General features: G+C 30.6%; 9 protein-coding genes across 11 annotated transcripts; 4 read left to right on the top strand and 5 right to left on the bottom strand.

The window, feature by feature from the left end:
- Window positions 1-7,500: 7,500 nt before the first annotated feature.
- Window positions 7,501-15,274, top strand: LOC114164256 (lysine-specific demethylase JMJ18-like). The gene is made up of 12 exons (XM_028048855.2): window positions 7,501-7,881; window positions 8,080-8,157; window positions 8,762-8,833; window positions 9,176-9,253; window positions 9,348-9,863; window positions 9,958-10,179; window positions 10,610-10,771; window positions 11,960-12,325; window positions 12,466-13,534; window positions 13,628-13,731; window positions 14,202-14,399; window positions 14,619-15,274. Exons 2-12 carry the CDS (start codon window positions 8,116-8,118, stop codon window positions 14,925-14,927), a joined length of 3,138 nt encoding a protein of 1,045 aa, XP_027904656.2. The 5' UTR covers window positions 7,501-7,881; window positions 8,080-8,115; the 3' UTR covers window positions 14,928-15,274.
- A 3,112-nt stretch (window positions 15,275-18,386) lies between these two features.
- On the bottom strand, window positions 18,387-19,222 carry LOC114162760 (FAS1 domain-containing protein SELMODRAFT_448915-like). Its single transcript, XM_028046731.2, has one exon. It carries the CDS (start codon window positions 19,189-19,191, stop codon window positions 18,511-18,513), a length of 681 nt encoding a protein of 226 aa, XP_027902532.2. The 5' UTR covers window positions 19,192-19,222; the 3' UTR covers window positions 18,387-18,510.
- An 868-nt stretch (window positions 19,223-20,090) lies between these two features.
- Window positions 20,091-28,012, bottom strand: GSNAP (gamma-soluble NSF attachment protein). The gene is made up of 9 exons (XM_028049148.2): window positions 27,855-28,012; window positions 27,322-27,389; window positions 27,134-27,218; window positions 26,836-26,994; window positions 25,724-25,861; window positions 23,462-23,540; window positions 21,391-21,470; window positions 20,975-21,104; window positions 20,091-20,366 (listed from the first exon to the last, which is right to left on the bottom strand). Exons 1-9 carry the CDS (start codon window positions 27,899-27,901, stop codon window positions 20,262-20,264), a joined length of 891 nt encoding a protein of 296 aa, XP_027904949.2. The 5' UTR covers window positions 27,902-28,012; the 3' UTR covers window positions 20,091-20,261.
- A 12,157-nt stretch (window positions 28,013-40,169) lies between these two features.
- LOC114195867 (UDP-glycosyltransferase 43-like) lies at window positions 40,170-42,473 on the top strand. Its single transcript, XM_028086286.2, has 2 exons — window positions 40,170-41,712; window positions 42,299-42,473. The coding sequence occupies exon 1, from the start codon at window positions 40,302-40,304 to the stop codon at window positions 41,700-41,702; it is 1,401 nt and encodes a 466-aa protein (XP_027942087.2). The 5' UTR covers window positions 40,170-40,301; the 3' UTR covers window positions 41,703-41,712; window positions 42,299-42,473.
- Window positions 42,474-53,680: 11,207 nt separating this feature from the next.
- LOC114164031 (Subtilase family protein) lies at window positions 53,681-60,401 on the top strand. Its single transcript, XM_028048491.2, has 10 exons — window positions 53,681-54,236; window positions 54,673-54,832; window positions 55,038-55,435; window positions 55,940-56,035; window positions 57,306-57,378; window positions 57,682-57,964; window positions 58,233-58,564; window positions 58,825-59,095; window positions 59,244-59,525; window positions 59,677-60,401. The coding sequence occupies exons 1-10, from the start codon at window positions 54,004-54,006 to the stop codon at window positions 60,102-60,104; spliced, it is 2,556 nt and encodes an 851-aa protein (XP_027904292.1). The 5' UTR covers window positions 53,681-54,003; the 3' UTR covers window positions 60,105-60,401.
- A 1,339-nt stretch (window positions 60,402-61,740) lies between these two features.
- Window positions 61,741-64,157, top strand: LOC114196282 (uncharacterized protein At4g18257-like). Its single transcript, XM_028086878.2, has 3 exons — window positions 61,741-62,082; window positions 62,178-62,513; window positions 63,688-64,157. Exons 1-3 carry the CDS (start codon window positions 61,802-61,804, stop codon window positions 63,860-63,862), a joined length of 792 nt encoding a protein of 263 aa, XP_027942679.2. The 5' UTR covers window positions 61,741-61,801; the 3' UTR covers window positions 63,863-64,157.
- Window positions 64,158-64,561: 404 nt separating this feature from the next.
- On the bottom strand, window positions 64,562-67,194 carry LOC114162319 (pentatricopeptide repeat-containing protein At3g06430, chloroplastic-like). The gene is made up of 2 exons (XM_028046167.2): window positions 66,779-67,194; window positions 64,562-65,929 (listed from the first exon to the last, which is right to left on the bottom strand). The coding sequence occupies exons 1-2, from the start codon at window positions 67,136-67,138 to the stop codon at window positions 64,787-64,789; spliced, it is 1,503 nt and encodes a 500-aa protein (XP_027901968.1). The 5' UTR covers window positions 67,139-67,194; the 3' UTR covers window positions 64,562-64,786.
- Window positions 67,195-69,305: 2,111 nt separating this feature from the next.
- On the bottom strand, window positions 69,306-78,783 carry LOC114164440 (squamosa promoter-binding-like protein 1). The gene is made up of 10 exons (XM_028049114.2): window positions 77,636-78,783; window positions 77,191-77,375; window positions 73,821-74,440; window positions 73,232-73,306; window positions 73,035-73,142; window positions 72,822-72,936; window positions 72,555-72,696; window positions 71,352-71,499; window positions 70,216-70,851; window positions 69,306-70,127 (listed from the first exon to the last, which is right to left on the bottom strand). The coding sequence occupies exons 1-10, from the start codon at window positions 78,214-78,216 to the stop codon at window positions 69,675-69,677; spliced, it is 3,063 nt and encodes a 1,020-aa protein (XP_027904915.1). The 5' UTR covers window positions 78,217-78,783; the 3' UTR covers window positions 69,306-69,674.
- Window positions 78,784-94,444: 15,661 nt separating this feature from the next.
- LOC114163892 (putative receptor-like protein kinase At5g18500) lies at window positions 94,445-99,473 on the bottom strand. Of its 3 annotated transcripts, none has more exons than XM_028048268.2 (8): window positions 98,987-99,473; window positions 97,600-98,253; window positions 97,343-97,447; window positions 96,946-97,068; window positions 96,672-96,842; window positions 95,869-95,998; window positions 95,322-95,534; window positions 94,445-94,926 (listed from the first exon to the last, which is right to left on the bottom strand). In XM_028048268.2, exons 2-8 carry the CDS (start codon window positions 98,244-98,246, stop codon window positions 94,810-94,812), a joined length of 1,506 nt encoding a protein of 501 aa, XP_027904069.1. In that variant the 5' UTR covers window positions 98,247-98,253; window positions 98,987-99,473; the 3' UTR covers window positions 94,445-94,809. The 3 variants fall into 3 exon arrangements, with proteins under 3 accessions (XP_027904069.1, XP_027904067.1, XP_027904068.1); XM_028048266.2 differs by having other exon boundaries at window positions 97,600-98,266; window positions 98,987-99,472; XM_028048267.2 differs by lacking the exon at window positions 98,987-99,473 and adding an exon at window positions 98,406-98,423 and having other exon boundaries at window positions 97,600-98,266.
- Window positions 99,474-103,845: the final 4,372 nt, after the last annotated feature.

Below are 103,845 nucleotides of genomic sequence, written 5' to 3'. Positions count from 1 at the left end.
CCATTTAAAATCATGGTTGTATTTATATTATATATATATATATATATATATATATATATATATATATATATATATATATATATATATATATATATATATATATATATATATATTCTCAGCCTCATCTAAAAAAAATTATGGTCAGGTTTCAGTATATAATTGAATATTTTAAAATAAATATTGAAATGATTATAGTCACAATCTGTGCAATTATTTTTTTTTCTTGACAACTACCTTACATGTAATCAAATATTCTAAATTTCAGTATAAATATACTAAAATCAAGACCATTAATTATATTAAACGGTGTCGCACTGATTATCATTTCCTTTTTCATTTTAATTTATTTATAACGTAATAAATAAACTAAAGATTATGAATATACAGTGTACGACAACATTACATGAGTTATAATTGATAAATGCAGAGATCATGCAATTTAATATAATTAACCAACACAGTTGTTAGACTTAACACTGAATTATGTCAAAAGCACACAAAGTATTTTGAGTGTAGTTGACTAAATATATAGTAGTCTTTATAACACTTATAATCATGCTTTAACACTTTAATCATGCTTTCATAAAATCTATATTAATTGAATATGGTTTATGACTTTAATTATACTTTTAAATAAATCATATATTAATTCAAAATAATATGTCACATACGTATTTAGTAGGACCCAAATGAATATGATTAAATTAATTAATTCACATACAAAAGTGAACATACAATATGTTCAATTGTACCCACATGAGCTTCTATGATTTTACTCTTGATTTATTGCTCAATAGTTATATTCAGAGTATATTCTAAAAACATTGGTTATATACAACTAAATGATAATAGATATGAAAATCGATTTTCCTTACCACCGTACTATTTGTTAAAAAGTATACTTCCTAGCAAAACTATACAATTAATCTATAGTCATATAAATATATAACTAATAATTTCTAAATAAAAATAAATAAATTGTGATGGTAGCTCTATTACCAAATAAAAGAATAAGTTTACTCTAAAAACATATATTTAAATAAATTTTATTAATTTTTCTTTTTTGGAATAGGGTGTATCTGAAAAGAGAACAAAAGTTATTGAATTTTGTCTCTCAAAACCTCAATCTAATTGAAAGTATTTTTAGGTAAAATTGGTAGCCAAAGTAGCAAGGTTATACTAATTTATCTTGAATAAATCGTAACTTTTTTTTATTAATTATTCATACAGAATTAGATATGATATAATAAAGCTATAATAAACTTTAATCCTAATAATAAAATAAATATTATTACTGTTAATTCAAATTATTTATTAAATTATAAAAATATATAAATTTTTAAATTATAATAATTATTCAGATATTTTTAATATAATTAAAAATAGTTTTGTTTTAAATAGTATTGAAATATTTGAATAATAGTTTTTAAATTTTTTCACGTTTATAATTCATATACACTTAAAAATTGCATCAAATTTGTTATAAAAGAGATTGCTACTTAAGCCTACTGAAATTTATATACTATCATCATTGCTATGAGATTGACTGGTTTTTTTCTGAGAAATTCTTTTAAAAAATATTAAACTTTTTTTTTCTTACTTATGAATTGCTAAATATGTGTTTTGTACTTATTATTTGTCTATCAGAATTAATAAGTCATTCATATATTTAATATGAATTGTTCTCTATCACACATTTTCAACTCCCGACCTTTTTTCTCATTTATCATTAATGACACTAGTTAAAAACTTGTTTTAATTTTATGAACGACATGGTAAAAAAAAAAACTAAAAGTAAAAAACCAATAATTTAATAATTTATTTAATGATGTATAGAGCTATAAAAGTAGCAGTAGATTGGCTTAGATAATAATAAAAAATAGATGAGGGCAGATTTATAAAAATTACTTTTAAATTAAGTTATTTTTAGCCCACTCAATCATTCAATAATGTTGGGAAAAAAACTATAGATTTTTGGGCTGACTTATATTTAAGAAAATAATTAAAATTTAAAAAATTATTGGATAACTTGTAATGGTGAACATGTAACCTAAATCTTTTGGTCATTCACAAGTGAAACTTGTAGACATTTAGATAGATTAATTTAAAAAAAAAACATTATAATTTAAAACAATATTAAGCATTTTCCACTAAAGATTTAATTTTTAACTCATTTAACATCTTACTTAAGCTCTATCATGTGATTTAACTTATAATAAATTTTCTAGTAGTGTGTATCAAAAATAGACACAATCTATAGATAATAATAAAAATTTATCGGTAATTCGAATTTAATAACAATCAAAAAATTGTCTAAAAAACCATAAATTTTATTGATGGATCACAAAATCCGTCACTATACTAATAAATTTTTTTCTTTCAGATAAAAATTTATCAATAATTACAAAAATGTCTTATTCTACGTATATGTTATGAAATAGATTTTTGCTTAATATCCATAAAGAACTATGATTCAAAAATCATACTAGATTTTAACGCCAAATATCGTATATAATATGTCATTTTATGAATATATATATATATAAATTAATTACTTTCATTAATTGTTAAATTTATAGTTTTAGTTTATATATTTATTTTCAAAGGCTAACACAGAGTTCAATTAAATATAGAAACCTAAATAATAAAAGCATGGACTGTACTATGATGAGTAATTCTAACTTTTTGATAATCAATTTTAATAACTCGAATTGTAATTATTCTTTCCTGACTTTAATGTATTTATAACACTCACAATAGATAATAATAATAATCATCATCATTATTATTATTATTATTATGAATTTGATAATTATACGTTTAAAAGAATAAAATTAATTTACCTAATTTTACTAGAATATGAAATTATATTATATATAACTGTGTTTAAGCCTTTAAATCAGATAAAAGAAAGAACAAAATTATATTATGTTATGTCCTCTCTCCTTGGCCAAAAAGGTAAGTTCTAGGAGTTAATTTAAGCAAAACAAATTACTATTTTCCATTTAAAAGTCTCAATCATATATTTTTTTCAACTAAAATAAAAGTAATTATTTTATAAGATGGAGTTTCGAGTCTTAACACAATTTTTTATTAGCTTAAAAATCATTTAAAAAAAAAAAGTTATAACATGAAAATATCGTTCAGCCATGAATCCTATACCATATATCACCTATCAAATAGAAGACATTCGGTTAGACCTAACCTTTCATGACACCTATTTCTTTGACACACCTTATAAGGACACTTTAATACCCCAACCTACATTTATAGGACTCACCCACTATCATGACCAATAACTCTCTACAATTATGTTTCATTTAGATTGAAAATGGAAAGTGAAGGAGTAAAGAAAACCAAAAGTAAAAAAAAAATAGTGAAAATAAAAGTAATTTGAAGTTGAAGAAATAACGAAAAATGAAAAGAGGATATTTTTATAATAATATTATTTTAGTTATTTGTAGTTTATAAATACTACTAAAAAATCATAATGAATTATATTCTTGAAATAATTATTATATCTTATCATTGAAATATAAAAATAAAAAATATATAATTGATTATATATAAATACAATCAATTATGTAAGAAAAATAGTTGCTTTTCTTTTGTTTCTTTATTTTTCTTATCATATGTAAACAGAAAATATGAGTTTTCTTACCTTTTGTGTTTTTTATTTGATTTGAAGAGAAATAGAAAGATTGTGACCCACTCTTCCACTTTTTTACTTGTCTTTTTTCTTTTATATCATCGAAAACAGTACACTCTTAATCTTTATCAAATATCTTGAATGGAAAGTTTATAAAAGTATTAATTTATATTTTGAGAGTGTTTATATGTTGAGGCTTTTTTTAGCAAAGATTCTATAAAACCAAGTTTTAAATATTTTTTATTGTTAACATTGTAAACCGATTAAAAATAATTACACCAAAATCAAGTATTTAAATATTATACTACTAGTTTAGTATAACAATATTATTAATGTAGTAGGTTTAAAGCCTAATTCATCGTACAAAAGTGATTTTGTAAGATGAGATTTGTTTCCACTTATATACTATAATTTGGTCTTATCTATGGTTGATGTGGATCTTGAACACACCTCCTTATGTCAAGGACATCAATTAAGCATAAAGGGTGGACTCGATAACGGGTGGCATAATAGGCCCAAATCTCGACTAGGATAAACTGATATCATACTAAGGTTGTGAGTTTAATCCTAAAGCAATCCTATAAAATCAGTTCAATGAGAATAAGGTTTTACACCACTTACATACTATAATTTGGAATTATCTATAGCCGTTGCAAAATCTATTACACATTCCTTCACATCGAGGATGTTATGTGCTTATGCCAATGACATCAAGCATGGGAATCGAAGAGGGAGGGGGATATTGAGTGACAGAATAAGTCCAAATCTCAACTAGGATAAACTCTTATAGTTTTGATACAACATTAAGGTGGTGGTTTCAAGCCTAATTAAACCTTACAAAATTGGCTCAATAAGGTGAGGTTTAGCCCCATTTTTATATTATAATTTGACCTTATCTATAATTGACTTAGGATATCCAACACCTCTCATTACGTCGAGGACATTAAGTTTGAGAATTGAAGGGGGCCTGATGATGGTGGCACGATCCACCCGAATCTTGATTAGGATAAACTCTGATATTATTATAAGATAGTGAGTTTAAGTTTAACTCAACCATACAAAATTGATTTGATGTTTGTCTCTACTTATATAATATACTTTAGTCTTATATCAAGTCGATATAGTATCTTTAATCAGTATTGACATATTTCGTTTTCGGTATAAAAAAAAACTACATTAGTAGAAAAAACTTTAATGATTTTAGTTTTCTTTGAATTTTGTTAATGATCGAGATAATTTAGCACATGTTCGTTAGTAATTTACACACATGTTTATTAAAGGGAAAATTAACCTTAATATCCAATTAAACTTAAAGAGAGCCTTCCACCATTTGCTTCTTGTTTCTTAAATTTAATTTTTTTAATGACATGTGACAATTATTAAATATTAAACTCATGTTGAATTACTTTAACCGAAGTTGAAACAAAATTGAAGTTTTTGTGCAAAATTATACTAAAAATTAAATATATTCGTACTTGTTTATTTATTATAGATGTATGTGTAAGAAGAAAATTCTTTAATCATATCTATATATGTGTGACAAATAGATACACTACAAGGAAATCATTGAATAATGATCAATTTTAGTCACAAAAAATAGTTAGTTACTATAATAATCAATTTAGATACAAATTTATAAACTAAAAATTATTGGTAACTAAAATAGTTTCAAAAATTTATAATTCATTTCTAAATTGGTAACTAAAATTATTTTTTTCATGAATTAGATTTAAATTGGTGACTAACGTTAACTACTAAGGTTTTGGTATACTAAAATATTAACATATATTTGATTACTAAAATTCATCATTAATTAATTAATTAAAAGTTTTCTGATGATAAGTAATTCAATTTAATAGTGGAGGGAGAATTGTCTTCGTATTATAACATTATATTATTAATCTTGAAGGAAAAAAAAATGTTAAAAAAAGTATTACTAAAAAGAAATGATATAAAAAAAAGACTGATTTTGATGTTTGCCTTTTAATTTTGGGCAATATTGCACAAATGTGTATAGGAGGTTTATTAAACTGATAAGAGATAGATCATGGATATTATCTAATTTCCTTTTTATGTTACAGTGTATAAATATAATATAATTACTTTTATTTTATTTTATTTTTTTATGGTAGATATTCATTGTACTTTAATATTTTATTTTAATTCTTTTGCAGAGAGAAAAAAAATAAAACTATTAATCACAATATAATACTATATCACTATATAAAAGAATAAGATAAAATACTTTGATATACAAACTTAATCAATTCAAAACACATATTATGATTAATTTAAATTATCCAAATCCAAACATTTCTAATATGATATTTAATATTACAATTCTAATTTATATATTTTATGTGATTAACATACATAGAAAAATAAGTTTGATATATATTGTCTAAATAATTTATCAAAAGAAAGAACTAAAATATCAAAACAACTCCGAAAATCTATAACTATAGCACGAAGCCCTAAATTAAAAAATAACAAATAATATTTTAAAAAGAAAAAAAAAACTACATATTATATAGATGCTATAACTCCCTAAAATCACATGTGCGTGGGCACACATACAAATACAACCAGACAAGTTCTCCCATAAACTTGCATGTACTAAGGTTTGAAGGTTTCAAATAATTAATTATGACATGTTTATCTAACTTTTGTACATGTTATAAATCAAAATTTATAAATATTTGTGAAAAGAAGAGATTTTTTCTCTCTTTGTAAATGGTGCATTAAATATTGTTGAAAACCTTAAATATATACAATATGAATATTTTTTTCAATATATTTTTTACATTCAAAATAAAAGAATGGAGAAGAAAAGAAAAGAAAATTAAAAATTACACTAATTAATTATACTAAATACACCTAAAAAGAACATAAATACAATCATAAATAGTTTCATACAAGTAACAATAATTATGCTTGTTCTAGAATAAGTAGAAATAAATAGTTGGTTATTTGTGTTTTTTGTTTGATGTTCATTTGGAGAAAAATAAAATAAAAATGGACCCACAGTTTTGAGGTTGAGATAGTTTGTGTTATGATTGTTTCATGTTTTTTGTTGGAAAGAGAGTACACAGAGTTGGTTGGTTGGTTTCACCACTTTCCGTTAATACTGCGTGCGTTAGAGCGGGTTCATTTGACTCTCTCACTGTCTCTTACTCTTATTTTTTATTATTTATTTTACTTCATACTTACCCTACTTTCAATGGTTTTTTTATATTTTTTATTCATTCATTTAATTGATAGTTTAATAATTATGCACTTCTAATATAATATAGCTTTTATACTGTTAACTGCTCAAACTAATTGTTATCATAATTTTTATATTATCATTATTATCTACGATAAATAGATAATAGAAGATTGGATCAGTAATATAACTAAGATAATATTTTATTTTAATAAAATAAGTAAATGATTATTTGATTACTTATTTTATAGATATGCAATTTTGATCTATTGATTCATAATACATATTACATACTATTTTAATATCTTTTAATTTTTACGCTATCATTTCAAATTTTTGAGCTTTTATATCCTAGATTTGTAGAAATATAAAAATAAAAAAGGAATTTGATAATATTTTTTAAAGATAGAAAAAAACTGTTATAATAAGAGGAGTAGATGACTTCAAGAAGCAAAGGCACCTTTCAAAGAAGTATCTTCACCTCTCTCTTTCTCTCTGCCATATGTATACTATTATATATTTTTTTAGAGGCTATAATATATATTTTCTTCACAAAAATAATATAAATGGTTTTGGTTTTAGTAAAATAATAAAGGGAATTGAATAGAATATTTTGAAAAGTATTGGGATTTTACTTTTTGTTGAGGAGATATATCTTTCTCATTATTTCTTTTTATTAATTATTAATTTGATAGTTTTGTTTCCCAGTCCACCTGTCAAAATAAATTAAAGGGATTTACTGAGTCAATTGTTGTTTCTGTTTCTCGTTTTAATTTTGGTGTCTTCATTTTGTGGGAACTGTTTGAATTTTTGAGCATTTGATTTTATTCCAAAATTCATAGGATTTTGTACTATTTTACATTTGTAGGTAATTGTTAGGGGGTTTCACAGAAATTTGCATACACATGCAAATTGAATTTGCATTTAGGTTTTCTTCACTGTGTTGATCTCTAAAGGAATTTCTAGTTTAATTCATTTGTACGCAATCAGAACGTGAAAGGAACGAACTATCTTTTTGTTGCATTGGGTGAGTATTTTGATGTTCTGCATTTGTTCTTCCTTTTCCCCCTCTTAATTTTCTTTTTTATTCCTTTTTACTGTTTTTTAACGTTTTGTTTTTCTGTCAGTTAGTTTGCTTGTAAAGAAGTAGAAAACTGTTTCTGGGTTATCCCCTTGATCTTTTTGTGAACTGTAATGAAAAAGGGGTATCTGGTTTTTGTTGCAGGCATTATTATTCATTTGGCCTTTTAATTTGCACTCAATGGAGCAGTTGAAATTGGCTACAAATTCTGACGCCAAAGAGGTAAGATTTCCAAACCCTAGCAATGTATCACACGTCTTTGTTTCTGAAGCCTGTTTGGAATATTTTATTATCCTGCCTCTCTCTGTTCGAATCTTCTATTCTGGTTTTACGGATCACAATTGTTGGTGATCTTATTATCATTGTTTTTTTCTTTTCTTATTCTGCTTATGACATTGTTGGTTCACTTGTGAGAACTATTGTTGTTCAGCACTTGTAGTTTAGTTGAGGAGGTAACTTCTGCCGCTCAGAAGGATGGTTTAAATTTTTAATTTCCTTTTATCGTAATTGCTTAACATCTTTCTGTACCCTCTGACCTTTAATATGTATTTGTAAGGTATATGGTTTCTTTCTTTCATGGGGTTGGAGAACATTAGAATTTTTTTATCAAGTGATGATGACTAGTACTGCCTCTGTTTAGGTTTTTGGAATTGCATTGTACATCAGTGTTATTGGTTTTTAAACTGCTACACCTGATTGTACCAAGTTCCTTGGCAATATTTGGATTGTAACATTATTAGTTATCATTTGCTTGAATTCATTGTTTACCTTGATTAGTTTTAGTGGGGCTGCTAGTTTTAACAACTTTATCAATTATATTTTTCAGGATAACCCTTTGGAGAACAAGCCAAAAAATAGCAACGCACTTGAGTCTTCTGACAGTCTGAGAAATAGAAAGGTAAGCAATATGGTCCTACATTATGAGACTGCATAATGCTTTGATGGTCCATGAACAATACTTTGTATTTTCCTTGGCATTCTTTTGAGCTATCTATACATGTCTAGAAAACCGCGAGGCAAGTCTAACTTCAATAATCTGATACCCATCTTATTGAAAGTGTAATGGAATATCAATTAAGTTAACGACCACATTCAGTTTTTCAAACATATTTCTTGTAGTATTGAAGAAAATAGTGCAATGAAAGCCCACCATTAGTGACTATATTATCTAAGAGAGTGAGGGAGAGAGATTTGTTTTTCTTTTTTATTCATAAATTGGATATTTGTTGCAATGTTGCAGATATCAGCTCGATGGGATCCAGTTGGAGCATGTCGGCCTATAATTGAAGAAGCACCTGTTTTTTATCCGACTATTGAAGTACTTGTTACTATTAGAGTCATCTTCATATTTCTGGTATACTAATACTGTGTTTTGAGTAATTTGATTTCTTATTATTACTCTTTTCAATTAGGAATTTGAAGACACACTCAGTTACATAGCAAAGATACGACCACTAGCTGAACACCATGGCATATGTAGGATTGTTCCTCCAGCTTGCTGGGTTCCACCCTGTCCTCTTAAGGAGAAAGATCTATGGGAAAATGCTGAATTTCCCACCCGTATTCAGCAAATTGATTTGCTTCAAAATAGGGAACCTATGAAGAAAAAATGCAGGGGAAGGAAGCGAAAACGTAGAAGGCTCTCCAGAACAGGCACATGTAGGAGGAAGCCTGCCAGTGCAGCTTCTCATGCTAAGAATGCTTCTGATTCTGAAGAGAAATTTGGGTTCCAATCAGGATCAGACTTCACGCTTAAAGACTTCCAGCAGTTTGCTGATTATTTTAAGGAATGCTATTTTGGGTTGAAAGATGCTGATAGAGACAGAACAGTTAGTGACAATGACCATCAGAAGAGATGGGAGCCCTCTGCGGAAGAAATTGAAGGTGAATACTGGCGAATAGTTGAGCAACCAAGTGATGAGGTTGAGGTATTAATCATTGTCTATTGACTACTATATTGGTCCTTATTGCCACAGAACTGTGCAAACAATATATATGTTACTGTGTGATATTGTTTTGTAGGTGTATTATGGAGCTGACTTGGAAACTGGAGCACTTGGAAGTGGTTTTCCTAAGGCATCATCCATAACAACGAGTGACTCAGCTCAATATGCCCTGTCTGGTTGGAATCTGAACAATTTTCCCCGACTGCCAGGTTCTGTACTAAGCTATGAAGGAAGTGACATATCAGGAGTTCTAGTGCCATGGCTGTATGTTGGCATGTGTTTTTCATCATTTTGCTGGGTAAGTAGTGAGAAGTTTTTTCCAACTCTGACTTTTTGAATAAGGTGAAGTGTTAAGACATGAGATGGAATGTTACCAGTTTTATGTCATGACGTGTTGTGAAGTTTAAGTTATTTTTCATGAAAGTTTGCTTAAATTTTTAACATCTTTTATTTGGTTTAGGTCGCTTCTCATTTATTTAAAGGTGACAAAATAAAAATGTAGAAGTAGTAGAGAATGAAGTGTGTTGCTACATGCTTCTTCACCATTAAATCATTTAATTTAATAGAATACTAAGAATGTTTCCACTCATTATGTTGATATATTTGACATGTTGAACTATAAATCTACTAACCTATCTTGATCTCGAATTTTGCATTTCTTTCCTTTTAATTCCTTACTGTTTCCATGAAAGCTAACACATTGTTGTCATTTCTGCTTCTTGGAACAGCATGTTGAGGACCATCACCTTTATTCACTAAACTATTTGCACTGGGGTGACCCTAAAGTATGGTATGGTGTACCTGGAAGCCATGCACAAGCCTTGGAAAATGCAATGAGGAAGCACTTGCCTGATTTATTTGATGAACAACCAAATCTACTAAATGAACTGGTATAATCTACTGCTTGTACTTTCTTTGTTGCATTCACTCATTGACTATTGTATGTTAAGTTATTGGAACTTTACTGTTTCTATGGAGAAGAAGTACATCTTAATGTTATGCATTTTAGAGATACGCAGTAACTTATTAAAGTACAATGGGAATCAGTCTTGAATACTTCAAATCCCTAATTATAATAACGGCCATCTTACAGCTAATTTGACCATGTGTGAAATATGCTATATAACACACTCACCCTCTAGGTTAAACATATATGTCATGTGGCCTATGTTATTAGGGGTATATGCAGCCCAAGAACCTCAAAAGGACTTCAATGAGTCCAACTAGATTGTCATAGATAAGGTTCGTCCCCTACCAATTTTAGCTATTGGAGTTGTTGCTTAAGTTGCATAAGCTCTCACGCAGCTATTTCCATAACACAGAATTCAACTGTGTGGATTATGTTGTGTTTATTGCTCTTCCACGAGGATAGGTTTCCTCCAGCAATAACATAATCCTGAAGTGGGTCTTCTGTTAGGGTTATCTAGCCCAATCAGCACCACAGTAACTACTGATCTTTGCGTACCAACTCATCTAAATGACTATCACAAGGGGCATTCAGAAATTGACCACCCACACCATACTTATAGTTCGTTCATGTTAGGTTAGGTGATGATGAGATGCATGCTAATCGCATACTGTAAGATGCCTTTATAGGTATAAATATTAAGTGAAACTGTGGAAACTATGGTAATTAGGTTTTAATTTTATGGCTATTTGAGAAACTGAGTTACTATATTCGGGAACTAAAATTCAACATAGATTCTAGCAAACAACACTGTTAGCATGTGTCAGAAAAGGTGATGATTGAGAACAGGCATCATCTATCTTAATGACTTTACAGTTTCTCGTGACCAATATCCTTCATGATGTATTCTTTTATGCCACTAACTTTCAGCTCTATTATCGCTGCAGTGATGCTAATTCTTATTGATCTGTGTTCTGTTTATAGCCTTTCACTCCTTACATGATGAGATGAATGTTGTCGGTTGTATTTCTACTAATAATTATCATTTTGTTCATCTCCAGATTTTCTCCAGTGCATTTGTTCAGTTTTTAGCATTCTATGTTCACAACATAGCTTATAAGTTTGGCAAAGTACTATGATTCTAACAGTTTTGATTTTCGTCTTCGAGCAGGTTACCCAGTTTTCTCCTTCTATTCTTAAATCTGAGGGAGTGCCCGTGTATCGCACAGTCCAGCATTCTGGGGAATTTGTTATTACCTTTCCGAGGGCTTATCATTCTGGCTTTAATTGTGGCTTCAACTGTGCAGAGGCAGTGAATGTGGCTCCTATTGATTGGTTAATGCATGGACAGAATGCTGTTGAAATTTACAGTTCACAATGCCGTAAGACATCGTTGTCCCATGACAAGCTGTTATTTGGATCAGCCCTGGAAGGTGTACGGGCCATTACAGAGCTAGCTCTTGGAAAGGAATCTCCAAAAAATTTGAAATGGAGAAGTGTCTGTGGGAAAGATGGAGATCTTACCAAGGCAGTTAAGGTAAATGACTCTTTCACCCTCCTCCACTTGATCTTATCCAATTCCGCAAATTCTGAAAGCTCCATGAAGTTTGGTTTATTTTAAAGTTTTTGCAACCATGCAAATATTTTATCCTGTACTTATTTTCTCTATTACCGTAGGCAAGGATAAAGATGGAAGATGAAAGGCTAGATTGTCTTCCAACTCATCTTAAGTTGCTCAAGATGAACAGTGACTTTGATTTGTACACGGAAAGAGAATGCTTCTCTTGCTTCTATGATTTGCACTTATCTGCTGCGGGTTGTGAGTGCTCTCCTGACAGATATTCTTGTCTTAAGCATGCTAATTTGTTCTGCTCATGCGCAATGGAGAAAAGATTTGTTCTGCTACGATATACTAGAAATGAGCTAACTAAACTGCTTGAAGCATTAGAAGGAGAGTCACATGCTATTAAGGTGTGGGCAAATAAAAACTGTGGAATGGTTTCTGTCAATGCCAATGAGGTTTGCATAGATAAATCAGATGTTGAGAAAGATGTCTACAAAACCAAGAATTGTGAAGAAATGGATAGCTTAAATGGCTGTGAGGGAACCAAGGATAGGTCAAATTTAAACACACCAAGTAGTCCTAATAGTCATATTACTTCTGATATAGTGCAGTCTGAGTCTCACCCTGTAACTTCTAGCGCAGCATATGACAGTATAGATAGTCATAATGACAATAATAGTGATAAAAAGTTTGTCACCGACAAGGAATATAAAATGGATCAGGATGGTTATCTGGATTTGAATCTTGATGTTTTCTCTGGTGAAAATGAAAATCATGTGCTGGATATTGCTGATAACCATCACAGCGAAGGTGTTTCAGTAGAGGAAAAAGTATGCTATTCAGAGGCCAAAAAGGAAGAAGACAGCATGGAACTTGGTGGTGAGGGTAACTTATCAAACTCGATTTCTGTTCTAAACACATATTTTTCGTCAAGTTCAAAGGGCAATCACAAGTATTGTACATTTGATGGTGGAAAATTTGAGGTGGATCTGCAAACAGATTCTGGAAAGGTTCACAATAATCTATCTAAAACAGGAGCCATAGACACCACAGATACTCACATGGATTTGACAGATGAAAGCTGCTTGGTACGGATGTTTGGTACTTCTGTCGAGCCTATAAGTTTGGGATCTGTTGTTCATGGAAAGCTGTGGTGTAGTAAGCATGCGATATATCCAAAGGGTATGTACGAATGTTCTTTTATGGGTTACATTTTACCTTTGATTATTTGTTTTTTGGTAACTTAACTCGCTGCTTTTTGGTATACTTTTGAAGGATTCAAGAGTAGAGTTCTCTTCTTTAGCATTCTTGATCCAACGATAATCTGCAGCTATATTTCTGAAGTCATTGATGCTGGATTTCTTGGACCCCTTTTCAAGGTATCATTTCTGACCTCTGTTTTAGGTTTGAAAACAAAATATATTGGCAAGTTACTGTTTCTTGATAATACAAAAATCCATGTAGTTTACATTTTCAGATGCCAATTTCCATATGCATTTTGGCCTTAATATTAATTAAACACAGTTTCGTAGTCTCCAATGTATATTCAACAAAAAAAATTTGATCTAGGAACATCTCTTTTTCTTATGTACTTTTTGCCATCTATTGGTTGCTTTATGTATTGGTGGGATAAACCCTGTGGCTGCTAATTTTTCCATAATTAGATGTTAAATTTAGTGGCATCACTGTCTCAAATTATTGAATCTGATAAATAGTGATAATCTTTTGTTTCTTTAGGTTAAGAAACTCAATCACATTACTATATACCACTACTTAGTTAACTATACCCGGGTCTTCAATGATTTAAATTGATTTGTTTTTCTATATTGTTCCATCAAATGTATTTCAGGTTACCATGGAAGATTGTCCAAGTGAGGCTTTCACAGATACCTCATCAGACAATTGCTGGGAATCAGTTCTGAAGAGATTACATCATGAAATCAAGAGGCGGAGGAGTCTAGCTGAACTAGAATTTCCTACCTTAGAGCTCCTGAAAGGCATTAATGGTCATAGAATGTTTGGCTTCCTTTTACCATCAATTATTCAGGTAATATAGCACACGAATCCTATATTTTAACCCAACTTGAGATAACACCAATATCTTCTATGTGTAGTTTATTATCTTTGCATAATTCAAATTACTTCACCAAATTGTGTTGAACTAAATTAACATAGCTTACCAATGGTAAACCTTGACACTTGTAGAATGCTCCTCTGAATTATGTTCTTGCTTCTAATGTTCCGTTTCATCCTGACACTTTCTCAGGCCATCGAAGTTCAAGATCCTTGTCATATGTGTGTAGAGTACTGGAATCACAAAGTTGCCCCTTCAGGCAGTGTTGTTGATAACTTGACCTACGGTTCCAGAAGCCCTTTTGGTGATATGAATACCAAAATTTTTGGTATCAATTTGATTAAGCATAACTTTTTTGAAGAGATGAAACAAATACTACAAGGGGCAAGCCCTGATGAGTTAAGCATACTACATAAGTTACTCAGCTCTGATGCATGGTACTGTGAGTGGAAAGTGACATTGATGGCACTGATGGATGAGATCACGAGAGCTTGTCAATGAGACATGAAGATCTCAATTCTTTCTGAGTCTGGATAGTTATATTTGATTTAGTCATAATAGTTAGATCCATTCTTTCAGAGAAAAATTAAACTGAAGAGTTTTGTGGGTGAAGTGGAGATCAATTTTTGCTACTTGCCCTTCATCAGTGACCTATACACACAGATGGACAAAGCCATTGACCCATTTTCCAACATTCCTATACAATTTGCCTTTTAAGGTCTACCATTAGCTGTAGCTGCATTTAGGTTTACATTATTTTCCTTTTCTCTTAAAATTTCTGTATATACTTAGAAAAAATGCTGGTGTTACAATAAATGATAAAAGGTTGGGAAAAATTCATGGGGAAATTTGGTGCTCAAATTCAATTGCTTCAGCTCAAAAATTTTAAATGTATGATTCTAGTCTCAAGTAAAACGCTATTAGTAAATCCTTGCATCTTAGAATCCAAAGGGGATGCTTTAAATATGACTGAATCTTGTTTTTGATAAAATGCAGGTTTGGGATTTCATTCATCTCTATCTGATAGACAGATTGAATTTCATGTCTCAATTTTTTTCATACTTGGAATCAAACTTCTATTACTGGATTGTGATGATGTAATTATCTACCAAAAAAATAAATATCTGATTTATTTTTTCGAATGCACTTAAGGGACGTCTTGTACCAATTGTTTTTTTTTTTCATACTGAGGAATTATGATTTTTGAGAATTAAAAAGAAATTGAGAACTATAATTCCCAGAAGCGATTAATTTTTTTTTTATTGGTCAAAATTATCATTTGAAATGTTTATATAAATTTTCTAGAGATTAAAGAGTAATATTACTTTTACTAAAAACTTTTAGTTATGACTACATTAAATGATTTAAAGAGAAAAACATGGTAATTGTACTTTTTTTTTCTTTATTTTATTAAACAATTAGAGAAAGACTAAAAAAAAGTAGAATAATCTTTTGTAGACGATTTTTTATTTAAATCATATTTATTTGTCTATCTTCGTAATTTATTTAAAATATATCAATGTTTGTAACATATGTAAATAATTACACCATTATAGTAAAAAAAAACTATAATAATGCCTTGTAAGTTCAATTTATCATTATATTACATGTATTCCGAATATAGATTTGCATCTGACCCAAATCGAAGAAATTTAAGAAAAATCTAAACGCGCAGTGAGATTGAATGAATATAAATTTTGAAATATTAAATTTGAATTGTATTGAATTGGTCAAATGGAATCCAAATCTAATTTAATCCAAATTTGATGCAATCCAACCTATTCTCAAGATAAATGTAAGTGTATCATATCACAAAAAGTATAAGTCTGAGTTAAAACTTAAGATTATGTGATTTATTGGTACGTGTTAGGTGTTTGTAATCAGAAATATTGTTATCATACTCTTTTAAAAATATTATTTTTATTTGTCAAAATAGATTAAAAATCATAATATATGAAAGAACATTTTATTTTGTAGAAGGAAGTTGAATGGTGGCCAATGTTATTTAACAAAACTATTTAGCGCTTAGATTAATTTATAGTTTGATATTTCGGGATGAACTCAAACTAAAATAAAATAAATTCTTTAAGTGTGAATACTTTACTTATTTCTTCACTTATATATATATATATATATATATATATATATATATATATATATATATATATATATATATATATATATATATATATATACGAGATACGAAAATGGGATGAACGAGAAGTTAAATTAATGGTATCAATGTTACATTATTAGCTTTAGCTAAAAAATGTTAAAATAAAATATAAAAAAATTCTCAAAAATAACAATTATAAAAATTAATTTTAGTACTTTTATTTTGAATTTCGTGTAATATTGTAAAACAGTAAACACTCTTTAGGACTTTATATTTTATTCTACTTTATTTCCTGGTAAAAAAAAGTTCATAAGATGTGTAAATAAATTATTAAATATTATGTTAAAGAGAATACATATTTAATTAATTAAAGTTATGTATTAACGAAACTATTGTCCAAATATACCATTTCAAATCATATAGTATAATTGTATTACCTTTATTCAAATTAGCGAACACACAGGCACTGTCGCGCATGTGTATTCGCATTTTTTAATTTTCAAAAAATTTAAGATTAATAACACATAAAATTTTTAAAATAGTTGTTAAATATAAATTTAAAAAAAAAATAAGATATGTAAAAAGAAAATTTAAATAATGATTTAAGACAAAAGAGATGAATGATTAAAAGAAAAATAAGATATGTAAAAAGAAAAATGATTAAAAGTAAATTATTTATAAAATAATTAATTTTTAAAATAACTAAGGGTAAAACGGATATTATAAAATGTGGACACAAAAAGAGGAATCTCCTTTATTGTTATAGATTTTGCTAATGTCAAACCACTTAAATTTTTATATCTAGTATAAATATGTTTTGAATGAAATATTAAATCAATTCGCAACATGAAAGCCATAGGTGAAATTAATAGTGATATCGGATTCATCGATTATCCAAAATGGTTTACATTTTTTCAAAAGCAAACATTAAGAAAAGAAATTAATAGTGATATCGGATTCATCGATTATCCAAAATGGTTTACATTTTTTCAAAAACAAACATTAAGAAAAGAAACGCAAAAATATTAAAATCAGAATTCATTGCCTTTATTTGTCAAGTGTATTAAAATTTAAGTTTTAAAAGTTAAATTCAAATTATGATGTATTTGAAATAGTGTTTGACATCACCTTTAAAGATTTTTTTTTTTTCTCCTTACAGAACAAGTTAGTAAAATACTATAGAGAACAACTCTTAAAGTTCAAAAAAACTTATTATTTTAAAATTTGAATTGAAAGCAAATTGTAAAATATATCAACTAATGAAGTGAACAACCTGAATCATGTCGAATTTTTTGACTTGGCTTGTGAAAAAAAAAAAAACAATTGATGTTAGAAGTTGATATAATTAAAACTTATGTTTGTGCTGTTAAAAAGTTGAATTTTATTATTTATCTCATTTATCATAACTTAACTATTTTTAACTTTTCGTTAAAAATTTATTTTGTCAGAATAGCTTAGTAATTATTTTAGTATAAGATATTTAACTACTAATGAAAAATCGTATTTATGCGAATTTCAAACACATTTTGGTAATTAAAAAAAAAAATCATATCTCATCTACTATTTACACGTGATAAAGATCAATAGAAGCTTCGTCATCGATAAATTTATTTTTATGCTAAAAGAAACTAATAGCGCTCGCTCTTACATGGATAAATTTTAATAAGTTAGCATTAAATTGATTTTAAATTAAAAAATTGAAAAAGTAAATTACTTAATAATCCTTAATTTCAAATTTGAATAAAGAAAAAGGGTTGGATAGAAAGAAACAAAAGCAAAAGCAGTGCATGCAGAACTAAAGAAACAAAGACGTAACGTGTAATGAAAATCTGAAAAACCTAACAAACTTTCTTGAAATTAGTAAGAAATGTTGTTTATCATATACAAGAAACTAACAGTTTGGCGTAAGATGTAATCATAGTTTTCCAAAGCTCACTAAATTTCTTGAAACCGAGAGATTGAAAAACCCTAACATAGCAACAGTCCAAGAACAAAAGAGAAGATGGCGTTGAGGCGGGAGCGGGAGGAGGGCACACCTGAGTTCCAGACGGAGTCGATGGAGTGGCCGCCGTGGAGGAAGGGGGGAGGGGGAGGGGGAGGGAGGCCGTTGCCGAAGAGAGAGTAGTCGAGGAAGGACTGAACACCGTGGACGGCGAGGGAGGGGGTTGAGAAAAGGTCGGGGTGGGTGAGGGGTGTGTGGTCGAGGGAGAAGTTGGAGGGGGAGTTGTCGGTGACGGAGATGGTTTTGGTGGCGAGGAGAGTAGGGAGGCGGGCGGCGCGGGGGAGGAGGAGGAGGTCGGAGAAGGGGAGGCGCTGGGGGACGACGTGGTAGGGGAGTAGGAGAGGATCCGGTGGAGGACGATCGACGGCGGCGTTGCGTGGGATGAAGAGGGTGGCGCTGACCGGAAGGATGGTGCCGTTGGCGGAGGAGAGAATGGAGACCCAGGCGCTGAAGTCGCTGGCACCTATTAGCGCATCCAGAATGTTGTTCATCTGTTGCGTTGGTGGAGAAGGCGGTGCTGCCATGGGTGTCGAAGATGTGAGCTCCACCATTATTAGGTTGAGGATGAAGAAGATCAGGTTTTCCATCACTGTGAGGAAGAGACTGTTTCTTGGAAAGAAGAAAGAAGAAGGATTTTCGTCATGCATGAACCAATTTAATCATATAAACTACAAGCTCAAACCCAAAATTTCATTTTCTTGATAAAATCATATATCTAAAATCTCATTTTAGATATTTGTTATTAATTTTCAATTAGAATCATTATTTCACTTCCTTAACTTACATTTGATTTTACCATAAGTTTATATTATAAGAAAAAATTGTTCAAGATTTTACCATAACTTACATTTCAATTAAACAGAGATCTGTTCAAAATTGCTCAATCTTAAGTAAATAAATCAACCTCTAACATCAATTTTTTTTTTCACAAGCCAAAGTCAAAAAATTCGACATGATTCGGTTTGTTCACTTCATTAGTTGATATCTTTTTACAATTTCCTTTCAATTCAAATTTTAAAATAATAAGTTTTTGCGAACTTTAAGAGTTGTTCTCTATAGTATTTTTTTTTACTAACTTCTTGTAAGGAGAAAAAAAAAATCTTGAAAGGTAGTGTCAAACACTACTTCAAATACATCATAATTTGAATTTAACTTTTAAAACTTAAATTTTAATACACTTCACAAATCAAAGGGTTAAGAAAAGCTTGAATTAGATTAATCCAATATATTGTATTCTTCCACATTATTTAGCCAGGCACCGTTTTATTGGGCAGCATACTTACAATGACAATACCCACTATGGATTTTAAAATTAGCTTAGTTAAACTGTTCTTTTAGCCATCCAATTGTAGATTTAGGGTTTCAATTGAATCAAAATTACTTTCTAAGATCAAGAGATTTAAAGTTTCAATTTATAAATTAATCTTAATTAGTATCGTAATCATATGATTTAATCTTTCTATCAGATTAAATCTGATAAACTGACATTGAGTGGCCAGATGTGTAACTTGAAGTATCAGTATTACACGTATAAATAAAAATAAACTTATGAAAAAAAATAGCTCTCCTCTTATTACCTGCACTGCATTACACGTAAGAAAACAACATATTTTTATACAAAAACCAATATATACTGATCAATTCAATTTACTCATGAAATTGAAATGGGTTCATCAACACTCCTATAAATAGACCCATCAAAGAACACAACCAGAGTTTAAGTCAGGTCGTCTTCATCAAGTTCATCATCTTCTTCAGCAGCATTCTTAGCCTTTAATGCACTCAGGTCACCTGTAGGAAGTTTCCTCGCAAGCCTAATGATCTGCAGATAATGCAGTCCAAAGTGTCATGAAAAGTTGAGTCCACACATAAACTCCATCAATAAAAGTAATAGCATCAGTAGCTACTGGTTGAAGATTGTGTATGTCGCATAAAATTTGCAAGCAGTTGATAATGGCAAAATAGGATGTCAAATAACAACAGCAGCTGGTGAAAGCATAGAAAGAAACAACAGCTGAAACCATGAGAAGCTTCATGAAAAGTAATGTTTTCTAGTTATGAAGATGGCCACTGAAATGACAGATTGTGTGAACCAGTAAGAGAAGCAATGTTGAACTGAGTCATCGTCAAAGTAGTTTACAGATCTAACGACATACTGTTACCACGAATTATACATTCAAGGGTTGAGAGTTTAAGCAAAGTAATGTACAGTGCAACAAGATTATCAAGCCACTATAGCAGGTAAGCCTTGAAACCAACCGTAAAATAAAAAAACTGGATTAAGTCTGGGATTTATTTAATTTATGGATTCAATAAAAGGAAAACCTAACGCAATGACAACAAGCCATCAAGTTTCTACGGCTAGATTGTATTCATTATGTTTAACTTTTACTTAACTCTTGTTCCATAAGAACTCATGTTATCACTTACCACATGGTCAAGATGTGAAATACCACTAGACTGAGCAATGCGTTTGATTTCTTCAACATCTCCATCTCTGTAGGCAGCAAGTAGTTTGCTAGCACAACGATTCTGGTCACTTCTGAGAAAAGCATCAACCCTAGAGACACCACAAACATTTATGCCCATTTAGTCATCAATTTAATCAAATTCAATATAGCTGTGGATAATAACAAAAAAGTCTCCATTTTTTAAAAGCAGAAACTTTACCATGTGATTTATGCTAGGAACAAGAAAAACTTAAGTTGGAAATCAAAAGAAAAAAAAGCCAATCGCAGGGACACCAACAAAAACAATGATGACAAATGCAAAGCTATAATGATCCATATCACACACTGTTTGAGTTTGCAGCCACTTAGCAGAATTACAATGAGTCAGAAACTTACTGAGAACAGTCATTATAGCACTTCTCAGCTTGATTAAAGTCATCAGCATAAAGGTAGATAACAATTGCACTGAGATATGCCTGCAATATGACAAGGTACATAAGAAAGTTTATCACGAATTAATACATTAGAAATTCTGCCTTCAACTGTCTGACACAACTCTCTTATTTCTAGCCTTGGACCTGGCCACGTAAATATGTGGAACAAAACCAAGCACAACAGGAAGAGTTTCAAAGAAATAATTTTCAGTCAACAATATTCAAACAAAGGATGCTTATCCATTGCCTTCAACTTGCATCAAAGTTTTCCAAGTGCTAATTTTCTTAATACAAACAAAATGATGACTAAGGAACCTAAAAGATTATAACAATGCTAAGCACATTTCATGGTAGAGTATAACTATGTCCAGACTATGGAACATGAAATTTAGCCTCAGATTTTATTAGTGAAAGGATTAACTTGGAGAGGTGAACCTAAAAAGAAACACAGTGCATGCAATCTAAAGGCCAACTATTAGTCCAATACCAACTTGGTGTAAAAAATTTTAAATATTATTTTACTTGAACTTGTTTTCAGCCTTCATTTTGTTTCCTTTTAAGGTTCATTTGACCCATTTCTTTTACGAAAAATCTACTTTTAAGTTCTCTAAAAATTGTTAGTCAATTTCTCTTTTAGTTTAAAAATTTCTTTTATGTTAAAAGCTATTTGGTAAAAGAATATAAAAATGTAGTTCTGTTTAGAACCTTTAAAATTTTAATTTTTAAAAATGGAAACTCACTTTAATTAAATAACGAAGTAAACAAAAGCTATATGCATGACGGGATAACAATGTGAACGTAAGAAGGCACTTGGATAACTAATTAAACAATATATGCATGACCAGATCCAAAGCAGGGCCATCAGGAAAAAGTCGTGTAAGTTAATAAAAGCTACCAGGGTCACCTTTATAAAAGCTCCTTTATTTTCCAAGTTTCTTCTTAACAAATAGGCAGTTCATTTTCTCAAGTACTTCCATGAGAAGAGTGTTTGGCTGCCTAACTTCTTTTAAGGAGGAAAAATGCCGGCTAAACACCCCCTTAAACTTTATTTCGGTTGTCTTCTTTTTCTCTCAAGGATTTCTTATAGTCTTTAACTATATCTTTCTCTTCTCTATAAGTTCTATTTATTTAAAGAAATAAAATAAAAATTAATTTTAATTGAGCTTGGTAAGGATTTCTTTAACTCACTGCGCAAGTGCGCCACTAGTAAGGTTATACTCATTTTAGGATAAAATTTCTTGAAAATCACTAGAATTTTAGGGACAAAGAAATATGAAAACAGAGATGTGACAGAAAGGAAACACATTTAAATCATTACTCACAATGGTTCAGTAAATAAGTTCACCCAGTAGCCTTAATAAAATGTTGTCATAAATAAAGACACAAATACAGTTTATCAAAAGATGTGACAGAGAACATATTTAAGTCATTACCCAAAATGGTTCAATACATAAGTAAGTTGACCCTATAACTTTATTTTTAATAATACTATAGGAACCAAAAGCAAAAAGAACTCGAGAAACGAAAAAAAAAAAAGTTTGAAAGAAAGTAAAAAGAACCCCTCCCCCAAGCTGAATAGATTCCTCAATAATATCAAACGATAAGCTACCTCCATACACTTTTTGAAATCTGCTTTGTAAAACCAGTTTCTTAATTCTTTTGGTAGCAAATGCAGTGCTTCAAACAACACTGACCAAAATCAATATCAAATTAAAGAAGCTTAAAAGTTAACATCCCACTGCTCCATTTTTTCAATAGATTCAAGTTCCAAATATCACAGGCATTATTAGTGCCACTATGAACAGATATTGTAAATCAAGTCTTCCAAATAAATAAAATCATAATAAAGCAAACATTCTTACTTAAAACACCAAAACTGTCAACATCAAAGTCTTCACTACTTATTGTCATACTTACAAAGTTCCAGCATATCTGTTCAGAAGGCCTCTGTATTACCAATTATTTTCTTTTTGAAATCTCTGATTATAAAATATGATTTATGATATAGAATATAGAATAAAAATATTCCAAACCTTGCTCTGGCTATTGGTAGCATTACATTTGTCAGCTGCCAAGCCCAATCTCAACATGAAAGATGCTGCATCTGTATATCTGTGCATTAAGCAAGTTCGACAAATTATGCAATCAAGTCAACAAAGAAGAATTGAAATGTTCAGAATTTGCACTAGTTAAAACAGTCAGTGTATTAACATTATGCAAAAAGCATCAGTTTAGCTTCCAAAAGTAGAGGTTCTTGCCTAACTGGTTGACATATTTCTTTTCATACAAAAAGAAAAAAAGAGAAGGTTTCTATAAGAATCCCTCCTTGGAGGAAAAAAGGGGAAAATCAATAAATAGAGTTTCCCAATCCCTATCTATAAGGGAAGCCCCTCTTAGAAGATCACAAACTTTACATCAACTGGAAACCAAACAACTAATCTTCTCCTAGAGAAATTACTCATTCAAAGAAATCTCGATAAAAGATGTGCACACACATAGCCAACTGCCCCAAACATTAGCATACATTTCATATTTCCCCAAAAAAATTGGTTCTTCACTTTCTACCAAAACTAGAAAGGGTAATCAACTAGACCTGGTCCAGAATCTAGAGCTCATCCAAAACTACAGAAAACTCAAAGTGCCAAACAAAGTGTTGAACAAAGAAACAATTATATAAAAGAGAGAAACAAGATGCAAGTGCATAAAGAAAACAATAAGCTTAAGGTAGGAAGAAAACCTGCTGTGACCTTGATAGAAATATGATAGAAAAATCAATCCAAAACAGAAACAGAAAAGAATAAGATAGTATGTAAACTGTATTATTGAATATGTGAAATGGGCAAGCAAGGCTCAACACGGTATACTATCTTTTCCGGAGTCTATGACTCCTCCAAAGAGACAACTCTCTTTACCCTATTCCATAACAAACTCTCCATACTCCCCTCTCTTTCCCCCCCTCTCAAATACCTGAATTCACACTAATTCAAGATCCCTTGCCGCGTCACTACCCTCCTACTAATTACTATTCTCTGGGCTTGCTTTCTTTCTTCTAGAATAAACCTTTCAGACTTTGGGCCTTACACTAACACGGTCTTCTCCACTACCTTTTTCCTGCTGTATCAGCCCACCCTCAAGTGTTCTATCAGACCTCCTTTTAATGCAAGATAACCATTCAACTCTTTGATAAACTATTTTCACATCCCAATAGTATGTTGTCGGTATCAGATGTGCTTGGTGTGGTTAAATAAACTTCTAGTCTTCTTGATTTCCTGTTTTTCTTGTTATTTAAGCAAATGTCTTAGATTAGATATTGATTACATGTTTCAGTTGGGTGAGAATTCAAAAAGTAGAGGTGGCCCTCAATTTAGTTGAAACCCGAGTCTATCCTGTGAAAAATCTACACGTCTCACAAGTTTTTTGTTTCTCTGATAAAATGTCTTCATTTTTTACCGATTTAGAATTCAGTCAAAATAAGTCTTTTAATCAGTGAATTTTAGAATGAAGAATTTGAGAAGTCAAACATTTTGTTTTATTTGCACTCTGTAATATATTTTGAGGTATCACCAAAACCAACCAACATAGAATTCCTAAGTAAGTTTTTCCTTTCTATTTAGTTTAAACTCATCTCAGAAGTCAACTGTTATCAAGAACAAAGTGCTTTCTTAGCTACAAATTTATCATTCGTTAGTCTAAAATTTGTGTTGCTCGTTCCTAAATATGCAATGAAGCCCTTAAGCCTCCAATTATAAACTCGGCATTGCAATTCACAGCACCCAAACTGCCAAATTGTCTCCAATATAGTCCTTAATCATCACATCATTGCTAGAAAGTGATTGGAACCCTTACATACTTAGAACTCCAATTCACCTGATTTCCGGATCCCAACTTTTGGGCCTTAAATTATTTAATTAACTTAACATTCTATTTCAATTTGAGAACAACAGCTCAGTCACATTTATAATACATCACATGCAACAAGTTGAACATTAATAGGCATGGAATTAACAGAATGAAAATATAGACATTTCTGCGGGAGAATGACATATATGGACATGGTAGATAAAGCGGATGCACAAGGGCTTGTGCTTAAGGATCTTTTAGAGTAATGCAATAGCAAACTCGTTACATTGTGCTTTTTAAGAGTCAACTATAATGTTCAACTTATGCTGTGTCATAAATGCCAACATACAAAAGTAAAACAAATCAATAGAAAAATAGTTGAAGATAAGTTTACTTCATATTCTATGTACAATCAAAATGTAATGCCTCAACTTTTAAGTTCTAATAAAACTTACTTTTGAAGTTTTATATAAACATTAGCAGCAGCACGATATAGGTCAAAGGCCATTTGTTCTCTTCCATCGTCTTCAAGAGTTGTACAAGCATCTGTATATAGCTGAATCGCTTCTTCAGGCATGCTATCTTCCAAAGCACTACAGAGAATGGGGAAGGTATTATGAAACGTATTGATAGTTGTGAAATAATATATACAGACATACAGTATTGTATATGCAGATGTAATATATGCATTAATTAGTGTTTTTTACATACAGCATCTGCATTCTGCTGAACTGCAGTACATTATGAGATAAATATATGTACCAAAGGCTTAATAAATTAAACATTTTTAGCCTTCTATATAAACTACTTTACAAATGTACCAAAGGACTCTATAAAATACACACTATCTTAGGAAGTAAACTTTAAGTATAACTTGACATCACAAAACCAGCTTGTGATGTAAGCTTGTGATGTAAGGTTTCACCCACTTATATAACATAATTTGCTCATATTTTTAGTGGATGTGGAACCTCCAAAATATCCTCTCACCATACAACTAAACATCTCAAGCATAGGACTACATATTTGTCAGTGGTCTAATAATAGGCCCAACATACGTTACTAGAACAAGCTCTAATATCATATTTAAAAGTGGACTTTATGTTTACCTCAATCTCATCAAACTAACTTAAAAAGTGATATTTGCTCTCACTTATATAACTACGTAAGAAAATAAAGAATTATTTTACTGATAACAATCACACCAATTACATTTTCATCTCCTCTATTTATGACAATCAAACTCTTTAAAATAAAGAAATAAAAATGTTGAAATGAATAGGAAGATTTTAAAGATATTTTCTCTTAATCACTATGAGATGTTGAGGATATTTTTATCTTCATAATCCGCTATTTACAACACACTACAACAATGTTTTAGCTTCCTATATCTTCCCAAGGGATAGATGTAAGTTACTATGCACCACTCTATCAGGGCTTCCACATTATGAATTTCATAAGAAGTTGGTGGCTAGTTTGTTAATAATAATAAAAACAATAACAACAACCAAAATAGAACATACAATTTTCTTGCAAAGCAAGAGAGTAAAGGAAACAATCTATTTACCGGGCTGCCTTTGCAAGGGCATCTGATGCAGGTTGTGGTCTCGAACACTCCATGTACAATTCAGATGCCTTTCGATAGAAGTCCCCAACTTCCTGCCAATTACTTAAATCCTTTGCCAAAGCTGCAGCAGATTCCATGTGCTTAGCTGCATCCCAAGGTCTGGTTTACTTGTCAAGGAAAGACATAGAGACAGATTAACAGAGTGAATCTAATTACACTATATAGTACCGTAATATTTTTTTCTCCTTTATGGAACAAAACGAAGAAGGAAACCATAAATCATATCATATAAGGATACGATGAAAGCATCTCTTGTCCTTTTGAAGCTTTCTCAAATGCTATTTTGGCTTTCTCATGGTTCCTGGCAACTCGAAACCCATTAGCTGAAACAGAAAAAGAGTTTATCAGATTCCCATCAACCAATCTTCTTTCCAAAATTTCCTTTAGTACCAAGAATCAAATATTAAGGAAGTTTGAATACTTTACCTGCCTGCTCATAAAGAGCAGTAGCACTTTTCCAATCCGCATTCCACCTCGTGAGACTGAGAGTTGTTCTGCATTGAAAAAGAAATATAAGGTAGCATACATGGAAAAAAAAAAAAAAAAAAGTAAGTACAATGACCTAGAATCAACGGGCTTAATCACAAATAAATCATATTGAGAATAAGAAGTAAGTACAGTGACGTGAGAGCTGATTCGCTCACACAACTTAAAAACAGAATCAAAATAATGAAATCCACAAGCACGAAGGCACTCGATCAATACCAATTTCATTACCAGTATGATTTCAACATCATTAGGACAGATCAACCTAAGAAACAGAAATTGTGTGCTGCTGTTAAAACAACTAGTTTCATCGAAGTGAAAAAAAAAAAAAAGGATTATATAAGATTGTTGCAGCGAAAACCCATACGATTCAAAAATTAAACCTATCTGCAGCGAAATCGACAATGGCATTTGAAAATGAGATTGCGAAATTGATTTGAAGAGAAAAGAAGGAAAAGAGAAGATGAACAGACAGCTTATCAGCTTTGGCGAGCAACTTGTTGGGATCAGAAGCCGCCATGGTTGGTCGATTGCGTGCTTGCGTGCGTCTTCTGCAGTCCCTCCGATTCAAGTGTGCGAGCGAACTCACCCTGCTAACACGCTTCTTCGGGTCCACCCACACCTTACCACGTGTCACGTAACTAAATAAATGAAAATAAAATAGTTCGGTACTCCAATTTTTTAATTAAGTTCAATTAGGTTTTCATACTTTTAATTTGTTAAATTTAGTATTTTAATTATCTAAAAAATTTAATTTGATCATTTCTATTAAGTCTGAGTTAACATCATGTCTGTAGGACACGTATTAAACCATAAAATTTTTTATTTTTTAAAATTTTAAAAAAATAATAATAATTTTCTTTTTAAATTTTAATTTTTTTCAAAAAATTTAAAAACTGTCACGTATCAATTTATCATTGTGTCACGTGGCAACTTACAATTATAATACGTGGCAGTGGTAATAGTTGTTTTCAATTTAGTTCTCTATTTAAATTTTTGGTTCAATTTAGTACTCTAATTTTTTAAAATGATCAAATTTCGTCATTTCCAATTTGAGACCAAATTAGTAACTAAGTTTAATTACAACTTATATATACATGTTAAAATAATTGTTTTGAATTTATACATCAAATCACTACACCTAAATATTCAAATTATTTTATTTTTTACAAGTGTAAAAAAATTCATGTGTAAAAAATTACAAAGGTAAAAAATGTAAAAAATAAAATAATTTAAGTATTTAGGTGAGATGATTTGATGTATATATTAGAAAAATTTATTGTAGCATGTATATATAAGTTGTAATTAAGTTTATTTATTAATTTGGTCTCAAATTGAAGAGGACAAAATTGGATAATTTTAAAAAATTTAGGTACTAAATTGAACAAAAAATTTAAAGAGATAATTAAATTGAAAACAACTATTATCACTGTCACGTATTATGATTGTAAGCTGCCACGTGACACGATGGTAAACTGACATGCGATAGTTTTTAAATTTTTTGAAAAAAAAAACAAATTTAAAAGAAAAATTAAAAAAAAATTAAAAATGCCACGACTTGACACGTGTCCTGTTCGGACACGGTGTTAACTTCATGGAGATGACCAAATTGAATTTTTTTAGATAATTGAGGTACTAAATTGAAAAAAACAAAAATATAAGGATCAAATCGAACTTAACTAAAAAATTGGGATACCAAATCAGTAATTGTACCTAAATTTTAACAAATTTTATTAAAAAAAATTAATCAATTAAAATATTTAACTAGTACTAAATTTGTTCTATAAATTTGTAAATTAATGAGAATATAAAAGAACCCATATAATATGATTTAGTTCTTGAGTAAGAAGAAGAATTTACAATTCATCCTCAGATCCATCGTACTCATAGATCCATCATACTCATATATGTAATGACAAAATGATTTCCAAGAATTTAAGAATAGGATACACATTATAGGACTAAATCGTTTTTTTAAAGAATAAAATATTAGTTTGTACTCTTAAATGCTTAGTTGATAATTTGTTATTTATTGTTTTATGTTATTATTTGATTAATAAGTAGCCAAATTATCTTTGAGCGTAAATATATATGAATTTAATTTTGTTTGGATTTAGATACGTAGATAAGCAACTTAAAATAAGATATCTATGATATATTTTTCATTTTATCACGTTCTTAATTATATTTTTGTGTGTGATGTATGAAATTGTTTTTAGACACATATTTAATCAATTGTTTATAATAATGTTATTTATTGTTTTTTTTATTGTGTAAAATATTATTTTGGTAGTTTTTTATAGGTTTAATTATTCATATAGTCCTCCAATTTGTTGCTCTCATTCATTTTTGTCTCTTTATTATTATTTTTGTTTAATTTAATCCTCCAATCTTTTTACACATATTCAATATAGTCATCTTTTTTATAAAACGATCCAATTTTATTTTTTCTAATTTGAGACCAAATTAGTAATTAAATTTAATTACAATTTATATGTGCATGTTAAAATATTTTTTTATAATCTACACATTAAATCACTCTACCTAAATGTAAAAAAAAAAATGGATCGTCTAAAAAAGACTAAGTTGAATAAAAAACAATAAGAGATCAAATTGAAAATTTTTAAAAAATTGAAGAATTAAATTGAAAAAAAGTAATAAGAGAATTAGAATGAATTAAAATAACAAATTAGAAGACTAAATAACTAATTAATTATTTTTATTATCTAACTCGTTGTAATAAGTATAGTCTTATCTTATCTCATATTTATATGAAAATAATTTATTTACTATAATATAATAATAATAATATTATTATTATTATTAATATAATATTATTATCATGAATCTTATTTATCATCATCCAACATAGATTGAATTTTAAAAAATATAATATCTATATTAAATTTCAATCATTATTAGTTTAATATTTATTTTTTTACAATTTTTTTCAAATGATATATTATAATATTTATTAGTGTATAAAAACGAAATTTCATTACAATTTAGATAAAGAAATTAAAGACACATTTACAATTTTTTTATTTTAATTTTTAAAGTATTTTTTAGTTTCATCGACTTTGTTTTATTAATTTACAAAATTTATAAGGACAATGATACTATGACTTTCATATTTTACTCTCACATTTACTTCTTGACGTGGCTTAATGTAGGTCATTGATTAATGTACCACAATTTTTTTATTTTAAAAAATCAATTGCCCTCACTAAGCCACGTCAACAAAGGATAAGAGTTAAAAAATGGAAGTTAAAGTAAAATTTTTTAATTAATAAATATTTAGGTTCTCATCAAATCTTATTGGATACTCTAATTTGAAATGTATACAATTATTTTTTTAAAATATTTTATATTTAAAAAACAAAAATATGACTTTCCATATTGAATGTACGATAATATCATATTTTATTTGTTGTGATTTTAATTTTTTTATATAAATTAATTAATTGACATTACATTACTCATTAGATATTGATATGAGATGGGGATGCATATTCAATTTGAGCGCGAGTATGAGATAATGAAACTCATCTCCGAATTCATCCGGTCTCTTTATCATCTCCAATTATCATTATTTTATAAAATTATTTTTTTTTATTATTATAATATTATTTATTATTATAACAAATTTATTTATATTATTATTATTATTATTAAATTATTTTATATTATTATATGTTCGAAATGAATTTAAGTATAAGTCTAAGTTTTACAATTGGTAGAAACGAGAAAGTATAATACTCTATTAGGATGACAATTCATAAATTTATTGTTTTAAAGTTTTGGATCAAGAATGGTGGCAATCTGTTGGACTCAGTTCCCAGTAGGGGTGGCAATGTGGGCCAGTCCAACCCGTTTAGGCCCGACCCACATAAAGCCCGCACAACGCGGGTTGGCCCGCCCCGCCAAGCATTCCACTTGGCCCGCGGGGCGGCCCGTTTTTTTTTAATTATTTTTTAAAATTTTTATGATAAAACTTTCAATATTTAAAATTGGGAAACTTTAAGAAGTTCACAAAATTAAGTAAAGACTTTGGAGAATTGGATGATAAATTGATAATTCAACATTTTCATCATATTCATACTATGACATACACACTGTATTCTTTAAACTTTACCACATTAAAAATTACATAATACTTGTCTTTTTCAGTTATACAAGAATTTGAAACTTTAATGTAAGAATCCATAAAAGAAGTAATTAATATACACAAGTGCAATTTAAACAAAAAAAAAATTATGCGGGCTGGCCCGCACAGACCGCGGGCTTGCGGGCTCACTACCCTGGCCCGTCCTGCGGGCTGGCCTGACGGGTCAGGTCCTAATTGCCACCCCTAATCCCCAGTGATCCTCTCCCTTCAAAAACCTAACAAGTGCATTGTTACACGTGATATCAATTGAAAAACTTGCTTGATTTCCAATTAGAGTAAAGTGTTAGTCTCTAAATGAACAAAATATAATGTTAAGAAAATATAATATATACATGTTAAGTTTTTTTCTTGAGACTATTTTGTTAAACAATTATCATCGTAAGAACAAATTTAACATTTAATCATATTTTTATAACTAATTTGACTTTAGATAATAAAGGTTGAGACCAAATCATACTTTTACATGTTTAAAATACATATAAAAAAAAAAAAAAACTAGTACTTTGTTTTGACGTTTTTATAACATTTTTTTTAACTACAAAAGCTTGTTTTATTGAAAGAATTATAATATACAACTATAACACTTTTAAAATGCACGTAATATGTAACTTGTTAATTTCTTCCTTCTAAAGATTTATGTTGGACTTAGGAAAAAAGTTTATATATATATATATATATATATATATATATATATATATTATAACATTATTGAGCCATTTAAAGAGCAAAGCACATGTGGTTGGCTTGTAGGTACCACTTTTAAAGTACCTATACAAACCATCATATATGATATAAATTAATTAAAACTTTTTATTAATCAATCTTATAAAGTAACTATTTTGACGTCAAACTCATAAGTAGCACAACCCTAGAAGTAGGTACCAAGTAGAAATACCATGAAAGATGAATCTCAGGATGAAAAACCCAATTTACCCTCAACATTTCTTTGTGGATAAAAAAACCATCTTCTTGTACCAGTCTTCATCTCCTATAAAGCCCAGTTTCATTGACACTTACATGAACTCAAACATCACAGTATGGCTTTCAATTTCATCAACCTTCAACCACTCATCTTTGGTCTTGTGCTACTCTTCACCAACATTCAGATTTCATTTGCAAGTCGTTTGTTACTGCATAAAAACAAGGTTCCAACAGATCCACCTTCATTTGCACCACTATTCTCAAAGCCTAAAACTAAAACTGTTCCCAATCCTTTGTTACCAACACTACCGTCATTTCAACAACCAGTTGGTGGGCTTCTCAACCCTCCTGCGTTTTCACTTCCAATGTTGCCACCTCTCCCCAAATTGCCTCCTCTACCGCCTCTTCCACTTCTGACTTTACCACCAACTCTCTCTTGCTCTCCTTTTTCACCATCAAGATCTTCTTCTTTGGCCTTGCTTCAACCAATTCCGCATGAAAAAATTATTGCAAAGCCATGAAGTCCAAATTCAGTGAAACTCATTGGAGTAGGTTTCCAATTTCTCTCTCAATAAGTTGTATCGTTATCAGGATTAAAGAAACTGTTACATTGTCATGATAGCAAAAAGCTAATTATATAATTACTTTACCCTTATTTAATATATTTTTAAGGTTGCATTTGTAGGTTGAGTAGGAGCTGAAACATGAAAAAAAAAATATTACTTCTTAGAAACTCGAATTGGTGTGATTTAATTAGTAATTTAATTTTTATATATATAGTTAGTCGTATGATTCATGTTTGTGTTTATATTTTTATTTTGACTAATTGAATTTTAGGTTAGATTCATGTTAATTTAATTTAGGATCGTCATGTATCAAAATTTGAATTAATTTTTATTTTAAAATCTTTTTAATTTAACACATAACATTTGGAAAGTACTTGAACCAAAATTTCTTTTGGATTTATTTTACGTCGTATTTAAAATTCAATATCTTACTCATTCCTAATTCAGAGTTACATTTGAAGATTAATGGTATAAACTGAAGTGGTTAGGAAAGGAATGTGACTTTTGTACATAATTTTTACACTAGTGTGGTGTAATACAATTTTACTTTAAAAATCGGGTGGATTCTACGCAACTTAACTTATAACCATTAATTTTTTTATAATTTTCCATTTTCATGAATAAAAAAAAAACGATGAACAATCAGTATTAATACAATGATTATAGAAAAATTATCTTTTTGATAAAATTTTATTTGATAAATTTGACAAAGTTTCTATAAATAAAATTAAAATAGATTAATTTTTATTTTTTAATTAAAATAAAATAATAAAGTAATATTTTTCTACGTAAATAGATAATTTTTCAGTTTGTAAAAAAAAAAAAAAACTATTAATCTATGAATTTCCATGATTATAACAAAAATATTTTTAACGGTTTACTGGCCTCAACAAAAGCGCACAGTTTTCTGTCTCTAACTCAGTCTCCATTACTCTCTTTACTTCTGTTTCAGTTCTGTCTCAAGTTTCTCAGAAACCCCTTCGGTTCTGACACTAAAGAAAGTGATAACAACAAATTATTATTAACAAAATAACTATACTCAAATCATGATACTTTGATAGTTTTATTTAGATAAGATGCTTATTAATGAGTATATATTGTTAACAAAAGTATTGCATACCTTTTTTATTTTCAAAAGTTTTAAAACTTAAAAATAAAAATACTAAAAGACAAATCCCTGTATAATTTTAAAACATATATAATAAATTAAAATTGTGAATTTATTATAGTGACCATTTCAAATCATTATTCTTTGCGAAAGGGCAGGATAAATACTAAGACCTTAAAAGGAGACTAATAATTATAAACTTCTTAAACAAATTAAAAGAATGGTTAAATATTTTTTTTTTCTTTAAACTTTAGTGAAATTTAGAATTAATTTATCTAATTTATCATGATAAATAAAAGTTAAAAGATTAAATTAATAAATTTTTTCGAAGAAGAACTCATTCTAAAATGCACTGAAATTTAAAGAGAAAAACATAGTTAACACTTAAAAACATAACTTAAAAACATAGTTAACACTTAAAAGAATTATCCGTAAAGCCACACATAAACAGAAACATGTTTTATTCAACAGACATGAACACCCAGAAACTGAAACATGCTTTATTCAACCCACACAAGACACATAAACTGAAACACAACACAGACACCATGCACACAACCTTAAGCAAACCCTAAAAACACAGGAAGCAAGTAGATTTCCCTGCATAATCAGGTAGGTGGAGAAGGTGCAGAAAAGTGAGCATGAGTGATTGTTACAGGAGGGAGTGGAAGTGCAGGTGGTAACCCTGGAATGTTTGGTAATGGAAGAGGAGGAAGTGGCAACATGGGTGGAAAAATCTGGTTTTTATCATACTTATCTTCTTTCTTTTCCACTTTGTAGTTGCTTCTTGCATCTGCTTCTACTTTGTGATGATGTTCTATATTTTCAGTGCTAGTTACCACTTCAGGTGAAGTAGTAGCAGTAGTAGTACTCTTCAGATTCCTTGCACTACTTGGAACAACTTCAGTGTTCATCACTGCAACAAAACAGAACAAAAGCATAAGATTAAAGGCCATTTTGAAAAGTGACTTTGGTGTGTTGTGTTGCTATAGAAAACATGTTAGAGGTATATATATCTAAGAACAAAGTAATTAAATAATAAAATTATTACTTTAAAAGACTTAAATGTTTTTTTTTTCTCTAAATAGTTGGTTTTAATTAATATTTTTTATTGAGAAATGTTAATAGTTAGTATTGGGTTAGCGGAAGAATTTCGACTTTTCTTTTAAATTTATAAAACAAATCTTATATTTTTAAATGTTAGTAGAGAGTTAAACACACAATTTTTCTTTCTCTTCTCTTTTATTTTCTTACTAAGTTAGCTATCACTTCTTCCATTTTAATTAATATAGGTTTTTGTTGAATAATTTATTTTTTAAATTGAAAAATACTATTTTTTTTATCTTTAATATTACATGACACTAGATAATTGATTAAAATTAACCTTATATTGTTGATTATGTTTAAAATTTTATTTTGATTACTTATTAATAAAAACATACAATAGTTTTCCTCTTAAAGAATTTTATTTAATAATAAAAGGTTCAATGTTATCCATAGAGAAATAATAATAAGTAGTGAATATAGATATTGCATGCATGTTATAAGAGAGTAGCAATTGACACGATAACACCATTCAGAAGGTTGGTGAAGAACCTAGATGGTTGAGAAGAGTGCCACGGTGTGGAGACAAATTCACTCACCATAATCTAATTCATTAAGAATATCAGTGTTTAATGTTTTTTTTTTCATAAACTAAAATAAATAAATAAATGCTAACCGCAATTTTAAGATAATGCAAAATTTAGTTTTTAAAAATCTTTTAAACACTTATTTAATAAATACTATAAAAACACTAGTATTGGCATGCCGACGCTTAATTATTTGAGACGTTGGATGAAGATAAAATTATATGATGAAGATTAGTGAACAATATTTCATAATTTGCTTTAATTATATTATTTACTCGAGTTTAAAATTAGAAAATTGATATTATTTATGAGAATAAATAAATTCTTATAAAGACAAAACGTCATTTCTCTACGTATCTGATAATTTATGTTAATATGTTTAATAGTCATAAAAAAAATTTATATATATAGTATTACGAGACTATTTTTAAAAAGCAAAAGCGCAAGCTTTAAAGTAACTTAATATTTTAAAAATAATAATTACAATAAACATTTTTTTAGTATGTATTTGTATAAATCCGCATCGCATGTAAATTTATATTTGAAAAAAAAAATATGATCAATAATTTTGGAATTCTATTTTACAATAAATTGTGATTTCAATTATTTGACTTTATATTCTGCTATTGTATAAAATTGTATAAATAGATAAAATAGACGTCACGACTACAAGTACAACAGCTCTAAGGATAAACTAAGGGGCTGAAAACAGGGTGGAACAGAATCAAGAAATGGAGTTAACATAAGCTCTTACTTGCAATTACGAAAAGGTGAAGAGGAACCAGTACGAACAAGAAAGAATACTTACATAAAGTAACAAGTTTTCTTAACTCAACGTGACAGTGAAAGCAAACTCTAGCAGAGGGCTTGACGGCTGCAGTCTTAAGTTTTGTGAAAATAAGTGAAAAGTGTGAGGACAACAAAAAATAGTTTTATCTATTGAATCAACCCTTAGACTCATTCACAAAGACAATCCCTTAAATTTAGGGTAGGGAGAAATAAAATATTTTTAATGGAACTTTGTATATGTTTAATTATAATATTCTATTTAGAAGTATTAACTAGTAGCATTAAATGAGCAATAACTAGAAGAAAAAAAATGATGATGGTCTGTAGCATTTTACAGAAATTATTAAATGACCGACCTAACGCCATTCATGTAAGGCACGTACCAAACCCCGCTTCCATGGAACATGATGTTCTTTTTTATTTAAGTAGAATTTATATAAGTCGAACTATTAAGATTGTGCAGGTGCTTGTGAACATTTTGAACGCCATTTTTAAGGTTTGAATCGGTGGATGTGTAAAGTTTCATTTTTAATTATGAATTACATATGACATCATACAATCAATCATGCATATATTTATATGATTTTTTTAATACATGAAGATGATACAAACTACACATTTTATTATCAAATTTGACAAAAGTAAATGATTGCATTTAAAAAAAATTCTTTAATAGAAACCAATATTAAACATATAACCAAATATATAAAAAAAAAAAAAGATAAACTAATAATAAATGCCTAGTAAAGTTAGAAGAAAACAACTCGAATTATCATTTAAGTCGTTTCATGAAAGTAATGGAGAAGTGTTGTTCATCCAACACAAGATTAAGAATGAAAGAGGAAAAATTTTAAATGGAGGGGGAAACTAAAAATATAAGAGTCAATATTTTTGAACCATCAAGAGACAACTGGTCAAATGAGGAAATATCAATTTCTGTTACCTTAAAAGAGTAAAAGTGTAGAATAAAGAAATACCAATACAAGCATTCATACTATGACATTAGTGTCACCCCGAAATAAATGTTTAATATTTTTGATAATTATGTCATGGTAGTAGATTTATCGATAAGATATTATACTAAGAGATGTCAAAAAATTCGTATCGGTTGGGTATTTACGAATAAAATTTGTAACGGTTAAAAAATTGATATTGTAAATGGATACCCGCGGATAACGGATACGAGTATTGTTTATACCTGTATGATAACGGGGCAGATACATGTATCATAGTATCCGTACATGTGAATACTCGTACCCGCTGAATTTTAATTTAAATTAAAAAAAATGATTAAAACATTAACCCATTGAAATTGAATGTGTTGTTTTTTATCAATTAGTTTTAAAAAATCTTAATTTCTTTGTAAATTGTCATCCAACACTATTTAAATGGGTTATTTGTACTTTGTTTGACATTAGTAAATGTTATGCATTGTATTTTTATTTGAATTTATGGTTAATATATATTGATAAATATTAAATTTTTCTTTTATAAATATTCGCGGGTACTCGTGGATATCCGTGGATATTAAAAAAATATGCGGGTACTCACATAACGGATATCCGCACATATATGGGTATGAGTACGAGTACGGGATGGATATTTATCTCGCGGATAGGATATAGAAAAGCTACTACCCATACTCTACATGTCCCGTTGACATCCACATCGTAAGTCACATGACTAAAATTGAAGAGAATATAATAACGTCAAGATAATATTTAAGTAAAACATTTAGTTTTTTTTTTTTTTTTTGATATGTCTCTTACCAAAGTAAATGAAAGGAGAGTTCTGTTTTTTTATTCAAGTGGTCTCCCAAATCAACTTTTTATGTGTGTGTCAAAATGGAAGAAAACCAAAAGGTACATTGGGTTGTTTCTTTTTGTACCCCCTTTTTTTAATTTTGTACCCCCGTAAACTTGTTAACTTCAAATTACTTCTCATTAATATTATATATAAAAAGTAAAAGTTATCTTTGTATTTTTATTCTTTAGTACATTTTGGAATGTATATATCGAAACATATTTCTAAAAAGTCCATTGAGAAGAGGATGGTGATTACAAGGTGTTAATTTGTTGAAAAAAATGTTATGGTAGAATGGAGGGTTTTTATTCTTTTCTAAATTATGTCATTTTCTAAATTTAGGTAATTCCTTCCAATTTTTTTATCTATTTTTTTGGTCAAAAAACTACGATGGCGTTAGGCAATACCTGCCAAATCCAAAATCTTTTCATACATGCTTAAAAGAAAATTGTGAAAAATTATTTTTTTGACAAACTTTTATTTTGATCAACTTAACAAATTTCTATAAATAAAATTCAATAAATTAGTTTTTTATTTTTTAATTAAAATAAAATAATACATTTTTGTTTACTTAAATAGATAGTTTGTAAAAATTTATTAAAAGAAACTTAGTCAAACTTTGATTTTTAATGTGTCTAGGGATGTCAAAAAAATTCGTACCTGCGAGTAGGAAATGAATATTAAAAATGGATACCCGCAGGTAGCGGGTATGTGTATTTTTGATACTCGCATGTTAACGGGGCGGGTACGGGTATCCGTACCCGTGGATACCCGTACCCGCTAAACTTTACCTTATATATATATATATATATATATATATATATATATATATATATATATATATATATATTAGTAAACAACATTATGAGTCTTCATCCAATAATAGTGATCAGATTCTTACCCACAAATGAGTAAATTACTTCCATATACTGTGGAGGTATTGATGTGTCTATAAGACTGGTTATGGACCAACATGGAAGATAATGAAATTAACATTTTTACTTAAATATTTTAATTAAGTGATTGTTAAAATTTTTTACTGAACTTCTTATGTTTTAAGGCTCATTTAGATTAAAATTGGACAACATGAAACTTTATACAATGTTGCAAGAGGTGGACATTGATGAAGTTAGTAATTTCTTTAATATTTTATTCAAAAATAAACTACAATATAAATTGGTAGTGATTTTTTATTTGTTTGTTTTTCAAGAATCAATCGGAAAAAGGAGACTTGTTGATCTAAGCACTAATTAGGGTTAAATATTTATTTTTTAAAATATTTTTGTAAATGCCCACGGATACCCGTGAATACTCGCGGATATAAAAAAAATAGACGGATACCCGCATAATAGATATCCGACGGACATGGATACAAGTACAAATAAATATTTATCCAGCGAATAAGCTACTACCCGTACCATACCCGCCCCGTTGACATCCTTAAGTGCGTCTCTGCTTATTACTTTCGATCTATGCACTCCTATTGAGTTTAGTCTCTAGATGTGACTTGTTATTATATAAACAGGGAAGCATTATCTGTTTTTTCCTTTTTCTCTTTTTAGTTTATCTTTTTCTTCATATTAGTTTTTTTCTTGCAGCTTTCACTCTTTGATTCTCTTTCCAACAAGAGAATTGTTTATCTTTCACTTCAGTCCAAACTTTTGGTTTATTTATAACCAAGTGCCATAGTTTCGAAACTGTGTACGAGATAAAATTGTGTGTTTTTTTTTTTTAAATTGCCTTAAATTTAAAAATATTTATTCAAAAGACCAATGCGTCAAATTACAAATATTTCAAATACCCAACCAAAAGCCATTCAAAATATTCTATTAATATAATAATAATACACAGCACTATGAATATTATTAAATAATTACCTTAAATTACTAGTACTAGTAGTGTGACCACATCCACTGCTTCTTCATCTTCTAAGCATGACCACATTCGAAGTTGTTTTCATCGCTACCCCGGCCCTGGGTAACCTCGTTCCACTTGTCGAATTCGCTAACCTTCTAACCAATCACGACCCTCGATTCTCTGCAACCGTTCTTACCATTTTCATGCCACAACGACCCCTCGTCAACACCTACGTCCAATCACGCGCCTCCTCACTCGCTAATATTCGAATCCTCCATCTCCCCACCGTCGACCCGCCCCCACCCGATCAGTACCAATCCTCCATCGCCTTCCTCTGCCTCCACATACAAAACCACAAACACCACGTCAAGAATGCACTCCTTAGCCTTCTTTCCTCCGAGTCCAACTCGCCCGTTCGACTCGCCGCCGTCTTCTTCGACATGTTCTGCAGCTCTCTCATCGACGTCGCCGCCGAGCTCTCCGTCCCGTGCTACCTCTACTTCGCGTCGCCCGCGAGTTTCCTCGGCTTCACGCTCCACCTCCCCCGGCCCGACTCGCTCGACTCGGAGTCCGAGTTTGCCATTCCGAGTTTCGAAAACCCCTTGCCGAAATCCGTTTTTCCCAACTTCGCGTTGGATGCGAACGACGCCTCCTCCTGGTTTTCTTACCTCGCTCGAAGGTACCGGGAGACGAAGGGTATCGTGGTGAACACGCTTGGAGAGCTTGAGCCCCACGCGCTTCAGTCACTTCACGACGACTCGCTTTTGCCACGCGTTTACCCGATTGGGCCTGTTCTTGACCTTGCTGGATCGGCCCGATGGGATCCCAACCCGGTCCAGTATAAGCGAATCACGGAGTGGCTCGACCGCCAGCCTGCTGCTTCTGTGGTTTTACTCTGCTTTGGCAGCATGGGAAGCATGAGGGCAGAACAGGTTGAGCAGATCGCGATTGGGCTGGAACGGGCCGGGGTTAGATTCCTGTGGGCCTTGCGGGAGCCTCCGAAGGCCCAATTAGAAGACCCGAGAGATTACTTGAACGAGGTGGATGTTTTACCAGATGGATTTTTACAGCGAACGGCTGAGATAGGTTTGGTGTGTGGGTGGGTCCCACAAGCGAAGGTGCTGGGTCACGAGGCTGTTGGGGGCTTCGTGTCGCATTGTGGTTGGAATTCGATTCTGGAGAGTTTGTGGCACGGTGTGCTGGTTGCCACGTGGCCGGTGTACGCGGAGCAGCATCTGAACGCGTTTCAGATGATTAGGGAGCTGGGATTAGCGGTGGAGATTAGCGTGGATTATAGGGTGGGTGGGGATCTTGTGCGGGCGGAAGCAGTGGAGAAAGGTGTGAGGTCGCTGATGGAGGGTAGTGATGAGCTGAGAAGAAAGGTGAAAGAGATGAGTGAGAAGTGTAAAAGCTCGCTTGTGGAGAACGGATCATCTTACAATAACCTAGTGTCCCTGATTCAGGAGTTGACAAGTTGATCAATGCAAGGTAATCAAATTTTTAATTCACAATCCAATGTTGACCTTTTAAATATTTCCAGAAGTTTATAAGACTATTTTTAATTAATTCACATTCTTTTAAGAAAATTAGTTAATACTAATCAGCAAATTATATTTTTATTCTAAAGTTATTCTTATTATTTTTAAAAGTAAAGTAATGAGTGAGACTTTAATATATGCAAAGACTTATATTTTTTTACTATTTTAATAAAATGAGGTCAAGTAATTAAGGATATTTAATTAGGAAAAAATATTTTCTGAAAAGCATCCAATAATTGTACTGAGGAAACTTTATGCAGAGTTAGTGGTACAATTTTACCATGCTTGAAGTGTTCTGGTAACTTTATTTATGGTAGTCGTAATTCAAGTTGTTCACACATATTATAAATTGATCTCTAATAAATATAGCATCTCCAATAATTTTAATTTTTAAATCATTTACATACATTTTCTTCATAAAAGTGTAAAAATGAAAGAAAATACTACTTAATAAAAATCAATTTAAACGTAATATTGAATAATATTTTATATCCATTTAAATATGATGGGGTTACAAATGTATTTAATTTGTGCAGAGGAAGTAGAGTGGTCCATGATACTTTTTAATCACAGCAATCAATGGTTTGTGATGGGTCAATATCCAAATCATATCCAAATAACTTTAGTGGTATGAGATGAGAAATGCATTTCTCCTTCAATGTAATGTTACACTTGGATTATGGTGGAATGATAATTTGTTTACACATTCAATATATTTTTTGGATTTTTTTTTCTTACTCGAATAGAAAGCCCAAAAGGATCTCTCTGTTAAAAAAAATACAATTTAACTTTTTAATATAATAATAATAATGTGATACATGTATTACATTTTTCTCAACTTGAATTTTATTTTATTCTTAACATAGAAACTAGATATGGATAAGTTTTATTATTTCTTACTCATTTTTACAAGAAGAAAAAAATCATTCTCATTTTCATACTTATACTCAATTTATATAGGATTTTTATCTCATTTTCATTTTTAATGAGTAACACGTATGGATTTGATTGTTTAGTATTTTAATATTAATTAATTAAATTTTATAAAAAAAATATAAAAGTCTATAGCAAATAAAATATATTATAATTATATATTTAATATCAAAATGACGTAATTCACTCTTTTATTAATATCAAATATTTAGAAAAAGATTATAATTGATAAATTTAAATATGGAATAAAATTTTCTAACAATCTAAACATCTATTTATTTTTTAAATTAATAAAACAAAGTTAATAAATTAAAAAAAAATGTCAAAAGAGTTACAAACAAAAACAAATATTCAATTTAAAAACATTTTAAATGTTTTTGACTTTCTTTCTCTAAATTCTAAAAAAAAAGAACTAAAGAAAATTCTGAAAACAATATTATTTATTATCTTTAAATGAATGTTAGTTCTAAAAATAGTAATTTTAGAAAACGTATAACAATTATAAAAAAAAAAAAAAAACTCACTTAGTAACTTAATATACACATATTGGTTTAGTCTAGCAGTTTGAAAATCTAATCTTTTACTTTCTTTTACAATTATTCCTTTTATTTCTTTCAAATAAATATCAATTAAAAGTCATACTAACTTTAATAAATGAATATAATATTTGTCAAATATTTTTTGACCCATCCATAATTTCTTTTTCTTTAATCTAAAATTATAAAAGTTATACAAGTCTCAATACAAATGATTTCTACATAACAATTTTCATATTATGAGAATCACTTAATTATAACAGAAAAAAAAAATGTTGTGGCTTTGGAATGTATTTTGCTCATACTTGACCATGGTCATTGACTTTTGTAGTTTTTAGTGGGAGTTGCTCAAAATCATGATGAATTAATAGGAAAGGAAAAAATGATGCAAATGATTAAGGAATCGGGTTCTTTTAGGACACCAAGACCATACCAAGGAACCCTTTAACGACTATGTCTTATGGTTTGTCCCCTAAAACATCATTCTGCTCCTACACCATGCCCTACCACTTTCACAAAGTCTTACATAATTTACCATCTTCACTTTTTAATGTCACTTCAATTATATAACTAACTATTCATGTTAAATGTATTTAAATATTTAATAACTGTAACAAAAATTCATCTATGAATTTGTATAAAAGAAATGAATAGATAGGAATTTTGGTTTCTTTTAACTTCATATTCGTGGGATTGAGGTAGGTTTAATGTCCACTTCTAACATAGTATCAGAATCATTGTTTAAAAAAACCTATCTTAGCGATATTTCTTGGACATTTTGTTTCACCCGCTATTAGACCTGTAACAGACCACTCATTAATTTATAGTCTCACACACGAGATGTATATAACTCGGCGTGAGGAGATGTGTTAAAAGTCTCACATTGACTAGAGATAAGGTAATTTCATAATATATAAATGAGGTGCAAACTTCACCTTATAAGCCGGTTTTGTGAGATTGAGTTAAACTTAAAAGTCACTTCTAACATAAAGTGGTTTGTCATAGTAAAAGAAGGATACAATCATAAGTAATCTACAAAGAAAAAGATTGGAACATGATATTTAACAATGGCATGATGAGTTGAGTTCAGTGGTAACGCACTATGGCATTGGCATGTGCACAAAGACACCACCACTCATGTGCCACCCTCCATAATGCTCTCTCTCATCAACCAAAGAAAAAGAAAAGGTAAAAGGAGAAGATTCTTAAATGAAATCTAATAATTCATAAAAGTGGCTAAATATATTTCCAAAGTTAATTTATTCAATTCTTCTAAGATTTTGGGTTTGAATGTTAAAAAGAAGATTAATTATGTTACTAATAAATATTTTGCAACAGTTTAAAAATAATATTGAAGTTAAATAAGATTTTAATTAAGAATCTAAGTATAGGTAGAAAGTTTGACACATTAACAAAAAAATAAGAAATGCAGTTAAAAAGATGTGATGAAAAATGTTGTGGTTGGTGAAGAAGACGAAGCAGAAGATAAGGGACAAAGGCACCTCAAGTGGAAAAGGTTGTTTCATCAAACATTCCATCATTTTCTTAGCAGTTTACCAGACCCACCACCATGTTTGCCCTAGCTTCCTACCTCACCTTCTAATACCCCCAAATTTTTTCTTTCCCTAAAAGACAAAAAGGATTCTAATTTTGTTTCATCATGGATGTTGAAAGAACAAACAAAACATTTTACTTATAACTTTCTTCCAAAGGTTAATGTAACCCAGTAACACTTAAGGTTTATCATGGACCACAATTTATGTTCACTATTATATTTGGTATTAGAATAGGTTGAGATTTGGTGATTTTAATGTAACATGAAACCATAATGTTGATTTAGTGGTGAAAATTAGAAAGAAGAGTAAGAGAAGTCATAGATTCAATTTATTTTATTAATATTTGGAAACTGCAAAAATTATTTAAAGGGTAAGGAAACTAAGAAAGATTGTAAATTCAACTAACAAAATATTAACAACTAATATAATAATTGGAATGTAACATGTTCTAACTTTATTTAGAATTAAACTACATTTTAGATTTAATTACATTTTTTACTATTATAAATCGTACATTTTTATATTTTTTTTCATTTCACTCTTTACTTCGTAAAACATCACCAAATTTCTATCAAATATAAGGTATGTTAAATTCTCATGCACTCACTTCCCTCTTCAGCGTTAACGTCTTTCACTCTTCCCAACACAAACCCTGGAATTTGCATTGAATCTTATACTCTGAAATTCTATAATGAAATTAAGTAACTTACCTAAATTTATAGTTTACTTTACAAAATTTCAATCGTGTTTTTAATTTTTGGGTTAAGTATGTTTTTAATTTTTGGATTAAGTATGTTTTTAGTTCTTGAATTTTGATCTAAAATTGGAATTCATTTTTATTCAAAATTTTGATACATTTTAGTCTCTAAACTTAAAAAATGAATGAATATAGTCTCGATATAATATTTGCTAGGAAATACGTTCGAAACCTTAAAAAAAATTAACATAATTGGGTTAAAAAAACTATATTTATTTATTTTAAAGATTTAGAAACCAAAATGTATTGAAGTTTCAGACCATTTTCAATTTTAAATTAAAATTGAGAGACAAAAACATATTTAACCCTTGATTTCTTTTCTGTAAGGCCCACTTTTATTGAGTGCCCTGATGTTTAAGGGCTGCCACACTGTTGGGCCTAGGGCTGGCCCATAAGGGAACAAGGACCCTAAACCAGCTAACACACTCCCATTTCCTCACTTTCAGAAAAATAGTCTCTCATATTCCTTAGAGCTGCTGTCATTTCTCTGCTAGGGTTTGAGACATCCTTGTCTTCACCATAGTTCAACTTATTTCCGCACTCATGTAAGTTACTCTCCAACTCGTATCACCTTTCCCTTGGTATGTTTCATGTTTTTCCAACTAGGGTTCGTAGTGGACTCAATCTTAAGACTGTTTTTCAGTTTTCCAAGCCTATTCTCGGAGCTACTGTGCTCTATGTTTGCTTGCCAAAGTCCTTTATCAGCCCTTTCCAGGTAAGGAAAGCTAGGGCTTATATATTTACTTCGATTTTTGGGCTTTCATCGTCACTGTTTCTTGATTTATACCTGATGTGTTGTGATTGAACTGTGAAATACTTGGATTGTTGTTTGGGTGTGAATTTGTGGCTATTGCAGGGAGAAACAGAGGCGAGACTTGTTACTTTCGCCCAAGCGAGACTGACTCACCCAGGCGAGACGTGCAGAAACAGACCAGGGTTACACTCGAACTCTCGCTCAAGCGGAGAGCTCTTGTTTTGAGCGAGGCACTATCTCGCTCAGGCGACAGACGCTCGCCTAAGCGAGAACGCGTGGAAGCCTTGGTGTGCAACTGTTGTCTTAGCCCAGGCGAGGAACCTCACCTTTGGGCGAGGGGTGGTCTCGCTCAGGCGAGAAGAGCTCGCCTAAGCGAGCATGCGAAAAATCTCTCAGGGGGCCTCTATCGTTGTCTCGCCTAAGCGAGGGCCTACAGCTTGAGCGAGGGCCTCTGGCTTGAGCGAGGGCCTCTGGCTTGAGCAAGATCCGCTGTAGGCCACGCTGTTTTCCTCACATGGTTGTGATTGGTTGTTTGTTTGGTTGGTTGGTTTTATTTAAAGTATGATACATGTGATTATGCATGAAAAATCTGTGGGTATGAATTTGGGTTGATAAGTTAGTGTGATCTTGAAATGTAAAACAAATGAGATGGTTGGTAATTTAAGTGGCATGGCGTTAGAATGAAATACACTACTATGTTCATGAATTGGGAAGGATGAGTCGGTGTGGATTCAACATGGAAAATGAATGAGGACTGGTTAAAAAGGTTGGCATGTGATTTATATGTATGATAAATATGACTTGATTGATTGAGTATGATTGACATGTGGTCAGTACGTAATTCCTTGAAATCTCTAGGTGAGATTTCAGGGTGGTGCTTCAGTGGTCGGGACGTAATTCCATGACCCCTGTTAGTGGGAGTTCATGGTGGTGCTCTATCTATATAATTTGGTAAGGATTCAAGGTAATGTTGCATCCTGACACTCTAAGGAGTCAGTTAGTCTCACGTAGAGTGGACTGACTCTCGTGGTGAGAATAGTAGGAGACCTGAAACTCATTAAGGGCTAACCTTGTGTGGGGGGATTAAGACATTGTAACACTTGTAACACTTAGCTCGGTGGTGAGCAGCTCGGGGGTGAGCAGGAAAACCCACCACAAGTGCAAGCATTCGCTGAATCCGACTAGATTATATGTATCCGGATGAGTCGAGTCCGAGTCTAGTGTATTGCTTGAGGAGTCATAACATGTTTGGATGACATATATTGTTTGGACTGTGAAATAGCATGTGATTGCATGATAAACTGTTTTCTACTCTAGCTTACCATTTTGCTTGTTTGGTTGCTTGTATGTGGTTATTCCCCTTTTGCGATGATCATCAATTTATTTATGTGAACAGATGTGAGGGGTACTTGAGGTCAACATGGAAGGGATGATTCCGCTGCATAGTTTACCTGGACGAGACTTCTTTTTATTTGGACTTTTTTCTAGGGCTATGGCCCATGTACCATTTTGATCCTTTAGCACATTTTCATCTGCTGTTAAATTCTTGAACTTATTTTTGTATTGGCATCTTGCTGTGCATTTTTCCCTTCCGAATATTTTTGGATAATTATGTGGAGTGACGCTGTACTCCGGACCTTAGTCTCTTGTATTATCTGTGTGACATATCATTTAATTAAAGTATTTATTTAAATGGGGTATTACATTTTCCTTTCTTACTTTTTTTTATTCTGTAAGTATGAAAATCCTCGTCAAGTTTTGGCCATTTCCATGCTTTTATAATATCTTATGTGAGTATGAGTTATAGGAAATAAATTATTATAAAATCACCTTTTTCTAAAACTCGCTTTCGTTTAGTAAGAAGAATATCTATTTTAATAACTTACTAACAACATTCATTACTATAACATAATGTAAGTTTATCAACAATTGCATAGACTACCTTTTTTAAAAATTATTTATAATCTCTAACTTTAATAATGATTATGTGGTTCAATGTTTCAGAACCATAATACAATGATTTATCTAAAGGTGGAATTGGATATTAAAATAGTCCAAATGCCAATGATGGATTTTTTCAATGGGGATATAAAGGATGAGGCAATATATTCCATCAAGATAAATCAATTTCTAGTGGATGCATTGTTTCGGAGATTTAAACGAGTAAATTGTTATTCAAGAAAAGATGATTTTGAATCAGTTATTGACAATGTAAATTCATTTATTCTAACTAGTCGTTAAAAAGTAATTTATATTTATTCCATCATATAAAAGAACAAAAAAAAATATGGGTTTATATATATATATATATATATATATATATATATATATATATATATATATATATATATTTTTATAAATGTTATTCTTTATTTTGTTTTACTTTTATGGTATTTATCTCACTTTCTTATTTTATGGTTGTGTATGAAAAATAAAATTTTATAATCTCATCATATGGTTGCTCCTAATATGTATGATCCCTTCATTGTTGACATTGTGGCAGTCTTTCCAGAAAATACATGACAAATAAATGCAGTAAATAATTCGGTAAATAATTTTGTGACATTTCAGGGAACAAAAAATTCTATCATCACCTCTCTCTTTGCTCCAAATGCACTTGTTATCATCAAAGATCAAATCACCACTACCAAATTTCTTATTTATAGATTTTTTGAATTGGACTTGATCTGCAACTTTACTTGATTTTGTAATTGATAATCCTAAATATAAATCTTTTAATCTTTGGAGATTTCATATCATTGATATATTCTTCAAATAGTATGATTTGTGATTGAAGTAACCCAACTCGATGGATAACTGATTTTGTTGATATATTCTTTTAATATATAGTAATCTCTACTGATTTTGTTGATAATCTTCTTAAATATCAGAGATTTTCACTTATCTATAAAATATAAACCAAATATTTTTCTTTTCTGAATTTATTAAATAAAACCTGAAATATATATAAAAATATAATAATAAAATAACAATAAATGACAAAAATAAATAAAAATAAAACATGATAATATCAATATTGTCACAAGCTAATCGTGGAGTAACCAATATAATAATGCTTTGAGGGCAAGGCGTGCATGCATCCTCACTTTTAAATAAGATTCTTGAAGCTTTTTCAACTTTTCATATTCATTGTATTTTCTTTCACTTGGGTTAATTCTTCCATTTTATAAACATAAGTCATTTAAACTTTGTAAATCAATTTGAAAATATTATAGAAAAATTATACTACCCTCCTTTGTTATAAGTTAACTAGGATAATAACAGGAATATTCAAGTTAAGAATATCAAACTACTATCTTATATTTTACTATTCGTAGTTAATAACTTTAATATCTTATTTCTACTATTCCTAATTAATAACTTTAGAATGTACATTATTTTAAACTATTAAAACAAAAATTTATAAAGTTGCATTTATTGAGACAATACTTTAACTGACTGAAATCATTTAAAAATTTTAATCAACTAAAAATAATTGACTAAAAAAGCTAACTTTAATCCTTAGAATACTTAAATAATTTTAATCCACTAAATTAAATACCTGTTAATTTAAAATAATATTACTTACAAAACTAACAGGTTCAAAAACATTTAACTTGTTAAAACTATTTTTGGGATCAACTAAAAAAAACTTAATATTTGAAGCCCTTAACACTTCTAACAAAATTTATACAAAAACTAATCAAGATAACTTTTTTACAACATATTAAACACAAAAGTTACAACTCAAATACTAAATAAATACCTCATCAACGCGTTTATTATTTAATTATTTAATAAAAATGATAACAAATTACAAAGCATTAAATTGACGTGTGCATAAATTATTAAGCAGAAAAAGCAATTAATTATTATCACGTTTTTTAACTTTGCAATTTAATTCTCCATCCAAACGTGACTCCTCACATCACATCAGACACGCTAACATTTTATTGTAATTCAATTTCAAACCCACGCTCTCCATCAACCCAACTTATTTAGTAGAATCGCGTTTGCAAATCGCGTTTGCAAATCGCGTTTGCAATGCATGTTGGAAGAGAAAATTTCAGAAATTTTAGCTAAACGATTTTAATAAAAAATAATTTATTATATATCAATTAATTGGAGAAGGTTTTATGTCTTTAAAGTTGATAAAATAGGTAATCCAACTCGGTCCAACGGCTACTACTAATTTATTAGATAAACTATTTTTTCTTTTCTATATCAAATCGGCATACAAATAAACTATTTTAGCCTGGTTTTAAGTAAAATTAAAAACTAAAAATTAGTTTTGAAATAAAAAATGTTTTTTTTTTTTTTAAATTGAACTCATAAATATAATTAAGTTTAACTTTTTGACATACTAACTTAAATTGTAATTCTAATCTTTAAAAATAAGTCAAATTAGTTTAAATTTATTTAGACTATACTTTAAATGAATTTGGGGTAAAATCGATTAACTTAATTTTGGTTATTTTTTAATATGAATTAATTTATTTTATAGATTATTTTATTAGATTTACATAAAGAATATTTAAACTTTTATTTTTAATTTGTGTACAATCTTCTTTAAGTTTATGGAAAACTTTTTAAGAGATGAAATTACTTAGTAAATTAAGAATGATTTTCTTTCAAAACTAAGTATAAATGACTTTTCTTTCAAAACTAATTATAAATAACTTTCTAAAAGGTATTATTCGTTGTTTGATTTAACTTTTTTTTCTCTTAAATAATAAATTATATCTTATATTATATATATATATATATATATATATATATATATATTGTGTAAAAAAATAATGGACAAGAGATGACGATGTAAATCGATTCAACCTATAAATTAAAGTGATAGTATGTTCCACAATTTAACTTCATATTGCATAACTTAGCTTATGCAGACAAAGTATTTTATTATTATGTGCATTTGTTTGTATATTGAATATAATTAAATGTATTTATTTTTTATTTTATTAATATAAGATATTTACAGGTATAAATATTATTTTATTTTACTCTGAATTTTTTGAAAATATGATCATATTTAATTGTAATGTTTTTTTATTACAAGAAAATTTAGAATAAAAAAGTTGTTAATATATATTTTTTATTAGGATGTATATGTTATGCATATGGACAAGATATACTCTTGGAAGGGTAAATGTGAATTTCGACAAAATGAGAAGAATGACACAATTTGATAATGTTTTACTGTATTTTTTGTCCGCATAGTTTACTATGTGTACTTTTTTTTCTATAATGATAATAAATAAATATGTTTCGGGGTAGGGACCAAGAGTCCACTAAAAGAACTCCTTCACTTCGCGATATCTTTCTCCTTTCCAATGACTTCGGCAAAATCCACTTCTTAGCTCGATCGGTTGGGATGACGATCGGGGTACCTGTCTAAAATACTCCGATGCTTAAGTTAGAAGGGACCGATCGGTGTGTCAGATAACCCGTTGTAATAAATGCGCAATTAAGATGCTTACCAACCTACCTTTGGGTCCTATAGCTTTTGACATGGGCCTGTAATTAGGGTTTCTTAATCACGACCCAATGATCCCTTAATGACAATTATTGACTCGTTTAATCCGATAATCGTTGGCTTGTTATATGACCGTGCGACCGATGGTCGCTTGGCTGGGTTAATGACGATATGTTTTATACAAGCTAATAATGTGTGTTACCGATGGACCGATGGACCAGAGGGTGCTGTTCTACTGATGAACCGATGGACCAGAGGGTGCTGTTCTACTGATGAACCGATGGACCAGAGGGTGCTGTTCTACTGATGAACCGATGGACCCTCGTGGTCAGAGGGTCCGCTGTTGTTGTCTAACCGATGAGCCGATGGGCCCTAGAGGTCAATGGGTCCATCATTGCTGTTGTACCGACGAACCGATGGGCTCTATAGGTTAGAGGGTCCATCGCTGCTGTTGTACCGGTGGACCGATGGGCTCAAGAGGTCAATGGGTCCATCGTTGCTGTTGTACCGACGAACCGATGGGCTCTATAGGTTAGAGGGTCCATCGCTGCTGTTGTACCGGTGGACCGATGGGCTCAAGAGGTCAATGGGTCCATCGTTGCTGTTTTACCGATGGACCGATGGACCAGAGGGTCCATCGTTGTTTTACCGCTGAACCGATGGCATGGGTACAATTAAATCCTTATGTTCGACCGTTTGACCGATGGTCCTTTAATGATGCTACATGGTTGTTCGTTTATCCGTGAGACCGATGGTCCCCTGGAGATTAGTAATGGCCGATTGACCGATTGGACATACTGTACAAAATAAAAATAAAAATAATAAAAAACTATTAAGAAGGAATAAAACATCATTTATTTTCCTAAACTCATGTGGATAACTGATACATGCAAATAATAATAATAATAATAAATATTGAAACGGATATGTAGTTGGATATGTAATTAAATATGTATAGTACTTAATGATCTAAACTATATACAGAAACTAAATTAATTAAATCAATAGATTGCATCATCTTTCAGAGTATATTACAATAATGATACACTTTTATTTTTTATAGTTTTAGAAAAAACTTTTATGAAAAAAACAACTCATACTAATATATTTTAAAATATCTTAGATTGATATATAGTTAAACATTATGAAGGTGTAATAAACATTAAAAGTTTTCTTTTAATTTTTTTTCAAAAAATTATTTTCCATATATAATAAAGAAAAAAAAAACATCTTGATTACATCCTTATCCCAATAATTTAGAATATAGCGCATTGAAGAGAATAAATATTCAACTACTTATGCCATTGATAAATTTGTTTGGAGTTTATCTTTTTATGGTACACTTAGAGGTCAATGTAGCTCTTATGCTAACGTCCATAACGGTGAAATAGTTTTTTTTTTTTTTTAACAAGAAAAATTTGATAAATATTCCTTTGTAAAATAAAATAATAAAATAAAAAACTTATTAGTATGTATAAAGCTCGATGGTAGGTACTTATCAGGAAAAAAAATGAAAATAAAAGAGTATAAAATTTGCAAAAAATAAAAATTGAGAATAAAATGTAAAAGATAATTTTAAACAATAAATCTCATGAAATGAGGACAGATACTAAAAATGGAATAATTGTTTATACTTAAAAACATAAAATGTATTTAGAATCTGTAGAAAGAGAAAGAAGAAGACAGCAAAATAAAATAAAAAAAAGGTAAAAGAAGAAAAAAAGTACAAGGTTGTTGTCATTACACAAGTCACAGGAAAACTCCAATGTTCACATCTTGACAGCCAAAGACCTGAACGGAAATGTCCAAAGTCGAATAAAACCAAATAAAACGTTCATTTTCTCATTCTATTCTCACACAACATACATATTTCTTTTTCCTTTTTTTTTTCTTTGAATAAACAAAACGTTCACATTCACACACCCCAAGAAGAAGGCTTTTGCTTGCAGATTCTCTTACTCCAGCTATTAATACTGAAACACTCTCTCACTCTCCAAAGGGGTTCTTCACTCACCGAAAAGGTGCTTGCTTTATCACTGTCTCTCACTTGGGGTGTCTCATTTTCTTTTCTGAACTGAAAACGCTAAAGTGAAAGTCTTGAGCTTGAAAATGAAGCACACTGGTTGGTGAGGAATTGTTGCTGTTCATTTTTGGTGGGGTGGTTTTGGATCCAACTGGGTCTTCAGCTTTTGTGGTTTTTTAGTTTCCCAAGAAATCCTTATGGGGAACATTTATCTGGCACATTTGATGGTGGTGGTGGTGGTTTTTCTGGGGGTGGTGTTTTTACCTTGTTTGTGTCAAGGTGATTCAGATGATGATACCACTGCTGTGTATGTTGTTACCCTTAGACATGCTCCTGTTTCTCATTACTATGGTGAGTTGAGAAGAGAAGTTAATAGCTTCAAAGATGCTGCTCCTGCTCCAGGGAGAACTCAATTTAACAAACCAAAAAGGTATCCTCTCACACTAACACAGGCTTGGTTTGAAGGTTTTCTGTGGGGCTGGGGGTTCTGATGGGTGTCTTGTGTTTCATTGTTGTTTTATGGAAAGAAATTGTTTATTTCTTTTTGTGTTTTTTGTGAAGTGTTCGATGTTGTGGTCATGTGTTGTATTCTTTGAAATCATAGATTTTTTTTTTAACTTTCCGTTTTTTTTATTTGGTCCCAAATCATTGAGGCTTCTTGTGGAAGCTGTGTTTTGAGTAAGATGAAAAGTGTTTGGTTAAATGATTGCTTATCATCTGGAGATGATAGGTTTTTGTTGAAACGTCTCACTAGATTTGTTAATGATGTTCTCAATTCTCAGTGCATTGTTTCAGATTTTTTTTTTCTTCCAATTAAGAGTATTTTCAGATTGTTTGTTCATTTTTATTGTCCTTTTGTTTCGAAGGTATGACAATATTACCAAGACAGATAAGAGAGATGGCTCTTACATTTCCCAAGTTCATGATTCTCTGTTGAAGAAAGTGTTAAACGGAGAGAAATATCTGAAGCTCTATAGCTACCATTACCTGATAAATGGATTCGCTGTGCTGGTTACCCAGAAACAGGTATGCTATTAGTTTTAATCATCTTGATTATGCTCTTAGTTTAGAAAAAACACGACCAGTTACATTTTTGTGTTGTTTCTTTCTATTGATGATTTGGCTTCATGTGTCGGTGCTCTCCATGTTTAAAAATTTCAAATTTTGTTTATTAATTTACTGCAAGTGAACACATTCCGAGTTGTTGATTGATAATTACTGAATCATGAAGGCAGAGAAACTGTCAAGGAGCAGTGAAGTGTCCAATGTGGCTTTGGATTTTTCTGTAAGGACTGCAACTACACATACGCCACAGTTTTTGGGTCTGCCACAGGGAGCATGGTTTCAAGAGGGTGGATTTGAAACTGCTGGGGAAGGAGTTGTTATTGGTTTTGTTGACACTGGCATAGATCCAACACATCCTAGTTTTGGTGATAGCAAATCTAATCATCCATATCCTGTTCCTGCTCATTTTTCTGGCATCTGTGAGGTTACTCGCGACTTTCCTTCTGGTTCTTGCAATAGGAAGCTTGTTGGGGCCCGCCACTTTGCTGCTTCAGCCATAACCAGAGGAATATTTAATTCCACTCAGGACTATGCTTCTCCCTTTGATGGTGATGGCCATGGCACGTGAGTTCTTGGCTTTTCTCTCTATGGATGTTATGTTTGGTTGTAGTATCTTACATGGTCCATACTCTTGATTTCATCAAACTTCTAATTGGATACATGATTGGGATATATGGCTTGTTTGTTGGCATTTGCTTTACCATGGCCAATCCATGATGACAAAGTCTAAGCTGTCAGCCTTTGTCTCAACTACTGGTCTACTATTACCACATGTTATCAATCAGTTTTTTTGTTGTACCTTAATTTATGTTTTTGATGAATTATGTCCAGCTTATATCCTTCCATCAGAACCTTACAGTAATGTGTTTGTTCCTGTTTCTTGGAGTCTTGAGCATGTTCTGGAAATTGGAATTGTTATAGTCCTGAATGATTTTTAAGATATGATTTGAAAATGAACTGATGTTTTCATATTTATCTGTCACCAAAATTCTTTTAATCACAACATAATTAGTTTTCTTTACTTCTCTTTCAACTAAATGCCTATTCTGATGTAACTAAAATACACAGGCATACAGCAGCTGTTGCAGCAGGAAACCATGGGATTCCAGTGATTGTTGCTGGACATCACTTTGGAAATGCTAGTGGGATGGCTCCTCGTTCACAGTAAATAATCCGGAACCATGGCTTTGTTATTTTATTTTATTTGTTTTATCATTATTTTTACCCTTTGTAGTAATCTTTGGATCTATAAATATGCATGATGGTATGAGTTGTGCATTATTCTGATTCACTTTGTGTTTTATTTCTTTAACACCGACCTTAATGATATGTAAATTACATGCTTTGGAGTGTCATGATTATTTTTCATGCTATAATGCTTAACTGGGCATGTTAATAGTTCATTTATGCTGTCCCACAGATGCTTTACCATTTTTTGTATTAGATAAAATGTTTTTTGTCCTATTGACTTGGTTTGTGTCCTTTTGGTGAAAAAATGTTAAAACTTGAAAGTAGGTAATAAAGTGAAATCTATAATTAGTTCTCATACAATCCTCTGGTGATTTTTTTTTCCACTTCCATTCCTGAAATTGTTACTAAACAATGTTGGATATATCGAAAAAGGCCATATACTAATCCATTGGACCTATCTCAACCACAAAGTTAGTTGAAGAAAGAAGGATTGCTAAATCTTATAAAGCTCTTTGGGCTTGAATTGTGAATCATGTGTAGGCCTACCTATCTTGTACTGAAATCTAACTTTTTTATTAGAAGAGTGGGGGAAAAGGGATTTACCACTTGGTCATAGAGGCTTTGATACAATGTCAGAAACAACCATTCCAAAAGCTTAAATAAGGTAAAGATATATGAATGGTTTTATATTATATTTCTAACATTTAAAATTAAAATGTTTGAAGCTTCTCTTGCAAGAGAGGAAAAATACAGTAGTGGCTTCAATTTAATGGTTAAAAAAAGGGAAACTAATTTATGAAATGGACCAAAGGACTAGATTCGGGAAGAAATGGTAAACAAAATAAAAATGAAAAATCCAGTTAAAGCTAAACAATAGAAATTTCAGTAAGGAACGCACCTCAGTTCTTTTATTCTCTCATAGAAGTGATTAACTATGGGCTGAAGCTTATTATCTCATGAACATGGCTCACATCATCCATTGATTGCCCTACATTGTGCCATATTATATAATGTGTCTTTCCCGTAGCATTAATCATTCAACTCTACATTACTTTGTTTTCTGACAACAACAATCAGGTAGGTCTTTTAAAATAGGTATAATCTTTGGAAGTTTATAAAAAGTTGTAGAAATTGTGTATGGTTAGCTTTGTTTTTTCTATCTATTTGTTTCATTTAACCTTCATTGGTTTCTTTTTCTTTAAAAAGACAATTTATGCTTGTATTGCATTTCAATCTTTTACAGCATTGCTGTTTACAAGGCATTATACAAGAGCTTTGGAGGATTTGCTGCAGATGTTGTTGCAGCAATTGACCAGGTACATTTTTTATTTTTCAGACATGTTATACATTGTTGTGCAAATAATTATTTGTGCCGGTCATTTTTTCCCTTCCATGTCTTTGTTTCTCCCTAGAATAGTACAATTCCCTAATTAAGTATATAACTGTTATCTAATACGAGCAATGTTTTTAGCACTTTTTCACACTGTTTTAGGATTTTTATTTAACCTCTTAGGATCCTTGTCATTTCCACACTTTTTGTTGCCTTTACAATCTATTTATCTAAAATTGCTTTATATTTATTTGCTTTTCTTGTAAGACTAAATGGTATGATTTTGCAGGCAGCACAGGATGGGGTTGACATAATAAGCTTGTCAATTACTCCTAATAGACGTCCTCCTGGTGTGGCAACTTTCTTTAATCCAATAGACATGGCTCTGCTATCGGCTGTGAAGGCCGGTATTTTTGTCGTGCAAGCAGCAGGAAATACTGGACCATCACCAACAAGCATGTTCTCCTTCAGTCCATGGATCTTTACTGTTGGTGCTGCCTCACATGATAGGGTTTATAGCAACTCCATATTTCTTGGAAATAATGTGACCATACCTGGAGTTGGTCTTGCACGTAAGTTTCTGTTTCTCTATTCCTGGTTAAACATGACCCCCAAACAAGAGAAAAAAAAATCTTAAGGTTTATTAGTGTCACTCACTATATTGTGGACAATCAGTTCTTGTGCTGTCAAGGATTTCTGCTTAAGAATGTTAGATTAAATATCCTCCTTTGGTAATTAGTTATAAGATTATTCAATTGTTAACATAGGAGTTTATCATTTCTTTAGCATGACGCTCTTTTCTTTTTTTTCCATTTTTATTATTATTATTATTTTCCTCAGCTGGCACAGATGGAAGCAAACTTTATAAACTGATTCATGCACATCATGCATTGAGCAATGACACAACGGTTGCTGATGATATGTATGTTGGTGAGTGCCAAGATGCAAATAAGTTCAACAAGGATTTGATCAAGGGGAACCTCTTAATGTGCAGCTATTCAATTCGATTTGTGCTGGGACTCTCCACTATCAAAAGAGCCTCAGAAACAGCCAAAAATCTTAGTGCAGCTGGTGTTGTCTTCTATATGGATCCCTATGTGATTGGTTTTCAGCTTAACCCTGTTGCAATGAAAATGCCAGGCATAATACTTGCTTCCACAAATGATTCCAAGGTGCTGTGTTATCCATTTACCTTCTCCTCAGTCTTATTTGCTCGTAACTATCTGGGGAACATAGAGGGAAATGACATGGAATTTGAACTTGTGTTCTTGGACACTACATATGTCTAATATACAACATAAAAATTAGTATAAAATGAACATAAAACAAATGTTAAAAGTGATTAAGAGTCATTATGTACTTGTGTTTCTATATATTACATGTGCATGAGGAATAATTCACTGACAGTTTCCTGGTTTTTTGACATGGTCAGATTTTAATGCAATACTACAATTCTTCATTGGAAATAGATGCAGTTTCAAAGAAAATTGTTAAATTTGGGGCTCTTGCCAGTATCTGTGGTGGACTAAAAGCGAACTATGGCAGTGCTGCACCCAAGGTTATGTATTACTCTGCAAGAGGACCAGATCCAGAAGACAGTCTTCCTCATGAGGCAGACATTTTGAAACCCAACCTGTTAGCTCCTGGAAGTTTTATATGGGCTGCTTGGAGTTCTGTTGGCACTGATTCCGTTGAATTCCTAGGTTTGTAATGCATACAAGATTACACTAGTTTAAGGAGCTCTTTTCCTATGTCAAACACAACATCGTTTTAAGGAATAATCTGATATGTTTTTGTTTCCAATCCATGTTCATAATGTCAAATGCATTCTCATATCTGCATTGCCAACAGGAGAGAATTTTGCATTGATGTCTGGCACAAGCATGGCTGCTCCTCATGTTGCCGGTCTTGCTGCACTAATCAAGCAAAAGTTCCCCAGTTTTAGTCCTGCAGCCATTGGATCTGCACTTTCCACTACAGCTTCTCTGTATGACAAGAATGGTGGGCCAATAATGGCTCAACGATCCTACGCTTCTCCTGAACTAAACGAGTCTCCAGCAACTCCTTTTGACATGGGAAGTGGTTTTGTGAATGCAAGTGGAGCACTGAATCCGGGTTTGATTTTTGATTCCGGTAAGTCTCTTCAGCATTTCGAGTTTCAAAGTATAAGAAAATGGCATGAAAATTCAGCTATCATTGTGGTTCTTGCTTAGTTAATCTTTTGAACATTTTGCACAAGCTACTCTCTTAATGTGAAATTGTTAAATTTTATGTTTCTTTGTAGGTTATGATGATTACATGTCATTTCTATGTGGTATCAATGGTTCAGCTCCTGTGGTGCTAAACTACACTGGTCAAAATTGTGGACTCTACAATTCCACTGTTTATGGTCCTGATCTGAACCTGCCCTCAATCACTATATCAAAGCTGAACCAATCTAGAACAGTGCAGAGGATAGTCCTAAACACTGCTCAAAATGAATCATACAGTGTTGGTTGGACTGCTCCTTATGGAGTTTCATTGAAAGTGTCTCCAACTCACTTCTGGATTGGCAGTGGTGAGAAGCAGATATTGTCTGTGCTCTTGAATGCAACAGTTAACAGCTCTCTTTCCAGCTTTGGGAGAATTGGGCTGTTTGGGAATCAAGGTCATGTGCTGAACATTCCAATTTCAATCATGGTTAAAATCTCATCTAACACCACTTCAAGTTAACTGGGTGTATCACTGATTCATTTTGAGGAAAAATTTAGATAGTGGTTTTTTGGGATGCTTTTGATGTTATTCTTGATTCAGAATTAGAGTCTGATACCAGAATAACATTGAAACTGTCTAGGATTCATCTTAGTTTTCGTTCTTCATTCTGATTTTGATGTGTTTCTTTTCTTTTTTGCTTCTCTTGGGTCCAAAGATGTATTGTCTATTTTTTCATTCATTATCATGTAAAGAAGTTAAAGGTTCTTGTATAGATACTTATAAATGTGATGATCAGTTCCTGATTCTTCTGCATCACCACCATTGTTGATTCTCTTGTGGTAGCTTTACTTTTAGCAAATGTGTTCTGAACTATTTCTCAAATCCTCTTTCTAAATTGTTTATTTCTTAATCAAATGGTGGAAATGGTTGTCCCTTGTAGTTTGGAATGTGATTCATGAAATGGATGATGATGATATTTGATGGAAATTAAATGAATTTCACTTAAGAAGTTTGTCTCAGAAAAAGGTTGGAAAGTTTGCTAAAATAATTTTCATGCATTTTTTTTTTTACTATTATGAAATATTTATGAGCTTCTGTAGAATAATTAAATGTAATTTACATTTTGTAGTAAATTTTTTTGTTACCTGGATTTATTGGCACTGAGTGTTGATTGAATTCATAGAATCAAATTTAATTTACTTACTAACTGGTTGATAAGTTACGTATTATCAATATGACATTGAAATTTTTAAATAATGATAGTAACTATTATTCTGTTATTTAAATATTAAATAGTTAGGTTAAATATTAAATAGTTAGGTGATTCAATCTAATCTAAATTAATCTTAAATATATAGAATTTCATTTTATTTTTCTTATATCAAATTTAATTTAATCTTCTGCTAACTGAGTTATGAGTCTTATATTTTTTAATTTGATATCCAATCTAGCTGAAATTATTAAATAATAATAATAATAATTACTTAATTATTTGAATATTAAACACTATAATGTATTTGCTTAAAAGCCCTCCTTAAAATTCTAATAAAAAGTGTTTTGAAATTACACATTTTATTAGAAAAATAAAATCAAAACTTAAGATTTAAGTTATTCATTTCTATTAAGAGTTGTTCTGTTGGAATAATCTTAACAAAAAATAAAAATAAAAATACAACCTAATCTAACAAAGGTTGTCTTCGAGTTAATGATGAATTTATCTAGATTTAATTTAACTTCAGCGCTATACATTCTTAATTAACAAAAACTAGATTAATGTGACCATGAGCATATTAAATTAAATTAAATTTACTTTAGCTAGTTAAATATGTCCTTTCATAGAGCATATGAATATCAGCATTGAAGTAAAATCATTCAATTACAAAATCGAATTAAGCTTAATATTCTACACCATTACTAACTTGCATAATCATAATAACCATTACCAACATGCTCAATGATAACTTCGAAAGTGAAATAATTTTTTCTTTTTGTAATTGTTAAATAACGTACAATATTTTTTATATTAGTAGTTTACCATGTAGGAAATAATAAGAAAATTAAATGTAGAGTATATATACTTAAAATTATTAATATATAATTCTATTTAAATTGATAATTACTTTTGTTTGTTATTTATTATTATTACGTTTTCATCTAAATTGATAATCCGAAATAGAACAGAAACCCTAACGAGAAAAATTGTTTGCAGAAAAACCATGGCGGGTGAAGAGGGAGCTGGGAAGAAGAGGGTGGTGACGGAATCGCTGGGATGGCTAACGGAATCGACGATAATGCCGAAGAAGCACCGAGCCATAGCGGGCGTTGGCGCCTCCTCAATCGTTGAACTGAAGGCAGAACTTTACAAGTCTCAGGAAGATTCCAGAAAGTCACGGGAATTGTCAGGTCCTGATGTGGAGTATCAACGCGCCAAGAACAAAATCGCTCCCAAAGATCCCTTATCCGTCAAAAACCGTGGCGTCGATGCACGCGCTCACAAGTATCGTGTCATTACATTACTCTCTTTTCGTTTTTTGTTCTTGTTTATTCAGTGATTTGATGATGATTTGAAAATTGTGGTGATTTTGGTGTCAGGGACAAGCTGGAGTTGAAAGCAGTGCGTGATGGATCGGTGAGCTATGCGGCGCTGGAGAGGAAGGCTGAGCTGTATGAGAAGTTGGTGAAGGGAGAGTTGTCTGACGAGGAGGATCAAGAGAAGTATTGTGTGGACTTTTTTCGTAAGGGCGTTGAGCATGATGAGTTGCCACCGCCACCGCCGCCGCCACCGGGCCGCGATGTGTTGCTAGAAAATGATGATGGTGCTGTTGGGGATGATGATGGTGATGCTTCCTTGCAGTTTAACTTGAAGCCTGTTGGGCCTGGGCGAACGGTTGGAGCCTTTGACACTGCTGATTATAAGCGCAATATTAGGTATGGGGTTTATGTTTTTCTGCTGCATTATGTGATTTGATATCTTTGTTCTTAGATTAGGGGTTGGTTTGGACGAATTTCTTTATAAGCACTTCTACCTGAGAACAACAAGAAAGAAATGAGCTTTTCTGTCAGCTACAATTAGTTAAATGTACACGTTAAAAATAATAATTTCGAGAGGCTATATGAGAGAGCTTCTATAACAAGCTTGTTTTAACTTATGAACATTTCATTTTTTTTCTTAATTTTCTCTCTTAGAAAGCATGGTGTGTCAGTGAAATTTTCACTTTTTCATGTTTTGGATCCCTATTGTATGGTTCTAATGCTAAACCAAACACCCTATTTGCTGGTAGACTATGGGTTTGCCTTTTGGAGTTTCCTTTTCTGGAATTCTCACTTCCATCAAGACTAGAATAGGAAAACTATGGCAGCATTATAAGCAGGGTTTTAAATAATCTGCTATTGTGGCATACAAGAGCAGCAGCTGCTCCTCACAGGGTCTTCTGTAGGGGAGTGGTTTGGTGATGTGGCTTAGCAGATCAAATAACGATTTTGATAGCAACTATAGTGGCACTACCTGTTGACGCGGATGAACATACGCAATTAGGACCTTCTGGGGTGCTATTATTCAGATTTCAATGTCAAAAGATGAATTCTAAGCCGTAAATGATGAAGATGACTTGGATTTAGAATATAATAATTGATCATCGGTATTTACTTCCATGTTTTGTTCAACATGCATGACTTTTTTTGTCCATGATATAGTGGCGCATCCATGATATAGCCTCCAAAATCCAGTTTAACCCTGGAGCACCATTGTTTATTCATTTTTGGGGTAAGATATTCTACAAAAAAGTTATCATTGATTTGACTCTTGTTCCATCACACTCATTAAGACTTATTTTTCTCCATGTAGTGTTATAAAGTGTTAAGGTAGTGTAAGTATCAATTCTTCCTAGTTTGAGCCTGTTGAATAAATAGAGTACAAAGATGACTTCCGTTTGGTCTTTTTGAGATGAATAAGGTTATATACATTTTATTTTGTTTGAAATTTGAGGGCGAGGTTGGCTTCTGCTATGTTTTAATATTTTCATGATTTTTCTTGGTTAATTATCTCAATCAAATGGTGAGAGTCTTTGGTTAATCTAATCGTTGAATTGATCTTGGTTTGTAGGGAAGTTCATGAAGAAGTTAATCGAGCAAGAGAGAAGGCTTCTGAAATTAAACATAAAAGGCAGGAGCAGGTGGCTGCTCATCGTGAGAAACTTAAACAAGCCTATCTTCGAAAGAAGCTGGAACAACTCAAAGCCTCATCTGTTATATCCGGATCTGAAAATAAACAAACATGATGAATGCCCCAATATAACTTACGATGGCTAATGTTGGTGAAACAATGACTTCATTATGAAAAAGGCACGAGGAGTTGAAAGCTGACCAAAATGCTCATCATTGGTAAATTGGAGTGTATGCTATGGAAAACGGCCTCATAAGATGAAGGAGAAAGAAAATGAAATGAAAAGAAACATAATTTTTTCTCTTGTAAATGATGTAATTGGACCATAGCAGATTGCATGGAATACACCCTCGTACCTTGTGTAACCTTGAGAACTAACAACCACAGTAAATTACATATTCTTCACATTACTTTTGTTCTAATTCATCTATTCAGGAACTGAGCTAAAATATCAGTATGATATCTGATACGAGAGCTGCACTAATTACATATGTAGATCATATATCCAACAACCATTTACAATCGTAAAAACAAAATGCAAATAGCTAGTTACTGTAGTGAAGGGGGTGAAAACATTATTTTACTTATTTGATCCCGTACAAGTACAACCATCGTATCATTGATTTTTTTTTCCACTAAAGTTATTTGTATTTTTTATACCTACCTTGTTTTTATAAATATTTTTTCTTTATTATTTTATTTTAATTCTTCTAAAATGTTAGTTTTCTTATATTGTAATACTTATAATCCATGAATAGAAAACCTTTGAGTGATGTAATCGCTGTAAAAGGCCAGCTTTCAAAAGAAATTTCAATGCTACCAAAACATTATTGTCATTTTGAGATGCTCAAGAATCCATTGTATCTTTGAAGGACCATAAATCTGGCATCAAAACACAAAAATGATGCCAACAATATTTACTATAAACCTACACAAGTTAGGAAGTAGTTATCATTCACTGAAAAAAGAAGCAAAACTACCCAACTGCTTCTTCAAAAGAATGGAGGGGTGGCAGATGAATTAGCACTCTGATCGTTATTTAAACGGCATATGAATCAAAGATTGTCTCCTGAAGCTCATTCAACTTTTTCTCATCAGATATCATCATCTGTTTTTCTTGCTCCAAATAGAATATTTTATCATTCATATTTGCTTTTCTGTAAGCTTCAATCATGACAGAGTATGTAGTGTCATCTGGTTGACACTCTTTATCTTTCATACGCTTGAAAAATCTTTCCATTTCAATCAAAGAATCCTCCTTGGCACAGGCAGATATGACTGCATTGTAAAATGAAGTATTCATATGTATCTGAAGCTTCTCAGCCAAAACAACACTGCTCATTACTTTATAGAAGATTCCTGCCTTAGAATAGCCATTGATAAGGCAGCACAAAGTCTTGGTATCTGCTTTCAAACCCTCACCAACCATTTGATCAAATGCACGTTCCATGTTTGCAGCATCACCTACATCTGCAAACGCCTCAATCACAAAGTTGTAAGTTGAGGTTGTCCATGGACATTTTTCCTTGCGCATACACTGCATAACCGATGACATTTTCTCATACATTCTTTTTTTACTATAAGCTCCCATTAAAATATTGAAAGTGCTTCTTTGTGGTTGTATCCCAAAACTACAAAACTTCTCATACCATTTCTCCATCATATCAATCTCACCCTCATCACGAAAGACGCCGATGACCGCGTTCATTGTCCAAACATCAGGCTTGCAGGCAGTGCTCTCCATCATACTTGACACCATCTTCTCCATCTGATCAAACTTTCCAGCCTTACCATAACAACTCAGGAGGAGGTTCTGGGTGAGAGTGTTTGGCATGACAGACCTTTCAACCATTTTATCATACACCAATTCAACCATTTCAAACTTCAAAGCATCCACAAGAGCTTCCATCAAGGTACTGTAAGTTATGATATCAGGCTGGCAACTGGGGATGTTCATCATCTCATCAAGAATCGACAATGCCTCATCAACAAGATTATTTCGACAATAGGCTGCAATTAAGGCCGTGTAAAGTTCAGTACTTTCACAGCCATCTTCATGTATAGACTTAAAAAGGTCATTGGCACGATGGGGTTGGCCAGATTTTCCAAGCAACACAATGAGTCTCATGTAAGTATCTTCTCTGGGTTGGTAATAGGGTTGGCCTCTAAGCATGCCAAATAACTGTGCATTAAAAGTACTTAATGAGATTTGAGTACAAAACTCATGAGAAAAGAAGATAATCATATGTATTGAGTGTGTCAAACAATAGCAAATCACTATGTAAGACCAATTTTACAGATTCTCAAATCAACTACCTTAAAATTACATAACATCTGCAATAGCCTAGAGCGCGAACACTTCATTGAAACCTTTCATTTTTATGTGACTATGTCCTCTATTCACATCACATTATGTATATTTGTTTAAACTGTTTTAAGAAAAGAGTACTTTTTTTTAATAAAATAATCACTCATTAGTAATGTTTACATGTTTAGATATACTTATTTAAAGAAGCAGCAGAAGATAGAAGAAAGTTGAAACAACATGGAGTGTTGTTTTATGACATTTTTGGGACAAAAAAAGTACTCTTAAAAATTTGGTAATGGCAGTTTATCCTTCTTTCGGGTTACCTCCTCCTCCTCCTCTTCCCTTACTAATTTGTTTTTTAATTAAAAAATTGTTTTTGATTCATGTAAACAAACACATATCAGTTTCTTCTAGTACAATAGTCACTTAAATACAAATCATTGTATAATCACTTTCTTTGTTTATTTATCACATCAGCATTTCTCTCTCTATGTGTATAGGAGCAAAGGGTAGCCATGGATCACTTTTGAACTTTCAAAACAAGTATTGAAGGTAGTAGTGGCATACTAATGTAGCACCCCAATGAAATCAACATAAACCAAAACACCTTCAATTAATTGGACATAAGAATATAAAATTCCATGTATTGAATCAACAATCATAGTTTTTCAGCATAAAAAGAAAAGGATGGAGCTTTTGAAGAAAAAAGGGGTGATGACTGACCTCAAGGCTAATAGCCCAATCCTTCTTATGAATGTGATAGTTTAAGACTTCAGGGAGAGTGTGAACCCACACTTTATCACTCTTCCTTTTCTCCTTCTTTTTCTTCTTCTTCTTCTTGATGGGTGTCTCCCCCATACCTTCAAAAAACAGTGTTTGGGAAAATTCCTTATCTTTCGGGTTTCTGGTTTTGGTTGCTGGAGCTGGTTTTCGGGTAGAAGCGGCAGAGACACTGGTTTTTGACGGAGCAGAAACTGAGAAGCGGGTGACCCGAAAAATCGGATCTTGGGTTGTGGGAAATTTGGTATGGGGAATGGGAGAAGGAAGAAAGGAAGAAGAAAGACACAGAGACATTGAAACCATGGAAAGGAAACAGAGACAGATAACTTTGTTTCTTTGAACTTTGAACTTTGTGAGATCTTTCGTAATTCATATAATTTTTTAATTTTTATATTTTTAACAATAATGTAATGTTTTTTATCTATTTGTAATTTAATGTAATCTTATATTTTCTAAAAAGGTTAAATGTGCTATCTTAACATTGTTATATTATAATGACTAATGAAAGTCACATTTCAAGGTTATGTAGACTAGATATTTAATATAGCTGAGGTTTATCAAAGTGGAAAAAAAAAAACTCCCCAAAGACTATTTTTCCAAAACATACTTTCATCCCAAAATCAAGAACATGGACCATTAATTAAGAGGAAAAAAAAATCGACATTTGCTTTGGTTTGAGAGGTAAAGAAGAAAACACCACATAAAAAAATCCAGAAGTTAGAATGAAAGCTCTCATTTTTACAACTAATCAGTTTAGTAACAAATTTAGGATAAACAAAATATATCTTTGGTCACATATGGTTAAGGACTAATTTAATCATAAAAAAAATTAAGGATGTTTTCAATTATTTCTTGTTTTACATGACTTTTATAAAATATAGGAATTAAATATTTTATAATTTAATTTATGACATGATTTCTTATAATTGTTTGCAGAAAATAAATATTTAACTGTTTTTTTTTTACTATTCAGGGTTAAATATGTTTTTGGCCCCTTAATTTTAAGTGAATTTTAAAATTAGTTCGAAATACGTGAATTTAGTCATTTTAATCAAATTTATTTAAATTTATTTGACATCTCAAACACATTTCACAATAGTATTTAACTTAATATTAAAGAAAAATGTGTCGAACATTATAAACAACTCAAATACAATCCTGAAATGCGTAAGAAGCATCAAATAAACATAACAAAATTTGATTAAAAAGACTAAATTCATGTATTTTGAAAGATGAAGGACTAAATTGATCCAAAGTTTCGAAATAGACTAATTTCAAAATTCAATTGAGGGACAAAAAACATATTTAACCCTTATTATTTACTATGTAATTATAATAATTTCATAATTTTTAAGAAGTTAATATAAATTTATATTGAAATTTTAATTTTTTTAATGTTATAAGATGATTTTATTATTATAAATATGTGAATATTAAATAATATTTAATAATTCAAAAATATTAGTCGTTTGATACCTTTTTAGTTAACAATATTTTTTTCAATCAAAATTTATAAGATATTTTTTTAAATGACTGTTTTTAATTATCCATATTTATTAATATTTTTTTCAATTAATGTTGGTCATAATTGTTTTAACTAATATAAATCAAGATTAATTCTTAATTTCATGAGTGTTAACGAGAATTGACTCAACTCACACGAATTGATATTACGAATTTGATTAAAAATAAGTGAGTTAAACTTATTTATTTTATTTTATGGTGAACTAAAATTTTTATAATCAGATTTAACTTACCATAAGTTACTAAATTAAGTGAGTTAGCTCATTCACTTGTATACGAACCGGAAAGAAAATATTTGTTTTGATATTATGGAACCTTAAATAGGAGAGGCGACAGAATATGTATATTGATCAAGATTTTCTTACCAACTTGATACAGAAAATATATTGAGTGACATTAATTAAAGCATTAAGATTGGTCAAAATTTTCCTCATTCAAAATTTTCATAAATCTTCCTTGAAACTATGTTCCTTTGCTTCTTTCAGTTCAAATTCTATCATGACCATATCTCTTTGCTACCTTTTCAAGCTCTTCCCAGATATCACTTTATTTTATCAGTCTTTATAAAACTGAGTTGAATAGTCAAGCTCTCTCCAACACCACTTTACATTATTGTATTTTATTACAAAGTTTGATAAAATATAATTTGAACATAAGAGATTGAAATTATAATCTCTCATTGTAAGAAGTCAATAAGCTCTAGTAGAAAGGACTAGTTCTCCACAACTTGACGTACCAAAGTTTGAATTTTCACTAAAAGAATTTGTCAACATTTAATGGTACCTAAAGTAAGATCACCTTCACAAGAAAATATTAAAAATGAGAAAGAAATCAAATTCAAAGTATTCAAGACAGAGTTAAATAATTCAATGGTAGAAAACAACAGGGATACACAAGGACAACAAAATTCTATCTGGAGTAGCCTGCAAGTTGCATAATTCTCTGGTAACAAGTAAACTAAATCTAGTTGCTTATATGATTTTCATAATATCATCATGAATCAATCAAGATAACATCAAAGGGTACTTACCTGTAGTAAAACTTGTATAATTATTGATTGATACAAGTACCCTCCTAAATTCCCGCGAACTTACCCTATTAATCTTTGCATATACATGAACTAATAACACCATCTACCTAACATTAGATAGCACAGTGAACATTTTGTGCTGAACATCTGAAGTGAAGGTAAACCTTCCCTACACATTTTGATGACAGCAACTATCACAGATGTATATACTCAGAACTAACACTTTCACACTTCAAAAAACAGAAGTCCAGGCCTACAGAAAAGAATATCTAATATACAACAACGTTACATGGATCCATATTCCAATGATTCCCAGCTGAATGGCTGGAACACATAATAGACTTTGGGTGAGCTTTTGAAGAGCAAAGCCACACAGACACACACTGCTGCAATGGCAACCATTGACAGCATTGCTGGCCTATAAACCAGTGCACTTCTCATACCACCGTATGCCAGCTTGTGCTGGCATACCCCACAATGTCGCGGCATTGCTGTTGTTTCAATCTTCTCAGTTTGCAAACTTGAAACTTTTGATGACCTATGGCCATCTGATTGTTTCTGCTTTATGTTACTATCTACAAGAGTGGCAGGGATATTAAGCACATGTTCACTTTTGCATGTGTTGCTTATTTTCCTCTGGACAAGTTGAATGTAGGAGTAGTAGCCCCTCAGTGATGCATGGTCATAAGGGGTCAAACCTGTAGTGTCCTTAGCACTTTTCCATGCCTCAATTCCCACCTGAACATGGAAAACAAAGGAGTTTGTAATACCTGGAGTTTGTATACAAATGAAGATGTATGATGCATACAGAAGAAAAAGGAATTACCAGTGCTGGATCATCAGTTAATGCATCCAATACATTATCCAAACCATGGATACTTGCTGCAACATGAAGGGGAGTCAACCCAGCAGGCCCAACAGAATCAGGTCTGAATATGAATCTGTTAGGGGACTTGTTGACTTGCTTCTCCTTACTGTCTCCAACATCTGAAGCATTACTTGGCACAAATTTTAGCAAAAGTTCCACCATAGGCCTGCAATTTCTTTTTACAGCTTTGTGCAGAAGATCCATCTCTAACAATGCTAACTCAACTGAGGTATGCTCTCCTATATCAACAGTGCCCTCAAAGATAATGTTCAAGAGCTTTTTCATCACAGCACACCAGTCATGGTCCATAGAGAAGCCAACAAGCCACATGAACCGATTAAAATGGAAGCAATCTTGTAGAGGTGCCACAGGGCCCAGCCTAACTTTCACACGGTTTCTGTGAAGGAGCCAACCCATTTCTTGTACGAAATACAATGCTTGAGTCTTTTCTTCCATTAGTTTAGTTTTCATTTGGATGTCATCAGCAGTCTCAGCTGCCTCAATGACATTCTCCAGGTTACATATCTCTGAACAAATTTCTTGCTCTGCAACTATGAATGGAAACGAACAGCTGCTAAGACCATTATCTTCCACCTGAGTAAACATTATCATATCAGGTATGAAAAATATAGTTTTAAAGACTAGAGAAAGCGAAATCCTATTGGTGCAGAATATCTTTTATCTGAATCTAACACTTGAGAATTCTCTGCTTCAACAGCAGAAGCTATCTGTCCGCATTTTTTTCATGGAGAGTGCTTCAACACTTGACTTACATAACTAGTTTTGCCAAGGGAAAAGCCACATAATTGCATATTAAATCAATGTCTGAAGACAGGAAAAAGGGGAACGGGTGATGTCAAAACTAGGACTCACTCTCATTTATTGAATGGTTTTCAATGGTTCGAAAGAACCTAAAACTATAAAGGACCTGCAAAGTATATTAAAGCTAAAGTCACCAAATGGCAGGCATCATCTAATTCTAAGCTGCAAAAGTTCACATTGAAAAAAGCAAAAATTACTTCATAAACTTTGCTGAAGGCCAGTGAAAAAAGAATATTTTTTCTAAAACATGAAAAATTGTAAGAGTACACCACCTCAATAAACCCTCTTCCAGTCACATTCGGTATACGACAAGAGAAGCTCAGATGCTGAAGCTCATTATGTCCAATGGCAGCATCAGCATCAACCAAATCATAACAACTATCTTGTACCAGATACTTCCCTTCAAGTGCACAGAGCAACCTGAAATCAAGAGGAATGGATTAGCTTCAGCTCCAATTGCAGCAAACAAAATCCAGACCACAGATCTCCCTTCCTTCACAAATCTATCTATATTGGATGTACGTAACTATCAAAAGCAATCATTTACAAGATGTTATTTAGAAGAATAAACATGTCAAATAAATTGTGGAATAAAATCATACATTATTCAAATACGAAACAATGTGTCAGTATTATTATGTTATAAAAATTAATTAGGGGAAATGATTAGAAAAAATCATTTCAATTACAGACATGATTTTAACTGTCAACAATAATTAACTGTGCCAAAAAGATGAAAATGTTTATTTGATATTTAGATAAGATATAATTAATCTAATCTAATCCATAAATCTTTTATACTGTAAATTTGGAGAGAGAGAGAGAGAAATATTTTTAATTATAAGTATGTCTGTATCTTCCTTTTCTTGGAATAATATCTTCTTCATTAAATTTTGCAAAAAATATAATTCAAAATCCTTTATATTTTAGTTATTTTTAATTTAATAGGACCATACAACGCACAAGTGGTATACTATAATACTAGTAAGGAAAAACTATACCCTAGATATTTAAGCAGTGTATCTCTCTCATCCATTTTTGAAACAAGTTCAGGGCCTGGAAAAGTATTATTGCATAGCGTTAACCATATGAAGTTGTACTTTCTTTGAAAATCCTATCATATCATATTGCCCTATGTCTAAGAGATATGAAGTATCTCCAACAAGCAACAAAATCATTATATATTTTGTTTTTCCCTATTTTCTTCCAGTGAGTTAGTGTGCCCTGCAGTATAATAACTGAAATAAGTCTGCTGTTATCAATGGCAGATGGTGGAATATGGTGGAGGCAAAAATTCCACTATATAAACACACCATAGCAGCCTACGCCACCACCATAATAGACCTCCCTCAACAAATTGTCTATGGCAGTTGGGGAAAATTCCACCACGTCATTCTGGCATGGCCACACCATTTAACAACATTATTTAAGTCTCAACTGAACAAATTTGATTCATCAGGCACACAGAGATTTACCTGGTGTTAGACAACAAAAGGTTGAATCCTTTCACAATAAATTGAACACAAGAACTTGAAGAAACAGCAAGTGGTTTGACACAAAAAATCTGACAATTCTGTGGACTTTTGAATCGCAATGGTACATCTAAGACCACCTGACCTGCAGGACAGATTTACAACATAAAAATTGTAGTCACATATGTAAGATGAGATACGATTCTGGTGATAATTGATATACAATCATATGAGAATAATGAAGACAACACACAGTGAGAGAGAACAAACCATTATACAGAAAAGCTACCGAGTGCTGCACTCTTGTATATATCCATCCTGATCTCCAAAAAGAATCATTCGGCACAGCAAGTTTTCTCAAGCTGGATCCTAGATTATAGCATAGCTGCATTGTGAAATAATAACAAATAAACATTTAGATATTTTATGATTGTTCCCACGGTTCCAGTGGCAACTAATATATGATTTTATATCAAATTATACCTCTTCCCAAGCAGAATTTTCTAGACGGAGATATACAGTTAATATGATACAGCCAGGCCTTATATAGCTCTCTATCTCGGTGGGACTGTGGGATAACCAGTTAAGGATCTGACACTCAAAGAAAAGCATAAATTAAGCATACAAAAAGACAGTGCGGTGAAATTGTTTATAGCAATTTCAAGGCAAAGATAAAGTACCTGTGATCGGAGAGCATGGGGAAAATCATTTGGAGCCTTGCCAAATAGTTTGAAAACAATTCGATCTGTGCGACTCTGAAAACAGAAAATATAAATAAAATAAAATACCAACAAACACAATCTTGACAGCCACTAGAAAGCAAAGTTTATACTTAAAAAGGTCAAGTTAAACTGGGGTGGAGGAGGAACACTATCTATATAGTACACCATGACTTATATGAACATTGAGTGAATACATTACTTTATCACTTAGTAAGAAATAAATCAATCATAATATATATTATACAAAAGTTGACAAATGTAAAACCATAACTTCAAAAAATTTACATAAGATAACCAATTCCACAGATTTGCAGTGGTTGAGAAATCTACATGAATGTTTGGTTAGCTGATAAACAAATTGACACTAAAAGACTAAAATGAATCATAAGATCGTTTCCCAAATAAACTAAAATACCCATCCAAGCACGCGTTATAGTCTACATGATAAATTGGCTTACCTTACCTCTTCTTTGATACAAAAGAAATAGGAACATTATCACAATATAGAGTTACAAGGAAATGAATTACAATCACTATAATAGTATACCTGAGCTTCTCCACTAGAACTAGATGGTGACTGTGTAGAGGTTGAATCTGAGTTTCTACTTGTCTGTGGTGGACTTGACTTGAGAGAGTCACAATGGACCCATAAAGGATTATCAAGGGACCCATTCCCTGAAGGCAAAGGAGGACGAGAATTTCTTGTGTTCTCGACATAATCCTGTACATCATCATATGCACTATTCAGGTCAATATTACTTAACCCAATTCTTCCAGCCATAGTCTCAGCTGAGACTGAATGGGGTGGAAGACAATCCCGTGACAGAAGTACATTTGACGACTGTGGTAATGAAGGAGATTTTGAACTTCCTACTCCATCTCTGCCTGAAGATATAAATCCTTTAGGCATAGGCTCTGGAGGGTCCTGACTGATTACACCATTATCCATCTTGGTAGAAGTATCAACAGGTCTGGACGTTTCAGGACCATTAGAATTTGTGTTAGGAACATTCTGTGCAGTTCCAGATGTTCCAGCTTTTAACAAATCTTGAGATCCCTCCAATAAAGACACTATATTTCTTCCATTAATTGTTCCAGCCAGACTTGCCAGGTTTCTCAGCAGATGAGATAGAACATCCTGGCTTGTCATATTATCTGAGCCATTTGCTGCAATTATATCGAGTCAAATAAGTATATGCCAATAATGAAATCCAACGTAGCATAGATAATTAGAATAGGCTCAACACGAAACTTCATCTTTTCAAAGAAATATTTCAGCACAACACACACTCTCTAGAAGGCTAAACCTTCCAACTTTCTAATGATCCAGTATTCATGTGCCCAAAACATGGAAGGCAAACCATTGATAAATGAAATGATAATGCCAGTACAGTGAATCATTATTCTAATGATCAATCCAGGCAGACTAATTTTCATTACCAAATTATTTTCCCATCGTTTTGGCAATGGAAAATCTACAGCAGAGAAAAGGAGTCAAGCTAAACTGTACAAGAAAACCACTTATATTTCGAGTAGAGTTCTTTGGGTGAAGAAAGCCTTCATCCGAAAAAAACAGACTCGAAAAATCATCATGGCAACTAAGCAAGTTCTTCATTTAAATAACCCCTGTTAGCATCATTAAATTGTCACAACAATTAAGTCACGCATTATATTCATAACACAAGATAACACATCCCGAATCATCCCTATTATCATTATCAATTCAGCACTAAATTACCCTTAAGACTTTACTAATTCACCTTCAATTCATGAATGTTAGGCATCTAACTCACTAGTCAAAATAATGCTATTGCAACTACCATCATTGATCATTGTTAAATAACTGTTATGGCACCGTCATAACACTATAACATGCCACTTATGCATCACTTTGCCATTTGTCATCCATTATTTTCTTTTCTTTGGACCTCTATGTTCTTCTGAATTTCTTTTAATTTATAGATATTAATTAGATATTAATATTGTTAAAGACATTATTTCATTATGTTAGAAATATGATTTGATAGGGAAACATGCTCCCAAATATTTCCCATTATTAGATATTAATTTTATCCTTTAGTAGTGTATCTCTTCTTCATTATAAATAAGAATACTCATGTAAGTACACAACACGGGGACTGAATATATTCGTTCTTGGTTTCTCTCTGCTCAACATGGTACCAAACGGTACTATCCCCAGTGACCTATTTTGTCACTAATCCTTTCAACATATATATTGCAACCATAGGCTGTCATCCGCTATTGATAACCTTGATTACTACTAAGTCCAGAGATTCAAGCTCAGAGAGCCAATGCTGGAAAAAAAATGAAAGCATATCATATCAAACAATAGAAGGAACTTCATAAACACCAAGCATGATGTTAAATTTCTCTGATTTTTTTTAGAAATACTGCTTTAATATTCCAGTTAACAGAATTAGGAAAACAATCAATGAGACAACCGATCTAAAGAATCCCATTGGTGCTTAAAATTAAAGCTGGACCACTTTTAAACTTCATGTTTGTTACGCATTTCAGTTTTAGAATTAGAGCTAATTCTGAATGATGATCTCTAGGGAATAAAAACTATCTACAGCCCTTCTCAACTCTGAACCTAAACAGCAACTTTATTTCCAAGAAACAAGAATAAGTGAAAAGCATTCGACATCACACATATGTATTGTATAACACCTCCAGCCACCTAAGTTAATACTTCAACAACCATCACCTGAACAGATCGCCACTGCTACTTGGATACCTGCACTGCTGCTATCCTATCTACTTCACCATATTATTAATTAATTTAAAATTGATTTTACAGCATAATTCATATATCAAATAAGAAAACTAGAGCTGAACTAAGACTAAGCTTTGGCACTATAGCAAGGTTACTACTGTGTGACTTGGTGGGTATGGGTTCAGTCACCAAAATGACCTTGCCACTCATGAGAGCAAGGCCGCATACATTTGACCTTGCCCAAACCCCAAAATAGGGCCTAACGTACTAGGCAACTCAACTCATTGTTCAGTAAAAATTATAATTCCAAACATCAATAGTAATTTGGTTGTGCAAATGAACCCTAAAGCATTTACCATTGATTTGCAATGAGATTTAACTAAACATAAAAAGTTATGTCAATAGGGTGGACTTTGCCCTTTTATGACGATTACATGGACTAACCACAGTAGTCAGTAGATACATAAAATGATGCACAAGAGATTATCTTTATGCAAGCAAAGGACTGCCCTTTAATTTTACTGTTAAGAACAAGTCATTCTACTCATCATCTAAGAGAAAATATCACCCAAACAAATGAAAAGGAGAAGTTTCCACAAATATATATCTTGAAAAATAATCCTAGGATAGGAATCAAGTGTGAACATCTGAACTCTCAATAACATAATTTATGTAAATGCTCATTGTAATGTATCCGCTTTGCTATGCCAAAGAGCATTAAAATTTCATTTGTGAATTGTGATCTTAAACCTCTTAAAATCGCATAGGACACCTTGCAATATTTCGAGATAATTATCCACCCAAAAGTGCAAGAAGGTTAGTTGTTTTGACTTTCAATTCCCATCAAACTTGGAAGTTCGAAATTGTAAGCTATATATAAAGGTGCCATTTCTTGAAGATAATAATTAGTTATTTCATTTTACCTCTTCAAAATAATTATTCATGGTACAATAGTTTCGGCATTAAAGCATAAATCACAAGTTCAAAGATATCAATTATCGCCTCCCGGCAAGGTATCATCTGCATAAGCTTCCACCTTTTTTGAAAAAAATTATGATGATCAGACTTTGTCCCATGCAGAGGATACACAGACCAAGCAAAACAATAAGCGGCCAAAATACATAAATTATGGTCGGGAAGAATGACAAGTAGATAAATTTCTAAACACACAGAAACTCACAGTGCATATTGGACAGTATCCTTAGCAGACTCATTAACAGATAGCTACTGCCCTTTTCTTCATTCACAGAGCCGTCATTAACTACACTAGCATCAGGATGCGTTTTCCTCCTCCTCTTATTGTGGCCTGCCAGACGCCTTCGACAACTTCTCTTCCCTTCATCAAATTCTTGAAGAACATGAAACCTGCCATGATTCTAACAAATTGTATCAACTGGGGTGCTAAAGAAAAGGTTCAGGAAACTACAAAATGCAAATACAGCAGGTTTCAAACAATCAACTGCAAGTGACAGGAGAGCTAATAGGGTTAAAAAATTTACCCCACACAGACCCGGATAATTAATTATCTTTCTCTTTAAAATGTGTCCCAAAAAGTTGATGTGATGATCAAAACAATAACATGAAAGGAGCTCCCTCATAAACTATCATTTCATAACCTAACTGACCTGCTACACTGTTGACAGAATCTCTGCATAACATTTCCAACTAGTGCCTTGCTTGCCTTAGAATGCATATCACAAACTTTGTGGCGGCGGTGATAATCCTTCGCATTACTAAGATCAGCCCTACAATCTTCCACCTGACAAACAGCCCTGTTCAAAGTACTCCCAGTTATCTTTGTCTTCTTTCCACTTTTTTCCTCCCCTTCTATGATAGGGTATACTTGGACCCCAAGGTTCAAATTAAGAGAACCAGCTCCATCATTCATCTCCACCCCACCTTCATCAGCAACACCTCTCCTCCTCTTCTCCAATTCTCTCCTTCCTTCCGCAAGGTTAACATCATCATATGCAGAAGACAAACTGTTAGAAGCATCACCAGTTGCAAGAATTTCAGGATCAGCAGGAAACAGCTGACGACTCCTACAATCTGACGGCACTGAATTCAGTTGCGTAGCAGTGAAAAGATCCCCATCCCACTTCCAATCATTCAAATCCCACTCCAAACTTCTCTTCCCAACACTCTTCATCTCTGGCACCACAGGTCCATACAAATACTGATTTTTCCCTTCTAATTGAGCCTCCATGAATCCAAACACCCCAGGACAAAAAAAAAATCAACAAATCCCAAACACCCAGATTCCAAGTCCACCAGAACACAACCACCCAATTGAATAAATTACAGCATAACCACCAAGACTTCAAACCCTACCTCAAAAAACACAAATTTCAACCACCCAGAAGACCAAAATAAGGAACAAGAAACCCCAAAAGCAAGCCCAGCTCACATGGATCCGAACAACAGCTACATACCCAAAACCAGCAAAGATGCCAGAATCAGCCCTTGAACTATGGGGAAGTAACCCATAATTGAAAAATCGAAACTTGCAGCATGATTTCACGTGGGCCAATAGCTCAATGTCAAAGGATTTGAAGGGTGGGAGAAATTGGCATAAAAAGTGAAGAGAAATTGAAAGGGAGAGAAAAGACGCAAAATAGGAAGTGGAGAGAGATGGAGAGAAAGAAGAATATAGGAGGTGGCCACAGAAAGCATGCGTCAAACAGAGGGAAATTAGGAAAAGGTTAGGAAGGAATGTGATGAAAATGCTGTTTCTGTGCTCAGACAGTGCTTCTTTCTCTCTCTTAATTTGTGTGTGATGCCATGGTAAAGGAATCTTAGAGGTTATAAATTCACTTTTTCTCTGGTAAAACTGAAATCAAGAAATGGTCAAAAAAAGTACCAAACAAAATCTACATTCAGACACTGCCTGGGGATGCTATCTACTCACTACTTACTATGTTCCTTCATACGTTCCCACCACACCACTAATTGATAATTAATTCCTAATTATAAAGTTATTTAATTAATTAATGTAGTTAAAAGTGATGAAAATATTTAATAATTATTGGTGGAAGTTCCCAATATATCTATTTGCAAAATATGTATATATATACTCCTTTGTCCATGTTTATAATACTATTTGAACTCATTTACACTAATTCTATTTGTTAAATTAGGTTGAAAAAATAATAATAATCATGCGATATAACAATGTTATTTCCATTTTGTTACAATTTGAATCTTCCATTACTGTCAACTTGCTCTGTATTGGAATGTGAATGGCATTGGATTGTTTTAAGAGTCTTCATTTTTCTTATTATCAAATAAAATAATATTGAAAAGGTTCAAACTTTTATCGACAGAAAGGGACATTAATTATATGTTTTCCTTTAACTAAAATAGTTTAAAAGCTACACATAATCTACCTAACATAGTTACTTGATAGTAAATTATCCATAAAAAAATATTAATTAATTACGTAAACTTAAATAAAGATGAAGGTTTTACAAAACCATGATGGAAAACAATTACTGAAGATTAAAAACAAAAATATAGAAATTTAGTAGAGATCAAAAGAAGAATACATGTATCAATCTTAATGAAAATATACAAAAAAACAAAAATAAAATTTTAATGATCGCCATATAGAAAAAAAAAAGTATGTCCGATATCACATACAAAATTTGAAAATTTGTAAGGGTTCATACGTTATTTAAGCCTATGTTTTTTAATAAAATAAACCAATTAATTAATAATATTTCAGTAAAAGTAATTAATGCATATTCAATTGCAAGAATATCTTATAAAAAATAACAAATTCTCTTTGAAAACGATCTTATAAAGTAGAAATATATAAATTTCCAAAATTCTTATGTTTTATGTTAAAATTTGTGAAGCTATTACTTTAAAAGAATCTAAATGGTGCAATGACCTAGCTAAATAAATTCGTGAATTCAATGATTGAACGATAAAAGAATAGTCAAACACAATTAATTAATTATATGAGTTCCTTCAATTTCTTTTTACTTTTTTAGCTCATATGACTTTTTTATTTAATTGTATGGGAATTGTTAAAGAAGAGTAAATAATAATAATAATAATAGTTATAATAACAATAATAATAATAATACTGTGTAATTCATATCAATAATTTGAAATTTGTATATATTCATTCATGCATTAATTTAAATTCTTTCAGGTTAATTATAATATTAGTTTCTATATTTTGTAAAATTCTTAATATGGATCGTTAAATTTCTTTTTCTACTATGAAATTTGTAACACCCCATATAATTAATAATGTTAATTAAAGGAATATCACGCGAAATAGTATTAGAATACTTCTCACGATTATCCAAGAGAAATCCGAATAAAAAGACACACCACGATGCCATAACAAAGTATAAAATATAAAACAACAACATTTAACATTTTAGCCTAAAGACCAGTAGTACACGGGCCATAGCCCTAAAGGAAAGTCCAAATAAACTTAATTTCAGTCCATGTGACTAAGCAGCGGAACCTCCATCACCCTGATGATTGCGGGGAGTTCTCACCTCTATTCACATCAACAAATTGATGATCATTGCAAAAGAAAAGACCACACCACAGAACATACAACAAACAAACAGTAGGGTAAGCTAGAGCCAAAAGTAGTTTTATCATCCAACCAGATATAATTACATAGTCAAATATACACACGTCATCCAAGCATGTTATGACTTTCAAATCAATACACTAAGACTCGACTCGACTCATCCAAATATGTATAATTAGGTCGGATTCAGCGGATGCTTGCACTTGTGGTGGATATCTCTGCTCACCCCCGAGCTAAGTGTTACAAGTGTTACAATATTTCCAATCCCCCACACATAAGGTTAACCCTTAATGAGTTTCAGGCTTCCTACTACTCTCACAACAAGAGTCAGTCCGCTCTAAGTGAGACTAACTGACTCTTTAGAGTGTCAAGATGCAACCTTACCTTGAATCCTTACCCAATTATATAGATGGGGCACCACCATGAATCCCCACTAACAGGGGTCATGGAATTACGTCCCGACCACTGAAGCACGACCTCGAAATCTCACATAGAGATTTCAAGAGATTACCTACTAACACATACCAAATATATTCAAACAACCAAATAACATCATCAATCATGCATTCAAACCTCATGTCAACATTTATAACCACTTCCCATTCGTATTCCATGTTGAACCCATACCATCTCATTCTTCCAATTTCATGAATATAGAATTTCATCTCATACCAATATCATTGCCATTTTAATATCATCCATCTCATTCACTTTACATACTAAGGTCACACCAATATATCAATTCAATTCGTAATTACATATATTCCATGCCATTTCTAATACTTCATACTTAAAATATATCAATCAATCAACCAAACAATTTATAGCACCCAAGTGAAGAAAACAACGAGGCCTACAACGCATCTCGCTCAAGCCAAAAGCTCTCGCTCAGGCGAGAGGAGTCCCCTCGCTTAAGCGACAGGCTCTCGCTTAGGCGAGATCGTGACAGGCTCTTGCTTAGGCGAGATCGCGACAAAGGCCCTGGGAGGTTTTTCGCGCACTCGCTTAGGCGAGCCCTCCCTCGTCTGAGCGAGCCCACTCCTCGCATAGGCTGCAACTGCAGCGACACACCTCGAGCTCCCACGCGTTCTCGCTTAGGCGAGCATCTCTCGCCTGAGCAAGATAGCACCTCGCTCAAAACTAAGACCCTCCGCTTGAGCGAGAGCTCGAGCGCGAGCTAGGGTTTGTTTTTTGCAAGTCTCGCCTAGGCAAGACAGGGTCGCTTGGATGAGAACAATAGGTCTCGCCACTGTTTTCCCGGTAGCAACCACATATTCACACACAGACGACTACACAAGCATCTCACAGTTCAACCACCATATAGCAGTTATGAATCATGATCCAAAGACAAGGAACAACCAAAAATTGAGGTAAAACAATTAAGTCATAACTTCCCTTACCTGGAAAGAGCTACTAAGGGAGATTTTGGACACGAACAAAGGTGCACCACAATTCCTAAGGCAGTTCAGTAAGCTGAAGATGAAGACAGTGGAGCAAGGACAAATTACTACGATTATCCCTAGTCGAGAAAACACAAGTTCAACTGACAAACGAAGTGTATGGATAGAAACAACTTATGGGAGTGTAACGTGCTGGAACTTGTTTGATCAAGAGCTGGGACCAAAACCCTAGCAGAGCTTCCCATTGCGAAAGGGAGAGTTTGACGGCTGTGTTTTTGGCAAAGTGAGAGGAATGGAAGGATTATAACAAACTTAGGGTCTGTTTTTCCTTTGGACCAACCCTTAGGCCCAATAGTTTGGGACAACCTTTAAAATAAAAGGCAGAAAAATAAAATGGACCTTACAAAATTATTTAATATTTAATTATTTATAATTTTGGACCATAAAATTCTTTTTTTTTATAATTTTGATTCTTTAATTTTTAAATATTTATAACTTTATTTTTAAAAATATACTGAATTGTTATTATATTACATTTAGTAACAAGTCCATGCTCTCGCTCTCATTTTGAATTATCTGAACAAATAAGTATGATGTATCTTTTCCTTTCCATTTTATCTCTCCTTTTTTAGATACATAGTTGTACCAGTATATACTAAAAAATAGTTTTTTATTTATTTTATTTTTACATTTTATATATTTTTAAATTTAATTATACATCTTATCATTTAGCTGCCATTATTTTAGGAATCTTACCATTCTAGTTTGTTTGATACATGTTTCTGGCAAGTTTCAATTTTTATGCATTTTTCTAGTCAATTTAAAAAAAATGTGAAAATTAACTTAGACGATAAAATAATAATAACAATAATCAAATGATCAAATATATAATTAACTCTAAATTTTAGTTATTGTTCAAAAATATCCTTATAGTAGTATACGCAAAACTTGTAATATATATTATACATAGTTTTTGTGCCAGAAATGATTAACTCCTAGGAGCAATGTTTTCCTTTGACACTTTTTGAGAATAATAAAAGAAAAAAATATTGATTTTTTAGTGACAGTTCATTTTGTTCTCTGACAAATGAATGCATGGTCTTTCTCTGCTATTCCTGAATGTGTCTGCTACTATTCACAGTGAATCAATATTCAGTGCAAACTCAACATCTCACGTGAAAATTGTCATTACAACAAACAGTTTCCATGCAAAAGCATTTGTTCCTCTAATATTCTATCATCCAAAAACTATACATATAAATTGATGTAAGAATAGTTTCCATGAATCTAGGTCTTGCTGTCCACTCCTTGAAAGTGCAGGCCAATTTTTATTCCTCAAAGCCTCATCTCAAATATTGGAATTAACATTTTCTTAATCGTTATCTTCAAGTTCGAAAAGACAATGATTTCAATTTTGATAAGCTTTTATTAAAACTTTAATTCAAAATAAAAATTTGTTTGTTGAGTAAGATTTGTATTAATTTTTAAATATATTGTAAATGTGTTTTATTTGAAGTGATAAGGTGGTTTAGTGGTTAAACGGAAGAAAAAAAAGATAATCAAATAGTTGTGGTACGATAAGTTCAACTAGTTGCATATATTTATATATTATAAATCGATCTTATATCTAATTAATATGTAATTTCTAATATTTTAAGATAATTCAAGTTTTGTAAAGACAAAGATACCGGTTTAGCTGTGTTATAAAATAATTTTTTGGGTTTAGAAGGAAAGGTGAGAGAAGTTGTGTATTTAACTCTATTCATTAACAAAAACTAGCAACTAACATATATTTTGAAAGTGAAACTAAACATTTACTAAAAAAACTCATATTTCCTGTTAATTTTGTTTTGAAATTTTTTTCGTAAAAAATATTTACAAATTTTGTTGTGAAAAAAAATTTGCAAGAAATTGCTACTAATTTTCTTGCAAAATATTTTGTATAAAACACTTTTCGCAACAAATTTTGTAGAAAATACTTGCAAATTTTATAATTTTGTAAAAAATAATTATTCATGAAGGAATTATCTGTCAATTAAAATTTTTTTAAAAAAATGGCAGAAAAAAGTTTTTTCTTACAATTTCTTTAACAAATTTACAAGAAAAATATAATGTAATATAAGAATTTCTAATAATGATTAATAATAATCATTAATAAAGATACGATAACAATGACACGATAAGTTCAACCAAGTACGTCTATTTATATATTATAAATTTGTTTTATCCTGATACGTAGTTTCTAATATTTTAATATAAATCCATTTTTAGATTATATTTTTGTAAAGGAAAAAACACGGGTTTAGATTTGCTTTATGAAATTCTTTTCGCAAATATCATGTTGTTATGTTTTCTATCAAAAAGTTGTGTTTTAAAAGCAAGAGTAAAATTTGTATATTGATAAAATTGTTTAGCTCTTAATAACTATTTAAAGTTTCACCCATTTAAAGTTTCACATGTCATTTTTTTATGACTGAATCAAACAATAATAAAAGTGTAATTTTTCAACAAGTTTACTTAGCCTTACATCACACTTTATCACTTGATTATAACGTCTCAGAGACTAATATTACTATAGGTTCTAGTCTAGTTTTTGCTTACAAATATATATATATATATATATATATATATATATATATATATATATATATATATATATATATATATATATAGCAAGTTAGCTTCTATTGTTTAAATCTTGAAGGAGTATATATAGGTTGTTCTAAAAAAACTATTAGTTGTAGTGTGATGGAGATCGTGGAGTATTCTTCTTTACTTATTTTGCTTCAAATTCCAAAAAGAGAGAAACTTTTCCTTTGGCAATAAATGTATATTTAATGCTTTTCATCATCTTTGTATCTTATATATAAGTTGTTTGAGTCACTACTAAACATTCTTAAATTATATGAAAATTTTCTTGCAAATTTGTTAAAAGAATTTGCAAGAAAAAATTTTTTTTGTTATTTTTTCTAAGAATTTTAATTGGCAAGTAATTTCTTTGTGGACAATTATTTCTACAAAATCATAAAATTTACAAGTATTTCCTACAAAATTTGTTACGAAAAGTGTTTTATACAAAATATTTTACAAAAAAATTGGTAGCAATTTTCTGCAATTTTTTTTTCATAATAAAATTTATAAGTATTTTTTACAAAAAAAAATTCAAAACAAAATTGACAGGAAATATAAGTTTTTAATATTGATAATTTGGATGTTTAATTAATGCAATTAAGGTTACCAACATAAATTTATCTTCTCCTAATAATCAATTCATCATAAATTACCTATATATGATTTCACACATGATTTAATGCATACAATGTATATTATTATTATTATGGTTTAATTACTCTTTTGGTCTCTATCTTTGTTTAAAAGTATCAAATTAGTACTTTGATTTTTTTAAGTTTTAAGTTGGTCTCAATTTTAAAAAGAAAATGATGCAATGTAGTCATTTTCGTTAAATTTTTTGAAACAAATCAATGATTTTTATCAAAATTAAAATTGTTAAGAATAATGATTTGTTTTATTGATCTAATTAAATCGTAATTCTAAATTTGATAAAAAATCATTGATTCGCTTCAAGAAATTTAACAAAAATATCAAATTATATCAATGTTAAAAAAATAAGATAAAATTAAAATTTAAAAAAATTAAACAATCAATTGGTTACTTTAAAAAAGAAATTAAAAGAGCAATTAAACTTATTATTTATTATTGATCATTATGGTGAAGGTGTTGGAGGTGGATGAGAGGGGAATCTGGGAGTTTTGATTGTGAGTGTTTGGACAGACACCATTCTTTTAACGTCTAATGCTTCTAATCAATTTCCTTCAATTTTTTCACTGTTCATCACTTTTTGACTTCTCTGCTCACTCATTCCGCAAAAGCATCCAAGTAAAATTAATCCAACTTTTTTCACAGACCAAAAAGGTGATGCCATATTAGGTTTCAATGCCCTTCAACCCAATTCACATCAACAACCTCGATTCTATTCTTCAAGAGTAAGATTTTGTTTTCGCGACAAACCATGTTTTTGTCTCACTAAAAATAATTCAAATATTTTGTGTCATTTCTTTTCTAAAATTTATATTTGTTCTTAAATTATTTAAATGACCGTGGCTAAAAATACATTTGAGAAATCAAAAGATAAACATTTTCAAATTAAAAAAATCCATAATTAACAATAATTATTTTGAAAGAGGGACAAAATTGAATTTAGGAAATTTTAAACGAAACAAATATATACATAGTTAAAGAGTAAAAGTTCAATCAACTATGAGATATCTAGTTACCAATTTTTAACTATTAAGATTTTTTAAGTTATAGATTAATTTAAAATTGATTGATGTAAACTTTGAAGAAAATATAATCTCTAATTTCTATAAGGTAGGAATACTTCTAATCATAGGGTAGGTTAAGTAAAGCCTCAAAAACTTTCATTTTATAGACAATGTTAGATACTACACCATGTAACCCTATAATCTCACTTATATAAATATGTGTTAGTTTTTGCATTCAAATTCTTAAATCTATGGGCAAGAAAAATATAGTCTTTTTCAAACGATTAAATATAACCCACACACAACATGTTATATACATCACAAATAATTAGTAACAAATTTCATTAAAATACCATTCTACTTCCATGCCAAAATATACACTCTATGCTCTACTTTCAATTTCACAAGTTAAAACAAACTAATACACAATCCGCTATCTTCATTTTTCATGCAAGATAAACCATACCCTTTTGAGAAAGAATTAAATTTTGAAAATAATGATTTATAAAACTATCTCGCACTTGTTCTAAAACAAATATTTTATGTTGTGTCTAATATATTTTTTCAGATAAACATGTTTTCGATTTCTTAACTTTCATTAAAAATTGAAATTATTCTATTTTTCAAAATTTTGACTCAATTTAGTTCATGTGTGAAGTTATCTTAATAAAATTTTGTAAAGTTAATTTAACGAAGCAGTGCAAACAACTCAAATACTATCATGAAACACATTTGAAACGTCAAATAAACTTAACAAAATTTGATTAAAATAACTTAATTTACGTATTTTTAGAAATAAAAAAATTAAATTAATTTAAAGTTTCAAATAATGATTAATTTCAGTTTTTATTGAAAATTAAAAGATAAAAAATATATTTAACCATATTTCTTTTTCAATGTGTACTTTTTTTTAATAATTTTATTCATATATATTATTCTCCTATAATTTATTGCAATTTTCTTCTGTCCATTTCAAAGTTAATTTTAGTCGTATTAAATCTTTTCGCTAAAAAAATATTTCTAAAAGACAAAACATCCTATTATTGAAGTTTACCTCGAGTCAAGTTTTGATTCCAACTGGGATGATTCGAGACAATAAGGTTCTTCAACTTTTTGGGTGTGCAGAAAATCAGGAACCACTCCACATTTTCATTTCGTGATTTTGGTTCATGCATGTGCAAGAGCAGTGGAATTTAAAAGATAAAGGTTTACAAAAGCATATGCCATTACACACCATATATGTACCTTAATACTTTTTTCACTTTGAGTTTTTTTAATTCTTCTAAAGCTACAATCTTTTTGAATTTTGTAAGTTATATTCTGGGTTAAATATGATTTTGTCCCCTGAGTTTCAGTGAAATTTGAAATTAGTTTATATTCAAAACTTTTGATCAATTTAGTCATTCATCTTTAAAAATGTGTGAATTTAGTCATTTTAACCAAATTTTTTTAAGTTTATTTGACGTTTCAAGCGTATTTTATGATAGTATTTGACTCATTTTGAACTGTTTACACCGTTTGACACATTTTCGCTTTAATGTTAACTCAAATATTATCATAAAATGCGTTTAAAATGTCAAATAAACTTAACAAAATTTGGTAAGAATGACTAAATTCATGCATTTCTAGAGATGAAAGACTAAATTGGTATAAGTTTCGAAGAGGGACTAATTCCAAAATTCACTGAGTGACAAAAATGAGATACAAAATATATATATATATATATATATATATATATATATATATATATAATTCAGTGTGATTTATATTGAAATGAGATACAAAATATATATATATATATATATATAATTCAGTGTGATTTATATTGAAATGAGATACAAAATATATATATATATATATATATATATATATATATATATATATATATATATTTACATTAATTACATATTTTCAATCGGTATGTTATAATGTTACAAATTATTATTATTAGTTTGAAAATGAGAGTAACTTTGAGAATGGAATATGAAATTGTCAAATTGGGAGGATTAAAATAAGCACCACTAGTGGAATGATTAAAATAGAAAAGAAAGAAAGAAAGATTGGTAGTGCATAGATTTGGTAGTTATTAAGATATAGATTTTGTCAATTTTGTTTGTTTCATATGCATTAATCAAACTCTTTGTGCAAAAGTGAAGGATTTGGATAGGGTTTAGTGATTTTATAATAATGTATTTGATGAACTTTAGTGTTCAATGATGACTCATTCCTTTTGTTAAAGAATATTCGTTATCTAAATATTTTATTAAGAAAATAAATGAAAAGTAAGAAAAGTTTAACTCAAAAATAAGTAAAAATTTATATTTTTTATTTAAAATTATTATTAGAAATAATATTTGTGGAAGTCATTGTTATAGATTTGATGTTGATCAGTCATTTTTGGGAAATTTGATGTTGGATTAGATAAAGACATAACTAAATATTTATCTCAATAATAAAATCTAAGTGATCAATTAAGTTATAATCAAATGGGTTTAATTATAAAGAATTGAATTAGACTCTAATTATTGATTACAGTTTTTTTTTTTTTATAATGACCATTTAACCCAATAAATAAATGAATGGGAAAATAATGAGAGTTTTTTTAACATTAGATTGGGTCCGATTCTCTAATATTTTTTCGTTATTCTAAGGACTTATAAAATATTATTTAATTATAATTAATATTAAGTGATTATAAAATAAAAAAGGAAATCTTGTTCTGACTTATGTTGATATTAATTTTTAGAATTCGGAAAGCATCGACTTTTTCTGAAGGAGGCAGAAGCATCACTTTGCATTGAATCATTGAAGACTAAAAAACGAGAAGTGCATGAGAATGGCAAGATTGTGAAAGAAAAATAAAAGAAAGGAAGAAAAAAAATGTAATCTTGTGTCCTTAATTATATTGTTAACTTAGTTATAGATATTTATGTCATTTTTATTTATATAAACATTTTTATTTTTTATTTTCCTCTATCAATTATTTTAAAAAAAAAAACTCATCTTTTATCCTCTTTTCTTTCTTTCGAGATACTTTTCCTATCATTTCAAACAAAAGGAAGAGAGCATGTAGACAAGAATAACACATTTCTTTACTTATTCACTTTTTACATATTCATTGCATTTAAATGGATGGAGGGTTAAAATGTTTTTAGTTGTTATAGTTAGATGCAAAATTAAAATTTGTTATTGTTCCAAACTTTAATAAATTTTGGTCTTAAACTTTAAAAATAAGTAAATATAGTCATTTTAATTTATTGGTGTCAATTATTTTTAACGTGTTAAACCGTCTTCCAAATTGACATTTGAACTAAAATTTGTCAAATAGTATAAATAACTCAAACGACAACCCAAAACGGCGTTTGACATATAAAAAATGTTAACGCAATTTGATTAGGTCATCCATCCATTTTTAAAAATTAAAGATCATATTATATCAAAGTTTTGAAAATAAATTTTAATTTATTGTTAGAATTTAGAAGTTAAAAATATTTTTAATCCTTTTAATTAATAGTTATTGAGATATGTTGATATAAAGGTAATAAATATTATTGTGGTGTTGGTGTCTTCCCTTTGATTGGAAGGCAACATGGTACTAATAATAGCACTAAATGGATGTTATTGTCCAAAGACAACCTAAGTGTGAATGTGTGAACAAGTGATTGCATGGAAGGTAGGGTTTGTACAAAAACATAACATTGTAACCAAACCAAAGGCATTAAGAATGGAAGCAAAATAGTGAGATATGGTACTCTTTTTGTGGTCCCTAAAGCCAATGGTTGGAAACTCATGTGCTTGCTATGGAGGACATTGCCTCTTTCTTAATCTCAACCTCATCTTTCTTTCTCCTCTCTTTTTTCATACAAAACCTAAACTTAAACCTAAACATTAAACATCAAAATCATTGAATCAATCATATATATATCACCAACAAATACATAAACATTATTTCATGGTGTGATAAGGATATATATACAAAAAGTATTAGGCTACAATTTTTATTCTACTTCATTGCATTTCCTCTTCTTTTTGAAAATATTGTCCTACACACGTGTAAAAAGGCACATCAAACTTAAAAGTTGATTTTAAATGGGTGTATGACTAATTTATGTACCTCTAACATGCTTGTTATTTTTTCCACTATGTAGGTGTGTCCTTGTGAAATTATGTGTTCCCTACTACTTCCACATTCTCAATGACTTAGTCAAGTCTTACATTCAAATTCACTAGCTTTTCTACAAATTTTGGTTACTTGGTCTTTAGTAATTATCTTTGTTAAAAGAAAACTCAAACTTAATATGCAATTTTACTCTCTTTCTTTTCTTTCTATAACTATTTTACTCTCTTTCTTTTCTTTCTAAAATTATTAGTAGTTCCTTTAAGGTTAATTACATATTTACTTAAAGTTTCATTTTAATAAACACACAAGACTTGCATTCAATTACTAAACATCAAACAAATATTCAATTACTTTAACTATTAACTAAATTCAAACAAAATTAACGATTTTCAAGTTTTTGTGATAACATTGTAATTTCTTTTATGTTTGTACTAAAAGTAAAATATCTCAATTTATTTGTAATACTAAACTTAATATTTATCCTATTTAAAAATATGACATATATATATATATATATATATATATATATAATTATAAAATTTACCTTAAAAAATAATTGTGTAAGATTAAATTAAATGTAGTTGTGTTTTCTATTTTAATAAGATTTATGGAAGTTATTGTTTAACTATTATATTACTACAAAAATATTTTTAATTCTACGTTTAAAATATCTAATCCTATGTGTTCAACGTATATTATTTAAATATATGACTACAGTAATAAATAAATAAATATATATATATATATATATATATATATATATATATATATATATATATATATATATATATATATATAAGTGCAAATGTTATAAACCTTCCTAGAAAGTTAGTCTTGGTTCTGTAGTCAATCTTATCCATTAAAGATATGATTAATTAACTATAAAAGTAATCTTTTGAGAAATTTGATCCATTATAAACTATTATTTATATCTTCATGGTATCGTATAGATAATATGTATTATAAGTAATGACAAAATGTATAGATAAATATGGTTTTTGTCAGTGGAGGAGACGATTAGAATCGTTAAAATGGGTTAAAATCTACGAGTTAGTTCGGTCCATCATAAGTTTGGGTTGAATTGAGTTAAAATTTTTTACATATTTTAATATGGATTGATTTTTTATCTGATTCATTTAGAATTTGGTTTATTCTGGTTGAATTCGTGCTGAGCCGGGTTGGTGAGCCAACCCGTAAATAAATGGTCATATAAATGTTTTTTGTTAAGTTTGGTTTTGCATTTAGGTCAGGTTAGGTTATTTTTTTAGCCAACACGTAAATAATTTATATTTTTGTGATTTTGATTTGTATTTAGATTGTATTAAAATTTATTTAGATTTTAATTATAATTATTATTTAGTTTTGACGGAAAAAAAAAATAAAAAAATAATATTTTTTTAAATTAAGTGAGTCCATTAGCCAATCCGTTTAACCCAACAACCCGTGGTGGTCTAGACTGAGTTCAAATTTTGTTGGCTCACTAATAAGTGAGCCAGACTGGGTTAACTCACCAAGTAATCAACTCGTGATGAATTGAGCCGGACCGAATCAAATTACCAGTTTTGATATTGTAATCTTATGTTATTGAGCTTTTTTTTCATTAATATTAATTTAAGATAATAATATTTTGATATAAAAAATTCTTTCATATTCATTTGACATTGATTTATTTATTTATTTATTTTAAATACAAAAGTTCACTTTGTTAACACTATTTTACTTTATAAAAAGTTGTCAAAATAGTAGTTTTGATGTTAAAGGATTTGTTTCCAACGATTTAACATATTTAAAAATATAACTTTAAGACTAACTCATAGTTGAAAGGTGAAGTTATTCCCAAAATGTCAAGATTCTAATTTCCAATATTATTGATAAAATTTGCCATTGATCACCACTTTATGTGTTTTTTAATCTTTCAATTGGTAAATAGGATTTTCCCAATGTCCTTCATTAACTGTGCCCACTCAATTCTGGCACTTATTAAATTAAGCATGGCCTTCTCTTTAGGGTTGTGTTTAGCCATTTTAGGTAACACTAAACATTTTTTATCATCAACCTTTTAGAAAATTTAAAATTAATGTAAATTAACAAAAAAAATATTTATCATATATTATTTACTAGTGTTTAAATGAAAAGATTTATAAGAAGGTTTAAGTTAACTATTTAAAACTTATAATTACTATTATTATTTTCATGATATTACCTTCTTTCATATTTCTTTTTTAAGTTGAAATATTTAAATATTAAGTCAAACTAAAATAATAATCTTTGTAAAAGTGATAGTACTTGACTTGACATTACTTTGTACTAATACTTTGTTATGGGTCTATATAATAATGGTTCAGTGGATAAGGGTCACCCCACTCACCAAACAAATCCATAACTTTTAAGTACAAGGTCCTACACATGTAGGGCATCTCAACTTCTTCTTCAAACCATATAATTGTGTTCAAATCTTTCCATATAATTCATACCCCAGATTCACTCAAAATTTATAATGGATACTAAATATTTGTGAGAAATAAATACAAGTATTTTAATTTTCTTCTCAATAAACATATTTTAAATATGCTGCCAATGAGAATAGTATTTTTGAAATGTCTATTTCGTTGTTAATTCAAATATAATAATAAAAGAAGAATTATGCAATATTTGAAGGGTAAACTTATTTTTTTCAAAAGCACATACTTTATAATCAAAAATATCATACTTTCAAAGTGAGATAAAATAACTAATGAAACATTTTTTGGAAGTTACAAGTGATGTAGGATAGAGGAAGAAAGACCCATAGAGTTAATTATGTTATTCCAGTTCAAAACTACATTCCAAGAAATTGTGGGAGTGCATGAAGTAAAATCCTCTAAAATAATAGATGAGGCCCACTCATAAATATCAACGGATCAAAGGCCATAGATCCAAAAGATGGGTTTTTCGTTCGCCACTTATACATTTTCCCTTTCCTTTCATTAGGCTAGCATATTGTATTTTATTTTATTACATAATACAAAACATTCAAAATGCATAATTTAGAATATAGTTCTAAATAATAAAATTATGTAATTCACAATATAATTTTGAATTATGTTATCAAACTTGGATTATGCAGTCCAAAATATAAATTAAATAATATTTTAGATTGTAAAATCTAAAATAAAATTATTTTATCTGGAATGTAATTTTAGATTCTGCAACCTATCTAAAATATATATATAATTTAAAATACAGTTTTGGATGACAGGATTGCATGATCTTGAATTGGATTACGTAGTATATCTAAAATATGATTACTATGAAAATTGTAAAATATATTCTGAATCACATTTCTAATTAGATTATATAATCTATCTAAATCGCAGAGATTAATGAACAATAAATTAGATTCCAACTGTAATTTGATTAGAAATGGTACTAATTTGTTCTTACACTAACTGCCAAACACTTGCTTCCATTTTAGAGGCTGTTATACGTGCTCCTTTTATGTTTTTAGCTCTAGTGCTTAATCGTGAATGGCTTTCAAATGAAAAGAATTTTAAAAAATTAGGTTTTAATGGATTTTTGTTATCTATGATCTACAATATATAAGAATCAAAATCAGTCTCTCATTGAAATTTTAATTCAATTTACTCTACAAATTAAAAAATGTATAGATTTAATTATTCTAATTAAGTTTTAGTTGTTTACACCGTTTGACACATATATGTTATGATGTTAACCTATAAACAAGTTTAAAACATCAAATAAACTTAACAAAAATTGATTAAAATAACTAAATCCATACATTTCATTTCTAAAAATAAAACTAAATTAATCTAAACTTTTAAGAGACTAATTACAATTTTCGGTCAAAGATAAAAAATTAAAAACATATTTATCAACAACTTTTCTTTTATGTTTTAACAAGTTTCCTTTCAAATACTTACAAAAAAAGAGTAAACTTCTTTATAAGTTAAATATACATAAATTAATTCCTTAAACTTGTCTTATATAATATTTTCTAAAATTTTACCTTTTGACATACACATAAGCTAAACTTAACTTCAACAAAAAACTCATTTTACCAAAAGAAAATGCAATAATCATGAAGAAGCAGCTTATCTTTTTCTGATCTTCCAGAAAGCAAGTGCAGTGTTCCTCCATGAGAATGAAACAAATGAAAGAACAAAAGGAAAGAATAGTAATGAAACTGTACACACCACCATTAGTGCAAGGGACTTGTTCAATCCCATATCCATACACAATAATAATCTACAATCTAACATCTACAACTAACTATAACAACAAATAAGTACATAAACCATCCCAAAGAAACTGGTTCCTGCTCCATGTTTTCATGTATAAAGTGGCAGCCATCAGAACTTTTACAAAAGCTCAAAACTGCAACATTTACCAGTTAACTTGTGTTCTTCATTTCACAAATTCTTTGAGATGCCTGCCTCTGCTACACACATTGGTTCCTTCTGCCATTGGACTTGTAATCTGTATTGTCACTCTTATCTGTATCAGAGTGAGTCTCCACCTCCATGTTTCCGGCCTGACTCTTCCGCCGTCTTCGATCCTGAATTGCCATTCATAATGTTTGAGAAACAACACACTCCAAACCCAAATGTAAACTTTAAAAATGAGTTCAAAGAGTCAAAGGGATTCCAAAATAAATGTCACTTTTTCCTTTTGTTTTCATTTTCTGATAAGAAGTGGACTTTATACCTAACTCAACCTTATTAAATCAGTTTTTAAAGTGAAGTTTGTATCTACACATATATTGTGAATCGACCTTATTCCTAGTCAATGTAAAACTTCCAATATTTCCTTTGTGCTGCCTGCATGCACACTTTCCCTTTTATTTTGTTTAACCTTTTTACATGTTGATGCAAGGAACCTAATACAATTTCATGTAACAGAACCAAATTGGAAACATAATGTGATGTTGAAGGTGAGATTCAGAACTCAAACCTCTCGTGGTATAGGATATTCCTCTGATTCAAGCATGCGGACAACTTGGCTCATTCTTGGTCTTTTTTCTGCATCTGGATCAACACACCTCAGAGCTGTCAAGAGGGCTCGTTTAAGGGCGCTTGTCGATGGCCTGGTCTCAATGTTGGGATCCAACACCTCTTCTGAGCGTCGAAAACCTACCATCATCTTGAGCCAGTCCACCAAATTTACCTACAACATCGACCTGATAGTGTTAAGGAAAGTCCAATGACTACACAGAGTCAAAACTGTTGCAATAGAAAGAAATATTATGAAATAAATGAAGTCCTTGTCTGTTTCATTCGATATTTTTTGTGTTTCCCTCTTCCCACGATTCATGTTAAGACTGTGTTTTATTTTAATGCACATATCACTTGTAATTTTAAAGAATCAAAATCAATGCTACTCAACTTAAAAGCCATTGAAGATCTCATATCGATTAGAGATAGAAAAAATTGATTTTGTATAAACTTTCTAAGAAAAACTAACAAGTCTGTATAACAGTAAAGAGACTGAATGTACATACCTCGGTTGCTGGTCGACTATAATCCACAGGGTCTCTTCCTGTAATTGCTTCAAGGAGCAATACCCCAAAGCTGTAAACATCACTCTTCTCATTTAGCAAGCCAGAATTGGCATATTCTGGAGCTACATATCTGGGAAAATGCAACGCAAACAAGGAGGAATAAGTTAGTCTGTAATATCTAGTGTAAAGAAAAAAGATTGTCAAATTAGTCAAATTTAGAGTGCAAATCAGATGTGTTTAAATTAAGGTGACTCGCCATAATTGGCATATTCTGGAGCAACATATCTGGAAAATTAAATGTAAGCATATACTAGACTGCAACAATTTTGTGTTTAAATGATGATCTGCTGTGTTTTGACAGAACCGACATAAATTCTTTACGAAAAATGGACTACCTTACAGTGTATATGGAATGTATATGTTGTAATCATGATTAGACTACATGCATGAGATCACTGAGCAAAATTGAACCAAAGATTGTGTTTGCTTTGTGAAATGGTGTTACATTCTTGGGAATAAAATACCAGGGAATGATATTTCTGAAAATATGGTATGGCCATCTTTGATATCTTACATCATTTCAAATGCTACATGCCCATTTTTACATTCCTGGAATGTAAATCCATACCTTCAGCCAAAATCCCATGAAAGTTAATATGATTTCTCAATTTAATAATATAACAAAAAGAATAGATCATACTTAGTTGTGTTGTGTACATCACCATGCCTAACTAAACATTTATAAAGAAACTAACTTTTACACAGAAAACAAACAAGTCCCAATTTGTAAACAAGAAGCTTACCCAAAAGTACCCATAACTCTGGTTGTAATATGACTTTTTCCAGCACCGAGTAACTTGGCCAGCCCAAAGTCAGATATTTTGGCATTAAAGTCCTCATCAATTAGAATGTTGCTCGACTTAATATCTCTATGCACAACTTTTGGCTCAATTGCCTCATGCAAATAAGCCAGCCTACAAGAAAATCAGAGATCAAAAGGAAACTCATACCCCTAAAATAAAATGAAGCTGAAGACAATTAGTAGATTAATTTGTTTTCAGGAACAGATGAGCATACGCTTTGGCTGTTCCAAGGAGAATTTTTATCCGAGCATCCCAAGTAAGAAAACCATGCTGCCGCATGGCCCCATGAAGCCACTGCTCTAAATTGCCATTGTTAACATACTCATAAATCAACAACCTGAAATTATTAGCAGGTTCAGTAAAATCTACAGATAATATAAAGCAGTACTTAATACTAATAAGAAAATGCAAACTGTAATATAGACAGAAATCTTCAAATATGTCAATTACTAAGAAATTTCATCCAAGAAAAAACTTCTGGCCTTAATTTTTCAAACAACTAATACATTTGTAAATCAGAATAATGGAGATATACCATACAGTAAGCATTTAAGCTGACCAAATGATCAAATCAAACACACATAATGCGCAAACATTAAAGAATCTGTTACCTATGAGTGCCTTCAATGCAGTAGCCCAGAAGTCGAACTAAGTTCTTATGCCGTACATGACCAATAGCCTCAACTTCCACCCTGAATTCCTTTTCAGCTTGTCCTCTGCGCGATGGATATCAACAGTTATGAGATAAACAAGCTGCATCAGCAGCCGATCCAACAAAACATGAAACATGGCATTGTATAAACTAATCTAAAATCAAAATGAACATAAGGGCTGCAATGCAACAAACCAAGCTAATAACAAAACTTACAAATTGTTGAGGAGCTTCTTGATGGCCACAGGACTACCATTGATTAATTGACCACGATAAACAATTCCATATCCACCTTCCCCAATAACATTTTCTTTTGAAAATCTGTTCGTAGCAAGTTCTAGGTCCCTTAGTGTAAACCAGTGGCCCCAGCCAAGCTGTGAGAATTCCGGCAAACCAGACAAAGGGGATGGTGCGGTTATAGGATGCAAAGAAGACCTATAAGAAGCAATTCCCTTAGCACCATTTTCTTCACCTGATTGAGAGCCATTGCCATCTTTCTCTACATGATTAAAGGAGCCTGATTGACTACTATTGTCCCCATTCTGTGTTTGGTTCATAACCTTTTCAGTCTCCCCTTCACCAAATTTGTCATTCAGACTCATAAAAGTACCATTCTGTGGATGATTATTTGCTGAAACTTGATCAACTCTGATTTCTTTGATCTCTTCTGAAATAGCTAACACATGGCTAAGTGGAAGCTTGCCATTTACTCTTCTGAATTTCTTTCTTAAAGTGAGACATATTGATAGCACCACAAGAATGATTACAATGAATAACCCAACTAGTATTCCCATTAGTACCCACACTTTCAAACCAAAGACAAAAGTTTTCTTGGACAACCCCGAATTCAGATCAGATGCCATTTTGCTGCTGCCAAACAAATCTGCATCAGTCAGGGTTAAAATATGAGGGTACTAGGATGCACACAGAAAATCAAGTAGCAAAAAATAAAACATTTGATTAAATAACAATGGATACGAATTATGACACCAAATTGTGCAACTTTATTCCGCAAATCATACACCGGATTTGAGAAAGTTAATTGCACATCCACCTCAAAAAATGTCAGCAGCAAACTGAACTATCTTTGCCACCATATACACAAGTAACTGGAAAAAAGAAACCTGGTTACATACTAACAGGAGTTCATTTACCAGAAAAAAATAAATGGGGACAAATTTTGAAAAAACAAACGCTGCATTTTTGTGTAGTATTCACATCGGTAGTAAATGAAGCACATATAAAGCGGAGAAAAGCCTTTGATTTTAAACTTATTGCAAAATACGAAATCGTAAGAAGCCAAAAGAGCATAAAAACAAAGAAAAATTTTTATACAACACTGAAAACAAAGTGAGCGAGAAGGACCGGACTTTGTTCTCTTAGTACTCGGGAAGACAAAAGCCCACTAAAATTTCAAAATTCAGCAAACGCACAAATAATTGAGTCAAGTTGCAAGCGGGCCAATGAGAAAACAACAAAAAAGGAACCATCTTTCGCAAACATGTCCTCGTTTGTTACCGTTAACATTGCAACAATTTTCTTACATACTATGCAAAACAGAGGCAAAAGCAACTCTTTGGAGCTGAAAAGGATCAATGAGTACCCGTTCACAACTCAAATCCTTCACAGATTTGTCCCCAACTACTTTTCAGACCCTGAAGCAAGTTAAACACTAGATCTTTCATGCTCCCAAAACCCTTTTGGGTGTGAAGCCATTGCAGCACCAGAACTTCAAATCCATTGTGAAAATCCTACCAAAGTTAGATTTTGCTTTCTGGATTTCCTGAAATGATCAAAAGGGTGTCTGTTTCTGAAATTGAACTTCTGAGACCCCCTCCCCTCAGGATGGACCAAATGAAGGAGGAGGTCACAGCAAAGGCACTGATCAGAGGGTGTGGTGAAGTTGGAGGGAATTGAAGAACACAAGAGGCACATGAAATTCTGAGGAGAAGCAAATGGTGGGGCTAATAAGAAGGCATGGAAGTATCAGTGGTAGGTGATGGGAAGTGACATGACTCACATTACATACAGTAAAAGAGAAGGCATCAAAATAGAAATTTTTCTTTGCTGTTTCTTCAAATTTCTTCCCTCTCCTCTTTTCAGTCCCTTTCTTCCTGTTCATGTCTTTGTCATTTCTCTTCATCATATTTTATTTCTTTTGATTATTCTTCTCATAATCCATTTTGGCACGCTTTCACACGTACAATTATTACTCTATCTACTGGTATTCTACAAATTGATTAATAAAATAATATTATGTTCATTTTTTTATATATCTGTTTCAGTTCATGTTTAAATAATCACACATACTCAATATAAAACAATTAATTAAGTTATTTTGTTAAAATGTTAAAATAACTTTATCAATGTACTAAATTTACTCTGGTTAATACTAACTTTTAAATTTTGTATGGTTAATACTAACTTTTAAATTTTGTATTAATAATTTAATAAAAACTATGTATATTTATACTATTTAATAGGATTAGTAAGGAAAAGAAATTTAATATTTCATACAAATATAATATATTTTACAAACAATAACTATTTTTTAAAATTAAACCTTATATAGCATACAAATAATGCAAGAAAAAAAAATGTTCCACTACCAAATGTTGCTATTGTTGATACTCTTCGTATTGTAACATTTACCAAAAATTGAAGCAAATTAATTTAAAACGAAATTTCCATGCATAATGTCTTAGTTTTGAATGATGGAATTGTTGAAAAAAAAATTATATAATCATTATATGTGATTTTCTAACTGAAAAAAGGGTGAGTGTGTTTTTTTAAAGTGACAATAATAAAAATTTGTGAGAAGCAAGTGGTTGTGTTTTAAAATAATAAAATTTTATTATTTTAATAATAAAAGCTTTATATATAAATAAAAAAATTATAAAAGAATTTTATTATTTAAAAAACATTCTATTTAAAAAAAACATTTTTTAAGAATTTTCTATCCTCTTTCTAAGTCATTTAATCTTGTGTTTATTTATTTGAAAATCACGTATTACTACTCTGGTGTGGTGTTATTCTTACGATTATTCAATCAATTTCTCTAATAACCTTCAACTATTTTTTTTGTGTATTTTGATCAATTTTGAATGTGTCTTCGCATATGTTTTTGTAATCTTCTCTTTGGCTGTTACAATTTACGTGTAAGATATTGTTTTGTTTTATTAAAAAAATAAAATGTTATTTTTATATATTTTAAAAGGTAAAAGTTTCATATTATTTAGCTTATGTATTTTTAAAAGATTTATATATTAATATACTTCTTATAATTTTAAAAAGTGATAACAAAACTCCTGAATATAAAATATAAAAATATGATGACAAAATAATTAATAAACTTTAGGTGTTTAAATAGTTTAAATGTCAAATTTTTTACATTTAAAACACGTAGGATTTATATATTTTCGTGCAAATTTATATACTTAATCATAAATTACCCCTAAAATCTATAGATTAATATTTTACATATACCTTGAATTTCTTTTTACTTTTGCCAAATTTCTTTTACCATAAGATTCTTACCATCATCATTACTAATAGTATGCTAATGTTTGTTCTTTAGTACTTAATATAATAATAATAATAATAATAATAATATATAATAATGTTTAAACACTAAATGATCCTATTAATTCCTATTTCCTCTTATTTCATTGTCTCTATGTTAAATCATATGCATAATTTTTTTTCTCTCTTTTTAATCTGAGGATTCTTTTAACATTTCGATTTCTGAGAGTACTTTTAACTTCGCTGACAATAATTATTTATAGGTGAAATTATTATTTTAACATGGTTCTCACATATGAAATTAATTGGAAAAGGTTGCATATATATAATTTCTTCAATTTATAAACAATTTTCTTTTATAAAAAAACAAACTATTAATTGATATAAAACCGTATTAATATAATATTTTTACTTATAAGTCACTTTCAATAAAATTGTTCTAATAGATATATATTTTGATAGTGTAAGTAAGAGACTCAACACCATATAAATTTTTTGAGGGTCCTTGGCAGAGAAGCTTAATCCTATGAATGTTGATGAAGACATGTATAGGCCTTATCCAACCATTTAATTTCACCTTCATTTTTCACTTCTCTTATCCAAAACAAAAAACTCTATCCACATGCCAAAAATTGTAGGAATATCTATTGTTAATATACTATTTTATATTTATTAGTTAAGATTTATAAATAATATAAAAATTGATAGATATTATATAATGTCTTTATAATTTAGGGGTAAACTAGGATAATAAATACATTTATATGTACTGACAAATCAAATATGTAGGTATGAGCAATATTTTTCTTTTTAATAGATTAGAAGATAGAGATGAGTATGCATATATTACTTTTTCTTTATTCCCTTTTAAATTAGTAAATCATTTTTAGTTTATTAAGTGACATAAAATACTTATTTTTTATTTTATTTTCTTTGGTTCTTGATTTCATTTGAACAATTTTTTAATTTTTGAGATTAAATTATTAGACAACATATGAAAGGGTGAAAACATATTAAAATAACTATAATAAAAATGAAAAACAAATTTCATATCCAATGGAAACAAAAAATATATAATTTTTTACTTTAAATTCTAAGTATGATTAAACTTGTCAACCAATCTAAATTCTAACACTTTAAAAAATGCTAAATATGTTTTTTATCCTCAAATTATTATAAAAATCTTTGTTTCATCATAAATTAAATTATAAAGTATCTTTGAGTTTATGCTTGTATGCGACTTTGTTGAGTACTTTTTTATTTGTTGGTTTTATGTTCGTTTATGTATCTAATGCAAGAATTGTTTTCTGTGTATGAATTAGCACAATTTTATTTAAGTCGTATTATTTTTGTATATGAATTAAGACACCTCAAATGTTTCTTTTATATGTATATATATATATATATATTATTCTTTCTTGGTAAAAAATAATATTTATTCTATGCATTCCATGAAAGTCTTATTAAATATTATTCCTAACAAATGTCATCTAGATGATATATTATGGTCTATTGTGAAACTTAATTTGTCTCTCATACACATATAAATAAATATATATATATATATATATATATATATATATATATATATATATATATATATATATATATTCTTTATTATAGAAGATGTATTATACAAGTTTCCTAAAGTAAAAAAAAAAAAACGAAATATTTCATAATTTAGTTCAGAGACAAAACACATTTTTCTATAATAATTTAAAGGGAAAAACAAATTTAACTCTTAAAAGAATTAATAAAAGAGTATGCTATTTAACTTCTTTGAAATCTTTTCTAATCCTAGTACACATTCTATTCAACCCTATTACATTTGGTACATGAATAACAACAGGGAAGTAGGGAAGTGACAATGTCTAATAATTCTAAAACAAACTCTAAAATTATTTTAAGCTGAGTTCAAACCTAAATTTGATAAAACATTTGAAAGTGATTTAATAACAATTCGATAATAGATATTATTAGAATTGAGTTTTAAGCCTAACTCAATTTCACAAAAACGGTATATAAGGTGAGATTTGCACTCCCACTTATATATCGAGAATTGTCTTTATCTCTAATCGATGTAGGACTTCCGACACACCTTTCTCACGTCGAAATATATACATCTAGTGTGTGAGTTCAGAAATGAGTGGTCCGATATCAGTCAAAGATAGCGGGTAGAACATAATGTCCAAAAAGTTTCATTAGAATATACTTTATTTTATCTCTAATACTATATTAGAAATGAATTTTAAGCATAACTCAATCCCACAAAACTGATTTATAAAATAAGATTTGCATCTTATTTATATATATCGAAAATTGTTATTATTTTTAGTCGACATGTATATAATAAATCCAACCTCAAATGTTAAATAGCATCTACCATCTTTTGAGAATTTGGATTAGATTTAACAAAATTGATGTGTGTGCTTCTTGGACATCTATAAGAGAAGCAGTGTGAGAAGCAATGATTGGGATGAAAGAGCCATGGTTGCATATAAGTTGGTATGACAGTGTGTTGTGGCTATGTGGTCCTGTGTTCCTTCTTTAAGGAAAGTTATTATGGTCCAAGATAAGCACGTCACAAAAAGGTGCTTAAATGAAATACGTCATAAAAAGTGCTTAAATGAAATGGTTTTAAATTTCTCTGCCACATATCCCTATCCAAACATGACTCAGCAAGACGTGTAACTCTGCACTCTCAATTGTTACCTTGCTTCACGTTTCAGCTATAATTCTTTCACATTTTCTTATTGCATTGCCATAATTATGCTTAAGAACAGCTTCTCCATTTTCTCAGGGTGTAACTATTTTAATTTCAAGGATCTAAAATTAAAAAAATAAAAACACCCATTTTTACATAATGAATTTACATTCAATTTTTTTTTTCATTCATGGTGTGGAAACAAGATAAAATTTTGTTTCTTATGAAAAAAAAAA

This window comes from Vigna unguiculata, chromosome 9 (genome assembly GCF_037176805.1).
Source record: "Vigna unguiculata cultivar grain cowpea cultivar isolate G323 ecotype 2 chromosome 9, ASM3717680v1, whole genome shotgun sequence".
NCBI lineage: Eukaryota > Viridiplantae > Streptophyta > Magnoliopsida > Fabales > Fabaceae > Vigna > Vigna unguiculata.
Note: the sequence above shows the minus strand (reverse complement) of the source record. Positions and strands in the feature narration are given on the sequence as shown.

Bases quoted from the DNA above. Each gene is read 5' to 3' on its own strand.
- LOC114164256 (XM_028048855.2), top strand. From the start codon at position 8,116: ATGGAGCAGTTGAAATTGGCTACAAATTCTGACGCCAAAGAG. The intron at 8,158-8,761 runs GTAAGATTTCCA...TATATTTTTCAG, and splicing joins CAAATTCTGACGCCAAAGAG to GATAACCCTTTGGAGAACAA. The intron at 13,535-13,627 runs GTATGTACGAAT...ATACTTTTGAAG, and splicing joins GCATGCGATATATCCAAAGG to GATTCAAGAGTAGAGTTCTC.
- LOC114162760 (XM_028046731.2), bottom strand. From the start codon at position 19,191: ATGCATGACGAAAATCCTTCTTCTTTCTTCTTTCCAAGAAACAGTCTC.
- GSNAP (XM_028049148.2), bottom strand. From the start codon at position 27,901: ATGGCGGCTTCTGATCCCAACAAGTTGCTCGCCAAAGCTGATAAGCT. The intron at 23,541-25,723 runs GTAAGTTTTATT...CTTAATGCACAG, and splicing joins GTTTATATAAAACTTCAAAA to ATATACAGATGCAGCATCTT. The intron at 20,367-20,974 runs GTAAGTGATAAC...CATTATCTGCAG, and splicing joins TTTCACATCTTGACCATGTG to ATCATTAGGCTTGCGAGGAA.
- LOC114195867 (XM_028086286.2), top strand. From the start codon at position 40,302: ATGACCACATTCGAAGTTGTTTTCATCGCTACCCCGGCCCTGGGTAAC.
- LOC114164031 (XM_028048491.2), top strand. From the start codon at position 54,004: ATGGGGAACATTTATCTGGCACATTTGATGGTGGTGGTGGTGGTTTTT. The intron at 55,436-55,939 runs GTGAGTTCTTGG...TAAAATACACAG, and splicing joins GATGGTGATGGCCATGGCAC to GCATACAGCAGCTGTTGCAG. The intron at 59,526-59,676 runs GTAAGTCTCTTC...GTTTCTTTGTAG, and splicing joins GGGTTTGATTTTTGATTCCG to GTTATGATGATTACATGTCA.
- LOC114196282 (XM_028086878.2), top strand. From the start codon at position 61,802: ATGGCGGGTGAAGAGGGAGCTGGGAAGAAGAGGGTGGTGACGGAATCG. The intron at 62,083-62,177 runs GTATCGTGTCAT...TTTTGGTGTCAG, and splicing joins GTCGATGCACGCGCTCACAA to GGACAAGCTGGAGTTGAAAG. The intron at 62,514-63,687 runs GTATGGGGTTTA...CTTGGTTTGTAG, and splicing joins GATTATAAGCGCAATATTAG to GGAAGTTCATGAAGAAGTTA.
- LOC114162319 (XM_028046167.2), bottom strand. From the start codon at position 67,138: ATGGTTTCAATGTCTCTGTGTCTTTCTTCTTCCTTTCTTCCTTCTCCC. The intron at 65,930-66,778 runs GTCAGTCATCAC...TTTAATGCACAG, and splicing joins ATTGGGCTATTAGCCTTGAG to TTATTTGGCATGCTTAGAGG.
- LOC114164440 (XM_028049114.2), bottom strand. From the start codon at position 78,216: ATGGAGGCTCAATTAGAAGGGAAAAATCAGTATTTGTATGGACCTGTG. The intron at 73,143-73,231 runs GTACTTTATCTT...TTTGAGTGTCAG, and splicing joins CCCATGCTCTCCGATCACAG to ATCCTTAACTGGTTATCCCA. The intron at 70,128-70,215 runs GTAATTCCTTTT...TTCCATGTTCAG, and splicing joins TAACTGATGATCCAGCACTG to GTGGGAATTGAGGCATGGAA.
- LOC114163892 (XM_028048268.2), bottom strand. From the start codon at position 98,246: ATGGCATCTGATCTGAATTCGGGGTTGTCCAAGAAAACTTTTGTCTTT. The intron at 97,448-97,599 runs GTAAGTTTTGTT...TCCATCGCGCAG, and splicing joins AAGAAGCTCCTCAACAATTT to AGGACAAGCTGAAAAGGAAT. The intron at 96,843-96,945 runs GTATGCTCATCT...ATTTTCTTGTAG, and splicing joins CTCCTTGGAACAGCCAAAGC to GCTGGCTTATTTGCATGAGG.